A 108,811-nucleotide genomic window follows, 5' to 3' on the forward strand; every position below is an offset into this window, starting at 1 on the left:
GGATCTGTGGCTCTTGAGGATTTTGTGGGCCCATGATAAAAGGAGACTGACTTCAAAAAATTGTAAAGAGAACTGCTACACATTGCATCTGATGCTACTCAGGTATCTGATGAAGTGGGTCTTTGCCCACGAAAGCTTATGCTCCAAAATATCTGTTAGTCTATAAGGTGCCACAAGACTTCTTGTTGTTCTCGAAGCTACAGACTAACATGGCCACCTCTTTGATACTTGCTACACATTGTAGATTTTATTAATAAGAATGCACTTTTTAAACAAATTATCAGAAATGTGCCTCCGTCTGCTCTTACATGCTGGAGCTTCTGGGGACTTACGCCTGCCAAATCTTAGGCAGTGCTTCTGGAAGACCTTGTAATTTTGCACATAGGGTAAAATGATTATGTATTCAGGGCCTTTAATTTAAAGCCACATTGTACACCTTGAGCAGCGTAAAGAGGCCTTAAAATTAGTGTACAGATAATTTATGTTCTCTGAAAGGGCCTTGTGCACTCCCAGAGCAATCTAAAGTGGTTTTAGCATAAACAAGAATAGGACTTCAATTAATAATGTAGACTTAATTGACTATATTACGCCATTAGCTATAGCAGGAAAGTGCCAGGAGTGGGGACAGGCTTTCTTGAGGGTGTGTGAAAGTTCATAAGGGGGGTGCTGCACAATTGGCTGCTTGGTCTCAGGCTCATCCCTCTCACTAAAAATATTGAAATATGTTACTGTTTTTATGTATGGGTATTCACAGCTATACAGCTATTAATAAAGTTTTTACATTCCACATACCTATTTTCTTTCACATGCCAATAGTTTTTTTTTGTCCATATGAACATAACCCAATTTCTGTTGGTTTGGATTAGATTAGACAATTTGGCCGGGGGGGGGGGGGGGGAGGCTAATTGCAGGGACAGAACGAGGGGCCTGACTTAAAAAAATTTGCTCACCTCTGAGATACAGAACTGGTAAAATGCAAATCAATATTCAATAAATACATTGGTTAACAATATTCTACCAGCTCAAGAAGCAGCATGAGAATGGAACCATCTGTGTTAATTTAAGGAGATTTTTTATATGGAGTACATACTTTTGGAGCAAGAACCTCACACCCATTTGATGCAGATGCTTATCTGAATCTCTCTATCCAGGCTAGGGAGCTGGAGCAAACAGGCTTTTATTGGAGGTAGCCAGGACTTCTGCTTCGGCCTGAAAAGAAGAGGCTTGAGGGAAAATGTGTCCTGACATTTCATGAACTAAAATGAGACGGAGCTCAGGGCACTGCAAGCCTGTAGCCAAGTAAATTCACTTTGCTGTCTTCCCAGTCCCCCTAAATAGGGAATAATATGTATCTACTTGCTGCCGTGGGAGGATTATTTAATTAATTTTATGCAGTACTCTGAAGAACATAAAGCATGATAGAAATCCTATTATTGTTACAGAATGAACATTCTTGAAGAAAGAAAGTCCAAAAGATTTGAGGAGACTGGCTGGTAGGGAATGTACTTTTGCAGATGGGATTCACATGCCTGCCCCTGCTCTGTTATTTCATGGGGAAGCCTTGATGGTGATGTGACAGGGCCTTGGCAATGCTCTGGTATTTGACAGGGTCTATGCAATCAACTTATACCAGCATAGCGATGCTGCTCAGGGGTGTAAGAAATCCACTCCTTCCAACGATGCCCTTGGCCAGACCTATCTCCAGTGTAGACAGGCCTGTGTCGGTAGGAGGGCTTCTCCAATCCACAAAGCTATCACCTCTGGTGCAGGGAGAAGCTCCCTTGACTTCACCAAAGTCCTACAGCAGCAATTTAAGCCTAGACCTACCCATAGTGTCAGAGTGGAGGAAGGTCTAGGGGGCTAAGCTGTCACACTCCCAACCCTCTCTGTGCCCCTCCTCACAAGGAACTGCTTCACTCCATACCTCCCCGGAGCTACTTTTCTTCACCCCCCAGGAGCTGCTTCTCTCTGTGCCTGCCTCCCCCCTCAGGATCTGCTTCTCTCTGTGTCCCCCACCAGGAGCTGCTTCTCTCTGTGCCTGCCCCCCAGGAGCTGCTTCCCCCTGTGTTCCCCCCCAGGAGCTGCTTCTCTCTGTGCCTGCCCCCCCCAGGAGCTGCTTCCCCCTGTGTTCCCCCCCAGGAGCTGCTTCTCTCTGTGCCTGCCCCCCCCAGGAGCTGCTTCCCCCTGTGTTCCCCCCCAGGAGCTGCTTCTCTCTGTGCCTACCCCCCCCAGGAGCTGCTTCTCTCTGTGTCCCCCACCAGGAGCTGCTTCTCTCTGTGCCTGCCCACCCCAGGAGCTGCTTCCCCCTGTGTTCCCCCCCAGGAGCTGCTTCTCTCTGTGTTCCCCCCCAGGAGCTGCTTCTCTCTGTGTTCCCCCCCCAGGAGCTGCTTCTCTCTGTGCCTACCCACCCCAGGAGCTGCTTCCCCCTGTGTTCCCCCCTAGGAGCTGCTTCTCTCTGTGCCTACCCCCCCAGGAGCTGCTTCCCTTTTTTGTGCCCCCCCAGGAGCTGCTTCCCTCTCTGTCCCCCCCCCCAGGAGCTGCTTCCCCCAGTGTCCCCCGAGGAGCTGCTTCTCGCTGTGCCTGCCCCCCCAGGGGCTGTATCCCCCTGTGCCCCCCAGGAGTTGCTTCTCTCAGGCCCTCCTCCCCGAGCCCTTCGTCCCGCCGGCGGCGGTCTCCGGCGCCAGGGGGCGCTGCAGGCCCCAGCCGTCGCCATGGTTACCGCTGGGCGCGTACTCAGGGCTTACGGAGCTGACGCAGTGGGCGGCCCGGCGGGTGGAGGCGCTGTGGGGGGGAAGGATCGGGGGGCCGGGGAGCCCCGGGATGGCGGCGGTGACAGCGGTGGCCCTGGCTCGGCGGCGGCGGCGGAGGAGGCGGCGGCAGAGAGGTGAGAGGCGGGAAGCGCGGGGCGGTGCCCGGCTCGGCCCCTGCCTCGGGGCGGGGAGGCTCCCGATGGGGAGGGGAGGTTGGGGGCGCCCCCCCCCCCGCGCTGTAGGGGATTCCCCCCTTGGCATGGGGTGGGGGGAGGTGTCCTCACCCTGGTGGTGTGTGAGTGCGGCCCCACCCTTGGCATGGGGCGGGGGGGGGCCGTGCGCCTGCCCTGCTAGTGAGTGGGTGTGTCCCCCCTTGGCATGGGGCGGGGGGAGGTGTCCCCTCCTTGGTGGTGAGTGAATGTGCCCCCCTTGGCATGGGGTAGGGGGAGGTGCCCCCACCCTGGTGATGAGTGAAAGTGCCCCCCCCGTTGGCATGGGGTAGGGGGACGTGTCCCCACCCTGGTGGTGGGAGAGGCAGCCCCACCCTCCCCAGCATGGGAGCAAGGGGCAGGTGGTGTCACTGCTCCTGGTGGTGAGTGAGTGTGGCTCTCCCCTTGGTGTGCGAGTACGGGGTGAGGTGTCTCTGCCCTGGTGGTGGGAGAGCCAGCCCCTCTTGGCATAGAAATGAGGAGAGGAGTGTGGGGAGGTTTCCCTTGCCCTAGTGAGGAACTGACTCCTCCCTTTTTGTGGGAGATGGAGGAGGTGGTGGATGCTGGGCATGGAGCTGAGGAAGGGATGATTTGGAAAGTTAGGGTGGGAGGGAGCACAATGAGCCTTGGTTGGCTCATGGATGTGTTTTTCTTGTGGCCTTGTTTTAGGAGAGTTATCCACTGGGAAGACTTGACAGAGGGGAACGGTGCACTGGTGGTTCGGTCCTTTGGACTTAGTTGCTGCCTGTGCTTGGGGCTTTTAAGGATGAAGTCTCTTTTTGGAGATTTGCATTTGCCCATTTTACAGTGGAGTTTGCAGAGTACCTAAAGCTGATACGTGGCATCTACTTTGGGGTGCCTCTTGCTGCTGCTGTGTGGGACTGAGGGGTTTATAATCCCTTCATGATTACTCTTGTTTTGTATATTCTGGTTATTTGTTTCTTTTCTGAGTTCAGGGGCTGCAGTTTACGTATGTATGAATTTTGGGTCCATGTATAGGGAGTTCATTCTCCTTTTGTCTGATGTACGGAAACCCCTTAGTTTCAGCAGGTTTTGGAGGTGTCTTTCAGCACACAGTTTATCCTTTAATTTACAGTAAGTATTTGCTTTTACATAGGGCAGCGTTTATTGAGTTCAAATTTAATGTGCTTTTACTATTGTTGTTATTGTTACAGGTTCCATTGTAGACTCACAGTTCAAAACATCCCCCACCCAAGAGAGCATGCAATGTAAATGGACAAAAGACAAAAAGCGTGAGAGGCACGGAGAAATGAAATGATTTGAGTGAGGTGACACAGCAGATCAGTGGCAGAGTCAGGATGATATTGCAAGTTACTGGTTTCCCAGTTCATTGCTGTAGTTGCAGCTGGTATTTGCTTCCCTTTGTGTGGTGTGGAATATTGCATATGAAGAAGAAGGATTACAGTTAGAGTCACAGGGTGTTTCTGCAGTGCAGCAGAAGACCCACAGTATGACCGAAGCTGGCCTGGGTCAGCTGATTTGGGCTTGTGGGTCTTGAGCTCTGGAGCTATAAAATTGCATTGTAGATATTCAGGCTGGGCCTGGTGGAGTCTGGGCCCAGAGAGGAGGGAGGATCTTAGAGGGCAGGCTGCAACTGGAGCACAAATGTCTGCATTGCTATTCTTTGCCCCACAGCCCAAGCCCTATTCGCCTGAGTCAGCTGACCTGGGCTCTAACACTCAGTGCCATGGGTTTTAATCAGTGCAGATGTACACAGAGTGAAAGGTCAGACAGGACTACCAGACTGAACAATCTGACCTGCTTATCACCAGTCAATAAATATCTGTGATATACTATGAACCAGTTCCCTAGAGAATAAGGCTAGCTAGCACCACAGCCAGGTGTCATCATAATCAAATGGGCTATTACCTGATTAAGCATCCGTATTTTGGGAGGAAAAAGTGTGCAATGGAACAGCTAGAGGTCCCATGTAAACACGCTGGCTGTTGCCTGAACCTCAACGGGAGATGGTTTTTCAGAGAAAGGTGGAGCTATAGAAAAGAGTTCTTGAATGGCTGGCTCAGCACTCATACAGTATGGCTGGGAATACACTAGAGCAGGGGTGGTCCAACTTCTGGGCCTGAGGGTCACATCAGAATATGCAAACTGGGTGGTGGGCCATGAATGCTCACAACATGGTGGTTTATGAGTTGGAGAGGATGAGGGATCCATCTGGATTTGTGGGCTCTGAGGTGGGGCTGGGAATGAGGGCTTGGGGTCAGGAAGGGGACTGTGGGCTGGGACCAAGAGGTTTGGAGGTTGAAAGGGGGATCAGGGCTGGGGCAGGGAACTGGGGTGTGGGTTGCTGTGTGAGTGCTGTAGGTGAGAGTGCAGGCTCTGGTGAGAGGCTGTATATGAGAAGTTTTGAGTAGAGGAGGGTGCCGCAGGCTGGAACCTAGGGTAGGGTGAGGGACTGGTGTGTGTGTGTGTCGGGCTGGCAGTTCATGCTCTGGGTGGGGCTTATGTAAAGTAGGTCCTGGACGCAGCAGCATATTTCTCTTCTAGCTCCTACCTGGAGGCACTGCCCCTGGAATTCCCACGGACTGTGGTTCCCAGTAACTGGGAGATGCAGGTGACACTTGTGGGGAAGGCAGCACACAGAGCCCTCTGTCTGCTCCAACTTGTCGAAGCTGAAGGAGGAGGAGGGGGTGGGCTGCTGCTTCCAGGAGTCATGGTATATGTGGAGCAGGGCAAGTCCCCAACTCCAGTCTCCAGCTGGAGTTATGGAACAGGAAAGCCATAGATCCTGCTCCCCAGTGGGAGCTCAAGGGCCGTCTTAAAATGGCTGATGAACTGGATGCGACCTGCAGGCTGTAGTTTGCCCATCTCTGTGCTAGAGGCTGTGTGTGGACAGGCCAGGAGTGGTTATGCTCCATGAAGAAGTGTAAAAAGTTCCCCAGGTTGGAGAATTGAAGAGACACAACTGTTCAAAAGTCCAGTTTGTACTCTGGGGAATGTCACAGTATCATCAAGTCCAAAAATCAGAAGTAGACCAAAGTATTAGCCCTTGAGACTAATATTGTATGCTAAAGGCAGAGGGCAAGTGAATCTGAGGTGCCCCCATCATGCAAGACCCTTTAATGGCAGCAAATTGAATTAGTGAGGTGTGCCCAGACAATCCTAGCAAGTAAACCCTGCCTATGCTGTGGTGGAAGGGTGTGTTTGACTGTTGGTGCAGGCAGCACCATCTCTGTACATTAGAAGGATTAGAAAACAATTGCCACTTTCTAAGGCTGCAGAAGCAACGAGGGGTCCTGTGGCACCTTATAGACTAACAGAAATGTACGAGCGTAAGCTTTCGTGGGCAAAGACCCACTTCGTCAGAAGCTTATGCTCATACATTTCTGTTAGTCTGTGAGGTCCACAGGACCCCTCGTTGCTTTTGCAGATCCAGACTAACACGGCTACCCCTCTGATACTTTCTGAGGCTGGAATATGAGGCTATATTTGGGAAGGAGATTTGATGCAAGGTTAACTTTTTATATTTTCTTCACTGGTTCAGAGTAAGCATCTGGAAAAGTTTACTGGTCCTAAAAGTATTTGTATGAATTTTGCCAAAGTTTTTTCTAGCCAGGGTAGGAGTTGAGATCTGTCCTTAAAATCTACGCTGAAAATCAAAAGTGCTGTTTGCATGTAGAAGCGCAGGTTGCATTCCGTTGACAAGACCTGTACATCTTATAGTTTAGAGATGCCCACACTTTGCTCAATTGGGGACATATAGGGCCGTTCGAAGGAGTCTGTGGAGTGGGGACCATACTTAGCTCTCTTATTAGAACAGATTCAAAGGTGGAAAAAGTACCCAACAAATTACTTGAGTAAAAGTGCAGCTGCTTTTGGGGTGTGGGGTGTTGTAGTTAAGTACAAGTTATCAGTGCCCCTTCGGAAAACTACTTGAGTAAAAGTGCACACATCACATCTAGAGTGTACTCAATTATCCAGAAATGAAAGCAGCTGCACTTTTACTCGAGTAACGTTTCCACCTCTGAACAGATTTCAGTTGTCACCTCTGTAGGTGGCTGTAGTGCTGGTAGAGCAGTGGACTCCAAGCTTTTTTAAACACAAGATCACGTTTTGAATGTAAGTGCAATCCAGGATCTACCTCTTACCCAAATATCCTTGCCCCACCCCTTCTTTGAGCCCTGCCCTGCTCACTCTATCCACTCTGTCCTCCAGCCTCACTCTCTTTCATCAGGCTGGCGCAGGAGGTTCGAGTCTTGGGGCTGCAGGCTCTGGTCTTGGGTCAAGGGTTTGGTCTGTGGGAGAGGCTCTGGGCTGAACCTGGGGTGCAGAAGGGGATTCAGAATGCAGGCTATGAGTGGGAGTTTGGATGCAGGACAGGGCTCTGTTTACCTCAGGTGGCTCCTGGGTTGTCATGCAGTGGGGCTAAAGCAGGTTCACCCCCACCCTGGCCCTTTGCCCCTCCCAAAAACAGCCAGCATGTTCAACAGTGGCACGTGGGGGGAGTAGGGGGCTCCGTGTGTTGTCCTCTGTCTGCAGGCCCTGCCCCCACACCTCCCGTTGGCTGTGGTTCTCTGTTCCAGGCCATTGGGGACTGTGGGGGTGGTGCCTGGAGACCAGGGCAGCATGTGGAGACCTTCCTGCCCCATCTCCCTGTGAGGCCGCAGGGATGTGCCTGTCACTTCCATGAGTGGCGAAGGGCCAGGGCAGGCAGGACTTTGACTTAGCCTTGCTGTGCTGCCAGACTGTTAGTGGCTGATCTCTTGATTTGGCTGCAGGAGCGTCCAGGAAAACAGTTCCGATTCCAGGAATATTCCCAACCAGTGTTCTGCACATGCCTGGTAAAAGTAAAGGGAATTGATTTTATGTACCCCAACATTGAGGTCATGTGCACCACCAGTAGGAGCCGAAAAACTAGATTATATATTCTGAAAAAATTACCATAGGGATAATTACTCCAGCTATGACTGATTAGGCATTTAAGAGCGCACTGCTCAAGGAATTAAATTTAAGCATAATAGAGAAATAAAAATTATGAAATTTACAGACCAGTCAAAACTAGGGATGTTAATGGTTGACCTGTAAGCCTCACTCTAAATGGATGAGGATTGCCAATTATGATTGCCTGTAGTGGACTGAAGCAGCTCCTATCCACTGTGGGTAGGGGGCTGCGGCAGGCCAGTAGGGCCTGCCACAGGCAAGGGGTGCACCAGTCTGGCTGGAGCAGCCCTGGTTCTCTGTGGGCCTTGGGCTTGATGTGGGCAGGGGTGTGCCAGCCCAGCTAGAGCAGCCCCTGTCTGTGGTGTTGGTGGGGGCATTCCAGCCCAGCCAGACTGGTGCGGTCCCCCTTTATACCCGCTTCCTCCCCCGTTTAATCATTTAACTGGTTAAATTTAACAGGTTAACTAATGATACGGGATTTTACATCCCTAGCGAAAATCTAAAATAACAAACTTAGAAAGAAGTAAATGTAGTAACAACAACACCATCACAAGCATGTGTCAGGTCGAGAGGTGCGTGTGAAAGTTGCTATGTGAGAGTATGGCAGAGATTTTTATTGTCCCTTTAACTATGCTGAGCTTCCAGACATAGGAGAAGCTGCCAGCAAGTTTCTTCCATCCTGTGCCCTGTTGCATCCCCTCCTGTGGAAGTGGAGTACAGGGGTGAGGGGAGGGAGGCATCCTGACATCAGTATCCCCTTTACTGCCTCCCCCACTCTGCACAGCAAGCAGGAGGTTCTGGTGGGGGAGGGGCAGCTCCAAGAGAGAGGCAGGAGAAACATGGCAGTGCGGGGAGGAGTTGCCAAAAGGCCAGTACTTGATACCTCCTGGCCAAACCCCTCAGGATCACCTGTCAGAGGCTCGTGGATCCAATAGTAGATCCTGAAGTATAGATAGGTGACCTCTGTTGTAGAGACTGTTGTTCCCAACGAATAGCCCTGTATCTAGAGTTAGGTCAAGGTGGAACACTTTGCTGTGGTTCCAACAGGCACTATAGCCCCCTCTAGGCTGAAGTTGAAGTTAAATTCTGGGGTGCCTCTGAGACAGACAATGAAAAAGGATTACGAATTCCTGCCCTAGAGAGCGGAAAGCCTTTATATTCATCAGAAATTCTTCAAATGAAAACAAGCACGCTGTCAGGTAGGAAGGAGGTTGCATGCTTGTCAGGACAAAGCCATATGTTGCAAGCTAAAGGTATGAGGCTTTAATGGGAAAGGCCACTGATGGTTGCTTTCTGATATGTCAGGGAAGGTAGGTAGCTGTTGGCTGGTGTTGGGAGAAACTTTGGTATTTGAGTGGTCAGAATAAGTGGTAGGAGTTCTGAAACAGTAGTGGCTGGGAGATAGTAAAATTGCAGGATGTGGTTACCAACTCCTGCCTGTGGTTTCTGAAAGAACAAATATTTTATTTCTCTGTTTTCAGATACTAGTTTCTACTGGGCTGTGTGTGTATTTGTGTGTGAAGAGACATCTATGTTTCTATGACGAGAGAGACACACACAGTGAGAGAGTGTGCGTTTGCATGTTGCAGTAATTTCTTGGGGATTGGTGTTTTATTTTAAATTTTGAAAAATTTTTTCTGGCATAGGATGTCAGTGAGAGTGGGTGTCAATCTTCTATGCCAGTGTTTCTCAACCAGGAGTACTCGTACCCTTGAGGGGGTACCTCAAGGCCTTCCAGGGGGTACATCAACTCATCTAGATATTTGCCTAGTTTAACAACAGGCTACATAAAAACACTGGTAAAGCCAGTAATAATCTGGAAGTTCATTCAGACAGTGACTTGTTCCTACTGCTTCATATGCCTTATGTTGAAATGTAAGTGCAGTATTTGTATTCCAATTCATTTACTTGATAATAAGATGATAGAAAGTTAGCAAGTTTTTGGTAGTAGTCTTCTGTGTGATTTTGCATGTTTTGTAAGTAAGTAGTTTTTAAGTGAGGTGTAACTTAGTGGCATGCAAAACAAATTTGACTCCTGAAAAGGGTACAGTAATCTGGAAATGTTGAATGGCACTTGTTTCAAAACCTCAGATTACTTTAGGACCAGGTTTCTCAACTGGTGGAAGATGTACCCTTCGGGGTACGTGAGAAAAGTCTGGGGATACTTGTAATTTTTTTTTTTAAAAAAGGGGCATGGCATTAAAAAAAGAGTAGAGAAACACTGTTTTATGCCATAAAAATATATTGGACAACCGCGGCCACTGATTAGACTACTCTTTAAACGATTAAGTTCTGTTCAACACATCTTATAAAGGAGGAAAGTCTGGAACCCAGCCCCAACAGAAACCCACCCTGTGTTTGCTGTTCTTTAGCTAATACTTCATGTGCCCCAAACAGGACTCTGTAAAATAGAACTGCTTGTGGAAACAGCCATCAACGCATCTTCTGATGCTGTCACAACCAAGGCAGCGTATACTCTCTCTACAACAAGGTATGGAGGAACCAAAAACGTAACAAAACATGCCCCACGTCTAGATGGCATCACTGACAAGGCTCACCAATGCCGGCTTGTAAAAGCAAAAGGAGAAAAAATCTTCACCAAAAATAAACTACGCACAGGATTCTGGACTTAGCACTGAAAAGGGTGTCTGCTGTCTAACGGGAAAAAATAGATCTATCGGCACAAAACCTGACTACAAAGAAGTTTCACCCAAGCAGCAAGACTACCATAGTGAAATGCACAGAACTCAGAGTGACTCTCACTGAATATAAACTTGCTTCTTGTAAGCTTGGAGGAGGAACTGGGGGATGCAAAGCACAGTGGAAGTCCAGAAAGGAACAACTGAGCAACCAGTCAGACTGAGGATAGATTGAAACAAGAGACATTTTCCATTCCACGTTTAGAAGGGAGATTTCCTGAAAAGATCAGAAATAAGACTCTCTTAAAAATGGGAAATAAATGTGCATAATTAGGAGAAAAGAGAAGCATGACAGTAAGATATATAACAATCTGTCACTCAAGCAAAAAAGGATAAAATTGGAAGTGGGTAATAACCCCCCCAAACAAACAAACCGCACTCCTCACCAGCCCTGCTTTGGAAGGCTTGTCCTGTGCAGATACTGTATTCAATGCATTGTACTGTATCTAATAGAGGTTACTAGCTCTCAAACTTTTGTTAATATTTGTATAAATTCTTTTGCCAATAAAGATTTTTGGATATTTTTTCTGTGTTTGTGTCTGTTTGTGGGGTTGTATGAGAGAGCTAATGTTACATTAATTGTTGTGCCAACCACCGCAGGGGGTGTTCTGCTGCAGTAGTTTCCGTATCATCCACTGACGTATATGCATCCCTTACTGACTGCTAAAGATACAAACGCGAAACCTCTAGTTGCCCTTTCTGATGACACTAATTTACTTACACGTTTCTTGGCCCATAGCTTTCTGCTGTATGTGCTCCTGTCTCTACAGCTGCCTGGGATTCTTTGAGGCACTTGTGTGAGTCAGCCATAGATTTTCATATAGTCCCTGTAAGATGTAGGTTGTGTTTGTATTTGTGGTGATAGAGTTAATTTGGAGAGGGCTTGAATGCCAGTACAGTAGAACCTCAGAGTTACAAACAAGTCAGGAATGGAGGTTGTTCATATCTTTGAAATGTTTGTAACTCTGAACAAAACATTCTGGTGGTTCTTTCAGAAGTTTATTATTGAAAACTGACAATGTAGTTCTGAAAAATTATTATGCAGGAGAAAAATGCTGCTTTCCCTTTGTTTTTGTTTAGTAGTTTACATTTTAACACTGGACTCTTTGCTTTTGTTTTGTTTCATTTTGTTTTTGGTTGGCTTGTTTTCTTGTTTCTGCTGCAGCCTGATTTTGTACTTCGTGTTCCAAATGCGGTGGGTGGGTGACTGGTCAGTTTGTAACTCTAAAGTTCTACTGTATTCTATGATTTCTTGCATTGTTTAAAACAATCATCTGATCTGAATTTTTTCATGCTTAGTCAGTTTAGATGCGATTTTTCTGGAAAGGGACTCAAAAATTTTCTGCTGTTTTAGAGTTAGGGGGTGGGAAACGCATGAGGGTTTCATATGGTCTATTTTTAACCTGTAAAGAAACCTTTCAGATGCTTTTTTTTGTAAATTGTTGGAGTTACGTAAAAACAAAAAAGGGATGTGCTTTTAAACCCCAGTCTTGGTAGGTATATGCTAGTGCCTTCTGAGGAAGAGCTATTAAGTGGGATGCCTGAAGAAATAAAAAAAAATGCTAATTTTGAAATAATTATTATATAATGTACCTATCTCAGTCCTTTTTAACAGTACATCTCAGTGCATTTCACAGTCTTTTAAAATGTGTTTATTCCTCACAACACCCTTTTGTGGTAGCAATCTCAGTTTTTAAAGATGGGAATTGAGACATAAAGATGCACTCTGTGGCCTTCACAGAGTTAAATAGGAAGTCACTGTCTAAGCCTACATGGTATCCTGGACCAATTTTTGTCCGTGAACTTGTTGACTTCAACATGTATGGGACATGAGTTGCTTGAACTGCAGAGAGGGATGACAGCCTGTGAAATGCCAAACATTCACGTGCCCAGATATGATTTTACAATCTCTCTTGTGTTGTAGCAGCAATTGAGTCTCTTCTTTTTCCACTGGGGTAAAGTTTCTAGAGATTTTTCTTCTTGTATAGGTTGAACCTCTTTTAGCTGGAATGCTCTTGCCTGGCAAATCTGTAATCTGGCATAGTTTTAGCCACCCATTTATCATGGGTGTGGCCAAGTTTCCTGTGATCTCGTAAAGTTTGTTTCCAGCCATCAGTCCTGGCTCTCAGTGTGCTGTGCTGTTATTTAGCTGTAATTTACCCTATGTGTATTCTAAGAGCCCAGTAAGCAGGGGAAGCATTGGTAATGTGCTAGACATATTGACCTCCCATGGTCTGGCAAATTCTCTCATTTGGCACCAGTTAGGTACTGAGGATGCTGGATGAGAGAGGTTCAACCTGTATAGCAAAAATCTGTATCCATTCTAGAGTGAGGAAAGTTTGCCTTTGTTGTGTCTGACTGCCCTTCGCTTTTTCTCTAATAAATCACCCTATGTAACTTTTCAACTTGCCACCTGAGCAGTGGTTTATAAATTGTTAAAGATAATGGCCTGAATGAATCAGATAATGACTGAGCTCTAGCAGATGAATAAGTGCATCCTGAGTTGGATAAGGTATGGGAGCTGTGGGAAGTTGTCTTTTAAAGAGACAGCAGCTGGGATCCCTGAAAGAGTGGAATTGTTCTCATCTGCTTTTGAAAGCTATGGTGCTTGTTAAGACTTGGATGGGAGATACCGGAGAGGGGAAAAGAGTCTGTGAAAGTACATTTTATATCCCAGATTCTGAGCTAACAGGACAATCAGAAACAGAAAGAGTAGATTACCTTTCAACCTTATGTATGGGTAGCTTTGGATGAAGATTCCTACTGTAATGGATTCCTTACCAGCAGAGCTAATCTTCTACTTGAAGTTGACGTAGGTTCTTTTCTCATTTCTGTACCACTGTGCCCATCAGGCTTTGTAATTTATATTTATTCCATCTGGAATGCATATATATAGCACCTGACTATATTGTACAGCTACTGTAATTAAGTTTGCATTTAGTTTCAAATGTAATTGTTACAGTTTCCCTTATCTTTCTGAAACTCATTGAAGCTAAAATTTAGCAAGTTTGATCTTTATCTACAACTGATTTTTCTTTTTTGTGTTCTGTTTAGCAAACTTTGAGCAAAAATGGTTCTTGTGGTTTTGAGTAAGTGAAAAATCAACATCTTCACCTTCTGTTTCCAAAACCAAGGTTGGATAGGGCTGAGTTCTGTTAGTTTCATGGCTTTGGTAAGTAGACTGCCAGCCAATATTAGTTTAGGTCCATTTTATAGATGGGGAACTGATGCACAGAGGTTCCCTCCCACCACCAACCCCCTGTTTTCTAAGACCGTAAGGGACTGTTGTGATCTTCTAGTCTGACCTCCACAAAAACACAAACAAACAAAAGCCACACATACATGCCAGACAACTTCTCCAAAATAATTCTGTTAGAAAATCATCCCATATTGATTTAAAAGAACTCAGTAAAGGGAGGCTCCATCATGACCCTGGGTTTCAGCAATTAATTACTCACTGTTAAAAATTTACATCTTATTTCCAGTGTGAATTTGTCTAGTGTCAATTTTGTGTCATTGCCTTGTGTTATACTTTTGTCTGTTAGCCTGAAGTTCCCATTGTCACATTTGTTTTATGTGTGAATACTTCTAGGGTACGTGTACGCTATAGAGTTTTGTCGACAAAACTCACCGCATGTTCACATGCAAAATGCATTTTGTTGAGAGTCTGCCAACAAAACCTGGCACTTCCTTCGACAGCATTGTGCCTCTCTGAGATGAGGAAGAATGCCTTTGTCAATAGTTTCTGTTGACAAAAAGGCTATGTAGACACTCTGAAGGGCCCTCTGTTAACATACAGGGCTTTTGGTTCACTGGGCAGTCCTGTTTGCTGAGCTTCTGTTTGGCTGCTCTTTTGAGAGAGCGGCCAGGCAGTCTGGCCACTTTCTGTCGACAGAGCTGATTGCTCTTTTGATCTACTTTTGTGTGTGGACATGATCTGTCAACAGAAGTTTTGCCGGACAGGTTGCTGTAACTTCTGTCGACAGGTCGCTGTAGTGTAGACATAGCCTTTGAGTCTATCACAAGTAGTTTCTAATGCTTCAGTCATTTTCAGGGCTCTTTTCTGAATCCTCTCCATCTTAATCAGCATCTTTCTTGAATTGTGGGCACCAGCACTGGACAAATTATTTCAGCTGCAGTTGTATCAGTGCCAAATACAGGTATAAATTAACCGTTCTAGTTCTGGTTGAGAATTCCTTATTTATACATTCCCAGGTTGTGTTAGCTCTTTTTGCTACAGCATCACACTGGAAGCCCATGTTCAGCTGATTATTCACCCATTTTTCATTTTCAGTTAAAAAATGAAATCTATCAGTTTTCATGCATTTACTATGTACCATATTAATTTTATATTCTAGTATTTCAGTCAAAATGTTCTGTGGTGCCTATAGAAGTCTGTATGTATGATGTCAAAACTATTTTTATCAATCAAACTCATATCAGTAAGAGATTCCAGTGTAGTTTGATGGGATCTGTTTCCCAAAAAAACAATGTACCCATATCAACCACTCCATTATCTTGCTCAGGATCAATATCAGACTGACAGGTTTCTAATTTCCTCAGTCATCTCATTTACCTATTTAAAAAACTGCCACAACACATTAACTTTCTTCTAGTTTTCTGCACGAGTCAGTTTAACTTCTTTGTGGGAAAGATAATGGAGCGAGTAATGAAGGAATTCATCTGTAAATATCTGGAAGAAAATAAAGTGATAGGTAGCAGCCAGCATGGATTTATGAAGAACAAATCATGCCAGACCAATCTGATCGCTTTCTTTGATAGGGTAACAAGTCTTGTGGATAAAGGAGAAGCAGTGGATGTGGTATACCTAGATTTTAGTAAGGCATTTGATAAAGTCTTGCATGATCTTCTTATCAATGGACTAGCCAAATGCAACTTAGATGAGGCTACTCCCATGTGAGTGCATAACTGTCTGGATAACCATTCTCAAAGAGTAGCTGTTAATGGTTCGCAGTCAAGCTGGAAGGACATAAGGTGGGGTTCCACAAGGGTCTGTTTTGAGACCAGTTCTATTCAATATATTCATCAACAATTTAGATATTGGCATAGAGAGTACGCTTGTTTAAGTTTGCAGATGTGATACCAAGCTGGGAGGGGTTGCAACTGCTTTTGAAGATAGGGTCAGAATTCAAAATGATCTGGACAAACTAGAGAAATGGTCCAAAGTAAACAGGATGAAGTTTAATAAGGACAAATGCAAAGTACTCCACTTAGAAAGGAACAGTCAGCTTCATACACACAAAATGGGAAGCGACTGTCTAGGAAGGAGTACTGCAGAAAGGGATATAGGGATTGTAGTGAGCCACAAGCTAAGTATGAGTCAACAGTGTTATGCTGTTGCAAAAAAAGCAAACATTCTGGAGTACCATTAACAGGAGTGTTGAGAGCAAGATACAGGAAGTGATTCCTCTGCTCTACTCAGCACTGATTAGGCCTCAGCTGGAGTATTGTGTCCAGTTCTGGGCACCACATTTCAAGAGGGATGTGGAGAAGGTCCAGAGAAGAGCAACAAGAACAATTAAAAGTCTAGAGAACATGAGTTATGAGGGAAGTATGAAAGAACTGGGCCTGTTCAGTTGAGAAAAGAGAAGATTCAGAGGGAACACGATAGTGGTTTTCAAGTAGCTAAAGAGGCTTACAAGGAGGAGGGAGAACAATTGTTCTCCTTGGCCTCTGAGGATAGGACAAGGAGCTTTGGGCTTAAACTGCAGCAACGGAAGTTTAGATTGGACATTAGGAAAAACGTCCTAACTGTCAGGGTGGTTAAACACTGGAATAAATTGCCTGGGTAGGTTGTGGAATCTCCATCGCTGGAGATATTTAAGAACAGGTTAGATAGACATATATTGGGGATGGTCTAGATGGTGCTTGGTCCTGCCATGGGGCAGGAGACTGGACTCAATGACCTCTCAAGGTCCCTTCCAGTTCTAATGTTCTATTATTCTACGATTCTCCAGGGTTTCAAGTCTTACTAAAAAACAGTATTAGTGATCCAACAAAATCTTCAGCCAGCTGTTTTAAAACTCTTGATCTAAAATTTCTAACTTTAGTAGCTTCTGTTTAATGTTCTCTAGAAGTACAAATGGAATGGGAAAAGTTTTATCATCCTCATGTGAGGAGACTAGATCATCTGTTTTTCCTCAAGATACAGACTAAAAATGTTTATTCAACACTTCTGCTTTTTCTCCATTATTAGCAGTACTGCCATTTCCCTCTAGCAATGAACCAATACCATTGTCCAGGGTCTTTTAGTTTCTAAAATATCTTAATATACCTTAAAGGCTTCTTTTTATTGTCTTTAACTGTCTTGGCAGTTCTCCTTGTGTCCCTTATCAATTTCTACAGTTCCTAATGTCTGATTTGCTTTTCTCTTCGGTCTCTGAGGCTAGGACAAGGAGCATTGGTTTTACAGTCATACCCCGAGATACGCCCATTCGAGTTATGAGAATTCGACTTTGCGAGGAGTTTCATTTAATACCCCTACTTCAGCTTATGAGGCATTTCTTCATTTTTACGAGGACCGATTTGGAGGCTGGTGGCTCTGGTAGGCAAGCACTGAGGGGATGGAGTCGGCTGCATTGGTCTTGACGAAGAGGCCATGCAGGGGGGCAGCGGCGCCCTGCTAGAGGGCGGCAGTCTGGTGCAGGAAGATAGACTCGTCTGAGTCCCAGCAGTAGATCACGCCGCTATGTGAGACGTGGATGCTGGGCGCGCAGCCCATCCCAGCCTCGCTGCTGCCGCTCACCCCCCAGACGGCTAAGGGGCCGCCGCTGCCCACCCTGCACAGCTGTGCCTTGGGCGCCTCTCGCCGTCTGTGGTGCTCCCTCCCATTGAGTGCCTGGCTCACCTGCCGCTGCCTCCTTGGCTGCTGCCAGCAGGGCCACTCCGCCGCGCAGCCCCGCACGAGAGAGGCATCGCACCTCGCCAGCCGGGGGCCCCCTGTGCCTGCCTAGCTACCAACGTGGCCAGCCCCTGGCAGTGCCCCCTTCCCACTTAACCTAAGCTGCGCTTAGAACGGGCTGCCTCCCCATGCCCTGCTTTGCCCTGCCCACCCCCTTGCGCTGGATTTAATGAGATTTGGTGTTATTTTAGCATAAATGGGTATACATGTTGGGGATCAGGAATGCATACAGTTTTTTCCCATTGAAATTAATGGTAATTACATTTTCAACTTACGAGAATTTGCCCTAAGAGGGGTTTTTCAGGAACGAATTACCCTCTTAAGGCAGGGGAAGACTGTATTAAGATTGATTTTATTAAGATTTTGTTACTGATGTGAACTTCCTCAGCTGTGGGATTGTGATTTACTAAGCTGTTCATAAATGATTCCTAATTATCATTCACATTTTCCTGATTAAATTTGTCATCCTAGTTGGTTTGGTGCAGGCTTGGAAGCCCACCCCCCAACCCCTCATATAGCTTTGTGACTATCAGTGCCCCAGCCTGAAAGTCACACTGCTATATTTAGTGCCATGACACAAGTCCTATGAGCTCAGGCTCACCTATTTGTTACTCTGGGCATCAGTTTGCTAAATAGCACGCTCAAAGAGGATGAACGAATTGCCCAAGGTCATACAAGAGGTCCGTGACAGAGTGGGGGCTTGAACCTGTGTTTTCTGTTTCCTGACCTTCCTCCCATGAAGTGAAAATCACTTTGCTTTAAAAAAAAAAAAAAAACCTCTCCCTCTTCTCCCTCCTCCCCTCCATCTTTATATGAAAAGCTTCAAAAAGGCTAAAAGCCCAAAACTTTTAAGTCAATAAAAATATATCATTTGTATTGTCATTGCATTGCAGACTGGATGGTTTAGATACAACAGACCCTGTATCTTCGTGAGGGGGTTGGAGAAGATGATCTGTACAATCCCTTCTAACCCTAGGATTACAGTCAAGTACAAAAGACTAAAAATAACAAGACCAGTGCCTTTGTGTGTGTGTGTGTGTGTGTGTGTGTGAGAGAGAGAGAGAGAGAGAGCGAGAGAGAGAGAGCCAGTACTCAGATGGCTCCCTGCACGCCCACCCTCGGCCAATCCCATGGCTGGGGCTGCCAAGGTGTTAGTAAGCAGTACTGGCAAGTACTGGCACAAAAAAAGCACTGGACAAGACTATGTATGTGTAACTGTCACAGGCTGGTGCAGCTTGTCCCCACCTGGAGAGGGGTGCTCCCATTCTCACACTTGATTCACTGGGGCCCAAAGGCATAAGTCCAATTTTGCGGTCAATCTCCAAGACAGTGTGGCCCAGTGGCCCTAGTCAGTTGCAGCAGTCCTTGTCTCTAGGGCAGTAATGCCTAGTGATCAGAGTCACTCACAGCTGCCCTTTCCCTCAGGGCTTTGTGATCTAGTGGCCAAAGTTGGATATAGTGGCCCTTTCCTTCATGTCAGTGAGGCCAAGTGGCTACAGCCAATCACAGCAGCTCTTTCCTTCAGGACAATGAGGCCCAACAGCCAGAGTCAGTGACTGCAGCCCTTGTTCTCAGAGCAGCATGGCACAAGGGTCAGAGTCAGTCATCACAAATTCTTTTCCCCACCTTTGACCCTGCCCTAGGGCATTAGTGGCAGAGAGGTGGCCCACCATCAGGTTAGTGGGAAATCTGAACACAACATTCTGAATCAGGTGAGAGGTACCACTTCTTTTCTCTCTCTGGATCACTCCCTCCCCTATGTCCTGGGGCTCACATCCATGGTCTGTTGGGGGTCACTAAGCTTCCATGCAAAGTAGACCCCCTGGATCTCCCTGGGCAGGCAGGGCTTTCCAGCCAAAGTATCAGCAGTTCTTCAGAAGGCATCTCTGCTACCAGTCCTTCTGTTCCCGACATCCACTCTGACTGAGCTGGGTTACTGTCTTTTATAGCTGTCCTCCAGTTCAACCATGCCCAGCAGGAGCATGGGGGCATGGCCACCTCACCCCAAAGAGTGGAATTAACTCTCTCAGTACCACGGTGAGGCTGGTGCACTCTGTCACAGTAATTAACACTTGGGAGAAATTTCTATGGTATTGTATTCTGTGAAACAACGTATTATCATGTAGAATCCCTATAATGTAAAAACACACAAGGGCAGTCTCATTTCACAGAGTTTTGGCTGATGCAGCTTTCTTTTCCTTTCCCTCTCCTTTCTGTTTTCAGTGGCTTAAATCTCCCTTCCTCCTCTTCCCGAAAAAAGGGGTTTTGGCTGGTTCTCTCTTCCTTCCTCTCTTGGCAAATTTCTTTGTAAAAGTTGTGAGGATTCAGAGAAGGTTGGCAAGCTTCAACCTTGTTTGCCTTTTCTCTTTGCAGTGAAAAGTCAGTTGGGAGACCAGAGAGCCTCACTAGCAGATCTGCAGCATGGGCTTGGAAACTGAGATAGTGAATAGGAGGTCCCAGTTTATTGTTTTGTGGATGATGCTTTTTTTCCTGCACCTCCATCTCTACAGCTGACTCTGTGGGTCTCCTGGAGAGGTCTGATGGGAACACTTCTCTCAGAGTTCCTGTGAGATGGGAAGGCCTGGTCTTGGTCTCCTCACACTGGCTGTGGATGTCTGTAGAAATGCAGATGTTGGTTCCCATGCTGGGAAGGCTTAGTGCTGCTGGACATAGGCACAGAGTCCATGGGTGCTTTGGGGCTGAATCCCCCAAGGAAAAATATCAGGTGCTCTGCACCCACCAGCAGGCAAGCTTCCTCCTCATCTCCCTTCCTGCAGCACCTCATGATGCTGTGAAACAGCTTTTTGAAGAGTTGCAGGCTCTGTGTGGGAGCGGGAGGAGTGAGGATGCAGCACACTCAAGAAAAAGGCAGGGTGCAGGGTGAAGGCTTGGGGAAGGGGTGGAATGAGGGCAGGGCCTTGTGCGGAGGGGAGCTCTGAGCACCCCACAGCTGGAGCAGAAGTCTGGAGATCCTCACTCAGCAGCCAGCCTGCTTTCTGTTGTTTTCTTAGGGCTTCTGGGAAGTGGATTCACTTAAAATTGAAGACTTCCAGAAATGGGAAGAGAACAGTTTTTATGTGGAGCCAAATATTATCTAGAATTTAAAACGTCAGTATTGTTATCATCATGCAAATCCCTTGTTTCTTCCATTTCATTATCACATAATACTTTGCAGCAAACACTAATAAAAGAAAGGCCTGTGCTTTTGTGCTGCTCTAGTACTGCACTGATAAGATCAATTCTCCACCTTGATCTGTTTACACTGCTCCTGTTTCCACAGTCTTATGTACAAATCTGTATTCCTGCATGTGTGGTATGTTTTGTAACTGGGTGATGAGAGTCACTCTTGGAGCCCATGTGTGCAGAATGCTATTGTTAAGGTTACTGTGGGAACCTGAACTGAGCATTTCCTGACGTGTTTGTGCAGTTGGGTATTTCAGTAGTATGGATTTTTTTATATTAATTCTCCAAAGCTTTGTTGTGTGCATCACGGAGGTGCTTCCTTTAGATGTGGGGTGCCAGTGTTGCATGCAGTTCCATTTCTTTGGTGGCTCTGCAATACTAAGTGTGTGCCATGCCTTTGCATGTGTATGTGAGCTGAGAATGCTTTCAGAAATAGGATAGTCAGTGCTACTAATGTGCATGTGTATCAGTCATCCTCCCCTCACCATGCACGGACCTAGTGTATCAGCACCTTTGGGGGCAGTGAGCCCTGACGATTGTTTTCACAAGTGTTCGCTCTCCTACTCTCTCTTGCAGTATGGCTTACTTGATGCAATTCAATGCCCCGTGACATGTAAGTCAAGGAGAACTGCTTGGAAGATCTAAATAATGATTTTTTTTACTGTGCTTGAGTATCTTTGTTACTGCCTCTCATGCTTCATGGGAGAGTGTCATACTATGAGAGACTCATTCACTGGATGAAAGTGTAACTTTCTTTTGTGAAGTCATGGTAAGGTGTGAGGAGATTGCTAACTAGTCTTACTGGTTATTGAGAGCTTTTAGATAACTTGGGAGTATATGAGATCACGATTAAAGATGTGGACTACTCTGGTCATATGGCTGATATCTTCTCCACACTGTGTCATGGGTCTAGGATTATGATTCTCAGACTGAGTCATTGCTCCATCACTGTTCTGCATCTTCAACACATGACCCTTCACCTCATTAATGGGTGTGTTATGAACAAGACATGAGAAGTCATTCTTCCGCTCTACTCTGCGCTGGTTAGACCTCAGCTGGAGTATTGCGTCCAGTTCTGGGCACCGCAGTTCCAGAAAGATGTGGAGAAATTAGAGAGAGTCCAGAAAAGAGCGACAAGAATGATTAAAGGTCTAGAGAATGTGACCTATGAAGAAAGGCTGAAAGAATTGGGCTTGTTTAGTTTGGAAAAGAGAAGATTGAGGGGCAACATGATAGCGGTTTTCAGGTATCTAAAAGGGTGTCATAAGGAGGAGGGAGAAAATTTGTTCTTTTTGGCCTCTGAGGATAGAACAAGAGGCAATGGACTTAAACTGCAGCAAGGGAGGTTTAGGTTGGATATTAGGAAAAAGTTCCTAACTGTCAGGGTGGTCAAACACTGGCAAAAATTGCATTGGGAGGTTGTAGAATCTCCATCACTGGAGATATTTAAGAACAGTTTAGATAGATGTCTATCAGGGAAAGTTTAGAAAGCACTTGGTCCTGCCATTGGGGCAGGGGGCTGGACTCGATGGCCTCTCGAGGTCCATTCCAGTCCTAGTATTCTATGATTCTGTGATGGCAAGCTTCCAGATGGCGTGAAGGTTGTCTATAGAACGAATGGCAAGCTTTTCAATCTCAGGAGACTGAAGGCTAAAAAGCAAGACCTCCACAACCTCCATCATGGAGCCCTAGTATGTGGATGACAACATGGTTGCTGCTCTTTCTCCAACTGCCCTTCAGACCATCTCAAGTGCCTTCCCTGAAGCATACAAAAATCTCAGCTTCACACTAAACATCAAAAAGACCAAGGTGCTCCATGGACCCTGACCAACAGAACAGTTTCATGAACCGTTTATTGAAATCAATGGAGAACTGCTGGAAAATGTGGAGCACTTCCCATACCTTTGAAGTCATCTTTCTGGTGAAGTTGACATTGATGTGGAAATCCAGCGTCATCTGAACTGTGCAAGCTCTGCTTTTATCCGCCTGAGGCAAAGGGTCTTCAAGAACTTGGACTCTATCCCAAGACAAAGCTCCTTGTATACTGTGCAGTGATTGTTCCAATGTTCCTGTACGCATGTGAAACCTGAGCAACATGCAAGAGTCATTTGAAGGTGCTTGAACAATATCATCAGTGCTGCCTCAGGAGAATCCTAAATGGCTCTTGGAAGGTATGCCCATAAACACTAGCGTCCTGGAAGAGTCAAACATGACCAGCATTAAAACCATTATTATTCATCAACAACTTTGTTGGACTGGTCATGTGGTTTGGAGTCTGATCAGGGCCTCCCAAAACAGATTCTGTTTTCTGAGTGGGTCGGAGGATCGAGGAGCGTTGGGGGCCAGAGTAAGCAATATAAGGACATGCCGAAGGCACACGTGAAAAAGTGCAGCATCAGTGTTGACACTTGGGAGAACCTTGCCTAAGATGGTCCCCAGTGGAGAACAGTAGCATGTGAGGGGATGGCACAATTTGAGAGGTCCCACTGCAGTGCTGATGAGGAGAAGCAGAGAAGAGGAAAAGAGTATCAGAAAGTGCCCCGCACCCCTCCGGCAGCTACCAACACCTGCCCCTTCTGTAATTAGATCTGTGGTTCCAGTGTCAGGCTGATCAGCCATCAATGGACTCAAAATAAGAGACTGACATGAAGACATCCTACTTGTTATCAAGTGACCGCCAAAAGAAGTGTTTCCAAGTTCAAACCCTGAATAAGCCTCCTGAGTCAGCTCTTATATCTGTCATTGCTAACAGATAATACAGGGGAAATGCTGGATCCCATAGTTGGAAACAGTACAGTGCTTACAGCTCAACCAGGTAGATGTGCAGGTAAAGGAGCCCCTGATGGTATGGTTGATGTTAAGTCCTGTGATGATATTACTGGTGTAGATAAGTGTAATATATGCCATCATGTGCCAGCAATGCTCCACTGCAATTTACATTGGCCAAACTGGACAGTCTCTACGTAAAAGAATAAATGGACATAAATCAAACATCACGAACGGTAATGCACAAAAACCTGTGGGAGAACAGTTCAGTCTCCCTGGACGCTCAGTAACAGATTTAAAAGTAGCAGTCCTAAAACAAAGAAATTTCAAAAATCTAATGGAGAGAGAAATCTCTGAGCTGCAAGTTATTTGCAAATTTGACTCCATCAACAAACGATTAAACAGAGATTGGGAGTGGCTGACCCCTTACAAAAGCAGCTTCTCTGCTTTGGTTGTTAACAGCTCCACATTAGATTCTGACAGTGGCCCACATCGCCCCTGACTTATCTGACTAGTTTTTTCCTCCTTTGATACATACTACTGATAATGGGCCATTTCTACCTTGACTGACTAGACCTTGTCAACTCTGACCCTCCCTTTTACTGGGACCCCACTCTTTAAATACTCCTCTGAATCTTCCCCCTCCCCCATGCGTCTGATGAAGTGGGTCTTTGCCCACAAAACATTATGCTCCAAAATATCTGTTAGTCTATAAGGTGCCACAGAACTTCTTGTTGTTCTTGAAGATACAGACTAACATGGCTACCTCTCTGTTATATATGGCTGATCTGGACTGTCATGTTGTTTTGTCCCTGCCAGAAGATGCGGAGGGTGTACTCTTTTCTATCTGGTAGAATGAAGAGTAAAATTGAGGTAACGCAGCAGCTCTGGGTATCAACTCAGCTGGTGTACAGAGTATTTGCTGTTCCACTATGTACCACAGAGATTGTTGTTAGTCTTTGTCTAATACAACTTTTGAATTAAAGCATTTTAATTTCATCAGGGTTGAAAAGGCCTCATGATTTTCCCATAAGGTCCTCTGAAGATCTGGCGGAGCAGTGTGCTGAGGTCATCAGATGACTGATGCAGATAAGTGTGCTAGCTCCTATCATGTGGAAAATAAAACCAGGTGGCTTTCAGGAATCCAGAGCACAGAAGACTAGCTATGGCTAACTTTAAGAAAGCTCTTCTGAGCATGCCCATATTTTTCTTTCAGTCTTCATCCATTTGTGAACCTTGTCAACACCCATTAAAAGGAACCCTCTGGAATGTTTTTATGTTTACAATCTAACTTAGCTTTGTCACTTAACTTCTCTTTATGCATGGCTTCAAATTTAGCATCACATGTGAAATTACCCATTTTTAAAGTCTTATCTGCAGTTTTAAAAGTCCAGAGAGTAGAGTCCTGCTTTGTCAAGTTAAGAACATAAGAACATAAGAATGGCCATACTGGGTCAGACCAAAGGTCCATCCAGCCCAGCATCCCATCTGCCGACGGTGGCCGATGCCAGGTGCCCCAGAGAAGGAGAACAGAAGACAATGATCAAGTGATTTATCTCCTGCCATCCATCTCCTGCCCTTGTTCTGAAGGCTAGGGCACCATAATTTATCCCTCCTAATAGCCATTTATGGACCTAACCTGCAAAAATTTATCAAGCTCTTTTTTAAACCCTAATAGAGTCCTGGCCTTCACAGCCTCCTCGGGCAAGGAGTTCCACAGGTTGACTGTGCGCTGTGTGAAGAAAAATTTCCTTTTATTAGTTTTGAACCTACTACCCATCAATTTCATTTGGTGTCCCCTAGTTCTTCTATTATGGGAAAAGGTAAATAATTTTTCTATATTCACTTTCTCCACACCATTCATGATTTTATATACCTCTATCATATCGCCCCTCAATCGCCTCTTTTCCAAACTGAAAAGTCCAAGTCTCTCTAGCCTCTCCCCATATGGGACCCGTTCCAAGCCCCTAATCATCTTAGTCACCCTTTTCTGAACCTTTTCTAATGCCAATATATCTTTTTTGAGGTGAGGAGCCCACATCTGCACGCAGTACTCAAGATGTGGGCGTACCATAGTTTTATATAGGGGAAGTATGATCTCTTTTGTCTTATTATCGATCCCTTTTTTAATAATTCCTAACATCCTATTTGCCTTACTAACTGCCTCTGCACACTGCGTGGATGTCTTTAGAGAACTATCCACTATAACTCCAAGATCCCTTTCCTGATCTGTCGTAGCTAAATTTGACCCCATCATGTAGTACGTGTAATTTGGGTTATTTTTTCCAACATGCATTACCTGACACTTACCCACATTAAATTTCATTTGCCATTTTGCTGCCCAATCACTCAGTTTGCTGAGATCTTTTTGTAGTTCTTCACAATCTGTTTTGGTTTTGACTGTCCTGAACAACTTGGTGTCATCTGTTAGGCCATTTCCTTGCTTTGTTCTTTAATGATCTCTCGGAGCTCTGTTTCAGCAACAGACTCTTCTCTTTATCCACACCTCTCCTAGGCCAGTAGCAGAGATGGCTCACGTGAAGAAAGACTAAGGAAGGTGCAAAGTCAAGGGATTTCAGCCAGATTTGCTTGTTATTCAGGGAAGGCTGCTTGTTTCATCTTCTCTTCATTCTGCATTTTCCAGTGCATTGGAGAATGACAGGGTGTATCTGCTGGGAGGGAAAGCTCTGAAGTCAAAGAGCCTCTCCTTCAAAGAGAGCACTTAGGGTTGGACACTAAAAAGAGGAGAAAAAAGGTGACTGGAATCCACCCCCTTTCCTCTCTGAAGTATGAAATTTAAATCTCTGTTGTGGAACAAACCATTCTTGAAGAATAGAAATTTTTAGCTTCAACATCTAGGGTCCACACAAGGGGATAAAGTATTTAAAGACAATGTTACACTATTCCTATCTCACAAGCCTCTAACTTCCGTATATTCTTTGATATAGGCCCTTCCATTGAACCATAACTCAAATGTCTTTTGCTCATTATGTCTCCCCTCGTAACCCCCCCTCCTCTAAAGTCTACCCCTTAGATATTACAGTGATGGGCATTATGAAAAACTCCACGATAAACAGAACCAAATGGAATGATGAAGTGATGGAAAACTAAGCAGCTTTGGAAAACCTTCCCATTACCTAGCCTTGCCTAGCCCAAAACAAAGGACAGCAGCCCTGCTCCAGTCATCCCAGCCTCTTAGACCTACCAGAGATGTACTCACTCACCTAACTCATTATCACATTGCCTCTTACCATGCTCCATGGTATCTTTTTTAGGATGATCTATTTCCATATATCACATGTCTTGAGTGACTCTATCATCCTTCAAACTTTGCCTTTTAAGTGTTGATAGACTCACATACTTAGTTTTGTTATACCACTGTCACCACGGACATCTGTTACTGACAACTTTGCACTAGATGGGAGCATCCTGATGAGAATCTGTAAAGTTTGGATGGCCTCCACCTCAGTAGAAAGGGGATCAGTATTCTAGGAGGATACGCTGGCTAGAGTAGTTGGGTGGGTGTCAAACTAGTAACAAAAGGGGAGGATAGCTAGGGAAAGTGTGAGCGTTCAGCACAAAACTGGGACATTAAAAACAAAATTAATCCAGAAACCGACAGACGTGAACAGAAGGAAGTTCTTGAATCGTCTGTACACCAATCTCAGGAACCTGGGAAACAAACAAGATGAATTAGAAGTGTTCATTTATGACCATAACTTTCATCTAGTTCAGGGCTGAAAAAACTTTTTAGACTGGGCCCCACTTTTCATCCCTGCAGTTAGCAGGGCCACCCTCCCCAAACTGTCTAATGTAATCCAGCTGACAGAAATTTTGGTGTTGTGTGTGTATTCACATTTCTATACAGGTTAAGAAAGTTTTTACATTCTATAGCCTTATGTTCTTACACATGCCCAAAGGGTTTCTATCTATCTATCTATCTATCTATCTATCGGAAAACCCTCTGGGCACGTGTAAGAACATAAGTCTGTAGAATGTAAAAACTTTATTAATCGGTTTAGAAATGTGAATACGCAGACATAAAAACAGTAATATAGCTCAGTATTTTTAATGAGATGGATGAGCCTGAAACCCAGCAGCTGACTGTTCTGTGGCCCCCTTACAAAATTTCATGCTCCCCTGAAGGGACCTGCCCACCAACTTTGCTCACCCCAGATCTAGTTGGTATTACTGAAACCAAGAAGGATGGTGTCCGTGACTGGAATCCCTGGTTATAACCAGGGATCCCAGAAATCCATTTGCCTTGGGGAAAAATTAGAAAAACACAGAATTTGTGTTTCTACACACAGAGTATCTTTAGTTTTTTTTTTTACATTTTGTGGTAAATAAAACAAAAACAAAGATAACAAAAACACACACACAAGCCTCTGTTATCCATGTCTCTGTATTAACTGAACCAGGCTGACAGACTGAGCCCCACCACCTAGGTCTGAAACTCTATATGTCATCCAGATATTTGGATGTCTGATCTTATCACAGTCCCAATTAGATCCGATAAACAGGATTCCACTGTATCCATAAAACATTGCAGTCAGCTGGTACATCTTTTTTTCATTTTACTTGAAAAGAATAGGTTTTTATTGGTGTTTATGAGAATTTTTTTTTAATCACAGAAAATTAGGATCCCTAGTTATAAGCTTATGTAGGAAGGATTGAGTAGGGAAAAGGAACAGATGTCCATGGTGACAGTGGTATAACAAAACTGAGTATGTGAGTTTGTCACCATTTTAAAAGGCCAAGTTTGACTTAAGGGTGATAGTCACTGAAGACATGTGAGATACGGGAACAGGTCATCATAATAAAGATACCTTGGAGCATGGCAAAAGGCAATGTGATAAAGAGTTAGGTGAGTGAGTACATTGCTGGTAGGTCTAGGAGCCTGAGATGATTGGATCATGGTTGTTGTCCTTTGTTTTGGGTTAGGCAAGGATAAGTAGTAGGAGGGGATTGAGCAGGGAGTGGTACTCAATATGAAAAATGGCATTACCTGTTTCCCAGTTACTGATAACTTTCCTCTGAATTATATGGAGTGCTTATTGATCAACATCCTAACAGACAAAGCACAAGATCAGAATTAGTTGATGCCTGCTACAGACCTCTAAATCACAGTAGTGAACAAGATGGCAAGCTCCGTATACATGTCTATAACATGGGCAATGAACTGGATGTGGTTCACCAGGGTTAGGAATCTGCTGCTTTATTTACCTGCTCCTCTGCAGGTATTGGTGCTTGAAGCTCCTGTTGGCCACAGATCACCGTTCCAGGCCAATGGGAGCTCTTTGAAGTGGCATAGACCAGGACACCTCTTCCCGCAGCTCCCATTGGCCAGGAATGGCGATTCATGGCCAATGTGAGCATCAATGGCTGTACCTCTGGAGGCAGAGGTAAATAAGGCAGCGATAGCCTGAAAAGGGCTAGTAGCCCTAGTGAACTGCATCCAGTCTGCAGGTTAGTTATTCCCACAGCTGATCTATAATGTGTAGGAAAATAGCTGTGTGATCATAGAGGACTTCAGTCTGAGTGACATATACTGGAGGTCTCATGCTACCAATACAGGTTGAACCCCTTTAATCTGGAACTATCATGTCTGGCAACGTCTGTAATCTTGCATGATTTTAGTTAGCCGGATGACCAGTTATCATGGCTGTGGCCAAGCTTCCCATGGTCCCGTAAAGTTTGTTTACAGCCAGCAGTTCTGGCTCTCAATGTTTTTTGCTGCTGTTTAACCGTAATTTACCTCTAAATATCTTCTAAGAGCCTATTAGGCAGTGACAGTATTGGTAATGTGCCTGAAAATATTGACCTCCCATCGTCTGGCAAATTCTCTTGTCTGGCAGTTGTCAGGACCTGAAGGTGCTGGATGAGAGAGGTTCATCCTGCACTGAAACATCCTCGGGATGCCTAAATATGCAAGGTATTTCTCCACACAAGATTAGATGGCTCTCTCTACAACCTGGCAAGGCTCAAAACTAAGGTCAAGAAAGTCCTCATTAGGGAGCTCATCTTCGCGGATGATGCAGTTCTCGTTGCTCATAGTGAAGATTCGCTACAGTCACTGATGGATTATCTGTCCAGAGCCTGCAAGTTGTTTTCCCTTGACATAAGCTTGAAGAAAACTGTTGTATTCACTGAAGGCATACCTCAGTGACCCAATGTCATTCTGGATAACAGCCCATTAGATGTGGTTCAACAATTCTGTTACCTTGGATCTACTGTCACCACAAACCTATCCTTGGATGAAGAACTGAACATCAGAATTGGGAAGGCAGCTAATATTTTTGGCAGACTTGCAAAATGAACATGGAACAATCCTAAGCTGACAGTGAAAACAAAGATACTACTCTACCAGGCATGTGTATTATGTATTCTGCTATATGGTTCTGAGGCATGGACCACCTAGTCAAACCAGGAGAAAAAAATTTGAACAGCTTCCATCTTCGCTGCTTCCACAGAATTGTGAATATTAAGTGGCAAGATACAGTTTCAGATGCCGACGTCCTGTCAAGATCTGGCATACCCAGTCTCATAGTGATCCTCAACAGCAGAAGACTATGATGGCTTGGTCACGTGAGAAGAATGGGTGACAAACATCTTCCCAATGAAATCTTTGGTGAACTGTCATGTGGGTTGAGAACAAGAGGAAGACCAAAGCTAAGATTCAAGGATACATGCAAAAACTCCATGAAAAAATTCAACATCGATCCAAAATCTTGGGAATCTACAGCATCAGATCAGAATACCTGGCAACGATTGCTACAACAGAGCACATCATCCTTTGATAGTATATGTGCAAGCCACACAAAAGAAGGAAAAATTCTTGGACTCAAGAATTTGGAAATAGACTGACATGCAGTTATTGCAATCGACCATGCAAATCCAATATTGGACGGATAAGCCATGAGAGAAGCTGCAGACTCAAACGCTGCCCATAGATCCTCACCGCCACTGCTAACCACCATCTCTCAAGATGAAAAGGAGCCATGTATACAATTTCCTAATTCAAAAATTGTTGCATGCAACACAGGGAATTCTATAATATACCTGGTAATGATAGATTAAAACAGTGAAGGTGTTTAATACTTGATTACATATATAATGTGCAAACAAAGTAGAGTCCAGGTCAGTGATACAGTAAACCCTCCATTTAACAGGCTAATAGGGGTAGAGTTGTCTGTTATTACCGAAAGTCCGCTAATTGTGAAGGTTTACTGCCCCCTCCAAAAAAAAACCCCAAAACAAAACAAAAGAATCCCTTGTCACTAACCAGAGCCAACGCTGCTGGAGGAGCTGCTGGACCCCAGTGCCATGCACAGCCAGAGGTGCCCTGCTGCGTGTGATTGAAGGTGCCGCATGGCTAGAGCTGCCTCACCGTGTGCAGCTGGAGGCGCCCCTCTGTGTACTGCTAGAGGCGCCCTGTCATGTGAGGCTGGACCTGCCTCACCGCACTGGGAGTGGCTAAAGGCACTCCCCAACTTGCAGCCCGGAGGAGCTGCTGCCACCACCAGAGCCACCATGTGCTCCTCCCAGCAGGGGTGGGGTGTGTGTGCAAGTGCTGTCTGCCTGTGTATACTTCCCACCCTGGTAGGCAAAGCGCATGGTGGCTCTGGTGGAGGAGGTGGTGGCTCCTCCAGGCTGCAGCAGCAGTAAGTCCCTTTTTGTGGGGGGGGGCCAGGGGGGAGTGAAGGGGGATTTAGGATTTTACAGACCCCAGTGGACTTCGGGAACAATGGAGGACGTCTGTTGTTCCTGAAGTCTGCTAAATTGGGATCTGTAAAATCAAGGGTTTGCTGTGTATATGTGCGGGACTTTATGAGAGCCAGTTTCACAAAGCAGAAAACAGCTATGAGCTACATCAGCTGGGAGAGAGAATTTATTCACAAAAATGTGAATGAAAGAAAGTATTTCTGAGCACTTTACTAGATGCCTAAAAAACATAATCGAGGAAGAAAGTCATATTACTTTAAAAATTTGACCTGGTTTAGAGGGTAAGTGAAGGCAGCTGTAAAATGAATGGAAGACAGGAGGATTTGACATAATTAATATAAACCCAACACTATAAAACTGACAGAGGATACCAGGGGTACAAGGAGAGCTCCATGGCCAGTAAAGGGTAGTACAAATGAGTTTTTAAAGTGTGTTACGAGAAACAATAATTGCATTGGTCCATTTTTAGATGTAAAGATAGAATTGCACTCATAATGCAAAACTATTAAATAAATATTTCTGTTCTGTGTCTTAGGGAAGAAGCTGATGCTGTAGTCATAACACTTTTTTCTATTCCATGGGTACCTCAGGAGATGATTAAAACCAAGCTACTAAAGCTAGATAATTTTAATCAGCAGGTCCAGACTTACAACCAAAAGTTTAAAAGATCTGGCTGAGGAGCTTGCTGGACCATTAATGCTGATTGTTTTTAAGTCTTAGAATACTGGAGGGAGGTTTTGAAAGAGTGGAAGAAGGCTGATGTTGAGCCAATATTTTAAAAGGGTAAATGGGATGACCTAGCTAATTATAGACCTGTCAGTCTTACATCAAGCCTGGGCAAGCTAATAAAATAGCTGATACATGACTTGAGCAATAAAGAAATAAAAAGGAGGGCAGTATAATTAATTTGGGTTTATTGGAGTCCGTCAAACTAATTTGATTTTTATGAGATACATATATTGGCTGATAAGAGCAATAGTGTTTATGTAATAGACTTCTAGAAGGCATCTGATTTTTCTACCACATGACCTTTTAATTAAAAGCCTAGAAAGATATATAATTAACATGTAATACATTAAATGCATCAATAACTGGCTAACTGGTCTCAAAGCAATATCATGACCAGCATTATCACAGAGTAGTTGTATTTTGTAGTGGCCTTATGTGTTGTTCAGCATTTTAAAGAAAACATAAGCATCACTGAGGTATGCAGATGACACAAAAATTGGATGAGTAATAGATATTGAAGAGGACAGGTCATTGTGTAGTGGGATTTGGAGAACTTGGTAAGTTTGGCTCATAAAAACAATGTGTTCTTAATACAACTAAATTGAAATCTATACATAAAGGCATAAAGAATATAGGCCGTATTTACACAATGGCAGGCTTCGTCCGGTAAGCAGTGACTGTAAAACTGGTATGGGGGTGGATAAATGAGCTGAACATGACCTCCCAAATGTGATGCTATGGCCAAAAGGCCTAATACAGTCCAGGGATAGATAAGTAGGGGAATCTCAAGTAGGAGTAGAGAGGTTATTTTTTACCTCTGTATTTGACACTGATGTTACTGCTGCTGAAATTCTGTGTCTATTTATGGTGTCCATGATTCAAGAAGAAAGTTGGAGAGAGTTCAGGGAAGAGCCATAAGACTGATTTAAGGTTTTAAAAACATGCCTTACAAAGACTCAAGGGGGTACCCATGTTAGTCTGTAGTTTCACAAAAGCAGCACCATAAAGAATAAGACTTTTATTTTTTAGGTAAAGAGCTTTTGTGGGTAAGACCCACTTCCTCAGATCTGTTAGTCTGTTTGTTTATTAATATCTAATCTTGTTTTTCTTTAGTGTTATGCATTGCTAGGCATGCCTCTCTAGTATCCAGAATATTTGAATATCTGGTAACCTCCCTATCCCAGGGCTGCTGGTTATGAAATAATTTAGTATACTTACAAGGGGACCTACATGGGGAGCAAGTATTTGATATGAGCCTCAATCTAGCAAGGAAAACTATAAACAAGATCCAGTCCTGGAAGTTGAAACTAAAACACATTTTAACAGTTATTAGTTAACCATTGAAACCGTTTATTACAGGCAGGGGATTGACCTGGAGTCTCCAGAAATTAAGGATGAATCTATAATTAAACAGTGTATACTGTGAAGAAAGTTCCAGAATTACATCTGACCAAAATTGGGAACCCTAATCACAGGTCAGCGTGGGTTCTTTCATTATTTTCAATTTTAAAAATAAGTTTGGATGTTTTTCTTACGGATATGTTCTAGGAATTATTTTGGGGAAGTTCTCAGACTTGTGTTATACAGAAGATCAGATTAGGTTATCACAATGGTCACTTCTGGTTTTGGGATATATTATCTACAAATCTTTTTTTGCTGAATGGGGAAAAAATCCCTCGTAAGTACTTACCATGGTCAAAGGCCTTATCCAATGCTCACTGCAATCAGTGTAAACAGCCTCATGACTGCCAGTGGGCACTGGGTAAGGTACTTTATACAAAAAATCAACAAGAGGCAACTTGGATCTTCTCTCCCAGATTTGGGAATTCTTGCAAAACATTTTACCGTAGCTGCTCCTCTGCTTCCCTACAACTCAAATGGGGATACACTAATAATAATTATAGCTCCTCAAATCGATGTGTTCTCTCTTGGCACATCAAGTGCCTGGCCTTTCTTCTGTTGTCCACTCCTTTGGTACATCCTCTTACTCTTGCCACTGTCTCTTCCAAATTTCCAACATCATAACCAGTATCTGGCTAAAATTTCTCAGCACATTGAGAATTTGGAGATTACTATTCTGCACGTATTAGATACTTAGTGTTATACAGTGCTTTTAATTTTCAAAGCTTTTTAAGAAACGATTGAAACACCTGCTTTACTGTGATATAGTGTTATTTGTATTCACATAGCACATTCTCTGTATGGAAAGACTTTATTAAATACTAAAGCAGAATTTCACTACAACTGAAAGCAGCGTAAGATGGGAGTTGGGGAAGGTCCATACTGAGTAGAGTGCATTACATAATAATGAAGGACCATCTTTCCACTAAGCAACTTTCTCTTGGTGTATTTCATACCTCTGTAATATTCTTGGATCAATATTTACTCTCTATAATCCATTCCCATCCTCTGTGCTTCTTGAGAGATATGAAGAAAAAGGGAGACATGATTTTCTTGACCCTTACAGGACAGAACACTTGCACAAACCACCTGATTTAACTCAACTGCTGAAACAACTCTGCAGCAGCATTCCAGAGTCTCCAAAACCAAGCTGGGGAACTTTTGACCAGTAGACAAATCAGTTGGAGGCCAAATGAGAAGCAAATAAAAACACCCCTGCTGCCCCAATCCACAAACCTCACTAATGTGGTCCCTGACTGTATAGTGGTTATGGGATCTGGGCAGGAGGGAGGGTGCAGGAGCAGGCTGCGAATTGGGGATCTGGGCAGGAGAGAGGGTGCAGGATTGGGTGAGGGTGGGTGATCTAGGTTGAAGTGGGGTGCAGGAGTGGGCTGAGAGTCTGGACAAGAGAGGGTGTAGAAGTGGGGTTAGGGTTTGTGTGGGAGAGGAGTGCAGGAGCAGGCTGCAGGTGTGGGGCTAGGTGGTAGGAAGGCTGCAGGAGTGTTTGGAGAGTGGTGTCTGGAAGGAGGATGTCAGGATGGGGATGAGGGGTCTGGCAGGGATGGGGCAAGAGCAGGGTGCAGGGCTGGGCAGGACAGGCGTGCAGGAGAGGGGTGTGGAGTTTGGGTTGGATGGGGGTGGAGGGTTTGGGGTGCAGGGTATGGGTGTGAGGAGGGTGCAGGAAAAGGATGGACTGGTTGAGAGGCATTGGGTCTGGTTGTTAGGGGTGTAACATATCTGCTCACCCCCAGACATACATGGCTCTGCGCCCCCTCCCTCTGCTGCTCTGATTGGCTGGAATTCTGGCCTATCATGGCAGTGGCATGAAGCCTCCGGGCAGTCTGCCAAAGTCACTGCTGCTCCCCCTCGCTTTCCCCGTTTGGGGGAGCAGCAGCAAATGGCAGCAGAGCCACTTCCTGCTCTCCTGTCTCGGCAGAGCCTGTGGTGTGGATCCGGGCTGCAGCTTGCCTGATCCGGCCTGTGAGGCTTGGGGCTCCAAACCCTCCACCTGTCCACGGGCCAGATCCTATGGAGGGGAGCCCTAAGCCATGAGGTCCGGATCCGGACAAGCTGCGGTTCCTATTGGGATCAGAGGTTCCCCATCCCTGCTCCAAAAGTTACAGACCTGGGAGAGCGAGCACTGGATTTTGCAGATTTCTCCTGCCAGTATAGCTAGTTAATCATTCCCCCTTGTGTTGCTGGGTTCAGTCTTCGGCTGTTGGGAAGGGCATTCACACTGATCAATTGAGTCCCTGTCACAACTTTCTTTCCCCTCTAGGGGCAGGGATTGTAGAGAGCGAGGTAGGCATTTAGCAGAGGAAGAGAGGAGAAATTATGTGGGCTGCTGCAGAAATAAGTATTCTGGCAGTGGAATAACAGTGTGTTGTGTGTGCCCGTGAAGTGTATCCTTATCAGAGAGCAAAGTATGTGCCTGTGGAGATGTCCAGATTATGGACAAGTGCATGGGACTGTTAGCTTTCTTGGCAGGCGATGGCGTACCTGTATGCCTGTACTTACTGGCACGCTAGGCTGAAGGTGCATTGGCAGGTGTGCGGCTAGGGAATGTTAGTAGGAGTGGCCTGCGTTGGTGTTCTTGCTTTGAAGTTGCAAAGTCTCCAGTATGTGTTTGCACATGCGTATCTGAGAAGGGTACTCTGCCTCAAGGGGTTGTTTTACACCAAGGCAGGGAACGGTAATACTGTCTCTTTTCTCAGGTGTTTCTCTGGGTGTGTTTGTATGCGTATGTGGTGTGATGAGTTTTTCTGGATTCTTTGGACACTGAACTCTTGGGCTAATTAGAAGCAGCCTAGCTTTTCTATTGGTTTGCTGCTCTAAGGCATGTCCTATAGCTGATCTTTATCCTTTGAGACACGATGAATTACTCTGACCAAACACCCATGAGCTAGGTACTGACACACTACTATAATCCCCTTAGGGCAGGTGCAAGGAGTGATAAGGTGCAGAAAGAATGCAGCCCATCATGCTGTGCTGAGCTTTGTTCCCATGTCAGGGCTTTCCCATCTCCAGTAGCCCCTTTGTTTACTTGCAGCTGTATTCTTCCTGAACCATTGAATTGAGGAGGAGTTACTGCAAGTGCAGGATAGGGTTAGCAGGTGTCTCAGCATACTGTAAAATAGAGAAGCACTGTAGCAGACTGAATACAGCAAGAAGATTGCTAGAAATAGGTTGGCAGAGGAGGCTGCCAGCAGCAAAATCACAAAGAGGAAATGACTTGCATGCAGCAAGGCTAGGCCTTCTTCATGCAATGGGTAGAATGAGATGCTGCTGAGGACTGAGCATTATTTTGTACTGCACAGCTATACAGTAGCTCTAAGGAGTATCGGTAAGGCTGGGATGGCAATTCCATTTAAACACTTTGTTTTTAATGTCTTATAACTTCAAAAATACTGAGTTGAAAATCTATGTGCTTGGCCTTAGCCTAAAACAAGTGGATATGTTTGGAGAAAGTTGACTGAAATTCTGTTAGACCATTTTTTTAATATTAGAAGTTTATTATATATCAATATATATTAAATTAGATGTCAAAATAATTAGCTAAACTCTTCTGCCATGGAGACTAGTAATTTTATTAGCTCCTGTAGCTAAACAAGATTGGGCCCAGTAAATGGGTGGGAGAACTCCAAGAGAAAGGGAGCAATCCATGTAACGGTCAGAATCCATCATGTTCTGGCTTCAAAGAACTGTATAGAAAGAAACAAATTGACCCATTAATTCTGAAAACCTCCCAGTGCAGTATGTAAGTTGCTATCTTTTGCACAGCTGCTACTTTGTCCCCTGAAAATTTCTAGTTGCTGTTCCATTTGCTTCTTTCGTTTCCTCACAGCATTTTTCCTTACACCTTGAGTTACACACCCCAGTTATAAGCTGACCGAACAATCACACACTTCATTTGGCACTGGAAGTACTCAGCCAAGCAGCAGCAGAGAACAACAACAACAAAAGCAGCAGCAACTACAGCACAGAACTGTGTTAAACATAAATGACTGAAAAAAAGGGAAAGTTTAAAAAAGATTTGACAGGGTAAGGAAACTGTTTCTGTGCTTGTTTCATTTAAGATGGCTAAAGCAGCATTTTTCCTTCTGTGTAATAAAGTTTTAAAGCCATATTAAGTCAAATGTTCAGGTGTAAACTTTTGAAGCAACAATAACATTTTGTTCAGTCTCAAACATTTCAGAGTTGTGAACAACCTCCATTCCTAAGGTGTTCGTATCTCTGACATTGTACTGAAATTTAAATTGTAAGCATTACATTGCTTTTAAGTCATTGTTATGGTTGTGCTTTTAGCTGGACAAAAGACGAGATGCTATAACATTGCTGCCCACTTGTATGAATGCCTGAAAAATATGGCCTTTAGTGAGGAACCATAGTATTATGAAATGTAGTATGTGGGTTGGAAGATAATTCAGCCTAGTGGAATAGGAAAATACTGAACTTGTATCGATAGTTGTCAATGCAAATATTGAACAATTTGTATTACTGGCCATACTTCATGTGGGCATGAAAGGAGAACCCCTTGAATGTAAACCCAGAAGATGGCAAATGGAGGCATTTCACTCTGAATAAGATGATTTAGGTGCTGAAAATGTCTTTCAGTGTTGACTTGAGATTGGCTTGCTGTGCATATTGTTAGACTGTAAATTGATTTAAGATAGGCTTGCTTTGCATATTGTTGGAGTGTTATGTTAGCTGGAGCAGTGCCAAAGCAATCCTATTGCTGACTACCACGTGAAACCACTGCTTCTCAGGCTTTGGTTTAAACCACAGGGGCTAAACACTTAAGAAGGATTCTCTATCAAGTGTTCAGTGTGAACTCTCAGCCCTTTTAACTGACGTGTTTCACTTAGCACTGAGGTTTGAGGAAATAATCTGCTGGTCAGTGGATTAGATGAGTGCTGTGTTTCCCTCACTCGCCTTCGTCCAACCCCATTCTGAATCACCTTCAGTTGGCTGAGGCTTCTAGGCTGAAACTTTCAGGCTGGCAGTAAGGCTATGATCTGAAGAAGTGGGTCTGTCCCATGAAAGCTGATCACCCAATAAATTATGTTGTTAGTTTTTAAAGTGCTACATGACTGTTTTTTTGTTTTGATCCTCCTCTGTGTCTGAAAAAACAAGGTTTTAGTGCAGTGCTAGAGAATATGATCCTGGAAGTTCTGATGTGCTAAGCCTTAAGAAGTGCAAGGTCCCATTGCCAGAAGGTACTACCCACCTCTGTTTGTTTTATCCTGTGTTTGTGGTAGGATGAACCTGGCCATGTTTGCTCAGCTGCCTTGCACCTGACTGCTGACTGCAGAGGGATTGTCACAGAGTTTGTACTTCACAGTGGGAAGCTTTCGTTTAAACTCTCTAGCTTTTTGGAAACTCAAAGGGGCAGGGGAAAGATGGATGTGGGGCAGAGCAAGGCGATGGCAAGAGAGTAGGTCTGATGTGATCTGAGACTCAGTCGCCCTTCCAAGACAATGTAAGTTCTTCTTCTAGAGGCAGAATGTTATTGCTATCCCTTCTCTCAAAAACTCATTCATGATATTCCGTGCTGCACCTGCTGTTGGGAAAGGGGTTCAGAGGCTGGAAACAGTTCTGTCTTCATTTGTTCTTTCCAGGCACTGATGAGAGGTACAGTGGCTGGAATTTTCCCTGATGGGACTTTGTCAGCAATGCTGGCAGAAGGGGTTAATTTTTGGTCTGGGTGGAAATCTAATGAAGGGCTGCATTTTTCTTCCAACCAGAAGGGAAAGAAGGGGCTGCATTTTCCTGTGACTGGGATCGGGGAGGAAGTTGTTGTGAAGCAGTCTGTGTTAGTCTTGAGTGCCACCAAGAGTTAATCACACAGTAGAAAATGAGTTTTAGGAATCCAGCCTGATGCTGTTTTATGGACTCAGTAGTTCAATTGCTCCTTTTGTGTGGAGGGAGCTGCCGAAGATAGAGCATATCCTCAGGACTAGAATACACACAGCTCTTTATTCCAGGGAGCAGCTGAGTTTCTGGCAGAGCTTATATCCCTTTACTGCACCAAGGATAGGCCTGGTGTTGTTTCCCCAATTTGATTCTGTCTTTTGACCTTCATTTCAACTCTCCAGAATGAATTGCTTAAAGTGAATCCAAAGGGCTTTCCTGAATCCATTTCCGCCACCCTCACTGGAGCAGTGAATACATGCTGTCAAGAGCTCCTGTTCACTGTTCCCATTGCATTGACTTACAGTACACTGTTCAGAAAGGCGCCCAGTAAACGCTGTTCTCCCCTGGAAACGCCTTAGCATTCTGGACTTTGCGCTCTGGAAATCATAGTGTGCCTGACCTCTTACGGAGGTGATCAGGTGACTTGGTGTAAGCAAGTTTTCTTTATTCGTAAGGATGTTGGTGACATGAGGTTTGTGTGTATCTCCTGGCAAAACGATTGAATTATTGGACTGATCCTGGATTGGAACCCCCGGGCTGGATTGAAGTCTTTCTTGGAATGGTAAAAGAAATAGCAAGAAAATCCAGAGAGTATTTTTAGTAGATTTTTTTAAACTGTCTTCAGTTGGGGACATACTGCTGGCCTGGGTACAGTTTCACAGCTGCATATACAGTAAACTCTTGTTTAACCTGTTTTTGATTAACGGGCACTCTTGAGTAGCCAGCATGACTCACAGACAGGCAGATCTGGTCAGTGGACACCAGGCGGGAGCATGGAGAAGCGGCCTCAGGGCTGGGATTTGTACAGAGTGTGAGAGCAACACCCCACCCCCCCGGGGTGGGCGGGGGCAACCCACTCATTGCTGCCATGCATCCCTCTGAGCTTGCCTTAGTGCAGCTGGCAGGAGAAGCGACCTCAGGGCTGGGGTTTGTACACAGAGAGGGAGAGCAGCTCCCTGTCCCACCCCCGCGGTGCTGCCCTGAGTCCCTCCATCCTGCTCTGCATGTGGCTGGTGGGATCCTCTGCTCTCTCACCCAGCGTGAGTACCCTCTGTTATAGAATAGTTGATTATCCGGCAACCTCCCAGTCCCATGGATGTCGGATATCAAAGAATTTACTGTACAAAGGGATCAAGGAAAAATCCAGAAATTGCCTTAACCTGAGACTGAAGTAACCTTGTGATCTTGATCCCCTTTTGCTATAGATGTAATCAGTCGCTCTTGACTGCATCCATTACAGAAAGAATGCTACAGTGCCCTTGAAGTTTTTCCTTGTATATTTCAAGTATATGTATAAACTTTTTTTAGTCATTTGTTCTGGTTTCAAGTGTTTTTCTTTGGTCTACAATCTGTGGCTTAGGTTACAGTAGAATTTGGACTTGCAACTCACAGCAGGTGTTGATACAACAAATGGAAACTGTAGCATAGACAGGGAATTGACACTTAATTGTCAAATCCAGTGTGAGTAAGTTTAAAGGACACAGTGGTGAAAACATCTGAGCCCATTTTGTATATCTACAATCAGGGCAGCTTTGTCCACTGGGAATTACAGATCCCATTTCTGCCAATGTAGACATAACTTAAATGTGATACACTTTTTGTATTTTTAAACAAGTTCAACTGTGAGGGCCTGTTTCTTATTTTGTTGTAAAGAGGATTGTTGCCACTTCAAGGCCTGTCTAACTTTGTGTCCCCAGAAGCTATAGATCTCAAGCGAATTGAGCTTTTTAATATGTGTTATACATGGGGGGAGGGATAGCTTTGTGCATTGGCCTGCTAAGCCCAGGGTTGTGAGTTCGACCCTTGAGCAGACCATTTACGGGTCTGGGGCAAATAGATTAAAAAAAAATCTGTTAGGGATGATGCTTGGTCCTGCCAAGAGGGCAGGGGACTGGACACAATGACCTCCTGAGGTCCCTTCCAGCTCTATGAGATGTGTATCTCCATATTTGTGTGAGAGTTGTTTGTAATGGTTAGTTCAGAACTGAAAAACTCCATTCATTAATAGTAGGAATGTTTTCCCATTATGACCTTCTTTTTTTTTCTGCAGAATTTCATGTTTCATTTAAATAACTACAGGGGTAGGCCACATGGCTCTAAAGAAAATCTGACCAAAGTGGCCCAGTTCATGGGTTTCTTAGGCTGTGACAACACTGCCATTTTCAGTGCTAAAACTTTAGGCCTTCAGGGGCATGGAAAACACCCTTCTGTGTGATAAGTCTTAGCACTAAAAAGCGCAGTTATGGGCAGTACCTTATCTCTAGGACCCACGCTCCTGATGATAAAGCTACCACCCCTCATTTGAAGGGCATTTTTTTTAAATCGCTGAGAGAGCTGTCTTTTGGTGATAGTCACTAGACTTCCCATGTCTCAAGACGGCAGCAGTCTTGCTGTAACGTGGGTAGTGTACGCATACCTCTGTTTGCAGGCAGGCACTGTACTCTCCTCGTTTGGCAGCCTCTGTAAACTGATGAGGGCAGTTACCTAGGCAATGTAAAATCAGACAGCGAGCGAGCGAGAGATTTCCACCTACTTTTTCAAAAATGTTCACTTACTTTGTGCACCTCCGTGGTTTGCTTTTTTTTTTTTTTTTTTGAGACTCCTGAGACCTGGTTTCTAAGGTGTCTGAAACTGCATATCCAATAACCTAGGTAACCCAATTTACTAGACATTTTTGAAAATTGGGCCTTGGCTTATTATAATCTCAGTACATCAGATTCTCTTTTCTTTTGCTTTCTTCACAGGTGGCTAATGCAGTGTTCATTCCACTTTGCCACCTGCTGCTGGCTGGGGTATGGAGTACTAAGTGTTATGCCTGTGACTTGAGCTTGCTTGCATCAGGCAGGAAAATTAAGATGGCTGTTCTAGCTCTGCATCATTTTACTCTCTAGCTTCTTTCCATATGGTCTCTTATGTAATATTTTGTTTTGGTGTTGCCTGACTCAACAGAGTCTGGCTGTCCCAGTTCCTTTTCTTCTGTCTGGGTCTGAAGATGTGTGTTTTAGAGACTTGGATTACCCCATCAGCACCACTACCTGCACATGCTTTCACCCTCTAAAGTGCCTTTTAGTTTCTCACTTCTTGCATCGTCCCTCTTACTTGTCTCCTGCTGGAGTGGAGTGGAATTGCAGCTCAAGCATACATCCCAACTCAGTAGGTGCTCCAGGCCTGGAGCATCCAAAGAAAAAAAAAATTGTGTGTAATCTTCCCCTGCCGGTGCATCCTGCCTGCCAGTCGTTCTGCAGATCCTCCCCTTTCCCTCCGTCCCAGCACCTCCCACCTCCTGTGGGTCAGCTGTTCCATGGTGTGCAGGAGGCACTGGGAAGAATGGGGGATAAGATGCATTATGGGAGGGAATGGAACTGAGTTGGAGTAAGCAGGGAAAAGGTGGGGTGGGAAGAAGCAGGGTCTTGGGAGGGTGGAGTGGGGTGGGGCCTCGGGCAGAATGGGCATGGGAAAAGGTGGTGTGTGGCACAGGGCTGTGGGGAAGGGGTGGGGCAGGGCCCGGGGTTGAGTAGGGATTAAGCACCCTCAAGGAAAATAGGAAGCCAGCACCTGTGAGCTCAAGGAAGGAAATAAAGCTGATTTTATTGTATCCTCTGTGGGCATTTTTCCCTTTCCCAGGTGATCTCCTGCTTGACAGCTGGAACATCTTTCAAGTTTCAGTGATGCCAGGAGAGATCAGTGGAGTGTTGATGAATTATTGATCATTTTATTGTGCTAGCATTTTTGTTTCCTCTCTCACCATGATGCTCTTTCTGGACTGTTGGCACGACGACCTTTTTAATCGAAACGGGATCCTACATGCTAATGCCTGCTCTTCTGCTGAACATTATGAGCTGACCTGCGGTTGAGAGAAGGACACAATAAAGAAAGGAAGGAACATGTGGGTGCCCATTTTATCCTCCTTTAAGGAAGCTCAGACTCACCGAATGTTGGACAAGACACCTACACGGTTAGGTTTATTTTAGAGCTGTTATGCCCTTTATCTGAAACATCTAGAATTGGATACCAGATGAGCTGCACCATTGACCTGCTCTAGTCCAACAGCTCTTTCATCATATTCTACTTGCTCCTGGGTAAGGCAGCAGATCTTGCTTCCTCTTCACTTGGTGCACACTGACCCAAAACAAACATGTCATCTGGATGGAGCTCCTAACTAAGCTGTCTCAAGGCCTGGTAAGCAGGGGTTGTGGCTGGAGAAGATACCAAATTCCCACATACCACTTCTTTTTGGTGAACTCAGCTGCTTTTCTTGAGAGTAATGGTTTTGTTTCAGTTGTGTTCTCTACTTTGTTTTATGTGCTTTGGTTCTGATATTTATTCCGAATGGTTTCACACTGCTTTTTCATTCTTCTTGTCATAGGCTCATTGTAGCCTGTAACCTTGGGCTTAGTGGAATCCTGCTATGTGTGTCTAGCCAATGTTCCCTGTGTACCATTAACTTATGGAGTAGGAATTCCTAATTGGCTCTTCCTCCTCTAGAAGTTGGTCTCTTGATATTCATCCTAGATAGTTTGTAATTTGTACTTTCAATCTAGAAATGTTAATGACCATAAAAATTGGTGCAAACTAAGGAATTAAATTCAGGTTTGCAAGTCAGAACGTGACTGTTTTCTGATCCTGGGTCTTCCACTAAGATTTTGGGCAAGTATTTTATCTTCCCTGTCTTTCTCTGCTACCCTAGTTTAAAATCTGCACAGCTGTTTGGAAGTATGGAGTGCTGTATTGCTAAGTATACTTATTCCCACAACTGGGGTTACAGTTCTGCTCTCCTTGATTTATGCAGAAAGTTCTCTTCTGTCTCACCTCCCTTTACCTCACTCTTGCTTGTCTTTACTGACTGGCTCCTGGCACTGAGCTGAAGCGAAGCCTCTCCTACAGTGAGATGCCAGCCTGCCCCTATGTTTGAGTGCGCAGTGATTCCTTGTTTTCTCATGTCTGCAGCTACTGGAGAAAAGTCTGTAAATGAAGGGGAGGGGTGGCAGCAAGGAGTGAAATATTTTGGCTTAATAAACCATCAAGGCAATCAGCTGGGACATTCCACAAGACTTTAAATGATTATACACTAAACTATACAATTCACTAAGAAACATACACTCCCTGGAACTGTGTAAAGGAGTGCACCATGCTCCCCATATTAAGTGGCTCTTCTGGAGCCTGATTAGTTTAATCAGCAGAAAATAACTTTTAATATAATGCCCCTTTTGGAGGATTATGGAATGTCGGCACTCTAAGGTTACATGGCAGCTGAGGGTTGCAGAAGATTAGACGTACAGGTGGAACCTCTCTAATCCAGAATGCTCTGGTCCAGCAACGTCTGTAATCCATCATGATTTTATTTAGCTGGATAACCACTTATCATGGATGTGACCAAGTTTCCCATGGTTCCATAAAATCTGTTTAGAGCCACCAGTCACCTCTCAGTTTTCTGTGTTGTCATTAGCTGTAACTTACCCCTGAATGTCTTCTAAGAGCCCAGTAAGCAGTGAAAATGTTTGTAATGTGCTAGAAAACATTCACCTCCTGTGGTCCAGCAAATTCTTTCATCCAGCAACGGTCAGGTCCAGAGGGTGTCGGATGAGAGAGGTTCAATTTGTAATGTGTAGATGGTAATGAGGATATAAACTGATGGTGTCCCTAAGAAGTGGAAATTCAGAGAGAGAGCACAAGGCATGAGAAACTGGGAGATCTGGGCTAAGAGAAAGAGGAAAGACATTCCCCAAAGTCTTCCAGAGATAGTGGGATTTACTGGTCCAGTCCCAGAGGTCTGTAATCCTGGAATGAAGCATTCATATCTCTAACAATATCTGTATCATCTTCCTACCTCTTAGTCCTTTGGCTTCTTCCCAAATATTGGAGAGCTGAAAGGTTGGAGCGGGTGGGGACCTACAAGACAGGAACAGTATGAATTCAAGGTGTGGCTGTGGCAGCAAAGGTAGAGGTAGGGGAGACTCTCCTGTCAGGCACAGCAGAAACAATCACAGGACTCATAGCAAAAAAAAAAAAATACAGAATCAGAGAGTTTAAATAGATCTTTTAAAATTCAGTTATCAGATTAAATCATTTTTGGTCTGCAGATTGCTTCCCATGTCTGCTATGACGTCCTCTCGGGGATCAGGGAGAGGGATGTCATTAGTGGTGGTGGTGAAAAGCACTTTCTTTGTAATCAGAGGATGAGATGCAGGTCAGAGGCCTGTTACCTAGGCTTGTGCAGAAGATATATGTATGCAGATGATGTGCTCTGTGTGTGTGCAGAATGTACTGTGTGATGTGTGTGGGCGTTGTGGAGGAGGGGTGTGTGCTGGGTGTTCAGAAGCACAGTGATTGGAGGCTCTGTTTGTGAAGAGAAGGGATCTTAGTTCTCGGTTGCCAGAGGCTGTAGATGAGGTTTAAATATGACACAAGTTCACAGAAATCCTGTGCTTGAGGGTGATGAGAATGGGTTTCCTGCCTTCTCTTCCCTGCCTCAGACATCTTCAGAATTCCCAGCCACGGCTGAGTCCTGTCTTTGTGGCCTCCATGCATAGCAGTTCGTTCTCCTACTTGCTACCTGCTGGAAGCAGTGTGAGAATGATAGGGATGATAGTCTCTTACTCTGCAACTTATGCTATTAGAAAAGGGCTAGGAATAGCACCTCCGGGGAGAAGAGGAGGCATGTAGTTTCCGTCACCCTATCATCATCAGCCTAAGATGATGCTGGAATCCATGCTTCTCCTTTTCATCTGTGGCCTATGTGGAATAGAGTTCAATTGGCAGGTCCGATGCTTTTGTGGTGATGCAGCGTCCAGGAGTAGCATCGTCCTCAGTACCATAGGCCCAATCCACTGGGGAATGGTGGGGAAAAGAAGACTGACAGCTCAAGGGGGAACTGTACTAGTTGTGTACTCAACATTAGCAGTGGTGTGGGTGTGATTTGGTCCTTTACAGTAATCCCCTGGTATGCACCATGTCGATGTGTGTTTAACTCGCATTAATGTGAGTTAAGTGCAGATTGAAAGTGCTCCTGCCCCCCAGTTGGGGAAACAGAAAGAAGCTGTGCTGCCCACTGGGCTCTCCCAGCTCAGGGAGCCTGGAGGGCAGAGAGCTGCTACTGTGTGGTTTCTCCCAGCTGTCTGCCTGCTCCACTCCCTCAGCTGCCAGAGCCTCCCTCAGCTGCCAGAGCTGGTGGGAGGAGGGAGGGCAGACAGCTGTGGTGGTGTGTCTTCTCACAGTGTCTGGGAGCTGGGAGCCAGGCTGCTGCTTGGTTTCCAGCTTTCCCCCTGCCTCCAGCTTGTGGGACCCAGAAAACTGACCAGCACATGGCTGGTCAATTTCCCAGGCCCTGTTAGCAGCCTTGAGACTGGGACTAGGGTGGCAGCCTGGTTCCTGGCTTCCCTGTGCTGGTGGGACCTGGGAAATTGACCAGCCATGTGCTAGTCAGTTTCCTGGATCCTGCAAGTGGCAGAGCCTGGTTCCCCACTCCCTGATTGGTACAAAATTTGAATTACGCAGGGGATGTGAGGAATACAACCCCCATGTAACTTGGGAGTCTACTGTATTTCCTGGGCCATCAAGAAGCAGGGTGTGCTGTGGAAACAGTCCCAGCAGTGAGGCAGCATCCCACACTTTTCCTTAGCTGACTGAAGGAACAGAGTTGACCCAAACTACATTAGGACATTTTAGGGCTGCTAGATCATGAGAGGGAAGAAGTGGGTGGGGATCCCTAAACCAGTTCAGACAAGAGAAGCGTGGGAAGATGTGAAGATGGAAAAGAAGGGATCGGAAAAAGAGGTTGGAGGTGTGGGTTGGAAGAGGAAGAGAAGTGCATGTAAAGAGAGGGAAGGCAAGCTGGTACAGCTGGTGGTGGATAGAAGTGGTTTATGCATAGGTGAGTGAAGTTTGTAGGTGATCTTGGTGTGTGTGTATTGAAAATGCTTGTGCGTATACTGTGTGCAGCAGATATGAGTGATTACTATGGAGCAGAGTGCAGTTTTTAGTATTTGTGTGTATGAGAGGTGCCCTGTGCCTAGTGGAGTGAAGGTTTTAGAGGGTCTGTGTGGGGTGACTGGGATTCTGGGTTGTCATACTGCAGCACTGAGCCCTGGAGAGTGTTATTTTTAGCAACACTGCTGAGGCAGGAAAAGTTTGCTCAATCTGTCATTTGTGTGAGCTGGAGAGTAAGTCTCCCTCTCTTGCTTTCTTTTGATTTTCACTGTAATTAGTGAGCTTTCCGTGAACAAGGTCAGGAGCTGGCATCTTCCTTTGGAAAGGTAACATTTTTCTTGCAGCAGTCAGAAGAGCTGACCCTCTGGGATTCTAGCTGTGTCCCCAGCTGTAACTTGAGGGGCTGTTCTACACCCAGATTCCGAGTTAGAATGTGTCAGGGGTGGGGCAGAATTGCTGCAGACCTTTGCTTAAATTCTGGCTGCAAAACCCTGTTTTCTAGGGTTCACGGTCAGAAACTAAATATTCCCTTTGGGCTTAGATGTGACAGCAACATTTTGTCAAATGAAAAGCTAAAATAATTCTGTTTTAGTGTTGAGGCATGGAATCAACATGTTTGCTGATCTGAGGCCACTCTGTTCTCATTTTCTTCTGGAATGTGCTTCCTCTTTAAAATAGAAAAAGTTCCTGTTGGGAACCGCAAATAAAAAGGACAGAGTGATAATAGCAAAGGGTCACTGTCCAGATCCAATGAACATACACATGCTGCATGTGTGTCTTTCTACAATAGAAACTGGTAGTGTTTTCTGTGGCAGCTGAGGTATCCCCTTCTGGATGTACCATCATCAGTTATGAATCAGCCCTTTTGCAAAAATCAGGCAGTTCTTGTACTTTCGGGAACATTTTTGCATAACCCAGAAAGTACAAGAGCATGTGTATATATGGCTAGGGTCATAGAGTTTAAAGCCACAAGGGACTACCACACCATTTAATCTGACTTCCTGTGTGCCACACCAACCAACACTTCCACATTAAACAACCAAAATTAACCAAACTATTAGCACCCACTTGAGACTAAACTATTGTGGGCCCTGGGTGGAGAATAGAAGTGACCCAGGTGCACCAATGCCCAAATCCCCTGCAGTTCTAATGGTTTCTGTATACTCAGGTAATCCTGGAAAGTGACCCTTTTGTGCAGCAGAAGGAGGTGAACTTCCAGTCTGAGCTGGGGAGAAGTTCCTTCCCAACCTCCATAGCTGCTGGTCAGTTAGACCCTGAGCGTGTTAGTAACAGCCAGCCAGCTAAGCATGTGAGAGAGAGACTGGCTACTACTCACTGCCCACTCCCTCCCGTGTCCTATCTCCAGCCATGGCTATTCCTGATGCTTGAGAGGAAGACCAAAAACAAGCAAACCCTAGAATATATTGGGGAGAAAGTCCCCTCCTGACTCCTTCAGATGACCAGCTGAAACCCTGAAATACGCATTTTAGGAACATAAGGCTTAAAGTGGAAGGGTTCCAACACAGCTGTTGAGCCCTGCCCCAACATCACAAGCAATCCTGTTACGCACTCCTGCTCATAAATTTGTCCATGTTTCTTAAAACTAATTGTTCACTCGTGTGTGTGTGTGTGTGTGAAAGCTAATTGTTCGTGTGTGTGTGTGTTTCCAGAGCCTCACTCCTCTGATGATTAGGAACCTTCTTCCCATTTCTGGCATTAATTTATTCATGGATAGTTTATATCCATTGTTCTTTTTCCAGTACTGTCCTTGTGGCACTTCCTGGAAACATAGGTATTTAGGTGCAACCAACTACTGTAGCCTGCACGTGCTTATTTGTTGTTGTACGCATGTCCTTCCATAGACAGAGCTCCTGTTTCTTTGGCATTTGATCACTGCCTCCTTAATGTCATAGGGAAAATGTTAAAAGTGAAACTGTATCCCTTGTGATGTTGTTATACAATCTAAATTAGTCCTGAGCTGAAAGAACCCCTCTCTTAGAAAGCAGCGCTCTTCTAGATTCAAGAAGATCATTAGGTGTGGTGCATCTGAGAAACTTTCCTGAAAAGTGAGTGCCAGCTGGTTTGTGTAAGAGACCAGTTATGTGCACTGAAAAGTAGCTGGAAAGCTGTGTCCAGGTGGGAAATGATGCTGTATATAGAGCTAGGGAGAGGCTTCAAAGAGGGGAGTGCTATAAATATTGGTGCTGATTTAAGTTTTATTACATTGTGTTAATGGTGAAGAAGAAGACAAGAATAAACTAAATCTATATATTGTCCTAAACTGGAATGCAATGCAAACATCAGGGAGGGCACAGAAATAATAACAAGGCATCTAAAAAGTCTAGAAATATGGGCAGGAAATAAAATGAGATTCCATCTAGAAAAAATGCAGGCTAATATTTCTAAGAAGCATCTATTGCAGGAGAGGAAACTGGGGAGCAGGGGTTTGGAGGTAGACTTAGGGGTGATAGAAAACAGTTGATGTAGGTATGTGTTTGTACTGCAATATGACAGCAAAAACTTTGGGATTTTGCAGAGGAATTATGCTGGAGAAAAGCTAGGTGATAGCACCTCCTTCAGAGAATGATGATGATATGATGGCACCTGGAGTCAATGGAAGTTATGCCTATCCCGGACAATGTCTCTGTAATAATAGTAACAGAGAGGTAGCCATGCTAATCTGTACTCCAACAAAACAAAACTGTAGACAGGACAATTAACATCCTCCCACCCCATCCCCCTCCTATGTATTTGATTTGTCAGTTTTTATTGCTTTTTTTTTTTTTTGGTCCTCTGTATGTATAAATGTCAGTCTGTATTGGAAATGAGATTGGTCTGATGAAATGGGTCTGTCCCATGAAAGCTCATCACCGAGTAAATCATTTTGTTAATCTTTAAAGTGCTACATTTCTGTTTTTTTGTTCTGTAATAATAGGTGACTATCCTAGGTACTTCCTTCATAGAGAATTTCAAGAGCACTTTCAAAAAGCAGATGATGAAGGAAGCTGGAGGCACTGATTTATGCAGAAAGGTTAAAAAACAAAGTATGTGTTGCCTTGGCTAAAAGACAGTGGTGAGGGGAGGGTATGTAACTGTCCTGAAGTATCTGATGTCAAAATTACGAGGGAGAGGAAGTGCTTAGGGTTATTGGTGGGAAAATAATGGGCTAAAATAGAGGAAAGAATAATTTACATTGAGTATCAGGAAACATTTCTTGATGAGAAATTGGAAGAGCCTGCCAGGAAGTAGTGGATGGTGGATTGTCATTTAAAACAAAGACTAAAGAGAGATCTCAAGCTCAGGTCTCAGATAATCTTGGGGCTTTCATGACATAATAAACAAAGCAGTATACTATAGGCAGGCATGGCAGAATTATAGCTGTGTTTTTAAAATAATTTAACATATTTGTTTTTTTGAGCGTTTTGTATTTTATCAGCCTTAATTTTCACAGTTGCACAAAATTATGGATTTTAAACATGTTTATTTTTATTCTAACTGTTCACAGTTGTGGACTTTTATAGGGGAATGTCAGCAAGAATTACTTAAAGACAGTAGATGTTGAGATTCAAAAAGTTAAGCTCTGAGATCAAACCTGATCCAGTGAAATTAAAGGCAAAAGTCCTAATATTTGAACAGAAGCAGGACTGGACCCACTAACAACACAAAACTTCCTCCTTCATGGACCTGGGAAGCCAGTCTAAGACTTAGAAACCTGCTTCCCCCATTCACCCATTTCTCAGTGATCACTCGCACATGTATTTTGACTAGTTTGTCACAAACCGCCAGTGATGTGCTGCCAATATTGTAACAAGAGTGTGTGGGCAGACCTTCTTTTTCAAAAAAAGGCCCTCCTGGTTCAGAGAGAAATCCTTGCACTGGGTGTGTCCACTCATAGAAGGGAGGGTGTGTGACAGAGGCATCTAGTAATTTGTTTCCCAGTTGAGACAAAAATGTTTTCTCATAGCCACATTTGAAAAATGTTTTGTTGAATGGTGTCATATGGTGCATTCTCCTATGCATATGAGCTCTGGGGACAAATCTCATTGTTGGGGGGTAGCCTGGTAGTATCCAGAGAGAAGGCCCCTCCAGAGACAGAGAAATCATTCCAACTTCTCCTTAATTTGGTTGATCTTCCTTCGAGCCTTCCTCTGCCAATTATAAGCTCTGGGAAAGAAGAACAGTATTACAATTAGCAAAATGTAGTTAGCCAGGGAATTGTCTCCATGTTCTTCTCCTTCTGATCCCTACGCCAAAATGAGGGTAAGATGTGAAATAGTCTCAGTGGTTTTACAGAAATGAAACAATTGCTGCAAAATAGATATTGAGCAAATACCTGAGCAGCTCAAATGTGGCTGTATGTTTGTCTCAAAAGACTGCAAAAAGAGCCCTTCAAATAATGTAATGAACTTGGTAAAGAACACCTTTTATGCCTTAAAATAGTGCAAGTTGAACCTCTCTAGTTCATCATGCTCAGGACCTGACCAGTGCCAAACGAGAGATTTGCCAGACCAGAGGAGGTTAGTATTGTCTAGCAGCATTACCAACACTTCCACTGCTTACTAGGCCCTTAGGAGACATTTACTGTTAAATTAGAGCTGAATAACAGGACAGAACACTGAGAACCAGGTCTGGTGGCTGTAAATAAATTTTATGGGATCACCGGAAACTTGGCCACATTCATAATCAGTGGACGCTTGGCTAACTAAAATCATACAGTGCCACAGACGTTGCCAGACCAGAGAGTGCTGGATTAGAGAGGTTCAATCTTCAGTAATCCTGGTTAGACAGCTCTAAGCAAAGTACTAGATCGGTAAGGTGATATACTGTGGCTATATGTGACATTTGTTGGATCTCATGCTGGATACTGTGGGTGTTGGTTTGTCCCATCCTATGGGTAAAAGGTTAATCAAGCAGTGCTGTTTTGTTCATGGGGGCATGTTATTAGGTGAGAACTCGCTTAAAAACAAAAACAAAAAAACAAACAAGAAAAAACCCCAAAAGCTAAATTTCTAGCCTCCATGCTTGAAGAATATGTGTGAATCCTATCCCAGAAAGCAAATAAAAAGAATCCCAAATTTACTCTTCCTAAAAATTCATGATTTCGAGCCAATTTCATTATTTTTAGGTATGACTCATGGTTATTGACTGCTTGGGGTTAACTGTAGTCTTACTGCCTAAGAGAAGTTGATACAGCGGTAGATCCTGTATGTGGTATGCAGTACTCTGAACATTTTCCTACTAAAAAAAGTGTCTCGGAGAGGAGGGTGAAGATGATACCACTTCTGATTAATTTAATTTAAAGGAAAGGTTTAGAGGGTGGGTTTATTGTCATGAAGGAAAGGGGGCCTTCTAGGGGAGCTTGATGGAGACTTTGGAAATTCCGAGGAGGATCATTAAAGTCAGTAAATATTGTGCTGCTTGAGCATTCAGCTGCATAGAAGACATCACTTCAGCTTGAGCAAATAGGGAACTTGAGAGAATACTTCACATTAAAGGGAAAGGAGTGTTTGGAGCAAGGGACCAAAAGGATGATTTAAGTGTGGAACATGGAAGTGCTCAGAAGACATCTTGATTTGTGTCCAGAGTGTGATGAGGCCAGGGAAAGGGGCTTTCTGAGAAAGCAGACGTCAGGAATAGGATAAACTGGAGATGGGTCAATGTGTTGGGCCAGCTGATCGGTTTTCTGTATCTCCTAACAATGTCTTGTGTCTTTGTAATCTACATCATTCCACTTCCAGGAGTGAGATCTTGTGAGATCTCATAAATTAAGCAGTAACGAGCCTGGTGGTATATACTTATTGTTCTTTGGAGTCTGCAGGTCAGTTTGGTTGCCATAATTTAGTTTGCCTATCTGTCATTAGGCAGTGATGCCGCATTAGACATAAGCACATTATTATAATGTCATTGAGAGACTGGGTTGGGTTATGGAGTAATGGCTTTGTTTTGGGTCACATAAGTTTGGAATATGCCAGCACTAGGAGCCCTGACTTTAAGAAGCTTCTTGAGTCGATCGCTTTTCAACCGAGGAACAGAGGCCTGAACTATAACCAGAACTTGTATTGAATTAGCTGCGTTCCTCAGGGCTATGAAAAATGTCATGCCCTGGTCAACATAGTTAGGTTGACCTAATCCCTGGTATAGATGCAGCAAAGCTGACTTCTGCCAACCTAGCTACTGCCTTTTGGAGGGACGGGTTGCCTATGTCGACATAAAAACCCTTTCCGTTGGCGTACCAAGTGCCTGTGCTACCACATGAAAGCAGCACACCTGCAGTGCACATGTGCTTGCTGTAGCAGCTGTAGGTGCTCTTGTCTCTCTTGCGTCTGCCTCGTTCCTTTTCCTTTCTCACACCTTCCAGTATAATGGACCTGGAGAAGTATATGGGAGAACCAGTAAAATCAGTAGAAACAAGGAGTCCTGTGGCACCTTAAAGAGTAACAAATGGAAAGATGCCGATGTCAGGGATGTATACAGAAATGTCACCTCTGTGTGTATGTATAAACCCCTGCCACCTGAACCTTTCACTTCATGCATCTGCAAAAGTGAGCTGCAGCCCATGAGTGCTTATGCCATAATAAATATGCTAATCTTTAAGGGGTCACGGGACTGTGGGAGAGGGCTCACGACTGGGGCAGAGGACTGGGGTGCAGGGATGTGGGAGCTTCAGCTGGTGGTGTTGGGTCTGGAGTAGGGTCAGGGATGAAGGGGCTGGGGTGCAAGCTTCCGTATGGTTATGCCAGGGTCAGAGGACTCCCTCCCCACAGCAACACCTGTTCTCTGTAGGAACAGGTGCCTCTCTTCTCTATATGACAGCTCCGGGGCTGGGGCCGTGGGACTGGCACCTGTCCTCTGGCTGTGACAGGTCAAGAACTGAGCGAGGTTTGGGCTGGGGGGAGGGTGCCCCTCCCTCTGCTGCTGCAGGTCCACTGAGGGAGTGCCTGTGTGGGACTTAATAGGCTGCTGCTTGGCCTCATGGCTGTGCGGCTTACAGGGGTCTTAGTTTAGAAGTACTATTAATGCTTACATTGGTCATGGGCAGTGTGCAGGCGAGTGATCTAGAAATGCAGCCTTTCTGTTCACTTCACACTGTCATGCCTTCAGAACTCACACTGGGAACCTCGCACAAGATTCAGTAGAAAGAGATGTTTCTTTGTAAGTGTGCAGCCATAGGCAAGAAAGCACTTCCCCAGCAACCTTAAGACATTTGCTAATGATGAAATCACATCCCCTGCAATGGAAGAACAGTTCCCAGATTGTGAGGATCCAGACTCTGATGCAGAAAGCGCTCTATTTAGGGGCTTTAAAAATAACTGATTGAAGACTGATCATGTTTTGTACAAGTTCTAATTGCTGATTTCCGCTTCAGTTGAGTACAAGTACATGCATGTAGTCTGATGTATTTGGAAGAACAGGAAGGAGCTCTGCATGTGGCACTTGTGGTGACACAGGCAGTGAGTTATGGGGTGTGTACCTTCTCTGCTACACTTGCATGGTCCAGGGACTACAGATCCCGGGAGAACACTGTCTGATGGAGTTGGAAACCTCTCCATGGTGGTGTGGCTTGATAGGATGTGAGGTAATAGGCTGTAATCCAGTGGCCCCTCAGGGCGTAGTGAGAGTATGGTGAAGTGTGCTCATTGGTTTGTGGTCACCAGAGGTAGACTTGCTTGGCTGCTTTCAACTGCAGATACACTTTTAATTATTATTTTTTCAAGACCATACAACTTTTGTGGCACATGTATGAAATACACAAACAACCTAAGCAGATTTAACAGAATTAAATAATTCAAAGGTGGAGAGAATCAAAAGCGTACAAGAGACAATAGGATTCCGTCTGAGAGGTGAAGACGTAGAAGATGCCACTGAGAAGGTTCTTACACCTTCAGTGACCAGGTGGCATGACAGAGTCAAGGCCAGGGCTAGATAAAGAAGCAGAGGCAAGGTCTTTGAGGTCACCTACAGCATGTCCTGGGATGGTTTTAAGAGCGCAGAGGACAGTTTTGAACCTAACCTTGACAAGAGTGGAGAGGCGAGGGCGTGTTTTGGGGTGGATGTGGTCACTTGTCCATGAGGGTATGCAACAAGAGTCTCTGGAGCTGGGGCTGTAAGGAGAGGCATTTCTATAATTACAGGTAGAGGAGATTGTAGCCTGGCTGAGGATTTCAGAACACAACTGTTCTCTCTCTCTCTTCTGAGTTTCCCTTTAAACGCTGTGAGTCCCTCCTGGAGGTGAGGCGGGACTGGTGAGGTGGGCAGGCAGCAGGGTGTTAAAAGTATGTCACCTGGATGAGGTTGGTATGGGATGGTTTTCAGAGCCTGTGTCATAGAACGCTCAGCCTGCTCTCTCATGCACGGGTGGAGATGGCAAATGCATCAGGACAGCAGATTCTTGAAGTCTCAGGCTCTGTTTATGGACTTTCCCCAGCAAGACTCTTTCCAGCATGCCTGCTTGAGCCTTAAGAAACTCAGAGTTTGGTCACTTGAGGGCTGCCTGCCTGTTTCCTAGGAGAGGGCAGATGACACAGGGGGTTGCGTGGAGCACTGACGGCAGGTAGGCAGTTTCAGGATTGTATAGGTAGTATATGTGAGAGTGAGTTAATTGCCTATGTGGATTGGTGGAGGGAGTTTCAGATGAGGGATTACTGTAGGCTGTGTATCAGAGACTGTGAGCAAGGGTGCTGTGCCTTTACTGGGCAAGCTGGCTAGCTCATTCATCTCTGCGTTTGGCTGGTGGGGAGTGGGTGATTCTGAGTTGGTTTGTCAGTGGCTGTGTGGATGCAGGTGGCGTCTTATGTCTGTTGGGATGATATGCGTAAACCTATTTCCTTCGATTGCGGCTGTGTTCATCTCATGTATTTACTTGTGTATCTTCTTCTGTGGTTAATGTCAGACACAGGAGGATGTGGGATTAAACTAAATCTAGGTTTAGCTGGAATCTTGTCTCACTGCAGCATGCCTCTCTGTCTTGCTCTTTTCTCTAAGCCTTCACCCCACAGACAGCTTTCTCTACCCCTCCCCCATGTCCTGCCATACCCTAGAGAGCATGTCACAGGGAATTAGCGGCTGAAAAGGCCTGGGCGCGGCAGCTTCTTTGGAACAGTCCCTCCTTTCTCTGGCCAGGAGAGTGGCCCCTCCTGACAGCCGCTTTCACATCCTGGCCAGTTCCCTGCCTGCTGTTTCTATTCAGCGAATGCCAGTGGGTAATGTCCCAGAGCCTTTTGGACCTTTGCTCCAGCAGTGTTGTCTCTGGTGCCATCCACTTCAGGGGAAGAGGGTTCCTGCGTGCAGCGAAGCACCAGGACATCCCCCAAAGGATTATAGAGCAAGTTCAGTCTCTCCTGTTTCCCTGTGGCAGTGGGGAGTAGGTTTCCGTGCTGCTGCACTTGCTGGTTCAGAGCTCCCTCCTCTCTCCATCTCTCTGTGTGTGTTTCTCTCTCCAGGACTCTAACAGCATCTCATGCTCTTGCTTTCAGTCTGTCTTCCCACAATTCACACAATCTCCTCAGTCAGAACTGGAATGATGTCACTTCCTTCTAGAGTGTGTTGGCGGGGGTTTGGGGGGGGGAAGTCACGACCCCAGCTCATTCGCTCTGAGCAGCCCCAGTTGAATAAATGAGGTTGTCGTCTCGGAGGGAGGGAAGTGCTCTGAAGACGATGCCTGGCTTCATTGGCAGGCAGTCGTCAAGCCGTCCTTTCCTCTCCTGACTGGGATTTTCAATGGCTGCGTGAAGAGTTTGCTGTTTCCTCCTTCACTCATGATGTCTGTCTCCGTGGACATGCACTTTCCCTGAAACACCCTCTTGGGAGAGAAGAATGTGCTTCTGCTGGACCACATGCCATGTAAGCATTTCCACTTCCCATCAATCTCACTCTGACTTGATGGGCCAGGGACCTGGGGCTCTTCGCACTGAGCACTTGTGCATGCATGTACTTTCTCCTGAGGAGAGGCTCAGGGTCCTAGGGCTTCTCACACTCAGTACTCTCTGTCTCTGACCCAGCTTTCAGACTCCTGGGCTTGTATTGTAAGTGCTCTTGCAGCTGGGGGGCAAAGTCTGAAGTTCCTTGCCTTTGGAGCAGTCTCTAATCCACTGTTTTAAGATCTTAATGCGCTTTTGCACTCAGTCCTCTGTCTCTAACCACCCACCCTTCTTGTCATGTCTTCAGGCCTTCTCAAATATCTCTTTGGCTGAATCCCAGGCGTCCAGATCAATGTTCCTTCTAAATTTTTTCCATCCATGTGTAGAATAAATTTTATGTTCACTGAGGCATATGCATTCGTGCACCATCAGTAGAAACACAGGCAGTGGGCACTGTGGGGACTCTGCTAATCAGCTGTGTGGCATTTGAATCTCTCCTGGGTGGCCACCCAAAACACTCAGCTTACAGGAAACACTGGTCCAGATCCCAGGACTCCTCAGCCTGAAAGCACTATTTCTGTCCGGCTATATAATAACAGACCTTCTCTCACTCCTCTCTTTTGCTGTCCCTAACATGATGGGGCAGAACCCTGGGCCTCCTGCTTTCAATTTTGTACGGATAGCCATTAGGTATTGTCTTCCATCTACCCTTGGATTCTGTGTTCTTATATGTAGGTTGTTTGGTATACAGAGGATTAGCAACATCGGTCCTGCAGTATTTGTCCTGTTCAGTAATGAAAGGCTGGATACCCATTCTACACCCACCTGTTGCTTTTTATTAGGAATCTACTGTAGAGCTCACTCTTTTTGCAGAGTAGAACTGCTTGATCTGGCAGTAGGGTCTTGTAGGAAAGTCTGCAAAGTATGATTGCATGTACTGCTAGGCACAGAGAAATAGTGGAAAAGACATTGATGGGGCACACTAGCAAATCAGAAAATGGATGGATAAAGAGCAGCTACAGATAGGGAAAGTCTGGGAGGTACGACTCTGCTCATTAGCAAGGAACACTGTCGTGTAAGAGCCAGGGGGAAGTTTCTCTGTGTGTATTAAATTAGGGGAACAGTATTCAAGGTAAAAGTGGAAAAATATGACCACGTGTCAAGGGGAGATGGCAGGGTTATTCATGTTAAGGGTAGAAAGTATTGCCATATGGCCTGTGGAGAGAGCAATTTGAAATGTACCGAGTATGCTGATAACTGTGTGCTTGGGAAGTGTGAATCCAAATGTGCTTTTTTTTTTTTTTTGTTCTTCTGAACGTGGAATACAGTGTTGCCTTTACTGAAGTGAGTAATGCACTCAAAGTGTGCCAGTATGTTAATTGCGGAATTTCCTGAAAAGTGTCTGAGGTGTGTATAGTCACTTGCTGCTGCATGACAGCATGTGTAGGAGAGCAAGTCCAAATGGACCAGGTTGACAGCAATTGGTGGTGGACACGGGAGAAGAAATGGTGCCAAGTTCTAGGACAATCTGCAGTTCTGGGAGTGCAGGTGAGGGAGTAGAAATGTAATTCACAGGTACAAGATGCCAAGTCATGTGGTCTGCTGTAACATCAGATGTTCTGATAATGTAGCAGTGTGGTGTGAGGAGAGCAGCTTGCGGGGCCTGTCAGAAACTGCCAATGTTTTTGTGGTTTGGAGATTCTAGTTCATTTACATGTGGTCACGAATTTAGCCATTTTGTCCAGAGTACTTGAATTGGAATTTGAGATCTAGGGTGAAAGGGTTACGGTCAGTTAGGAATGGGACATGCAGATTAGTGGAGTAGTTTTTCAACCCTGAAATCCTGATGCAAATCCTGATTATATCACAAGTAATAAAAATTAGATATTTTCAGTTTTACCCGTGTGAACACTTGACTGGATTACTCTGCTTGTTGGTACTTGAGAGGCAGCACTGGTTCCTCTAATTTGTGGACACCTGGCAGCAGGGTATAGGTGTTAAGGAGTGGGATTAGAATAGCTTAGAATAGCTGGGGGTGCTGCAGATTAAGGTTGAGGTGCATTGGCAAAGATGGTGGAAGCCCCAGAAGAGCAGAGGGTGATTGCTCGGGATTGTAGTGCATGGGCTGAGCAGGATGCTGGCTCAGCCTCTGTAACAACATGGGAAGCTGCAGGTCAGTCCTGAAGTGCTTTGACAGAGCTGAAGGGAATGGAGACTGGAATTGTAAGGGGTAGTGTAACATTACTATGGATATCCACTGGCACAGAGCATGATGGGTCGCTAGGGGAAAAGTGTAAGATGCTGCAGGTCTGCATAGAAATACATTAAAAAGCCATGCAGAGGCTTTCAACCAGAGTTGCAGGTCGCTATGGAGGTGCATCTTTAGATAGAAATATCAGGGGATGCTGCAGTGCAGGACTGAGGTGCTTATCTTGGACTAGAATAGCAGATAAGTTGCTGCAGGGCCGGATTGAAGTGCATGGCTGCATGTGTGGGGTAACTTGTATAGCCATTGCCTATATTTGCCACAGCTAATCAAGGATCATCAGGTTAAAAAAACTAATAAATTATGAAGAGAAGCGGTTGTCTCTTAGAACCGCAGTGATTTAATGCATACAGGCAGCAAAGTGAGGGCAGAGCAAGCAGAGGCTTCTAGACTGCATCGAAGATTGAGACCTCCTAGGATGCTGCTCTGCTCTGACACACCGTGGAAGCTGTAGGATATACCCTGGGTTCCCTCTAATTTTTTCCACTCATGAGCAGAATACATTTTGTTTTGTACACTACAGCAGGTGGGGTTGTGCACCACCGACAGAAACACATGTTGCCCACTGTGGGTGGGTGTGGGCGCTGAGCTGATCAGCTGGGCGGCATGTGACTCTCTCCTGGGCATCCTCCCAAGTAATCATCTTACAGGGAACACTGGACGCACCCCACTGAGAGATGGGAAAGAGAAGATGTACAGCGCTCCCCATGGTTTCTGAGGGCCAAGTGTTAGTGGCTGCTTTGGAACTCCTGGCTGGCGGAGAGGAAGGTGTTGTGAGGAAGCTTTTGAGAGAAGAACCTGATGGCGGGTGCATGGGAGAACAAGGCAAGAGGGAACTGTGTATGGTGCTTAGGCTGGCAGAATCTGTTGTTGGTACCTAGCAGGGATCACTTACAAACACAGAGCTCTGTAACAGGATTCCAGCTAATCCCATAAAATGGTGTTTGGGTGCGTTAGTTACTTTCAGCCTCGGTTACACACCTGTTTGAATTAATGCTTCCCACAATCTTTGCACTGCCTCTCTCTCCCCACCGCTCACTTTGAGGTTGGTATACCCATCCCTCTTTGGCTGCTGGTGACAGATGGAGAAGATGTGCTCCTGTCATGGGTGTGGGACGGAGAGGACTCTCTCTCAGGGCCTCTCCTTGCCCTGTGATGGTTGCGGAGGTTTTAAGGCAGCGCTGGGTGGATTGAGGGGCTGGAGGAGATGTGCATCCTCTGTTCATTTCTGTTTCAGGAGATGAGCATCGTGCCTGCTGAGCCACCTCAGACCCGCTAGCCATGCCAGGGATTGTGGTGTTCCGTCGTCGCTGGTCTGTGGGCAGCGATGACCTCGTTTTGCCAGCCATCTTCCTCTTCCTCCTTCACACCACCTGGTAAGTGAAGAGCACAGACGCTCAGGAGAAGGCTGCTTTGCAGCAACTCATGACTTCCTTTTACTACTCCCAGCTTGAGCGATTGGAGTTCTCTCTGCTTCCCCTGTATAGTGCAGGAAGGTTGTATTGGACACTTAGGACTGGCACCAGATGGTTCTGAGCTTCTGGTCCCTCTCACTTTCCTGGCCCTTGATCAGTACTGTTGAGAGCCCTTGCCCCACTTTCACTGGGGAAGCCTCTATTAGTAGCTTCATGCCTGTAACTCCCTGCTACACCTCCACCCTTTATCCTGAGTAGTCTATTGAAATATGGGGGTGTGCTTCCTTGGAGGGACTCAGAGGAAGTGATGTGAGTGTGATGCCTTTGGCATATTACATGGGATAGCTCAGAACTGCCAAATAGATGCAGGTCATTGAGGTCATGAGACCTGGGCAGCTTGTCTCCCAGCAGCTGAGAAAGAATTCAAGACCAAATTAACATATAGATGATCTGCATGTGACTGGGAGAACTGTCAGGAAAAGTACAGACTATTCAGGATTCTTTCTAGTATTCCTAAGGATAAAAACCCTGCTGTAAGGAGACTCTAGCTGAGAGAATCTTACCAGATGCTGGGCTGCTTTGCTTGGTGTTGCAACTGGTAAATAGTTGGCTTGTGCATGGCAGGTTTGTGATCCTTTCCGTGGTGCTCTTCGGGCTGGTGTACAATCCCAACGAGACCTGTTCCCTTAACCTGGTGGACCACGGCAGAGGCTACCTGGGCATCCTGCTCAGCTGCATGATCGCAGAAGTGGCAATCATCTGGCTCAGCATGCGTGGCAGCATCCTGTACACAGAGCCCCGGGACTCGATGCAGTATGTGCTCTATGTCAGACTGGGTAAGAGGCATCAGCGTAGGGCCTTCTAACTACTTACCCTCCACACTGCCACCTGTCACTCTCAGGAGACTTTTTACTTCCTGCGCCCTGACAAATGCACAGTCCCTAAGAGACATCTGGATAACCACTCTTCTGTGAGCTGTGGAGCTCCTCTGGAATGGGCACACAACCCTCTGGCCTCTCAAATATAACTTCCGCTGCCACCCAAATCACCCTCCTGGCAAACCCTTTTCATCCCCCTTCACTGTGACATCTTGTACACCTGATCCCTACAACAAATAAATTCATCCTTCTTCCTGCAGTACAGTTGTACACCTCCCTTTTGACACATTTACACCTCTGCCCCCTCCTTCTCCGCAAGTTTTCCCGTGACACATGTATATGCCTCAATACAACAGGAACATGCCCACCTCACAGGATACACCTGTCCTTCATTGTTGCACAAAGGCACGTGGCTTTCGCCTACCAACCTTACGACATCAGTTATAGGCCACCTCTCAATACAGCTGTCCATCGAGCAGTGTGCATGATCGATAACCCAACCTCCATGTAGGTGACTATCTATACTGGATGCCCACATACCTCACCTCCTGCTGAGATGTGCGTGTGGACCTCTTTTCTCCTAAGGCCTTTCCCCCAGCACTCGCACCCTGAGTTCCTTAGAGCCACACCACAAAGGGGAACATACCCATGTCTCTTGTGCAAGGTCTCTCACTCTGTTCTTACATTCATCCGCCAGGCTATGGAGATATATTTAGGCCACTCCCTTTTCTCCCTGGGGGGGAAGTATTTTCATAAGAGCCAGGTGGGGAAATCTTTTGCATAGGCGAGGGATTGTGCTCTTTTTAAACATGAGGACAGGGCTCCCTTGTTGCCTGTTCTTATTTTGCTGGCTTCTTTCCACGTAGGGCTTATCTGAAGCCCAGCATCTTTTCTTGAGAGCGCTCTACATATGGGAAGCAGTTCCATCTTTGCCGAGCGCTAAGTGCAAACCATTAAAGAGAAAAGCAAACTAATCTTCCTCTCTGCATTTCTCCGAGACACTGTGGAGTCTCCCATGGGAATAGAGCAGAGCCTGCCAGTGTGAGATACACGGTATTAAACCTAAGCTGAGTGGAAGGAGCAGGAAAAGAGGAAAAAATGAGAGAGAGATCTCCCCTCTGCCCTGTCCTTCTGCAAAGTCATCAAGCCCTTTAACTCCATGTCTACACTGGACTTTACCCATGTTAAGAAACTGTACTGCGACTGAGTCATGGACCTGTTTGTGCTTTGTTCCCCAGATTTCTCACTGTTGCTGCCACGATTTTATCACTGTCTCTGGTATTAGCAGTGGGGGTGTTACTGCTAGTGTAGTCAAGGCCTCTGTGGCTGCTGGTTAAGCCCATGTCATTAGACCAGCCCTGAGGCCCCAGAAGTTTTGGCTATCCTAACACTCCTATGGGTGGAGCTTATGTGATGATAGCAATGGTAGGAATGTGGGGACAGGGAGAAGAACCAGTGTGCACAAGGTCTAGTGCAGTTTTTAAACATACCACTGGCTGGCCAAATAGCTGTAGAAACTGTTTGCTGAAAGGTCATCCAGGCTCAGTAAGATGGTGCAAATCCGTGGCTGACAGGGCTATAGATCTGAGAGGAGTGTGAGTGCTTGATAGGTTTGCAGTTAATCAAAGAAACAGCAGAGCAGTGTCCTGGGAAGGTGCTTGTGTCTCAGCTGAGATGTACCAGCTAGTGATGGAAGTGGTACTGGAAGTGCTCCAGAAAGACAGAGGATTCTGACCTTAGAGTAGTGGCAGCAGCTAACTAGAAAAGAACTTGAGTCTACCAGAGCTTCTCCTCTCTCCTGGAGCTGCAGAGTTGGGGGCATAAGCCCTATCCAAGTCTGGCAGGGCCCAAGGGAGATAAGCACTCCACATTCTCTCTCAAGTCTGCCAAAACTAACTGGGAACAATCCTCACCTTTATACATCTATCCTCCCACATTTGCAAGAGTCAGCAGGAAATTAACCCTGCCCTATAAGCCCCTTTCTGAACCTGCCAGAAGCAGGAGGAATCATCTGTGTCCCGAGACTTCCAGGTTTGGGGACTGTACATCCCGTGTCCCCTCACATACTTGGAGTCTGCCAGATGGTGCAGTGGCTGGGGTGCTAGGATTGGAACTTGGGAGACATGACTTCAGTTCTCTGCTGTAGCACAGACTTCCTGGGTGAGCGTGGGCAAGTCCCATAGCTTTTCTGAGCCTCAGTTCCCCAACTGTAAAGTGGGGAGAACAGCATTTCCCTCTGCTACAGGAGTTTCTTGAAGATAAATATACTGATGATTGAGAGGTGCCCAAATACTGTGCCCAAATAATCGGGAGCAGATAAGTATCTAAAATAAGTAAATTCCCTTCCACACGCACACCAGATTTGTAAAATTATGTAGATGGGATTCATCCAACATACACAAACACTCCTATATTTGCCTGAGGGAGTTAACCTCTCCCTTCCAAGTCACTCAGGTGGACTGTCATGGTGACTTGCATAGTTACACAGGACACATTACATTGGGAGAGTTCATGTGCACTGTAGTGGGGGTGCAGCAAAAAGTGAGGTGGGATATCGTTGTTCGTCTGAGTCATGCCTATGATGCCTCCCTCAGTGTTGCAGCTGTCTGTGTGTATAGTCAGGGAATAATATGGGGTCGGGGGTGTTGAAGAGGTAGTGGATCTCTGTGCTCATTCCTTCAGAATCCTAAAGCATTGTGGCCTAAAATGCCAGGTTATCCATTTTGTGAGCCAGCCTCTGGTTAGAGTTCATTCAGCATTAGGAACAAGGATTTCTCTTTTGGCCTGAGGCTGCTGATATGAATACAGGGATAATGACAGAGATGGGGCAAGGAGGATGCCCAGCTTTCTGGAGAGAAGCATTGCTTAACTGTTAGAAATTTGCAGCTACAGTGCTCTCTCTTCCTATTGTTTCAGCCATCCTGGTGATCGAGTTTGTGTATGCCATTGTGGGCATTGTGTGGTTAACACAGTACTATTCCTCCTGCAATGATCTCACTGCCAAGAGTGTTACCTTGGGTATGTATTTGGGTGCTCTGTTAATGCATTCATGTGCTCCTGTGCCTGGAGGGGGTGCCCCTGACTCGGGAGTTATTCCATACATGGGGTACCCCGGGGCTGGATTGAAGTACAGTCGCTGTGAGTGTAGTGCTTGCTGACTGGCTGTGTTACTGCTGTCTGCAGAGGGACAGAAATCTAAGTTCCTGCCATTGGGTGGGGTAGGTGAATCTGAAGGACTCTGTCCTTTACTATTTGTTCCACAGAGACTTAACCACCTAGATTTCCTGTCAGGATCTCAGCTAGTCTCATCGGGGTCCTGCCACATGCCCTGGAATGCTTCTCAGTATTGACCAGATATTTAGGTATCCCCCTCTGGCTGGGCAACCTTCCATGCAAGAATCCTGAGGCTGGAGAGCCCAGCTGTGATCAGAGACCCTCCCAAAGGAGTTCTCTGCCAGAGTGGGGAGATGAATGCCATCCCTTTGCTTGGTTTGCCGAAGTGGAGAGATGAGCTGGTATGCGCACAGGAGCTTACAGGGATGAGCCAGTGCGGCAGCTTCAGGACAGATTCCCCCGACTTCCCCTCTCTTCTCTCTCTGCAGGAATGGTCGTCTGCAACTGGGTCGTCATTCTGAGTGTCTGCATCACTGTCCTGTGTGTCTTTGACCCAACAGGACGGACCTTTGTTAAACTACGAGCCACAAAGAGGAGGCAGCGCAATCTGAGAACGTACAACCTGCGGTAAGGAAGCAGGGCATAACTGCAGAAAGAGGCGTTCTGGAAACCCCTATTGATCTTTGCAGCTCTTGGCACTTCCCCATCCTACTTCAGGTCGCTCTCTGCTGCGGGCATCAGTGCATTTCTGTTTTGAGCCTCATTTCAAAAGAACACAAATCACATGCTCCTGCATATTCGTGTCGTGCAGCACATGTACATCAGTGTATATGTCTGAAGTGAGAGTTCTGACTGGATCTCCAGCAAGTCAGGGGTTTTTCTATCTCCTGTGAGCCTTGTTGCTACAGTGCATAATCTATGGATATATTCTAGAGAGTTTGTAGTCTGTCTGTCTGTCTGTGAGTCCATTTATACTGAGGTCTCTTCCAACCCTAATAGCCTATGATTCTGTGATATGCACACAGCTACCTGGATATACCCCTCAAGCTCCAAAGAATGAGACATCCTTGGACCTTCTGCTTCCAGCAGACCTTGGAATATTAATGTCCTCATTACAGTCATCCAAGTCAGGAAAGGACATCACGTATGTGAGCACTGAAGCTTAGTACTGGCCAGACAAGTCAGAACTTTCACAAATATCTCTCCTTCCCTCCCAGTGCTCATACACTCTACTAGCTATCACTTGTTAGATGTGGAATGCTGCTTCATACACCATCTCCCCTGCTCTGTGTATGTTTGTTTATGTACAGCATGAGCCAGACACTCATTTCCAGAGCAGTGTATAGGAGCCTTAGTGGAAGTGAGAATTTGCCCCACTATGTATGTTATACTAGAGCACATAGTCTGTGTGGTTTGTACACTGCATTCTTATTCTTGTTGCTATTATCTTTGCTCCTGCCCCTCAGCTATGCAAGTACTTTTCCTTTGTGCATATTCATTCTTTGTTTCCATGATGCAGGCACCGCCTTGAGGAGGGACAAGCCAGCAGCTGGACTCGCCGGCTTAAAGTTTTCCTTTGCTGCACACGGACAAAGGACTCCCAGTCAGTAAGTATCAAGTAACTCTGCGTCAAAGGTTTGAGTCCAGGCCCAGCAGCCTTGCCCAAGAATAGCACTGTAAGAATCCCTGAAAGGGAGCATGAAGCCAGCAGGAGGCAATGTCAACTGTTTGGGATTTCGGTGCATTAAGTGCGGTGAGAGAGGAGTAAAAGGAAAGCATCCCTATAGGAGCAGCAAACTGGACTGCTCTCAGATTAGGTGGGTGCAAAGGCTTACAATATAGGGTGTCTCCTCATGCTGATTTGATTAGAGGATTTCTAGAGTAGACTGACTGATTGTCAAGAGTACAAATCGTAAGAAAATGTAGAGGATAGCTTTAGAAGGTGACCACCTGGGTCACTGAGCTCACCTCTGTACAGCCTGAGGAGAACTATGTATAACTGCTGTAGCTGTGTGCTGAGAGGCAAGTCCCCAGAGAGGGTGGTGATCTCTTAGCGGTGGCTTGCATTTTACTCACCTGATCTTGGAAGTTATAGAGTCATGGGACAGTAATAAAAGGGGCACACACTCTTACAGTATGATTTTACAAAGCTATATACCATCTGAATTTCACTATGGTAATCTCCAGTTGTTGCTCATCATCTCTTACCTTGGCTGTGGGTGAGCCATTCCTCAGATCTATGCGGACCAGCAGGGGAAATGTTAATATAACATAGCACCTAGAGGAGTAGGTATGGGAGGGAGAATCCAGCACATCTTGAGCAGTGGTCAATCATATCTGTCTGAGCTGCTGGGATTCTTTGCACGGTCTACCTGAATAGTAGTTAAGGTGGAAACACTTTATATAGTTCATGTAGACCTTGAAAAAGCCTTTGGAGAAATTCCCTCACAAAAGGTTATGTGTGGTGAAATTTATTAGGTCCTAGGTACACTTCTGCCTTAAGCTTTTCACATGTATCACATAATACTCCTGTAAATGAAGATGAGAGTGGAAAAAAAAAATCTTTTTTCTTGTGTTTACTTTTTGCATTTGATGAAGCTTTGTGTATAGGCAGCTTTCCTGCTTCCTCTTCATTAAGGCTGTGTCTACACTACAGTGTAAATTTGATTTTATTAAAATCGATTTTATAATTCTGGGTTTTATAAATTCAAATTTGAGTATCCTCACCTCCCCACAAAGGCCCCACAAAGTTGACTTATTGCTGCCACACTCAGTTGTCAAACATTGACTGCTGCAGCAGTGCATTGTGGGAACCTATCCCACAGTGCCCTCAGCCCCAGAGCATTCTGGGCATTTTTGCTGGTGCAGTATGCAGGAAAAAATGCCCCGCAAGGGGAAAGCAAGCGGTCCAGGCGAAGGAAAACCAAATAGGCTGGCTTCAGAAGGTGTAGCACCTCAGGTAGGGGGCCTGTATACAGCCCTGGGATTGCCCAGGGGTCTGTGTCATTTCAACTGGCCCTCCAGCCACTTTTCCCTCCCTTGAATCCAGAAACATCATCCCTGAAAATATTACAGGAACAGAGTACAGCTTAGAGAAACAGAAGGATAGTAAAGTTGAGGAAAAAGGACAATTTGTGATGCAGGATTTTTGTCTTCCCACTTCATTACATGGACACATCCAGCACAGGGGATGGAGTTCGCCAAATTTCCACATGCATGAATGACTCTGAGCCCTGGGATCACTCAGGTGTCTGTATCGTCTCAACTGGTCCTCCAGCCACTTTTCCCTCCCCTGAAAGCACCCTTTCCTGGGCAGAATGGTGTGGGCTTCTACTTGATAAGCCAGCTAGTGCTCCAGGCATAGGATTGCCATATCCGGCACCCCCACATTCTATTATGGGTGTCGTGGGGTATGGGGTTATCTGTTGAAGGGCCAGTTGTCAAGGACCCTTCAGTGTGTTGCTCAGGTGGGGGGCCAGCCCCCCACATCCCATTAGGTGGGTGTCATGGGGTGAGGGGAGGGTTGTCGTTTGAAGGGCCAGTTGAAACAGTCCCTTCCCCTGGTGACAGCAAGCCCCCAGAAATCTTTGCCATGGGGGAGACTTCTCCCCGGCAACGGCAAGCCCCAGAAAATCTTTCCCGCCTTTGACGCCCTCGCTGTGCACAAGCCAGGACATGGTGCTTTCTGGCAGCATGGTCCTCTCTGCTCAGCAGGCACATCCTTTTATTGGGTTGGGGGCTAGCCACATGATGTGGTTGGATGTGGGAAAGGCCCTGACTGAATGGTACCTACGGGGTGCTGCCCCTGGACAAATGTAAACCACAGAAAAAAAGTTTCTTGGTCTTACGTACAAGCATGACCCCCACAGCCTAGCTGCCACATAGCGGGGTGGGGCAGGGGCTCACGCCACTGCTGTAATGAAAATCCAAATGCTCGGTTTACAGTGGGAGAGACAGAACTATGAACTCTGTGTTGGGGCTATTTTTAGTGTGTAGATGCACTCACTGTGCTGAAAATAAAAAAAAGAAGTTTCTCAGCCATTTATACAAGCATGACCCCACAGGCTAGCTGCCATGGGCTTTCTGGTGCCGAATTCAAATTTGTGGGCTTCCTGTTGCCTAATTCCTGTGCACGTGGAAAGCAGTGGAGATGTAAGTGGCCAGAGCAGACAACCATGGGAGATTGTGAGATACATACAGGAAAGTTCTGGAGGCTAATAAAGTTGATTTAAAGACATAACGTTTCCACACTAGCCTTAATTTGAACTTTTGAATTCTGCCTTGATGCTACACCGAGTTGCCTTCGACCATGTTATAATATCAACCTTAGCACTCCCTAAAATCAACCTAATGGTTTTACAGTGAAGACAGTGATACTGTAAAATCAAGCTAACTGCCTTAAATTTGACTTTATCATGTAGTGTAGACGAAATCTAACTCTTCCGTCAGTCACTTTTCCCAGATGTTTACAAGAACCTTTCAAACAACAACAAGGGAGAGAGAGACAGACATCATAAAAATAAGAAAATACAAAACCAACAAAACTGGCTGGTCCCTTACAGGCAGCTGGAATGCCTAAAACTACTGCTAAATAGTGTGACTCTGGAAAATTAAGTGCCCCTGTGAAGTCCTGTCATGCCTTACAAACTGAAGTTGGAGACCTCAGTGTGAAAGGCTTAATACTGTAGATCAAAGGTTTTCAACCTTTTTTCATCTGCTGACCCCTCAACTTTTTTGAATTGGCAATGTGGACACCTTTGGAAATCTTTCACATAATCTGCAGACCGCCAGGAATCTGCAGAGCACATGTTGAAAACCACTGCTGCAGCTCATTACCTCACAGATCTGGCCTAATCACTTAATCCTGGCTCCCAAGGAAGTCAATGCAAGCTTTCGTATTGACTTCACTGGGAGCAGATTCATGTATTAGATCCGGTATTTCCTGTCTCTATTTGATGGTCTGCTGTAGAAGTGAACAGTGTTTTGCTGAGGATAAAGTAATAATTAGGTTAGTCAAAACTATGGCGCGTTTGTGAGGAAGTCCTGAAGGACTAGACAGATCAAGGGAATTGTTTCCGATGGCAGATGAAAGTCACAGATGATAAAGGTGAGCTAATACACATTGCATTGAACAATTTAAATTACTTGTGCACACTGATGGGTTCTAAATTAGCCATAACCTCTCAGGCAAAGATCTTGAAGTTATTGAGGACAGCTCTGCAAAGACGTCAATGCTCAGTGGTGGCCAAAAATCAGAAAAGATGTTTTTGGTTGCAGTAGAAGGAAATAGGGAACAATATGGAAAAACTGTCAGGGCATTCTGTAAATCAGTGGTCTATCTGCACATATGAGAGTGTGCAATTTTGGTCTCCTGATCTCAGAAACAAAACTCAGAAAAGGTGCAGATCAGGTACCAATCAAAATATGGGGCTGTGTAGGAAAGACCGGGAAAGAGATCGATCGAGGGGGATACAGAATACCAGGTAGCAGTGTGTTTGTAAATTAGAGGTGAGAGGAAAGGCTTTGTTAGACAGTGTGTAATTAACCTGGGGATGTTGTTTCTGAGCGCCATGTGGCTTAGTGAAAGTTGTCAAAGGATCAGGCACTTGGCCTGGTTTTTGAAATATCCCAGTAGGCTGGCACAGTTGGCCACCCAGATGACGCACCCCTGTGGTACTGGCTATAATGCCATGCAATAGCACTTCCTGGGAACTTCCAAGCCATAAATCGGTGCCCAACTGACAGTCACTATCTAAGATTGCCAGTTTCCACAAATCAGTGGCTGGATGGAATATCCATTTGTTAAAAAAACAGACCTGTTGTTTCAGGTCAAATTGCTCTGTATCTGAGTGTTTTCATTTGGGTCATTTTTAAATTGTGTCCACCTGGCCTGAAGTTGAAGATTGGGTGCTTGCACATCTCAGATTAAATCACAGGGGCTCGGCCAAAGAGGAAACTGTGGTGCATTCTGGGAGATGTAGCACAGTCAGGGAGCCCAGTACAGGGAAGGAAATGGGGCATAAGGCACCCAAACTACAACTCCTGTGAGGCTCAAATAGGCACAGGTTAATATCTAAATAACCCAAAATGAATCATTGAGGAATATCAGAATCGTTTTGGCATTTCTGAATCTATTTTTTCTACTTTGTGTGATAAGTTTCAGTGGCCTGATTCAGGGTGAAAACAAACATAAAATATTGGTTTTTTTCCCCTGTGATGTGAAAGTTCTGCTTTTCTGTCAGCTCTAGTAAATGCCAGTCTCGTCTACATGGCATTGGGCGCGCCCATCATTGTGATTGAATGTTGCAAGATTGGAGGCAGCTCCCCACATACAGAGAAGAAAAGTCTTTGTCCTCATTCAGAAGTTTTGTAGTCATGGCTGCCTGGGCCAGGCCTCAAGGAGAAGTTGTCCCCCTCAGTCTGTGGAAAACTGCACCCATTGTTTAGACACACACATGGAGGGTCACCCAGTGAATATCATCCTGAGCTGCTTGGACAAGATATTATTGTGGGATTGGGGAATGACTTGTGCAACAATGAATCTGTTAGTTCTGGTCTTGCTCACTGCAGGTCCTGGCCAAACAACCTACACTATCCCTCTGGCCATCTTGGGGGGAGGTCTTGTGCCTGCTTTTGAAAAACTACAGCACAAACTTTGTTTCTGAGCAAGTAGGAACTGAACTTTTACCCTGGCTTCTCCACCTTGTTTAAAGGCCTGGGAAATCTATCTCATTTTTCTCTGACTTATGGGAATGTTCCCTCTTTCCCTTTAAAGCCTTTAGAACTTCCCAAATGCCACTGGTTTGGGGAACTATGGGATAGGCACCTCAAAGGCAGTGGAGTTATAATTATGCAGTACAGTACAAGGGTTGGTACAGGTCAAAAGTGCCTTTAAAACAGTGCAGCTAGTGCAGACATTAGGCATCATTGGTACTTGAAGTCCCATTGGTTCAGTCACTGATGATAGAGTTCTCTTGTGCAGACTGTGCCAGAGATGGAGGGAGATAACCTTGCACCCCAGAAGCCTGCCCTTCATAGTCTGCCACAGAGGAGGCATTTATCTCTGGGGCAGGGCAGAGAAAGAGAGATCATGGTCTCCAAATCAGACTCTGCTTTCAAACACAAGCTCCAGTCCAGGAGCTCCATGTCTAATACCACATTCATGCATGCAGACGAGTTGCACGCAGAATCATAGTTGTAAATTTAGGTGCTGGATGAAGGTGCATTTGAAAGTTAAGTAAAGACTATAACAAACCTTCAGGGAAGGGTAAGTGATGGAAAGAACCAAAGTAATGGCTACGTATGTGTTATAGCCCTGTCTGAGCTTCCCTTTGTGATTGGACACCAGGTTGCTATGTTGGCTCAAATTTCTGGATCCAGTTGCTTTTAAGCTTGCTTCATCTGAGCAGCATTCAGACACTGTCAGTCTGGCCTCTCATGGGTCCTTCAGTGACTCTGGGATCTTCCTGCATGCCACTTCTGCTCAGGTTCTCTCTCCCTTGCAGTGCTCTTACCCATTGCCCATCAAGGGCTCAGCCTTGAACAGTTCCAACATTCTTTGTTCCAGTTCTCCCCAACTTCACTGCAGGGAGTGGGCCTCAGCATAGACTGAAGTAGACTTAAAGGCAGGGATCCAGACCCCGAGGCTCGAGGGCGCCCTCCACAGCACCTAGCCCCCGGCAAGGTGGGAGGCAGGGAGCCCTGAGCTTTGTGGGCCAGATCAGGCAAGCCAGACCTGGATCCAGCCCATGGGCTCTGGTGGTGGGAGTGGGGAGACCAGGAAGCAGCTCCCTGTGCCACTGCTGCTCCTCCTCCCCCTCTAGCTGGGCGAACGGCAAGCAGTGCCTGCAGAGAGGCTTCCCTGCTACTCTGATTGGCCAGAATTCCAGCCAATCAGAGCAGCCTGGTGGGGTGGTACCTTGCAGTGGTGGGAGAAGAAAGCTTTCTGGAGACTCTTTCTCCCACTGCTGCCATTTCCCCAGCCAGGAGAGGGGGTAGTGGTGGCAGTGGTGGCGTGTGAAGGTAAGTGCCCCCCGAGCCTGCTTCTGCACCCTCCTTCCTGCCCAGAACTTCACCTCCAGCCCACTCCTGAGCCCCTCTGCTGCTGCCCCTAACCCACTTATGCACCTTACCTCTCACCCAGATCCCCTAACCCTATCCTGCTCCTGCACCCTCTCTCCCACACACTGCACTGCCCCCCCCCATTTTTGGTCCCACCCTGGTTCCCTGGAAATGTTAATCTGGCCTGAGGGGAAGCCCTGAACCTCAGTCCCCACTTCTCCATCCTCCTGCCCATGGTGCTGGAGTGTGAGGGGAGAGAGGTGTCTCAGTCACAGGCCACATCAGTGAGGGGTTTTGTGTATTTTTTTGCATTTCACTCTTATGTGGCCCCTGAATGATTTTTTTTTCCTGTGGGTCAGTGGCTCCTCACTCAAAAAAGATTCCTCACCCTTGCTTAAAGGACTAGCGTCTGTATAGTCACCTTACGTACTGGATAACTGGGAATTGGCCACTGTTGGAAGCCAGGATACTGGGCTAGATGTACCTTTGATCTGACCCAGTATGGCGCTTCTTGGCTACGTCTACACGTGAAGGCTACATCGAAGTAGCCTATTTCGATGTGGCGACATCGAAATAGGCTATTTCGATGAATAACGTCTACACGTCCTCCAGGGCTGGCAACGTCGATGTTCAACATCGACGTTGCGCGGCACCACATCGAAATAGGCGCAGCGAGGGAACGTCTACACGCCACAGTAGCATACATCGAAATAAGGGTGCCAGGCACAGCTGCAGACAGGGTCACAGGGCGGACTCAACAGCCAGCCGCTCCCTTAAAGGGCCCCTCCCAGACACACTTGCACTAAACAGCACAAGATCCACAGAGCCGACAACGAGTTGCAGACCCTGTGCATGCAGCATGAATTCCCCGCTGCAGCAGCAGCAGCCAGAAGCCCTGGGCTAAGGGCTGCTGCACACGGTGACCACAGAGCCCCGCACGGGCTGGAGAGACAGCCTCTCTCAACCCCCCAGCTGATGGCTGCCATGGAGGACCCCACAATTTCGACGTTGCGGGATGCGGATCGTCTACACTGTCCCTACTTCGACGTTGAACGTCGAAGTAGGGCGCTATTCCGATCCCCTCATGAGGTTAGCGACTTCGACGTCTCGCCGCCTAACGTCGAAGTTAACTTCGAAATAGCGCCCGACGCGTGTAGCTGCGACGGGCGCTATTTCGAAGTTAGTGCCGCTACTTCGAAGTAGCGTGCACGTGTAGACGCAGCCCTTATGTTCTGATTTCCCATTGCCATTGTCTGTCTGCCAGCAGGTGTGTATAACTACCCAGCATTTACTTAACTCATTGAAACAAATATGGTGGCAATCAGATAATAGTCTTAAAAATGATACAGCTATCTCCCTCGTTCTTCACAGTAGGACGAGGACAGAAGGGATTGGGAATATTTCTGGCTTCATTTTAACAGAGATGATCACAGGACTCCAAGCTAGAGAATGGCAGGGGAAATAAGGGGGATTTTCTTACTAAAATTAAATTCAAATTAAATCAGTGTTACCAGGAAGGCTGGCCCTGAGTTTAAGGCACTGGAGTGGGAATCAGGTTCAGTTCCCAAGATACTCTCTCTGAGCTACAGTTTCTCATCTGTAAAATGGGGCTAAGAATACTTCCTACTTTTCCTTTTTGTCTGTCTTGTCTATTTTCAGTGTAGGGACTGCCTATTAATATTCATATGCACAGCACTCAACACAGTTTAGCTCTGGTCTCAAGTGAGGCTGGGATAACACTGTAATAAATAACACATAATAATAATAATTAGACCGGAGACTTTTTCCCATGAGAAGGAGGCCATTGCTGCCATACAGATTCCCAGTCATTCTCTTTTCTGTAACCTTCCCTTCTGTCTCGATTCCCTAGGATGCATACTCTGAAATTGCCTACCTTTTTGCTGAGTTTTTCCGAGACCTTGACATAGTCCCATCTGACATCATTGCGGGCTTGGTCCTCCTGCGTCAGCGGCAGAGGGCAAAGCGCAACGCAGTGTTGGATGAGGTGAGTGCATGGAGTGCCTTCAGATTGCATTGTCCCAGTGGAGACTTTGACACCATGTGTGTCTCGCTTATTTCCACCTTACTTATACCTGCATCCATGTGCAGGACACCCCGTCTCTGCCCACTTTGTATCAGTTGTATAATGGGCTATTACCAGTCCTTGGGGTGTGAATTAAAAATAGTAATATTTAGTTCTTCTGTAACACCTTTATCTACCTCTTGAAATGCTTTACATACAAAGGTTGGTCTTGATTCTGATTCTGTTCATAAATGATTTGGATAATGGCATAGAAAAGGCATGTGGGCAAACCTACACAGGAGCTTTACATCTGCACAGCTGCACTGCTATAGTGCATCAGGTGAAGACACATTGTGCAAACAGGGGAGTGCTTTCCCATTGGCATAACTACTCCACCTCTGCAAGAAGTGGAAGCTCAGTTGTCAGGAGAGCGTCCCGCACCTTTGTGGCTAGTCAGAAACTTCATCACTTGGGATATGAGGAGAAGTGTTTTCACACCTCTGGGCAACACAAGTTATATCAAGTTAGACTGTAGGGTAGACCTACTCTAACAGAGTTTGTGGCTAGTACCAAGCTGAGGGGGGTTGCAAGCACTTTGGAGGACAGGATCAGAATTCAAAATGATCTTAACAAGCTGGAGAAATAATCTGAAATAAATACGATGAACTTCAGTTAGGACAAATACGAAATATTACACTTAAGGAAGTAATTATCGGCACAAATACAACAAGGGAAATGACTGCCTAGGAAGGAGTACAACAGAAAAAGATGTGAGGTTTATAGCGGATTACACATTAAACATGAGCCCACACTGCTAGCAAATAAAGGTGAACTTTTTTTTTGGGTGTATTATCATGAGTATTGTTAGCAAGAGAGAAGCAATTCTTTCACTTTATACAACTCTAATAGGGCCTCTTCTGGAGTACTGGACCCAGTTCTGGGCACATACTTTGGAAAAGGTGTAAGCAAGTGGTGAACTTGGCTGATTTACACCCCTGCAGAAAAGTGCTGTGGGAGCAAAGTGGTCAGGGACCCCAGTTTCTAAGGTTGTAGTGCTGGTGATGAGCATGATTCAGAGTCAGGAGAATAGAGATCAGACTGCGTTGGAACAAAAATAAGCTCAGAAAACTAACCGATGGTAGAAAAAATATCCCATTATCTGCAAGTTGTGTTGGCACAGAACAATGGGAACTTGCCTTCTCTTGTGCACAGCCGTTCTGTCTTTGTGGCTGGAGGGAACTCACCACTATGTGTGTGATTTACAGGCAAACAATGACATCTTGGCCTTCCTGTCTGGGATGCCAGTGACTAGGAACACTAAGTACCTGGATCTGAAAAACTCGGTAAGTCACTAGCCCACAAGCTCACCTGCTTTGTGCGAGCCATAAAGCAAACAGCAGACTGACTGTCTTCTCCTAGCTCCTGTCTCTTTCACTCTCAGTTGGTGCTCACACACTCATTTATTTCTCTCTCTCGCACATAATACAGGACCTTAAAGGTGACAAAGCCTATTAGATAATAACAATGCTTAGCTCTTGCTTGGGTCTTTCAAAACTTTCTAAAGCATTATTGTCATCATGTGCCTATGAAGAAGATGATACTATTCCACATGGAGGAAAAAGATCAATTAAGTGACTTGTCCGAGGCCACAGATAAGGAATCAGTGACACAGACAGGATATTACTACAGGCCTTACATGTGGAAGTGCTGCCAATAGAGATCTTGATGGGGTTTGTCTTGATTAGAACAAAAGGCCACCTACTTCAAGATGACCATTGCATGTGGGAACCAGTAGTCTCTGCAGGTTACAGTTCTTTACTGAAGGTGAAACTAGCTGAGATCTGTCCCATTTTATACAAATCAGTTTAGCTTTTGGTCACCTGGCTCGTTGCCATTGCAGCTGTTGATTGTTGCAATTAGAGCTGGGGGAGAAGACCCAATCCAAATCTTTTCCAATCAAGTGATCGTGTCATTAGTTTGTGACTCCTTTCTGCTCCACTGGGGCCCACAATATCTTCAGACCACCTCTCACTTTAGACAGGTAGGCACCGATCCTCATGTGCATTTGGGCACATGGCCCCAGAGGAGAAGCATGGCTTTACAGTTCCATCTCTGTACAGCTCCATGGCCATATGTGGTCTGTATGGGGGCAATATGCTGGAGAAATCCTGTTACGGACAAGTAATAGTGTAGTGTCTCCTCTTTTCAGATAGGGCAGAGCAGAGCACTCTGGGTTTCATGGGTACTGGGTCTGGCACTGGGATTTCCTTGGTGCCAGGGAGTTAAGACCACTGTGGGATGCCTTCCCTTGCAAAGGCCCAATAATTTGCTGATGCACTTCAGCAATAGCTTTGGAGCTAATTCTTAACTTTATTAAACATTTATGGTAAGATCCTTAGCTGATGTTAATTGTGGTAGCTCAGCTGATTTACTCCGGTCGAGGATCTGATGCATGATAACCACTGTGCAAATGATCCTGGGGAGGAGCGGGTGTCTAACATAATATGGAGAGATCAAAAGGAAACAAGGATGCACATCTCTAACACGCAGACGGGAGTTCTGGGTTGGGAGAGCCCTGGAGAAGGGAGTCAAGGTGACGTGCATATCACCAAAGAGAACATGAGCAACACTTAATTTCTCGTCTCTTTCAGCAAGAGATGCTGCGGTACAAAGAGGTCTGCTATTATATGCTCTTTGCCCTGGCTGCCTATGGCTGGCCCATGTACCTGATGAGGAAGCCCACCTGTGGACTGTGTCGCCTGGCCAGATCCTGCTCGTGAGTGGCTATTCCTACCTCTCCCTCTGCCTGCACTTTCTTTCTGTCTCCCCATTTTGCCTCCAATTTCCCCTTCTTTTTCATTTTCTTTCTCCATCTCCTCTCTTCTTCTTTCTCCTGCTTCCTCTCCTTTCCTTCTCTCGTTCTCCATTCCCTGCTTCCTCTCCTTTCCTTCTCTCGTTCTCCATTCCCTCTCTTCTTCTCACTTTTGCCATCCCTTTCCCTTCTTTCTTCCTAGTTCCTTACTCCCCACTGCTCTTCTGTCCTCCCTATTAAATAGTCCATGCTGTGCATCTACATGCTCTCTGACATGCTAAAGACCTTGCCAGACCTGTGTGCTTCATACAGCCAGCATGGGGAATTGATTGAGATGATACTCACTGAGTCAGAATTGCCATCTCACAGTTCTTGGAAGCACAGAAGTTCAAGCAGCTGACATTTGCTGTCAGTGAGACTTAGCCAGAGTGTGTTCCTTGCTCTCTGGGGTTTATCTGTTGTGGGGGGCAGTATGGTGACCTCCAGGTAGAAGCCCTGTATTTAAAGGGAGGTGGCATTTCCATCTGAACCATCTTCTGTTTTCAGTTGCTTGGAACTTTCTCATTACTTTTTTGGAGGGGTCTGACATGGGGTGCGCTCTCGTTTGTAATCTTACTCTAGAAGCTGTTTTAATTTTTAGAAATGTTTTTATTAAGAGTATGTTGATTTCTGAGTCATCTGTGCATGAAGCATAGCCTGTGGGAAAGGCAATTTTCAAGTGTTAAAAACCCCAAACAAATTAGCTGTCCTTTTGGTGGTTAGGCTTGGTGGTTAACATCCAGAACTGCTTTGCTCACTATGGCTGTAGAACTGAGTGAAGGATGGCCTCTTTGTTACCAGACATTTGGGACTGCAGTAGCTAAAGTATAACATCCCTCCAGGTGTTCAGAGCTGTCCAGGGTTCAAAGCTCCTGCAGTCACATTGGGTCTTCAGTCATCGGTTGTCCTGTTGCTCCTCCTGGTGTCCACAAGCAACACTGCACCTCCATCATGGTGGTTTTCCCTGGTGACAGTGAAGAGGGTGTGTCTGCTTTGTGAAAACTAAGTGTTTTACTTCCAGGGTGCAGCTCCACCCTGGCTATGGAGAGGAGAAGCTATAGTACAGGCGGGGTCTGGGCCATGTCATCTATGCCTACTCAGGTCACACTTAGGTGGTGGTGATGCTCATGCCTTATCTGTGCTAGAACTTCATGGGACCAGTGCATAAAACAATGATGAGAGGCAAAGCCAGAGAGAGGCCCATGGAGTCTCTCAAGCACTTCCCTCTGTTTCCCCATCTTGACCCCATGTCTCTTCTGTTGCCTCCCCTCCTGCTGCAGCTCCACTTCTCCCCACCTTCCTTTTTTCTCACAGTACTCGTTTTTCTTGGCAGATGCTGCTGTCTCTGCTCTTCCCAGCCCCGCTATGCCCCTAGTGTCACCATTGAGGAGGATAACTGCTGTGGCTGCAATGCGATCGCTATCCGTCGCCACTTTCTAGATGAGAATATGACTTCGGTGGACATCGTCTACACCTCCTGTCATGATGCTGTAAGGAGAATCTATGTCACCTTTTGTATGCAGGACATGTTCTCAGGCCATCTCCCTGTGAACACTGTGTGCTCTGTAGGATGGCTGGGAGGACCCCAAGCCATTCCCCTGACACTGGAGCTCCCCATTTGGGCTAACTGCACCACTTGTATATAAGTCCTTATGTTACTGCTGCCCTTGAACAGTGCAGAGGGGAGAGCTGTCGTGGTGGTAGTCTGCTTCCCTGTCGCTGGGGGAGAAAAGGAGGGGCCGAAGGTTTTAATGGAGTAATGCATTTTCCCCAGGTCTATGAAACTCCCTTCTACGTGGCTGTGGACCATGATAAGAAGAAAGTTGTTATCAGTATCCGAGGAACTCTGTCTCCAAAGGTACATGTGCTCTGTGATGGAGTTCCCTGGTACTCACCCTCACCAGCATGCATCCATTTATACTTGGTGCTTGGGAATCTCCTTTGGTGCAAGCAGAGAGCTCATTTCATGCTCTTACTGTCGCTCTTTGAGTCTCTGACCTGTGTTGGATTCTTTCTCTCCAGGATGCCCTGACTGATCTGACAGGGGATGCAGAGCGTCTCCCAGTTGAGGGTCACCACGGAACCTGGCTGGGTCACAAGGTATTCAGAAAGCACAGCTTATTCTGGCCTTCCGATTTTACAGTGTAATCCCAACCCTCTCCCCCAGAATGTTGTGAGGCTCATTAATTCTTAAAGAGACTTGGATTAAAGGGTTGTCTCAAGGCCAGATGGCATTATTAACCCCCCTCCCCAACCTTGTAAGGTCACCATGGTATTAATTAAAGACCAGAATGATACACAATTAATAAAAATAACACACTAATAAAAGGACTCTGTTAAGGTGGAAAACAAAATCACTGACAGCAAATCTGGAATGCTCTATCAAAAGAATAAATTTAATCCTGGCCGAGTGTAACAGTTTCAAAGTTGCAAGGCAGATGGTCACTGACTGTGACCCACACCATAGCCCAGTCTTTAGTGAGAAAACTTGTACTGATGTAACAAAATGGATGCAGCCCATCCGTATTAGAGACCTGGCCTGCTGTAAATGAATTGATTTAGTTGTAGACAGCACCTTCGACCCCTGTAGAGCAAAGTGCTAAATGTAAAGCACGTGCCTAATTTAAGTACATGAGTATCTTACTCAAAGAGACTAATTTCATCTGTAAACTTAAGCATGTGCACACGCCCTTGGCTAGATAGAGGTCTAAGATCCTGACACTTGGAGCCTTGCTCTTGTAAGTAGTTCTCACTCATGTGTACTGTAGCTGGTGTCACTGGGACTCGGTGCTGGGTTAAGGATTATACCGGGGGCAGTCAAAATATGGCAGACGGGCTGGATCCAGCCTACCAGCCATTGGGATCTGGCCCACTAGGTTCCTCTAGGCCGCCAGTGGTCCGCAGCTCACTGGATCCTCAGACTCCTACAAGCCACTCAAAGTGATCTTGTGCTGGGGCCAGTGTGTGCACCTCTGGAAAGGAGCCCATGGGAGCTGCCTGTCCTGTCTTTGTGGGTGTGTGTAGAACGCGGAGACACCCTTCTGCCCCTAGGGGCATGCACCATGCAGAGATGCACACACAGACCCCAGCAGGCAGCCACAGTGAGTGGTGCGAGGGGGTGCAGCAGACCGGGAGGATGCCCAAGGGTCTCACTGGGCTGCTGGCCAGGAACTGCCTGGGGTAAGTGCCCCCCAGCCAGAGCCTACACCTTGCACTCCATACCCTTCCACACCTGCAGTGCTCTGCCCCAGGTCACAACCGAAACCTTTTGCACCCTTGCCCCGGTCACAACTTTCTCCCATGCCCTGCAACCCCTTCTGCACCTCTCCCCCAGGTCAGAATCCTCTCCTGCACACAAACCCCCTCCCAGACCCTGCACCCTAATCCCCTGCCCCAGATCACAACCCGCTCATTCACCCAAACTCCCTCCCAGACACCACACCCCTTCTGCACGCCAGCCCTCTACCCAGAGCTCCTCCTGTACCCATCCTCCTTCCCAGACCCCACACTCCCTCCATTGAATACCAGATTCTGGAAGTGGGCCCTCCAGTTAAAAATTATTGACCACCCCTGGATGACACCTATGGATGGGCTTGCAGAGTGGGCTTGTATTGTTGAAACCAAGGTTGCATTCTTGCTTTTCTGAATGTGAATGCTGTTTTATGCTTCTGAAATAACAATTAATCAGCATAACAAAATAATATTCAGAAATAAACAAAGTAATGTTTTGTCATATAATTGGCATTCATATATTTAAATATGTGCTGCTTCTTTCATTACTAAATATGCTTATCAGAAGGAGTTATCACTAATAGCTTAGGCTGTTGAACTAATGCATTTTATTCAAAATGATGTAGTATAATAATTATAAACATTTTTAAGAAATAATAATGGTAAAATTAAATCAAAATGAAGATTATGTTAATAAACTGAACATCTCAATTACATCAATCTTCTTATCTATTGTGCAACTCTAAAATATATGCTAAAGGTAAAAAGTATCGGAGGCATAGTTGTTAGTCTCTATCCACAAAAACAACCAGAAATCCTGTGGCACCTTATAGACTAACAGATATATTGGAGCAAAAGCTTTCGTGGGTGAAGTACGCATTTGATGAAGTGGGTCTTTGCCCGCAAAAGCTTATGCTGCTATATATGTGTTAGGCTGTAAGGTGCTACAGGACTTCTTGTTGTTTTTGCTAGACGTGAAGATTTTCTCAGGATTATCTTTCTAGAATATTTGCAGTAATTTGTCTGTTTTTAAGACATGTTTTATCAGATCACTCATTTTTTCTTTTTGTGTTTGGCTTTGCAACTTCCGCTGTAAATTAAAGAGAAGTTTTAGGATTTTTAATTTATCAAATCAAAATTAATTATAAAATAGTTTTGATTAGCTTTTTCATATCATAGGTTTCTTCTTTTGAGCATTGCTCAAGTCCGCTCTCCACATGTGCTGGTGTCAAAAGCATCCCCTAGCAGCATCCATAGGGAGCGGCTCTAGCGACCCTTGGAGTAGCTTCACCATGGGGTGGTATAAAGGGTTTTGCTCACTCCTCTCACCTTCAGTTTGTTCTTGCCACGAGTAATGGTGCATCAGAACTGCTGGCTTTGACTTATCCTAGCTAGATCTCCTCTACTTAGCAGTTCCTCAGATAGTTTTCCACTCACTGATAACTTTGTTTAGATAGAGTTCTTTGTCCTGGACAGGAGGTTGGCCTAGGGACAGGCATCCCCGATCCCCAGCCTTCAAAGCTTCTGTTTTGTGCGGGTGACCCCTGCCTGTGAGCTGCCGGCATGAGAGTTGTCTGTGCTGTCTCAGCAAGGGGCACGTTAGTGACAGTGCCCAATTTGCAGATCACTCAAGCCCCATAGTAAGAAGGAAAGGGACATTTGCTTGTGAGCACACCTAACAAAATCAGCACTGTCCCCCGCGGAGAGCGTGCAGCAGACTTAACCTCACGCACTGTTCCTCAGGTGCTGTGCATCCCCTCGCTGATCCCAGTGCAAAGGCAAAGACTTCAACCCAGGACCGTCCCTCTCTGCTCTGAAAACCTAAGGAGAAACAGGGTGGGGAGACTAGAACTGTGCTGGGCAAGTCATTGCCACTGCCAGGAAGTTGCACTTCGACTCAAGCAGAGAGGCCCAGCCCGGCCCAGCCCAGCCCAGCCTGCAGCATCAGCACTGGACAGCGACGATGGCCTCTGGAGCTTGGAGTCACCGTCAGCACAGAAGCTCTGTGGGCAGTCAGTGCACGACACTCTGACCATGATCTTAGCAACAGCACCAGCACCTTGGTCTCAAGGCAGGCCCCACTGGGCTCCTTCAGGGTATCTCCCTGTGACACTGCCTATCCCCGAGGGATTGGAAGGCCAGTGCTCCCCCATGCTAAGCGAGCCTTGGAGACAGGTGTCGCAGGCTCCCTTTTGGGCTCCTGCTTGGGAAGAAGGCAAAGTTTGGGAGAGTGCTCACCAGTGCAGTGGCTCAGACCTACTGAGGCATGTGATCCCTGGTATGGGAACCATCAAGGGAGGTCTGCATCACCGAGGCACCCACTATGCTCGGAGTCACCCCGGGGAACCAGCTGTTGTCTCCTCGGCCCTTGTCCTGGTGTCGACATTCCTCACGGTCTCAGTGCTCCTCAGACTGCAGCTCTTAGTCTCATTCCAGATCCTGGCACCTGCCAGATGACAGGAGGCATTGAGCACTGGGTGACTGACGCAAATCCACCTTCCCCAAGCTGACACTGGCTTCCCATGATGCGGCATTTTGTGGTTGGAGGGACATGGAGAGGCCAAGAGCATGTCCCGCTGTGAGGCACTTAAGAGTCCTCTCATTCCTGGTTGCTGGGTGGTGTACTCCTGCCATAAGAGGCTGAGATGGAGCAAGGGCCCTGCCTCCCAGATGGGTGCAGACCCCATTGGTGTTGCCCTAATCCTTGGCTCTGAGGGCAACATACCAGACTTCCCTTTGTTTGGCAGCTGCCTTTCCCACTTTCTCCAGGCCTGGATCACCATAGTTACCACTCCCTGACCTTGCAGCACCTCTGAGGGCCTGCTGCATGCTTTGCTGCCAATCTCTCTCAGCAGCGGGGTCTTCATTCTGTTCAAACAGGATGAGGCCTGGGTAATCCTGAGCACATCCCAGCCTGGTCTCACCAGCATTGGTTCAGGACATTACTGGACCTGATGATTTACCCCCAGCCTGTTGTCACAGGACCATGGTTATCTCCTGTGTCGCACCCGTGCATCCCTGCAGTTCATGGCATGGTTGCTCCATAGCTAAATGAGGCAGACCGTTCTTGTTTGGAGGAGGTCCATCGGGTCATGATAGGGAGTAGGAAACCTTCCATGAGGCTGACCTACGAAGCCAAGTGGACAAGGTTCTCCCACTGTGTGGCAGAAGGGGTATCTTTTCAGAATGTTCTCCAGCACAGCTGGTTTTTGGTTGCCTGCTTCAGCTCCAGCGCCAGCGCCAGGGCTTGGCGTAGTCCTCCATGAAGGTGCATTTTATGGTCATCTCAACTTTCCATGGACTAAAGGGCAAGCAGTGTTTCAGCACGATGTGGTAGGGAGGTTCCTGCGGGGTTCTTGAACAAATCTGCTAACGTGTGGGACCCCGTCCCTGAGTGGGGTCTTAACTTAGTCATCTCTAGACTCACTGGGCCTCCCTTTGAGCATCTGGGAGCCTGCTCTTTCTTCCATTTGTGTTGGAAGGTGGCATTTCGGGTTGTTGTGACATCAGCAAGACAGGTGTTGGACATCTGGGCTTTAACTTCAGAAACTTTGTACACTGTTTCGGCCCTATCGGATCTTCCTACCAAAATTGGTCTCTCCCTTCCATGTGAACCAGGACATCTTCTTACCTGTGTTCTGCCACAGATCTCACAAGACAGAGGAGAAGACGCAGCGTCATGCTCTGGATGTTAGGAGGTATTTGTCCTTTTACCTGGAGTGCATGCACTAAACCATTCTGCAAGTCATCTCAGCTTTTCATCACTACACTGGACAGGCTGAAGGGCATGCTGGTGTCCACACAACAGATGACCAACTTGATTACCTTGTATATACCAACCTGCTGCTGCAACCTAGCCAGGGTTTCCCTGCTGCGGATCATACAGGCCCTTTCAACCAGAGTGCAAGCATCATCAGTGGCCTTGCTGGCTCATGTGCCAATCCAGGACGTCTATAGAACTGCAGCGTGGTGTTCAGTCCACGCATTCACAGCCTACCACACCCTCCTTCAGCAGGCTAGAAATGATGCTGGGTTTGACAGGGCCATGCTGAAGTCTATGAGACCATGAACCCCTACCTGCCTCTGTATTGATTGCTTGGAGTTACCTAATATGGAATGGACATGAGCAATCACTTGAAGAAGAAAAGACGGTTACCTTTTTTGTAATTAACAAAACAACAGTCATGTAGCACTTTAAAGACTAACAAAATAATTTATTAGGTGATGAGCTTTCATGGGACAGACCCACTCCTTCAGATCAAGAAAAAGTAGATCTGTCCCACGAAAGGTCATCATCTAATAAATTATTTTGTTAGTCTTTAAAGTGCTACATGACTGCTTTTTTGTTTTGATAGAATACAGACTAGCACAGCTACCTCTGTGTCACTTTTTTGTAACGGGTGCTTTGAGATGTGTTGCTTATTCCATTCTACAGCCCGCCTTCCTTCCTCACTATCAGCATTTCCGGCAAGAAGAAACAGGGTGCAGGGAGTGCAAAATGCCCCTTATATTGTGCCATTGCAATGCCACTCAAGGGGTCACCCAAGCCACTCCCCTATGGATGATGCTAGGGGAGAAATTTCCAACACTGGTGCACGCGAGGAGCACCCACACCTAATGTGGAATGGACATGAGTAACACATCTCGAAGAACCCCAGTTACAATAAAGATAACTGTCTTGTCACCTATGCAATAGTAAACACCAATGCAGCTGCATTATGAACATGCTGTTATTAAAATGCTATTGGGTCCCAAGGAAGATCAAAAAAGATAACACTGTGTATGTCTTTTGATACCTTTTAATGTACTATTTAAAAATCAGCAGTTGATGTGAAAGCAAATGATGGGCTTCATTCCTGGGTATCTTCTATAGAAGTATATGGCACTATTGGGACTTACCAAACGTTGCTTTGTTTTCTTGTGCCGATTACCTTTTCCATATGGGAATAACCCACCTCCATTTGCTGATCCAGGTCACTGTTCTATTTCATGTACAATTGATCTCATGATCTACAAATGGAAACTCTCAACAGCTCTGTACTGACCTTCCCACTGATTCATTACAACTACAAGAGGAAGGGAGTGGTTGATAGAGTCACATCTGTTGTCATGGCGCATTAGTTAAGAATCACCTGAGCCGTTGCTGGGATCTTCACTATATCTGTATTCAAGGTTGGCTGGTTATCACTGCAAAAATAGTATAAAATCACAAATCTATGGGGGAAATAATTGCAAAAAAATTTATAGAGTTACATTGTTTTGAGCAAAATGCCCTTAAAATTCAATCTAGTTGTAGTCCTGTTGGTCCTGGAATATTATAGCGACAGGGTGGGTGAGATAATGACTTTTATTGGACCTTCTTCTGGTGGTGACAGAGACAAGCTTTTGAGCCATAGAAGAACTCTGTGTGGCTTGAAAACTTGTTTCTGTTACTTTCAGAAGTTAGTCAAATGAAAGATATTACATAACCCCCCTCTAATCTCTTAAAACTCAGGCAATTCCTCCATGGTTCAGTGCAGTGAACATATCTATAGCCAAATTGCTAAAGAAGAAGTAAAATAATAAGGTAATGGAGGGAATCTTCCCCTGTGGCAGGCTAGCAAGGTGACATAGACCATGATTTGTAATAAAAAGTCTTAGAAGTTGTGGCCATGGCAAGTATCATGCTGTTTTAACTGTATGAGTTAAAAGATACAACAGTTACTAATAACAGTTACTTACCACCTGCCTTCTTTCATTGGAGCGTACATATGGATTTTAGGAGAGATTTGCCTTTATGGAAAACATGAAGGGGTTTTGAGCTAGAGATTTCCCCAGATTTCCAAAAGGGGTTATTTTTAACTCCTTAGAACTACAGAATAATACAAAGTATTTTCTTATAACTTTCCAAATTCCCCATTCTGTGCTCTACTGCTACTGTGTCAGTTTTTAAATTAGGCCCTGTTTTTAGTCCTTCACAGTTTACGGAATGAGGTGCCAGTTTAACAGGAAATCGAAATACAGCTCTTAACTACAATGATGAACTATGGCTGTGGTTCCATAGTATTAAAATTACTGTGTGTCTTAGAATATCAGTATCCAGACTATATGAGGCTGGGTATTTCAACCCATTAGTAACATATCTTCATGGATTTAGGTCATGATTTTCAAAAATGGGAGCCTAAAATCCATGTTAAGAACCTAAATGAGTGACCTATGTTCAGATGTTCCCACTGAAGTTAAAGATGTACAGGCATTGTTCCTGAAAGAGGCTGCAGCTAAAGAGCTAGCAGAAGGCCTGTAAGAGAGACTGAGGTTGTCTTTACGCTACACAGTTTCGACACCAAAACCAATGTTGACACACCAAAGTCCCCAGAAAAAAATCACCAGTGTGTTCTCACTTGCTACCTCTCCCAACAGATTGTGTCCACATTATAAGCTCCCCTGTTGACAGCGGGTGCAATGCACTGTGTGTGTATCCCACAGTGCCTGTCAACACCATCTTTCACTAGATCGTATGGGGACATAGCACAGAGACCAGCACATTTTGGGAATGTGCAAACTGCCCCATCGGGTACTGCTTTGTTTCCTAGCCCTCCAGGGGGTTCTGGCTTCTCTTCGCCCCATTTTTGCGAATGCCGTTCTTTGCTGTGCACTCCAGCATCTGCAGTGAGAAAGTGTGCATCCCACAGTTCTCTCCTGGGGTGCGCTCAGCGTCATGAGGACATCACGCATTGCAACAGAGTTACTCTTAAAGTTACTGACAATGGAAAAAGAGTCTCAGGTGTGGCAAACGCAGTGTGTGGGATGGACAGCAGCAACCTGTCATTGCATTTGGCTTGTAAAGTCTGAGTCCTTACTGAAGCCTCTGAGTGCTACCATACTGCACAGCCATTTACAACCCTGCAATCTAGACACATAACTGTTACTACCCCAGTTAATTCCTCTCCAAAGGAAATGAGAGGGTGAGTCAGTACTTTCTCCTGTCACTCTTGGGTGCACTCTAGAGTCCTAGGTACAAAGCCAACCAGCCCCTTTCAGTAATTTGCTGACTTCTGCATGTTGCGACTGTGCTGAGATGCTAACTATCACATTTTGGTCTATGGTCCTTGGTGTCTGGCTTCAGGGAATGGTGTTGTCTGCTGAGTACATCAAGAAGAAATTGGAGCAGGAGATGGTTCTTTCTCAAGCTTTCGGACGTGACTTGGTGAGTCCTTCCTTTCTTGTGTCCCATCCAGAGTGTTTAGAGGTAGGATTCCCCTGTGCTACTGGTATCACGCTTCCCTGAAACAGCTATACAGTAGTTGCATTGGTCCCAGGCATTCAAAGCTTTCTCCTGATTCCTGCTGATCCCAGCCACCAGAGAGCCGACTTGTTACCTGTTACTCCAGTGTTCTTGTTCCTCTGTGCAGGGGCGATGTGTGGGAGGTGCACCCCCCAGTGCCCACATTCCTTCCTTGCACTCACAGGCAACACCAGGGTGGGGAAAGCACAGAAAGGTGGCCACAGCCTGTGCTGCTCTCCAGCCACATGTCACTGCCTCCAATGGGTCTGGGGGCAGTCCTGCCCCTCTCCTGGAGTGGCACGAACTTGCTGTAGTTTGCACTGTTCAGTGACCATGCTGCTCTGGGGGAGGGACAGGACTGGCGCTGCACTCACTGGAAGTGATGCAGCTCTGCCAGAGGACGAGGGGGCAGGGGAGGGCTTGGGGCAGATGGGGGTGGTTCTGGCCCTTCCCTGTGCATGGGCAGCGTCCGCACTGAAGCCCACCTCACCAGTTGCCTCTGCCTCTATGCTCTCTGTTTTGAAGGGCTCTGCACACCAGTCTTGCAGGGCTCCGGAGCTAATTCTTGAGGCAAGGCACAAAACAGGAAATCAGGCGACTGTTGCAGGAAGAAAAATACACTTCGTTCCATAGCGACGCTGAGCAGAGAGACAAACCAATAAGACTGAATTCTCATGGCCAGGGAATCTGTCAGTTCGGAGGGGGACTACAGTGGAGCAGTGCCCAATAGCATTCATCTGGAGAGCTCAATTCGTACTGCAGGTGGAATCTCTCTAATCGGGAGCACTCTCGTCCAGCAGCATCCGTAACCAGGCATGATTTCAGTAGCTAGCCAGACAGCCATTTATTGTGGGCCTGGCTAAGTTTCCCATGGTCCCGTAAAGTTTGTTTAAATATTTTACACCCCCCAGTCCTGGCTCTCGATGTTCTGTGCTGTTATTTAGCTGTAATTTACCCCCACATGTCTTCTAAGAGCCCAGTAAGCCGTGGAAGTGTTGGTAATGTGCTGGAAAATATCGACGTCCCACGGTCCGGCAAATTCTCTTGCCTGGCACTGGTCAGGTGTCCGGGGTGCTGGACAAGAAAGGTTCAATCTGTACATACATGGACTGATCTTTCTGTCTCATGAAGAGAGCCATCCTGCACCTCCAGAATACTAACCTCCAAAGTGAGTGTAAATTATACCCCACTGATAGAATGATTAACTTTTAACTAAGGGAGGCCTTCTCTGGACTGTCAGAGATGGTAGATATCAGCATCGTGACAAAAGGAAGAGAAGTGAGCAGTAAAATACAGACCCTTAATGTCAGAAGAGCAGGTTTGACTCCCGGGAGAACTGATGGGCAGGATCCCTTGGGAAACTGATATGAAGGGGAAAGGAGTTCAGGAAGACTGGCAGTATTTTAAAGAAGTCTTACTGAAAGCACAGGAACAAACCATCCCAATGCGCAGTAGGAAAAGCAAACATGGTAGGCAACCAGGTTGGCATGACAGGGAAATCCTTGGCAAGCTCAATCTCAAAAGGGACACGTATAAGAAGTGAAAACTTGTGCAGATGACTAAGGGAGAATATAAATATATTGCTGGAGAATACCAGGGTGTAATCAGGAAAGCGAAAGCACAACTGGAATTGCAGCTAGCAAGAAATGTGAAGCGTAACAAGAAGGGTTTCTACAGGCCTGTTAACAATAAAAGAGTGATCAGAGAGAGTGTGGGGTTTTTACTAGATAAGGGAGGTAACCTAGTGACAGATGATGCAGGAAAAGCTAAAGTACTCCGTGCTTTTTATTGCCTCAGTCTTCATGGACACGATCAGTTCCAAACTTACAGCACTAGACAATGCAGTATGGGAAGGAGGTGGGCAGCCCTCGGTGGGTTAAAAACAGGTTAAAAACTACTTAGAAAAGCTAGTGGTACACAAATCATGGATCCGGATTTAATGCATCCCAGGGTGGTCAGGGAGTTGGCAGATGTCATTGCAGAGCCTTTGGCCATTATCTTTGAAAACACGTGGCGATCAGGAGAGATCTTGGATGATTGGAAAAAGGCAAATGCAGTGCCCATCTTTAAAAAAGGAAAGGACAAGCCAGGGAACTGTAGACCGGTCAGCCTTACCTTAGCCTCTGGAAAAATCATGGAGGAGATCCTCAAGGAATCCATTTTGGACTACCTGGAAGAAGAGAAAGTGATCATGAGTAGTCAACATGGATTCACCAAGGGCAAGTCGTGCCTGACCAGTCTGATTAGCTTCTGTGATGAGGTAACTGACTCTGTGGACATGAGGAAGTCAATGGATGTTATATATCTTGACTTTAGCAAATCTTTTGATACAGTCTCCTATAACATTCTTGCCCATAAGTTATGGAAGTGTGGATTGGATACATGGACTGTAAGATGGATAGAAGGTGGGCTTGATGGGCGGGCCCAACGGGTAGTGGTCAATGGCTCAGTGTCTGGTTGGTGGTCGGTTTCAAGTGGAATGCCCCAAGGATCAGTTCTAGGGCCAGTACTGTTCAACATCTTTATTAATGACCTAGATGAGGGGATGAATTGCACCTTCAGCAAAAATTTTCAGATGACGCTAAGGTGGGGGTCAGGTAGATCCACTGGAGGGTAGGGATAGTGTCCAGAGTGACTTAGGCAAATTAGAGGATTGGACCAAAAGAAATTTGATGAGGTCCAGCAATGAGAAGTTCAGAGTCCTGCAACTGGGACACAAGAAATGCCAAGCATTGTTACAGGCTGGGGACCAACTGGCTAAGTCTCAGTGAGGGAGAAAAGGACCCGGGGCTTATAGTGGATGAGAGGCTGGATATGAGTCAACAGTGTGCCCTTGTAGTCAGAAAGGTTAATGGCATATTGGGTACATTAGGAGAAACATTTCTAGCACATCTAGAGAAGTTATTGTTCCCTTCTACCTGGTACTGATCAGGCCACATCTGGAGTATTGTGTCCAGTTCTGGGCTGTCCAGTATACAAAGGACATGGATGCATTGGAGCGAGTTCAGCAGAGGGCAACGAAAATGGTTAAGGGTCTGGAGCACATGACCCATGAGGAGAGGCAGAGAGATATGGGCTTATTTAGTTTTCAGAAGAGAAGACTGCAGGGCAATTCGATAGCAGCCTTCAACTTCCTGAAAAGGGAGCTCTAAAGAGGATGGTGAGAGGCTGTTCTCAATGGTGGCAGACAGCAGAACAAGGAGCAGTGGTCTGAAGTTACAGAGGGAGAGTGGTAGGTTGGATATTAGGAAAAACTACTTCACCAGGAGGCTGTGACCACACTAGTCTCCACCTTTTGGAGGGGTCATGGTAATGCGGCACTTCGGCAGATACTAATGAGGCTGTGCCATGATATGCAGCACCTCATTAGCGTAATGGTGGCCACATGTGCTTCAAAAGTGCCTCTTTCGAAATGCATGCCACCCGTGTAGCCAGCACTTTCGAAATGACCCCCTGATTTTGAAAGCCCCTTCTTCCCACTTGGTTTTGGGAAGAAGAGGTTTTTGAAATCATGGGTCATTTTGAAGACCCCCAGCTACACACAAGTGGCATGTGTTTCAAAAGCAGCACTTTCAAAGCACACACGGCCACCGTTATGCTAATGAGGTGCTGCATATTCATGGGAGCGCCTTGTTAGCATCTGCCGAGGTCCATGCCCCCTCCAAAAGGCGGGGCTAGTGTGGCTGCAGCGGAGGGTGGTGAAACACTGGGATGCATTACTGAGACAGGTTGTGGAATCTCCATCCCTAGAGGTTTTTAAGTCCCAGCTTGACATAGTCCTGGTTGGAATGATTTAGTTGGGGTTGATCCTGCTTTAGGCAGGGGGCTGGACTCGATGACTTCCTGAGGTCTCTTCCAGCCCTAGGATTCTATGATTCCCACTATGAGAAGATTTCTCTGGCTTTGTGCCAAGAGAAGGCCTTGGTTTCCAGGTAGACTCTTGGCATTTAGCAAGCAATCTAGAAACCAAAAAGAGGAGGATGAAGGAAAAGTGGGATCAAGGAAGGACGGCAGACTGCAGGGCTTGACAGCCAAATGCTCCAATGAGATGTTCAACTTGTAATATCTGGTAAACAGGTGGAGGGGTTCACATCACTACATCTTAATATGATGCTCTGTTTCTTTCACCCCAGAAAGTGGAAATTTACCTGATGAAGTGAGCTCTTATTCATGAGAGAGGAATTTCCTGTTGTCTCATTGAATTCAGTAATGGCTACCCAGTCTTGTAAGAATATATTGGTTTTGGAAGTTCTGATACCTTAATTCTCTGACACTTTAATTCCCTCCTGCATGTTGTGCACACAAAATTGTCTTATTGTTCCTAGCTAAATAATACTTCATCACATCTCTCATATCAAGACAATTTAATGTAACTTCCTTTTGGTAAGAGAGTTTTAAATATGGTGGGTTCAATCTTTAGCAGCCGTAGTTTGGTGTCGCTTGGTAGGATCTGGCCCTGGGGACTATAAGGAGATGTCTCCATAGATGTGAAATGGGAAAGCAGCTTTGTGCAGTCATCAAGTGCTGTGTGAAGGGTAACTTTACCTGTAAGAGGCTGAAGAAATGGTTCTTTGATGGACAAACTATTCACTTCACTTGCCCTCGTAGTAGATGACTGGGCATTTAAGAATACCACTTTACGTAGACAAGAAAAACAACAGCCTGGCACGCGTTACTCCTGATGGTTCCGTTTTGTGTCTTATTACCAGATTCAATTTCTCATCTTAATCGGAGGGAAAGGTTTGGCCTCTGACTTGGTAAACTTGGAGTTCTGAGGGTATGAGGGTGGACTTTCCTTTCCTCTAGGTTGCTTTGAGGCCCCTCGTGCTGCTGTTGGCCACGCAGAGAACTGAGACTCTGAACTCTGATAAAGTCAATGTAGCTTTTTATTAGTAAATTTTATGATTCAGGCCATGCCGAGATCTTCAACTTCTGAATATATACCAAATGGGATAGCAAAGCTTGGAAGTGGATATGTTTTATTACAACAAGAAGTCTGTCAGCTGTTGAGAGTGTGTAAACTCCAGAAGATGCAGCCATACAAGTTCAAGCCACTAGTTTTAATTTCGTAGTTTTTGGCATTTGTTTGGAAGATAGAACTTAAGGAAGCAAACTGACATTTCTAGGAGCCAGGAAAATGAAAGACTGCGGGGACAGAGCCTGGTGTTTCCTGGAGTGCTCTGACTACCTGAGCAAGGAAAGGCCTTCACTGGGGAGCCAGGCTGCTGAATTGAGAATACATCAGTTTTTTTCCCATGCATTCCTCTCTCAGTGACCGCAACAAGAAAAGTCTAACAAGGCAAACAAATTTCTCTGCAGTTCTTCACTGGGAACTGATGGAGGTTGTCTATTCATTTCCCATTCTTCGTGGACACAGAATCACAGGGCTGGCAGGGACCTCAGGAGGTCATCTAGTCCAGCCCCCTCCTTCAAGCAGGATCAACCCCCTACTAAGTCATCCCAGCCAGGACCTCAAGGGATGGAGAATCTACCACCTCTCTAGGCAACACATTCCAATGCTTCACCACCCGCCTGGTGAAGAAGTTTTTCCTAATATCTAACCTACACCTTTCCCTCTTCAACTTCTGACCATTACTCCTTGTTCTGCCATCTGACACCACTGAGAACAGTTTCTCACCCTCCTTTTTAGAGCTCCCCTTCAGGAAGTTGAAGGCTGCTATTAAATCACCTCTAAGTCTTCTCTTCTGTAAACCAAACAAGCCCAAATCCCTCAGCCTATCCTCATAGGGCTTGTGCTCCAGCCCCTGAATCATTTTTGTTGCCTTTCACTGAACCTGCTCCAGCAAATCCACATCCTTTTTAGACTGGGGGGCCCAAAACTGGACACACTATTCCAGATGTGGCCTCGCCAGTGCCGAATAAAGAGGAATAACTACTTCTCTAGATCTGTTGATTTAGCTGTTTGGCCTGAATATTGTGTTTGATGTGTACTTAGGTGGCCAAAATCAGCAGCGTCCGCCAGTTTAAAACACACAGAATCTTTGTTCTCCAAAAAGAGATCAAAATTCCTCCTGGCTGTTTATATAAGCTACTGTTGCATGATTGTCACTCTGGATGACGCCAGCAGGGGACCTTGACATTTCATGATCTTCCTGATCACCTTCAATTCAAGCAAATTTATCTTTATGCTCCTTTCCAGGGTAGTTCATTTTCCCTGATGTGTCTGCAACCACTGTATCTTTGGTTATTCTCACGGCATGTGTCTCTAAGGTTTCCCTCTGGAAAGTTTTCTGGAACTAGTTCCCCTCGAGTGGAGATGGTGTACCTATGTTCTGTCTCCTGGCTTGTGGGTTCCCTGATATGTGGAGACAGATTCACAAGGAGTAATAGAAATGTCCTAGTCTCATCTCTCAGATGGGAGAGAGTTTTGTCCCACTAAGGTATTGACGTGAATGCTAGGAATTCCACTTTCACTTCAGAAGAAGGATCCTGCTGGGGCAGGGATAGGATTTGTTTGGTGAAACCGTCATTGTGTAGCTTGAGGCACCATGGAATCTGCATTCTACTCTAGGTGGCATGCTACCAGGCCATGATTAATTTCCAGTGGTGGAAGAAGGGAGGGTCTGGAGTACGAGTGAATGGAAAGAAACAGCTTTTGCTAAGCTGGGGAAGCCCTGTAGGAAGGTGCCCACATTCTTCCAGTATCCCAGCTTGTCTTTGTTTTGCAGGGCAGAGGAACCAAACACTATGGGCTGATTGTTGTGGGCCATTCCTTAGGGGCAGGCACAGCTGCCATTCTGTCCTTTCTGCTGCGACCACAGTACCCATCGCTGAAGTGCTATGCGTATTCTCCACCTGGTGGGCTGCTGAGGTATGTGCTGGAGGATGAGACCTGAGTGGGGGTAGGAGCTGATCATTATTATGCATGATTTGTACTATGATAGCATCCCAGGGCCCTGTTGTGCTTGGATCTGTAGAGAAAAATATCAAGAGACTGTCTGCCCTAAAAAATCTTGCAGCCATCGGGGCAAGACACTATAGAAGCTGATGTTGCGGCTGGTTGCCTCCAACAGGCCTGGTTCTTTGTGTCTTGGTTTCAGATCTTGATCATGATGCCAGGTGGACACCTGTCCCAGTCACTCGTTAAATCTGTGAAATCACGTGGCACAGGAGTCCCCTGCTAATACTGTATCTTCACATAATCCACAGTCAAGAAGCCAGCATCCCAAACAACGTTTCCCTTCCCACATCCTTCCCTGCCTATGATGTGATTCAGGGCACTGTGCCCACTGTCCATTGCAGATAGATAGACAGACAGGTGAGTCCCTGAGTAGCTAAAAACCCATCTGTCTTGACCAACAGAGAGCTTGATAGGATCCCTTAATCAGTTACAACACTCACTGTGGGGGTATTTGCTGCAGAAACTCGTGCATCACTATGATTGTGTGTCTCTGTGGCACTCAGGGGTTTTTCCCCATTATCCCTCAAGATGGTTACCATGATAACTCCACAATATCTGTTGGACAGAGAGTCCTCTGCAGTGACTGTCAAAGGAATTACTCCCCACCCTAGGACAACCACTGAGAGAATTCCGTAGCTAATCTATTTGGATTCCCCATTAGACTGCAGACACAACCATGCTTAGCGTGTGCTGTTAGATCTCCAACTCTCTGATAGTGCCATGGGCCTGCACTTACCATGTTTCTGATCTTTATTCTTCATTGTACTCGGACATGGTTTGCAGTATCTTCTGGAGATCTTTCATTTAATTTCTGTCACTTAGTATTGGCCTCTAGCTACTGTGAATCTAGCCACAATTCAGATACAGGCCAATGAAGATGTAAATCTGCATAATGGACAGGAATCTGGGTACCCTGGCTCACTTCTATCATGAGCCAGCAAGGTTGGGGAGAGTAATGTCTGTCCCACAAACACCATGTATCAGTCTCAGAAGGGCCTGGGATGGTCTGTCCTTCCTACCTGTCTGACGATGTGAAGACTATGAGAGATTCAGTTTGAGTTACAGTATTTGAACACTTCCTTTCCCAAGTGTATGTAACAGCTAATAGAGCCTGGGCTAGAGGGAGTGAACTTCAAGCCTTGCTTCTGTGGAGCAAGTGGAGAACCCCAGATGCCACCAGGAGCAGAAATAGTGGTCTGCACAATATGGCAGTCCCCCAAACCCAGCCTCTTGGAAAGCAGAACTATCAGAGGCTGAGAGCAGTTTGGCTTCGGAGTGCTGTTTGCTGCCAATGAAATCGTATTTGCTCTTTTTGGCTCCTGTTTTTCTTCCAGTGAGGATGCCATGGAGTACTCAAAAGAGTTTGTGACCGCTGTCGTGCTTGGCAAAGATCTAGTCCCCAGGCAAGTTTAAAAGTCTGAATTCCTCACTTTCTGTATCCATTTGTCCTATACCAGTGACATCGGTTTCCTGTCTGAACATCCCCCCACACTCAGCCCTGATCATATCTATCTCCAGCTTCCCATTTACCTCTCCTCATATGCTTCTTACTTGTCCCTCTCTTCCTAGTTACCTGTATTGCTGTATCTTTTACCTGAACACCTTTATTGGTGTGTCACACACCTGTGTATTGGCATATCCCTCCCCTCTCTCTCAGTTGCCTGTGTGAGTAACAAAATGAATATTCGGACTTCATAGTTATGTTCATTGTTGCATCAGATATATCTGTACTATCTCCCAGCGTCTGTGTTGTATCATCCCACACTTGTGTGCTGTCTCCCTAGTTACCTGTGCTCTGTTATGTCACACCTGTGCTCCCTGTCCCTGGTTACGTAGAGCTGAGCATCTCAGGCCTTTTTATCTTTGCCTTGGAGATGTGCAACCTAATAGTGGAGCTTTGAACCAGGAGACGTAGGTTCTGTTGCCAGTTCGACCATCCACTCATGGTTTGACCATGGGCAAGACACATCATTTCTCTCTCTGTCTCCTCATCTTTGAAGTGGGAAAATGATACTGATCCACGTTTGTAAAGTACTTCTAAGATCTCTGGAGGAAAAGCACCCTGAAGCGCTCAGTATTATTACTGAGCATCTGTATGATGACATCTCTCACCTGTCTGTTGTTCCTCTGCTGATCTGTATGGTGGTGTTTTATTCTATTTTACAATCTCTTTGGCTTACCTGTTTTGCAGTCTCATATCTCTGAACCATTTTCCTGGTTCTTTGTATCATGATATCACACCAGGTACTATCTCCTTATCTCATATCATCTCACATCTCTGTATCCATCTCCTGGGTTGTCGCGTCTCATACCTGTGCACTGTCCTATCATTTTGTATGGGTTACGTGCATTGTGTAGTCTCACATCTGTGTGATGTTTCTTGGGTTGTGTGAATAGTGGCATCTCCCACACCTTTGTACATCTCTTGTATTGTGGCATTTCACTCATCTGTTCTTTCAGTCCCTCCCCTCCTTGGTACTCGTGTTGTGTTGCTAACTTCTCTGCAGTCACCTGTGCAGTTGTAGCTAACGCTTTTTCGTTCTGTCTCTTCTAGGATTGGTCTCTCACAGCTAGAAGGATTTCGCCGGCAGCTTCTTGATGTTCTCCAGAGAAGTAACAAACCAAAGGTAAGGTGATTCAAATCCACATGGAACCAGAAGTCTTGACAATTAATAGCATGGAAACACCAGAATGAATGAATAGATATTGTCCTAAGCTGAGTCTGTTCAAGAAAGGGATGGGCAAAATAAGGCCCCTGAGCTGACTCTGGCCAACCAGGCATTATCTTCTGGCCCACCATGACCATCTGGGCTGAGGCCAGGGCCAGAGGGGCTGGGTGTCTCTACATGTCCCTTGAGGGGAAAAAGGCAGTGGGTCTCCATGTTCTACCACCACCCCCAGCATCATCCTCACATTTCCCATTGGCTGGTTTCTGGCCAATAGGAGTTGTGCATACAGTCACTTTGTGGAGACCCACTGCTCCTCTGCCCCCAACAGATGCACTGAGACACTCACCAGCAGCAGCGGCTGATTTGAGCAAGATGAGACCACTATGGCATTCTAGCAGCCATCTTGAGTGCCCTGCTGCGCTGCTGCCCAGGAGCCACCTATGCTGGTAACTGTCCCCTGGACAGAGCATGCATATGGCACCTCCTCCCTCATCCCAACCCCTGGCCCAGATCAGAATCCCCTCCTGCACCCAACTCCCTCTCAGACCCCACGCCCCTTCTATTAATATCATAGAAAGATACATCCTGTGACCGCTAAACAAAATTCTTGGAGTGGTCCCCTTGCAAAAGTGATTGCCTGCCCCTAGTTTAGGTTTTCACACGCCAGATCTAGCTCTTTCTGTCTTTAGTGAGCAATAACCAGTAACAAACTAATTAATGGAGTGAGTGTGGAGTTTTATACCCACAACTCCATGGTGTCTATGCAGTTGTACAGCTTTGGGTTAAGTGGGTTATGTTAACTCTTTGGAGACAGAGGATTTATATGTGTATTGTGTCATAAAGATTATTATGGCATCCAACCTTATTACCGCATAAAATGAAGCACAACCTTGTGTGGGCCAAACAGATTCCAAATAATTAAAATTTTAAGTCACCTGTATCAAGATATATTTTGAGTTTATCTTGTTTCATATGTACGGGTTGAACCTGTCTTCTCTGGCACCCTTGGGACCTGACCAGTGCCGAATGAGAGAATTTGCCAGACCACAGGAGGTCAATATTGTCTGGCAAATTACCAAAACTTCCACTGCTTACTGGGTTCTTAGATGACATTTAGGGGTAAAGTACAGCTAAATAACAGCATAGCACACTGAAAGCCAGGGCTTGTGGCTGGAAACAAACTTCATGGGACAATGGAAAACTTGGCCAGACCCATGATAAATGGTTATCCAGCTAACTAAAATCATGCCAGATTACAGACGTTGCCAGATGAGAGAATTCCAGATTAGAGAGGTTAACCGTTTTATTTACATAGGTTGTTTTTATGTATGGTATTGTCTATTTACACACTTGTGTAAACTAAAATGGTGTGAACAAACACTAATCATCTGGATGTTAGTACATTGTGTTCAAGCATGCCGTGGGCCTTAAGAAAGCTCTGGTGGCTGCAGTTTGGGCACTCCATTTTAAGAGAAAGCAGAAGCTTTATTAACACTAGTTTTAATATCAAGGATTTTAAAAAGGACCTACAAAGGGGTAAAAAGGTCCTGTATCTTTTTGGTATGGCTGTGTAGAGTGACATCTTGAAAAGATTTTTGAATTTGGCTGAGTTGTTTGTTTTCTGCTTGTTTTTCACCTTAGAAATTCAGCTCTCCTCTGTGCTGCTTGTCTTGCAGTGTTCTGTTGGTATGTGAAATCATTGGGAATATGAGCTCAGAAGGACCAGGAAAGTGAAACCTGGTTAACTGAGAAGGGAAGTGTTTTTCATGCAGATTCTTTGGATTTTTTTTTCTTTTTTTTTTTTTTTTTTGGCTAATGTCTGTTTAGCTCAAATGTTTAATAAATAGGCATGAGAAAATACCTCTCTGTAAAGGTTCTACCATACCTGGCTCTGCTAAGCAGGGCTGATAACACTTCGGTACCATGTTTCTGACTCCTCAGAGGGAACCTTCAGCGAAACAGAGAAGATAAGACTTTGCTATTTCTAGGGTTAAAACAATCGGGGGAAAAAGATCCTTGGGATGGGAGAGACCTTTGAACTTTCCTTTCTTTTGTGATTAAGCAAACAAAAGCACAAGCCTGATTTTGTTGTTTCCGGACACTTCTGTGGTGTGGTGTGTCCTGTCTGACCAAACCCAGCAACAGTTTAATGTGACATAACCCTAGGAATATTACACTGTGTGGCCCTTCCTGCGCTGGCATTTCTTCTTGTCCCTTTTTCCCGTCTCCAGTGTCCCTCTGAATACTCTGACGTCACAAGCTGTTGCATAACTTTTTTCTCTCCTTTCTCTCTTCTGGGACAGTGGCGAATCATTGTGGGGGCCACAAAGTGTATACCCAAGTCAGAGCTCCCGGAAGATACTGAAGGGAATTCAGTGACCAATAACCGTCTCTGGACCCACCCTAGCGACCTAACTATTGCGTTGTCTGCCAGCACACCACTATACCCACCTGGCCGCATCATCCACGTTGTGCATAATCATCCCGCCGAGCAGTGCTGGTAAGTACAGCTGGAGCTGCCATCCAGTGGCCTGGCTAGGGCATGCTTCCATTTCAGAAAGGGACCCCGGGCTTAGCCGTCAGGAAAGTTGCAGCATTCCATGGCTGCCTGGTTTGCCTGTCAGTGAGACTGGGTTAGCAGCATCCTGTGGTGGCCGTGTCTGTCTTGGGGAGGAGATCTTGCACTGGGCTTGATTAGTGTTGGGCTTGGGAGCAGTGGCAGCAGCATATGTAAGTTAACGTCCCTTCTCTTTTACTGCCCCATCACATTTTCTCATTCTGTGTGTCTGGCTCCCACTGTGTCTCCTTCTCACCTTTTCCCCCCTTGTCCGCCTCTGACTCACACACTTCCCATGTCTTCATCTCTCGCTCTCTTTTGATCCCCAACTTCTATTCCAGTTGCTGCGAGCAGGAGGATCCCACTTACTTTGCAATATGGGGTGACAATAAAGCGTTCAATGAAGTCATCATCTCCCCAGCCATGCTGCATGAGCACCTGCCTTACGTGGTCATGGAGGGGCTCAACAAGGTAATGCTGAGCGACTGAGTCTCGGGGATTGGGAGAGGGCTGGGGGAGGCGCAGCTTGCAGGCCCTGGGAGAGGCAGGAGATGGGGAGCATAATCTGGATGAGTCCCCACTCAGCTCCAAACCAAAGCTGCGCACTTGTTGGATAGTTGAAATCTCACGTGCTGGTGCCTGGTTGTATTAACTCTTACACTTAGTATTCTATTACAGCGTTGCTTAATGGCTCTAACCAAGATTGGTGCCCATTGTACATACACATGGGTAGAGCCAGTCAACAATGTGAATGCACAAGATGGTCAAAGAGTGGGAGGGGAAACTGAGGCACGGAGGGGGCAGGTCTGGCTCGCAATCGCATGGCTCATTCAGTGCAGAGCTGGAAATAGAACTTGAGTCTTCTGAGTCCCAGTGCAGTGCTCTGTTCACTCGACCCTGCGGTATTTCCAAAGCAGCACAGTGCAACACCCAGTCTCCACTGTCTCCTTAGTTTTGACTGCTCCTGGGTTCCCTCCTTCCAAGCCTGCCCACCCGCACCCTGCCTTCCTCTGCCAAAGGACTGCTCCTGTCTTCAGGGTTGATTGAATTAGCCACAACCTCCCCAGTGGAGTAGCAGTGACTAACGTGGAGGTCCCTGACTCGTCTAGCACCTGACAACATGCTGGACCCTTTGCAGAATCTTTTCTCTATGGTACAGAGGCAGTATTAGGCACGTCCACCTCACACAGCGGAAAGTGTGTCAAGGCATTTGGCCTGACTTGGCAGCTCTTATTTAAGTCACTAGGACTGCTCACCTGAATTCCTATTAGCACACCCGGATAGGAGCTGCAGATTGGCTCCAAGGTAAACTAATACAGATCCTAGTCATGAGGCAGTGGCATGCAGATTTGGCTGGGTCTCCTTGGCCCTGCTAATCACAGAGCTGCCCCAGACAGGATCCCTAGTTGCTTTCCTCCTGCTGGTTCCAGCAGTATGTACAGTGTTGCTTTAGTGTCAATATTTGTATAGTATCAGCTTGTGTGGGCTAGGTATGATCCTTGCCTTTGTGATCCCTCTAGGTTTGCAAAGACTGCAGCTAAGAAGCAAATCAGGGGATAAGTTTGCTTATCTGGGGGAAGTTCAGCAGTCAGAACAGAAATTGTCACTGAACAAAGCTGGTCTTATTTTGAAATAGGTCCTGGAGAATTACAACAAAGGCAAAACTGCCTTGCTTTCTGCAGCCAAAGTGATGGTGAGTCCCACAGAAGTGGATCTCAATCCAGAACTGATCTTCCAGAATCAGCCCCTCCCCAGCGGACCCTCAGTACAGATCGGTATTGGAGCCATAACAGTGGACAGAAGGAACAGCAGTGTCAAGTAAGGATGTGCCTTTAGTTTCTTGGAAAGGTTTAGCCTCGGCCAGTGGAGGAGCTATTGCCTCCCACAGGGGCCATGATCACTGCCACCCTGTCCTGTTGTGGCCCAAGAGCAAGGGACTATCCCCAGGGTAGACTGTTAAGGAGCAGGGCACAAACCCCAAAATTGGTTGTGAGTCCTGTACCTAGATTTCACCAAGCTGTTGTCAAGTGTGACTTCCTCAAACGCTACAACTTCTTTAACATGGAAGCACAGACAAGGCACTTGCAAACTCTGATCTGTCTTGGCACCAAGGTAGGCTTGCCTTTGTTACATGTTTCCTCCCGCCAAAGATCCCAGTAATATTCAGGTAACTTCTAGTCCCAAAGAACCAGTCGCTTATCCTAGGTCAAGTGCACCTTAGATCTCATACCAAAGACAGCACTTGTCCTATAATAAAAAGTTTAAAGAGCTATGAACTAAGGAAACCAGAGAGTTATGTACAAGGTTAAAGCAGCTGAACAAATACACACACAAATTAGTTACAGTCCCAAGTGTCAAAAGATAGTAGAAGCTTCTATAATAAGCAAGCTCTATATGTCCTTATGGGTTAAGCCAGGCCAGATCTTCGACATATGCCTCATAATCCCTGCCCCTCAGATTGGAAGCAGCATAAAAGATACTGTTTCTTCTTGCTAGAACCTTTTGTTCCTTCTCTTCTGCTTTAAGTTTCAAGTTCAGCTGTTGGAGGGAATTCAGTTGCAAGTCTTCTCTTCATGAGTACTAACAGAGAGGTAGCCGTGTTACTCTGTATTCTAACAAAACAAAACAGCAGTCATGTAGCACTTTAAAGACTAAAAAAATCGATGTATTATTTATTATTACCTTCATGAGCAGGGTAGCAGATTTTGATGGTAGAGGGAAGGAAGCAATCAACAAAGTCTTTTGTCTTTGGATGATCTACAGTGGTTTGCTTGGTGTTAATGAGCTTCTTTCATTGGGCAGAGGATAATACTTCCTGTGGCAACTGTGGTATTTCACATTTGTTAATGCCTCTATCCTGTCTGGGGATTTGCATTTACAGAGCAAACACCTTTGCAGTTATAGAGCAAACACTCATAACTTACAACATGGGAGACAGATATTATAAGTGAGATGGATGCTTGCCCCAGATTGCAACCATTTCATAAAGTCTAAATATTAAGTATTTTTTTATAATCCAATACCTATTTTAATGTTACTATCACATGGGTGAGCCAGATTGGTCTCCAGCAATGTATTTCTCGGTGTTCAGTTGAGACTAAGGGCCGTGGCATGAGCTGGCACATGGTCTGCCAGCATCATGATCACCCTCTGAAAATTGTGACTGGCTCATGTGTGAAGTATAGATTCAATGACTGCTTGTGGGATTTTTACCTCCGAAATGAAGAAGCCCAGATCATGGTAAAAGTCCATTGATTCAGCAAAGGGAAACTCAGTAGTGAAAGGATATGGAAACTTTCTGTCTTGCTCCAGCACAAAGGGGGGTTTCCCTTAGGACAGGACTGGGGTTCAGTGGTGGGGTACAGCTTGCATCCTTGCAGGGTAGCTTTCTGTTTTCCAGCACCCTGTAAATATGATGATGTGGGTAGTAATAGGTGGTATCTGAGGCTATCACAATGAGCAGAATGCTATGTTTTGTTTAGCTTCTCATGCAAAGTGTACCCAGAAGGATTTACTGAGTAAATAATAATATTACAGAAGATTGCGGGAGAAAAGAGAAGTACAGAGGCGTGGGCAATGGGTATGTTCTCAGCTGAGATGTGAAACAGAAAGACTAAGGCAGAGGAATACAGGAAGGCTGGCAGGTGCCACAGAGAAAGAGGTTGTCATAGCCAAGAAGGCCAAATTCGCAAAGGGGCAGGGAGCAGGCCGGTCCAGGAGCGTGAACAGGCAGCGACTGGAAGGCTTTCGTGACCCAAACCGTGGAGAGTTATGAAAGGAAGGAAGGTAATTTTCAATGAGAACCAGAAGTTAACGGGGAGCCAGTGGAATTTAGGCCAAAGGGAATGAGTGTGGGTGCACTCACTACACCCAGTTGAAGTACAAGCAGCTGCTGGGATTGGCAGAACTGGAAGTGGGGAGGCCATAGAATGAGAGTGGCAGTAATCAAGGGGCGAGGAGAAGAGGATTTGGATGAGGAGTGCAGACAATGTGAAGTTGTGGGAATGACCTATCGACCTGGCTGCATGGGAGACAGGCCAGTTTGCAGACCTGATAGATTGAGGTGGGGGACAGTTCAAGGTCAGGAGTAAAACCAAAATAGACAGCCAGAGCAAATGGGATTAGGGAGCTGGAGCTTTGCCAGATGGGTCTATTTCTACCCAAGAAAGTGACTTCTGAGATTTTAGATAAAGGAAGCTGAGAGGAGTCATTTCACCTTCCTGGCCAGAACACACAGGGAGACTGAACATGAGGAAGTCATTACAGGTACAGAGATCTGTGCAGTTAAGTACCCCGGGGCTAAAAACAAGCAGTGGCTGCTGTTAGGAAGAGGAGATGAGAAAGGAGGAGACTGCAAACAGAGGGATCCTAGGCACTGAGCAGAAGCCATCACCAGTGACAGAGTCAGAGGTTAGGCAGGGGGAGAACCATGACAGTAGAGCAGCCAAAGGAGGGAGCAGTCCACATTAGTGAAGGCCTACATGGAATGAGGCCCAGAAGATGGAGGTAGAAGGAACAAGCAGAGAGGAGAAAGAGGTTGTTGGCAACCTAGAGGAGACAGACTTCCGCCTTCCAGTCAGAGCAGAGCAGAGTGGAATAATTCTTGTGCTGGTGATGGGGAGAGGGTAGAGGAGGTTGCTCCTCGTGCCTGAGACTGTGAAAGGAAGGTCAGAGATTGCATAGTCTAGGCTTGGAGCCTGCTGTCGCTTGACCTTCCATGGTTTCCTTCCACTCAGAAAATTAGCTACAGGATGATGGGTTAAATTAGGGGCAGGCGAGAACTTTAACTGATGGTTTTGGAAGTAGGGGGTGGTGGAGAGTGAGATGCTGACCACCCCAATGTATGAGATGGTGCTGGGCCCCGAGACATCTAATGTGTGCTCTGGGAGCAGAGTGATGTCAGTGTGGACAGCGCGTGTCAGGGACACAGAAATGAACTGGTATCAGTGAGGTTTCAGAGGCATGTGGCTGCTTGACGTTTCTATTGTCTCTTTGCAGGAGCAAGTCCCATTCTGAAATCAGTTTGGAGGGGTTTTATGACACCAAGCTCCTTTCTCCTGTGCAGAAGGACCCTGTGGAGCTACTGCTTCTGGATACCAAGGAGTGCTTGTCTGTGGAGCTGCAGGACCGTCGTGCTCCTCTCGCTACCATGGAGAGTCTGTCTGACAATGAGTCCATCTACAGCTTTGAGTCAAGACGCTCCTCTGGCTTCCGGAGCATCCGCGGTTCACCCAGCCTCCATGTTGTCATGGAGAAGGATGAGACGCACTGCTTTTACATAGACCCTGTTATTCCTGAGGAGAACCCCTCCCTCAGCTCACGGACAGAACTGCTGGCTGCCGACAGCCTCTCCAAACACTCCCAGGAGACCCAGCCCCCGGAGACCCTGCATGACAGTGGTGGCACTACTCCTCAGCGACGCGGCAGCGAGGAAGGAGCTGGTAGCGAAGGGGACCGTGTTTCTTTCAGCCCTCGGGAGGAATTGTCCCTCCAGAATGGACGGCTCACTGATGTGCCCAGTCCACAAGTGCTGGAGTTTGCTGAGTTTATAGACAGCCTCTTTAACCTGGACAGCAAAAGCAGCTCCTTCCAGGACCTCTACTGCATGATGGTATCTGACAGCTCCAGTGATTTTGCTGAGATGCCCAAGTCAGTCAGTGATCAGGAGATCCTGCTGAGAGCACAGTATGAACCCAACCTAGTTCCCAAACCCCCTAGGTTGTTTGCTGGCTCAGCAGATCCATCTTCAGGTATCTCAGTCTCGCCCTCCTTCCCTCTGAGCTCGTCTGGAGAACTTATGGACATCACTCCCACAGGCATGAGCAGCCAGGAATGCCTGGCCACTGACAAAATCCGGACTTCCACTCCAGCTGGTCATGTGACCAGCCCTGCCAAGCAGGAGGACCTCATGGTCTCAGCCCTCTAGTGCAGGGATGAAGGGTGAGGCTCCAAAAGCCAATCCTGTGAGCTGAATGCTGGGATAACACTTGGAGGAGCTGGTCGTTGGGCAGTTCGGAAGTGTGGAGATGCCTGAGGATGTTCCTTCTGGGGTGCCATGCTGATGGCATGCTGACGTCAGGGGGATGGATTCCATATGTTGGTCATATGCTTATGTTTGGGAGAAGCTGTACTGGCTCTGAAAGCCTGCTACGCTGAGAGGGTCCTGTCAGTGGAGTCAGATGTTTGGTTTCCCTACCTCAGCCAACTGGATTAAATCAGGGGGCAGATTCTCTGCTTCAGGGCATCTGCTGAGGCACAGGGCTCAGATTTCCTGCTCCGAGGAGTCTGCTGGAGTCAGAGGGTGGATTCCCTGAGGTTAGAAGACTGGCTTAACAGAAGTGAGGGGCAGATCACCTCCCCTTTGTCATTTAGGTAGTGTCAACAGCGAGCAGATTGCGACTTTGGCCCAATTGCACTAACACGTCACGTTTGACCCAAGCACCAATTTGTTGCCCTTTCAAGGTGTTTGTTTTATAAGACACTCTCTCCCGTTCTAAAGCCATTGGAGCTGTATTCCTGGGGAATGCAGCTGCCCTTTCCCGACCAGGCGCAGTGAGAATCAGGCTGGCACTGTGTGTTTTCGCTCCCCTGGTTACCTCTGAGTTCAGTGACTGCCAGGCTTCTTCTGAGAAGAAAGGAAATCCATGTGCTAGAGAGCCGAAGGCCACTGCTGCATCCACCCTCCACCAGAGAGGTGGAGAAGGTCTCTTGGGTCTCACCTTCATCACTTCACGGCTCCCAGGGCCACTCAGAACGGGTGATGTTCCCGCCACACACTGGCAGCATTTTCATCTGAGTACCGCATGGTTTAAACTAGCTTTTGGTATTTAAAAGGCTTGCCAGTTCCCAGCATTATCCGCCAGGCCCCTGTGGTGCCTGGAAGCCTCCTTGGGCCTGTTCTTGGGTCACAGCCACGCACCAAGGCTGGTCTCTGCTGTCGGAGTTCAGGGAAAAGAGGGTCTTTTAGTGAGTGGTGATATCTCATGTATGTTTACAGAGCTGCTAAACTTTTCAGAAGGTTTTCGTGACACAAAGCGAGAAGCCTTTCTCTCTCCTTCCCTGGCCATTCCCTCAGTCTGCAGGAAGAGTGGGATGGGCAGGCAGTATTGACATCGCAAATCCTTGTTTCAGACTGGAAGCCCTTTGTCCAAGCTCAAGGGGAGGCTGCATGCCTCCCCACAGCCTTCCTCCCCTTCACCCCACTGCCTGACAAGTCATATAAAAGCCCCAATATATAATTGTGTCTGAGCAACCAGTCTGGTGGCTCTCAATTTCAGTGCCCAGGCTAGCCTGCTGGCTCAACTGAATGAGTGGATTTTCCGTTGATGGAAGCAGGAGGCAGACTAATTGCCCAGGCAGTTAAACATACTGTGACCTACAAGAGTCCTTTTCCTGGAAAAAGACTTGATATTAGAACTCAGCAGACTCAGTCTGTGTCTCTGCAGCTCTGCCCTCCTTCACCGGAAAAGAATCGCCTCTTGAGTCAGCTATAAAACGTCCCCATCTTACAGGAGCCTTTGGCTGTTCAACTCCCACTGTAGTGGGAATTCCATGCCTCTGATAGGTGGAACCCATTGCACAAGAGGAATTGATGGGTCCGAGTCACCATTATGATACATCCTTCTTCTTGGTTGTTTGTGCTAGGGGCTGTACAAACACCAAACAAAAATGGTGTAAAACGTCACCCAGTAAGAACAGAATCTGTTTATACCCGTTCAGCATGGCAATGATCTAGTGTGATAATATCATGTAGGGTAGATTTCCCCAGTCCCCTCCATGGAGCACGTAGTCACTGGGGGTGCAAATGTTTTCATTTACTGAGTAGTAAAACAAAACCTCTTTACTGTCCCTATAGATTAGATCTCAGCTATAACCTGTCTTAAAACTCTGGCAGTCAGAGGGAAGAATGTCCAGACTGAAATATCTTTTTTTTTTTCAAATCTATTTGTTGCTGAGCAGCAAAGTTTTTGTTTTTTTTTTTTTAAAAAAAAAAAACAACTAAGCCCTACCCAAAAGAGCAGTGTGGTGTGTTCCTCTTGCTGGCTCTTCAGCAGCAGTTAGCCAGCATTGTGCTGGGAACAGGAATGGTTTTGGCACCCAGACAAGAACAGCTGCATTAATACCCTCCACCACTTGAAAGTTCAGGGCAAGCCCACGCGGCATGGGAATTTAAAGGTGATTTTCAGGAAAGCGTTACAAAAAGCAGCGCAGTTTAGACCAGTTGTGGACAACCTGGGGCCCATTGGGCTTTTACGTGTGGCCTACGAGACATTTTGCTTACCCTTGCCAGATTCTGGCAGGGTTGCCAGATTCTGCTGGTTTCCATCTGCACAGCTTTTTTCCTACTGCTATTACTAAGTGACACGCATGTAAACCAGGGGCACATGAAGTGCTGATTGTACAGAGCATTGGCGGTAAGAGCCGTGTGCTTCATCTGCAGCCCATCAAAGTGCTGCTACAGTTCAGTCGGCACACCCCACGAATTACAGGTACACAAATGCAGTTAGTAAAACTACCCTGTCCCGGGAGGCGGTCCTTGTTACTATCTTGCAGCCCACTT

The 108,811-nt window shown here is 46.0% G+C and overlaps 1 protein-coding gene across 6 annotated transcripts; it reads left to right on the plus strand.

The window, feature by feature from the left end:
* The first annotated feature begins 2,822 nt into the window (after window positions 1-2,822).
* Window positions 2,823-106,182, plus strand: DAGLA (diacylglycerol lipase alpha). Of its 6 annotated transcripts, XM_074998045.1 has the most exons (22): window positions 37,307-37,345; window positions 41,962-42,009; window positions 42,842-43,396; window positions 60,504-60,642; window positions 61,306-61,517; window positions 64,476-64,577; window positions 65,162-65,300; window positions 66,193-66,280; window positions 74,605-74,739; window positions 76,023-76,100; window positions 77,409-77,533; window positions 78,942-79,098; window positions 79,383-79,466; window positions 79,631-79,708; window positions 87,945-88,025; window positions 94,793-94,935; window positions 96,360-96,428; window positions 97,580-97,652; window positions 99,998-100,194; window positions 100,593-100,722; window positions 101,888-102,069; window positions 105,250-106,182. In XM_074998045.1, the coding sequence occupies exons 4-22, from the start codon at window positions 60,548-60,550 to the stop codon at window positions 106,175-106,177; spliced, it is 3,096 nt and encodes a 1,031-aa protein (XP_074854146.1). In that variant the 5' UTR covers window positions 37,307-37,345; window positions 41,962-42,009; window positions 42,842-43,396; window positions 60,504-60,547; the 3' UTR covers window positions 106,178-106,182. The 6 variants fall into 6 exon arrangements, with proteins under 6 accessions (XP_074854145.1, XP_074854149.1, XP_074854150.1 ...); XM_074998044.1 differs by lacking the exons at window positions 37,307-37,345; window positions 41,962-42,009; window positions 42,842-43,396 and adding exons at window positions 2,823-2,884; window positions 33,263-33,378; XM_074998048.1 differs by lacking the exons at window positions 37,307-37,345; window positions 41,962-42,009; window positions 42,842-43,396; window positions 96,360-96,428 and adding exons at window positions 2,823-2,884; window positions 33,263-33,378.
* Window positions 106,183-108,811: the final 2,629 nt, after the last annotated feature.

The sequence above is a fragment of the Carettochelys insculpta genome, chromosome 6 (assembly GCF_033958435.1).
Source record: "Carettochelys insculpta isolate YL-2023 chromosome 6, ASM3395843v1, whole genome shotgun sequence".
Classification (NCBI taxonomy): Eukaryota; Metazoa; Chordata; order Testudines; family Carettochelyidae; genus Carettochelys; species Carettochelys insculpta.

Coding starts and splice junctions, on each gene's coding strand:
- DAGLA (XM_074998044.1), top strand. CDS start 60,548: ATGCCAGGGATTGTGGTGTTCCGTCGTCGCTGGTCTGTGGGCAGCGAT. Junction 79,709..87,944: donor GAACCTGGCTGGGTCACAAG/GTATTCAGAAAG, acceptor GTCTGGCTTCAG/GGAATGGTGTTGTCTGCTGA. Junction 100,195..100,592: donor CATCCCGCCGAGCAGTGCTG/GTAAGTACAGCT, acceptor CTTCTATTCCAG/TTGCTGCGAGCAGGAGGATC.